Below are 136577 nucleotides of genomic sequence, written 5' to 3' on the forward strand. Positions count from 1 at the left end.
CTCTTGTAATGTCATTAAAGAAAAAAAACTTTATCTGAGGGCTAGAGGACAGGTGGATATAATGCTGTAAAGTGGGGCTGTTTTTCCTGCTCTGTGCTTGTCACTCCTTTAATCTCCCCAAAACACTTCAAAACAGGAGAAAATATCTCATGAACCAAGAGATTTATGTGGTGTTCTGAGTAGAGAAATTGCCTCAGTAGTCTTGTTCAAACAAAATAGAGAACTGTTTCCTGGAAAATGCTTTCTACATTAGTGCTTCAAGGGGTCTTACATTCCCAAGATGTGAACAGCCTGGTCAAGGGAATGGTGTGGGAACCGTGAGAATGTTGTACAAAGGGACGCATTTCAGGGAGTGTAACAGAGATAAACAAAGAGAGACATCTTTCCAATCTGGTGATGGGTTCTTTCCCCAGGATGCCTCATTATTCATGCTCGATGAAATTAGAATAGACTGGAGCACAGCAGAATGGAATATTAAGAAAAAATTCCAGCTCAGTCTGGAACACATTAATATGAATATAATTTATTAGGGCATTTGGCAATAATGGCTGCATTTATCAGGGCTGTCAGAAAAACCCCCAGATCACTCTTGTCCTCACAGGCACAGACTTTCAGAGTGGTCATAGCAGAGCTTAGGCAAAGTGAACAGAGAGCAAACTTGGGCATAGGCATTTTGGAGCTTGCAAGCTACAGTGTGAAGGAAGGACACAACACAGTGGTTCGGTGACAGAAAGAATTTGGCAAATGACAGAGACTTCCTTTTTAGACTCTGGAATAACTGAATTCATATCTCTCCATATCTGGAACTTGAGAGCAAGGTCAGGAATACAGTCCTGTTCTTTTCAAGCCTGCTACAAGCCATGTAATTCTCATTCCCACAAACTCCAGCTACTATACAGGTGATTGTGCAAAGAGAGCACTTTAAAAAAGAGAGACAGATACATATCCAGGCTTGTATAATATCTCCTTTTCTTTCCCTTTTGGAATGAAGTATGTTTAAAGGAAATGTTTTTGTCCATCAAGCTCTTTTTCAAGAGTGTTTTGGACAGAGGATGTTTGTGATGGGGCTGATGCTGAGGTCCAAGGAGAGAAGCACAATTCGGGTCTGCAGAATTCTTTTTATTTCTCATTCTGGCCATAGAGGAGACCACATTGGACAAAGTGATGTCTTCAGGGTGATATTTATCTAAGTCCACTTCTCTAAATTTACACTGTGTCTTTTATAATTTTCAAGAGAACCAGCTAGTGAGAATGAAGAGGAGGGTTTTAGGCAAAAAGAGGGGAAAAATTCCAGGGATATACTGCATAAGACAATCAATGAAGTATGATTCAATTGTGTTGACCTTTTAAAGGAAAGAGTAAAATGGAAGATTAGGGAGAGTAAGAAAATAAGAAAATAAAGACTAAGAGAAGCAAACCAAGAATGAAAATAAAGACACATGTTGAGATAGGGTAGAAAGAATACAAGTGAGAGATAGGGAAGAGAATCTCATCCGTAGTGGAGGAGAAGCAAAAGGAATCAGGTTGTGTTTCTGTAAAACTGTGTTTGTCGGGACCTTTTCTGTGCACCATGAACTATAAACCCAAGGGATTAGTAAATGTGGAGAGCCTTTCTGGAGTTCTTTCATCCACTTTGCATCTCATTATTACCTCATACCACAAGTTAAGCTATGGTTAATTCAGTGGAAGCTCACCCAGGTGTAAATGAAGATCAGAGTCATACGTTTCATACATAAATGTTTCTTTTGTAGATGTAGGAAAAATGCAGATCAAGATAGAGGACCACTTGTAGAGCTTTGGAAGCAGAATACCTGAGAATGTACTAGGCAGGCAGAAGGAGCAGGAGGCTTAGAGTGGAGGCCCTAAAGGGAGTTTCTGTCTGACATAGAGTCAATAGTAGAGGAAAATGTCTCTGAAGGCCTCAGCAGAAAATGATACTTCAGTATGAGAGCAGGTGATGTGCCAAAATGTGCTGGAAAATATCTCTTTTAGAGAACAGCAGTTAAATTTTAGCAAAACAGGATGCGGTTTGACATTTTCTCAAAAAAACATTTTGATAGCGCATCAGCCTCTCTTACCACAACAACACCCCTGCTTCTCAGGACGAGGCACAGGATGTGGCTTTCTGTTCACCATTTAACAACTGGGCAGAAAAAGTGATACATAAACGGTCTCCTGAAAGCTGTTGGGTTTTTTGCCTCAAGTTATCTCACAATCTTCTTGTTGCTCAAGTCTGCAGATGGGTCCTGCATGTGCAGCTGCTCTTTCTGTTGTACAACACACAAAAAAAAAATAAAAAAGAAGAAAGGAAAAAGAAAAGATTTGTGGGTTTGGGGGAGTTGCTGACCCATTTTTATGAATTAAAAAAAAACCTCTAATGCTTTTTCTTGGCATCTCAAAAATAAAAATCATAGACTAGTAGAAAAATTGATGGGAGGGGACTTCTGAAGGTGTCTCAATACAAATTCCTGTTCAAAACAGGGCTAACTCCAGTTGTTCAACTCATGTTGCTTAGAGCTTTGTCCAGGTGATTTCTGAATATCTTCAAGGACAGAGATTTGACAAGATCTCCAAGAAACGTGTTCCAGTGTAGAAGCATCAATTTTTTGTCATTTATTTTATTTTTTATCATTTATGTCTAATCAGAGTTTATCTTGATGCAACTTGTTCCCACTTGATTCCCACTTGATTGTGCCCTTCTAAGACTATGACTTGTCAGGCATTTGGAGTCATGCAATTGCTAATCTTTTAGCTTTCTTCTCTCCATGATGAACAAAATCAATTCACTCAACCTCTCTTATGTTTCTGCTCCAGTCCCTTGATCATCTTAGCAACTGACCCTCTGCTGCACTCCACAGTTTTATATCTCTATTGTACTGGGCTGGGGTTGGGCAGGAATGTGTGTGGACCAGAGAGGTGGTATTCCAGATGTAGTCTCAAGAGTGCTTCAACATGCTAACTGCACCCTTGCTAATGCAACCAAATTGCAATTAGCCTTCATTGCTGGAAGGGCTTGCCACCTACTCATGTTTAATTACTTTTATGCAAAGTTATCCTCCTAGCAGATCAGCTGATACTTACAGAATTCACATAAAAGATATTTCACATTCTCTCCAGACATGTGCCTGTAGTCCAATAATTCCCGTCCCAATGAAGAAACACTGCACAATAATCACAAATTGAAAATTTCCTTTGAAGTTCAGTATCTGCATGTGTGGTAATACTCCTTTGCCCTACAACATTTACAATATAATCTGACACAGTTCAGACTGGGATAAGAATATTATCACAGTGTGGATGCTATGTCTATTTATGGAATGTTCCCATTCTACATCCTTTATTTAAACCTTTCCAAAACTGGAAACACAACAATATTAATTTTTTTATATTTTTTTTTTAAATTTCAGAACTAGACCTAGAAAGCAGGTGACTTTTATGCATCACAAGAACCTTGCTTAGTGTTTTTTTTGGTTTAGAACAATTTAAGACAATTTGTTATATTATCATGAAAGGGTTACATACCAAAGAGTATTTCAGGATATGACTAACCCACTGCATCAATTACACTATCTGGGAGAATGGTGGTGATGGAAAGACACTGGTTAGTCTTTTTGTCTGACATGAAAGAGTCTTTGTGCCAAACCAGAAATATCCTGTCAGGGAGAGGTCTTGCAGTATATAAATTTACATTCACGTCCTGTTTGTTCATCCCTCTATATTTTTGTCTCCAAAATATGGATGCTTTCTAAAGCAGTGTTCATATCAGGTCTTAGCTCACCCTCAGAAAGATCAACAAGGCCTTGAGAAACATCGCAAATTTGCCTTGGATAAAAAAAACCTCAGAACTCAGCCACAGAGAGAAGGAATCAACCAGATTAATACTGAATATTGCTGCTTATTGAGTTGTGAGAGAGAGATAAAGGTAGATGTGACACACATAGTGGTATGGGATTCACTATGCAGCCAGAAGTAAACTCCATAGTCAGAACAATTTCTGAACAAATGAAAATCTACTTGTTATTTTTTTCTTGAATGTGAATATATTCCACATTTTGTACTATTTGACTACCTGCCTTTCCACTTCATATTCTCCAAATACATACAACTTTTCAGAATTTTATCTATGCACTTGCAGGCCATGGTAATGACTCCTCTTTTGTCATTTTAATCCAGTCTGTTGCATATTAGTTCTGTTTAGATTCTATTCTATATCATCTTTTGTTCAGACTCCTTCTCATCACCATTGAAAATGGTAATTCTACCATTTTCTTGTGATTAGGGTAACGTTTCCAAGCACAGTGAAAAATATTGTGGTCCAGGAAGGAATGAGAGTGCCCACAGAGGTCACTATCTAAAGTATTTCAGACTTGTGTATGTCAAGCAGCTGTTCCATGTCAGGTAAGAAAATGTCTTAGGGGACAATAACTTGTGGCTGTGTCGACTACAATTTACTTTTCCTTTATTTTATATCTGCATTTGGTTAACTATCTTTATTGATTGTTCTGATGAGATGGAGTATAATTTGCTGATCAGGAAAGAGGAGCTCAGCAATTAGACCACACTTCAAATACCTATTTTGCCTTAGTCTTATTTCTTCCTATTCTTGTTCCACCTCAGTAACATCTGGTTTGTTAGTAGGTGACTGCCCTACACACCCTCTTCCTGTGCTGAGAGCAGCTTCAGAGAGAAGGTGATGAAAGGGGAGAGGTTTATGTAAAGAAAGCAAGTGACTTTGAAGTGTTGTGTCCAAACTACTGGCACAGAAGTAGGTGGCTGAGTGGTTCAGCTTCACGGACAAAATATCCAAATAGAATTCTGCAAGGTCTGGCCGGTTAGCTTGGAATCCAGCTGGAATGTCACCCACTTGCTTTAGACTTACACCATAGGAATAATAAACCAATTGCATTCCCTTCCCTGGCTGCTGCAGAAACCAGTACATAGAATTGTGATTATTATTTTGACTGCATTTCAGAGTAGCTTTCTCATCTTCTCTCACCACAAGACTTGGGGTTTGGGTGATTTCAGCTCCTGTAAAATGGAATAAAACAAGAACACAGTAAAACAAGTAAGCCACATTCTCCCAGCAGCAGAGAAGATATTACGGCTCTACTGATTCCTTACTTGCTCTGAAGAAGTATATTGCCACACACAGAGCCGTCCACATCCTCATTTCTGCCTCGGGTGTCAGTGAACCTACCCTATACAGGACTATACATCCGCTTCACCTGCTTCCCCTAAACCAATGGCAGAAATCTCTGTAACAGCTACATCTACACTGGAAAACAAGCTCCCTCCTGCAAGATTTTAAGCAAACACTTCATTTGAAGTGCATGTGTTGAAAACACAGAAAAATTCAACCTGACTCATCTGGGAGCTTTTCATAACCTACCAACGAAAATTGTGGTTTTATTTACCCTTGCATGTCTTTTTTTACCTTTTGATATTTTGTATCCCGAATAAACCAGAAAATGCTTAGTGCAACCAAATAATGTGCTTTCATTTTTTATTGGTAACTGATGGATCTTTTCTTTTGGGAAAAACACAATACCTATGCTCAGACCTTAATTTGTTTTCTTCCTTCTCCACCTGTTAGAACAAGCATGCATGATATTATTTTGGGAAAAGCCTTATATGGGAGCCTGCCGCAGCCTTAGCACACAGCAAAAATGAAGGAAAAGTGGGTTATTCCTGAAGTAAATATCTAACAACTTCTTGGCCAGCAGTACCTGTACTAATTATAAGTGCATCTTACAGGATCCAGAGTGATACCACTGATTCTGGCATAAACTTTTAACCTGATTTAAGAAGACTGATTGCTGTCCCACCATGGTATTTTGGAAGCACATTGGGAACCATCACAGTACTCATAATTTGCCATTTATAGGTTTGAAGTGTGGCCCCCAGAGGCCAGCGCTCATATAAAGCAACGCAAGATCTGTGCTACTGAAAATAGTCTTTCTTACTTAAGTGAAAGGGTACCATCTGCTGGAGTGAGGGGGTGTTTGCAGTTATCCTTAGAGGATTATTTTTCACAGATCTTTATTTTTGCACTGGCAGATATTAATGGAATAATGTACCAGAGATATATATGTCTGTCATTAAACTAGAGACTGAAATGCTGCATTGAGAGTGCTGATTCACAAGTACACAGGTTCTTTATCTGGACAAGAAAACTATCAGAGTTGATATTGAGACTGGGATTTCAAAAACATAATGCAGATGAGGAGGGGAGCTAGTGTGTGTAGCAGCTGATGAAGTTCCTAATTAGATATGCTGTAAAAATTGTCCTAATATCCAGGTAAACAGGATGGAAACTTTTCACTCATAACAGTTTTCCTCTGGGTTTTACATGGTACAGGGGGCAGAGGAGGGGTCTACAGCAAAAACATTATAGGTAAGATATAAACATTATAGGTAAAACATTTCAGAACAATATCTAGATTCAAATCCCATGTTGTTTTTTCAAGACAGAATCTCAAAATCCAGACAAACCAGCTCTCTAGTGCACTATCCTGTAGGGTATCACAAAGGCATTAATGACTAATGTTTTTCTGCTGTATAAAAAGTACAAATTAACCACTCCAGTGGTTAAGTCTAGGTGTTCAAGTGTGGGCAGTTGGTGGGAGAGACCTCATCACCTAATCCTGGCACTGAGTTTGTTGGGAGGTTGGTCTTCCTGATGAAGTTCTAAAAATAAAGGCATCAAAATGTCTTGCTGGCACTCTGAGCATAACATGGCTGAAAATCTATTCACTGAATCATCAGCTCAGTGCTGTGATAGGCTTGCTTTCTTCTTACTGGGAGTAAACACGTGTAACATGGGCTTCACTCTCAACAAATGTCATGATTAATCTTTGAGCCATGTTTTTTTTTTTAATTTTTGTGCGACACTGGAATGACAAGATATGGAAAAAATATAAAGTTATTACTAGCAAAACTGATAGAACTGATCCTGTAAATATAAATACATATTATAGGAAAAAAACGAAATTACACTATTAATTTAAAAATAATTTAAAATTTAGAAAAAATACCGCACTTTCTTTTCTTTTATTTTTTTTCTTCTTTTTTTGTTGGAAGAAAATTATTTGTTCAAATGCCCTGACTATTACCCTGTCAAGAAAAAAGACAAGATGAAATGTAGAAAACATGGCCTTTTTTTTTTTTCTCAATTTGTCAAATTTATTTTAAAATTTGTCACCTTCCAGTCATGAGTATCAGGAACATTTTACATGAGAGAATACTCACTCCTGTCTGTAAATCAGCTGTTTCAGACTTGTGTTTTCACATTATTTTTATTTGAAAAAGATATGATAATGGTAGTTAGTATAATTTGCATATTCCATAATCTCTTCTCTGATCAGTTCAATTTCACACAGCACTTTTGGTGTGGACGAGTCACACAGAGAGGGGATTTCCAAGTGGGTTTCAGCGTGGATTTTGTAACATCCAGAGATGTTGCAAAAATATTTATCTCATAAATCAGGGGTGTCTTAGCTCTCTTCATTGTCAGAAATTTGAATGCTACTATTATTCAGGCCTGAATGACAGGTTTTCTTTCCGGAGATCCCAAACTCCTTGATGGTGTCTCTTTCAGAATCCTGTGTGTTGCTCTACGGGGGTCATGGAAGTTTCAGCACTGCACAAGATTGCTGTCATTGCAGTTAAGCCCCTGGCAATGTAAGTTTGGTTCTATAGCCCTCCTACTCAGGCTTAGAATTTCAATCCACTTATTTTTTTTTCTTTTATTTTTTTTTTTTCTTTTTTCTTTTTTTTTTCGTTTGAACCAGTTCTAAATTCTTATTGAAAATATAATAGAATTAAGGAATGGACTCCTTATCACAGGAGCATCCATTGGTGAGGGTGGCAGGGAAAGAAACTGGCCTACTGACAGAAACTTAGTCTGTCCAGCTACTCACAATGGTAAGTAAAGTAAAGGAGATTATTTTTTTGCTGTTGCAGGACCTGTATGTGCTCGGTCATACTGAAGGCTCCTGGCACTATAAAGCACCTCAATGTTTTGGGGTTTCCTTTTTTTCTGATAAAGTGTTTTTATGCTCAGTCTAAACTTCCACTTCTTTTGCTGCCTGCACTGAAACGTGCTGTCTCAACTCCCTGAACTGGCTGTTGGAAGCAGTAAATGCAAGGTTGTCTCTGTGCCCCTCCTGGTGGAGAATCAGAGAATTCACCTGAAAAAGAAAGCGGGAAAGAGGGAAGGAGTAAAACACACAAACGAACAAACAAACAAAATCAGAGGAAGTCTTCTCATGCACAGCAGATCATTTCTGTTCATGTATTTAGTGAATATTGTAATAAAGAGAAGAAGCAATGGCTACTCAGGTTTCTTTCTTTCCTTAAACATCACTGATCTCAGATAAAAAAGCTACAGACCAGTTGAATTACATACCATTTCAGACTTTCTGTCTTCCACTGCCATTTGTCTTAACCTTAATCTTATCCCTAATTTGCTCCAGAATTCGCATACAACACTCTTACAGATTACTTCCATTGTCCCCTCCTTCCTTCTTCTTTTTTTTTCCTCTTCCTCAATTAAAACTTATCATTTCAAAAAAAGTTTTTTGTGCCTGTGCCACCTACATGGCCCTTTTGCATCAAGGCCTGTCAAACCTCACAGCTTTGATCAGACTGTACTTTTGTACAGATAACAAAGCAACCTTTTAAAATTTCCACTACCAGACCTTCAGATTATTACTTTTTGTCATCTTGTGTTTAAGAACACAAGAAACTCTCAGGTTTCCCCCACCCACTCATCTGATCTACACAACCTCGTAGTGCAAATTCTACCCTCTGTTCTTTCAAACACACAGAGTAAGAGGAATTATACTGAAAGCCTTCTTCTATTTGGCAATCAACACCAGAATAAAGCACATTCTCACGTTCATCCAGGTTTAGTCTTTCATATCTCGCTACTCAGAAGCCCTGAATATCCTGTCCTGCAGGACTGATGATTCCTTGGGCAGCTGATCACAACTCCTATTAGTCTGCCTCCTATTTTAGCTGCCAGCATCAAGCATGTTGCAGCCTTATTGATCTTTTGCTTCTCACTAATAAAGCAGCCTGTGAGTGCTTTAGAAAGGAGAGCCTTTAGAAAGGAAAGGGAGAACAGGCAGCATAAGAAGTAGAATAGTAAAAGAGAAAGGTAGGCATAAAGCTATGCCCTCTTGACTATTAACAGTGCAACTACTTTGGTGAGAGGGAAGATAGAACTGGAAATAGCAGACAGGAGACCAGCAGGTATACTATCTCAGCCAGAAGAGAGATAGGTGGAGGCTGAAATAAAGAGAACAGAAAGTCAAGGAAAGGATGTTTAGTCTACTTGCAATGCTGTGTACCAAGGTGCAGCAATTACAGCTGCTTGTCCTTCACCTAAGCAATGCTTAACATTCAAGGTATTGATTTTGAGTATATTTGCTGTCAATGCAGTCAATAAAATACTTTGCAGAGGAAGCAAAAGCTATAGACCTCTAAATTCTCATGTAAGTAAAGAAGCATGCTTTACAGCACAGCTGCAAATAAAACCTAAAGGATGCTGGCTGCCACACGTTTTTGAGTAGAAGATACTGCTCATTAACTATTCAACAGTTTACTGAAAAACCAAGGAAAGAAGACAAGTCAGCAAAATCTTAAAACCAGCCTGAAACTGGTTTTTATCATATGACGATAAAAGTATTTAATTGCAGAGTTTTCTTTCTAGCACATCTGTACAAAATCTCACATATAACCACCAAGCAAAATTAATTTCTTTGCTGCCAATCTTATCCATATGATTAAAAAAAAAAAGACAAAACAAAAACACCACACCAAAAAAAAACCCCAAAGCATTTGACTTTGCAAACAACATAAAAATAACATATAGTCAGGCAGTGAATAAAGTGAGAGTAACATTCTGGCAGGACCAAGAAACACAGCTTGCATTCTGGGATGCTAGCAGGACTATATGGGAGAAGGAAGAAATCTTTCTGGCTGATGATACTACAATGCAGAGGTATAACCCTACAGTATTTACGGTAGTTTTAATTAATGATGTAACTATATATTTGGTAACAGAATGTGATTAAAAAGAGTACTACTGTATCTATATCTGTCACAAGTATCAATTTTTTCACTGTTCAGATGATTCCAAAAATATTATTACATACTGGCTAAAATTGACTAGAAGTTGATTCTGTGAACAGTTAAACATGGAGGGGAAGGAGGGGCTGAATCTGAGTGACATTAACATTTTTTGTAGTTTGAGGAGCATGATCTGTCAGGACACTGTCATTGTGCAACAATGTACACAATCTCTGTTATATTTCATAATTCTTATCACATCCTGAAGAAAGAACTCATGCAGTTAGTTATACTCGCTTGAACTTCTTCTCTGGGAAAGAAGACAGGAACAATAAATAGCAGTTAGCTCCATAAACACCCTTATTTGTGGTGATATTTGATGTGTTGGTAATCAAAGTACTTCTTCAAGAAAAAAAATCTCACAACACCCTCTGGTTGGATCTGTCCTTATCTCAACTATTCATGCCCCACTTTGGCAAAAACGACTGTCACGGGTTTAAGCTCAGTTGGAGATGAAACAGCGCAGAGCCACTCACCCCCCTCCTTTCCCCTCCACATCTTCCCCAGTGAAATGGGGAGGAGAATCAAAGTCAAATTTGTATGTTGATATAAGAACAGTTTAATAATTGAAAATGAAGTCAAATATATGAATAAGAATAAGAATAAGAATAAGAATAAGAATAAGAATAAGAATAAGAATAAGAATAAGAATAAGAATAAGAATAACAACAACCAATGAGTGATGCACAATGCTATTGCTTACCACCCTCTGACCAATGCCAGACCTCACTACCCAACCCCAGACTGGCTGTGCTTCCATGAACTCCCCCCAGTTTAAATACTGGGCACGATGTTCTGTGGTGATGTTCTGTGGTGTGGAATATCCCTCTGGTCAGTTTGGGTCCGCTGTCCTAGCTATGCTCCCTCCCAGCTTCTTTTGTGCACCTCCTCACTGGCAGAGCACGAGACACAGAAAAAGAAAGAAGTCCTTGACTCAGGATAAACACGACTTAGCAAAAACCCAAAATGTCAGTGTGTTACCAGCACCATTCTCTTTCCAAATCCAAAATGCAGCACTGCAACAGCTAGGAAGGAAATGAACTCTACCCCAGCTGAAACTGGGACAATAAAGTACAAGTAAACTTCACTATTCCATTTGAAAACTTGAGTACCTAAACTTTTTCACAGAGAAAGACAAAGGATTTTCAATAAGCATTGATAAACTTCCGTAACTAAGATAGATATGAGCTTCTCCATTGCTTTAACACTGTTGACTTTAACAAATATACTTTAATCCACAAGTATATTTGAAAAACCCTTATTACATTTTCTTTAGAAGCTTTTGAAGCTGTTTAGTGAAGTTGGAAGAGTTTGGAAAGTGTCAGGAAAATTAATCCACAAACACCAGAGGTTTATGTCCAAAAAGGAGACAGAGGAGTCCTTTTACTTTATTCAGATAAAGGGAGAGGTCATTGGGCTGTCATGGGGTGGCTTTACCTTTAAGATAGCTTTGAGAGCTAAGGAAGTTGAAACTGCTGGTGGCTGATGGGAGTTTTTCCTCCTGACCAATTATCAGTCATTTCTGAGAATTAGCAGCAGTTTTGACCATTAGAAAGTAGGATCAACTTGTGAACACCTCCTTAAGATGTAAAGTCAGAGCACTCTGGTCCTCTTTTGTTTCCGGCTTCTGACAAGGTAACAAGGCTCTGTCGTGGCCTTTCCTAGGCCGGACAAGGCCGCAAAGGACCAAGGGGGGGGGGGGAGGAAAATAAAACAGAGCTGGCCAGCCTAGTTTAGTTTTCAGTTTCTGCTTCTGGATTGAAACCTGACACCATGAACTCTTGCAGCTTTTCTAAAGCTTTTAATTATTTTACTACCTGGATAAAACGCACAGATTACTCCTTTTCCCAGAAAGATAGAGAAAGAAAGAGACAATCAACATGAAGAAGACATCATAAAACCACCAAAAACAGTGAGGAAAAGAGTTAAGTTTTAAATAGGAAAGAGAGAATAAGGAGATGCTTTACAGCTGAAATATCTTTCTGTTAAAGCTATGGAGATGGACAATAGTAGTTTAAAAAGACTCCTTTAATTCATGACAGAGCATTGGGAGGAATAGAGTGTTCAAAGTGTGGACTTTTGCTCAAAGAGAGAGTAATTGTGATACAGTGAGTTGCTGGAACTGAGTAGAGCGAAGATTTTAAAGCCTTGTGGGCAATGAGAAAACTGTTTTCCAGGAAAGCTCACAGAGACAGATGAAGAAGACTTTTGCCTTTGAATGACTCATCCTTAAAATGACATCCCTAAACTCATGGCCCATACACACCTCAAAGTGATGTGAAATGGGAGGAGAAGATATGATGACAGATTTCCAGGCAGCTGACATCAGAGCAATAGAAAACTATAATAGAAATAGTTTTCTTGTGAGAAACTCCATAGGTTAACAGAAGGAGACTTCTGTTTCTCTACCAAGACTGATGAAAAGACTGTAGCAAAAATTTGAGACTGTTTTTGACCACCAAAGTTCTAAAGTTTTTTTTACTCTATGTTGTCATGTGTATAAAGAAATAGTCAAGTAGTGGAAGATAAAAGGGTTTTCTGGAAGTTTATTCTGGTGTTCTTATTCTTGTAATTTGTTAATAAACTGTCTTTATTCGTTTTAAGTTTTAAGCCTGTTTTGCTTTTGTTCTAATCCATATCTCACAGCAAGAAATAAGTAATTTTTTTAGTTGCTGGTTTAAAACCATGACAGGGGCATTCCCCTGGGGTCTCTCAAATTTTTGGAGGATGCAGCCTTCTTTTTCTCCTAATTTCCCAGCTCCATATCCCTCTCTCTTTCCCCACTGGCTGAGGTACTTGAGAGGTACAGACTTCCCAGAATACCTAATACCTGAGATTCCCTTCTAATGTATAACCCTCCCTCTTAATTTTTAATTCTTATGGAATTTATGGGTTTTCCTCATTGTTTCTTTCATCTTTCAATATCCAGTTTCATTTATCATCAAACATACAGTTTGTTTGTAAAGGCAAATATCTTTTTTTTCCATTCATCCATCAGTGGAACCCTTCCCAATATTTCTTTTATCTCTCAGTGCTAGTTTTATTTACCAGCAGACCCACAGCTTGTTTATAAAGACAAAGCCATCATTCCTCTCAGAAGCAATGTGATTATAGGAATAAACCTATGTTGATGTACATGCAAAATGTGATGACACAATTTTCTCTCAAACTATGATAAAAAGTTGGCATCAAATGCATGGCAACAAATTAGTATATGCAGAGAAGTAGGAATATAAAAAACTAGAAATCAATTAATCTTTTCTTTCTGCAGTTACATACAATGATTTAAGAAGAACTAGGCTGAGTTTCTACCAGCAGTACGGCTAAAGGCTGTTTTCCTATTCATATTATTCACTATAGTTAAATCTGTATTAAGATACTCCAAAAGAAAGCAGAAGTCAAAGTTTATTAATGTTAAAAAACTGTTACTATTTTTGGTAAAACCCACAAAGGCCAAAGGTTTATGTCCAAAAAGAAGCAGGGGAGTCCTTCAGCTTTATTTGGATAAAGGGAGAGCCCACTGGGGCACACACACCTGTGGGGTTTTCTCTCTCGAGGTTTCGGAGGGTGCAGCCCCTGATCCCAAGCTGCTGTCCACATGTTGCCCTCTTCCTTTCCCCACTGCTGAGGCACTGCGAAGCTGCAGTCTTCCTGAATGGCCTAGCACATATTCCCCCCTTGAACCTACTGTTCTCCCCCAGAAGTTCAGGCTTGTGCAGACTCTTTTTTGTTTCAGGAGCTGTGCTCTCTGGGCTCTGCTGCCCAAAGTCAGTAGAGACATTAAAACCCATTTCAAAAACTTAACCACCCGTACCTTCACCCATCAAACTGTTTGTGAAGACATCAGTTTTTCCCTCATAATGCAGACCATGGCAGATGTTATTCATAGCCTTGTTTTTTCTTCTTGAAAATTTTCAACATTCTTCTGTCCCTAAAACAAGTTCTTATGCATCATTTACTCTTTAGTTTTCCGCAACCTGAGGGAAAATGTCAAGTATTTCTAGAAAAGACTGCAGATGGAACAGCATTAGGATATACTCAGTGTTTTCAGGTGCTGTCAAATTAAATGCCTGGTCATGGTCCCTTGGGATATCTCAAATTTACAGGATAAAATAGCTGTGATCCAAACTTTATTTCATGAGCTCATAAAGAAATGCAGCCAGTCTGACAAACAGGGGCTCAACCCCCTTTTTCCTAGACTAGGCTATCACAGGAATTCACTTATGCAGCATCCAAATCATACAGTTTCAAATCTTAGAACCCATAATTGTTAATTCATGCCCTTACAAGGAAAAAGAAACCAATTCATCATCTAGCCAATTGTGAGAATATTCATCCTTCCTCTTCCATCACACTTTGGGCATCCTTGCCCCAAATCCAGTCCCAGCAATCCAGCTGCTATTGTGTCTGCTCCAAATGCATTCTGAGCAAGCTGATAGTTTTATATCTTCCAGTCTGAAGGTTTGGTGTAAATCATTTTCATAAATTAGCAGATTGTGCAGAAAGTGGCAGACGGAGAGGATGGCTGCAGGTGCCAGCGATCTGCAGGTGACAATGGCTGCATAATGGCCCTTTCCCCTTTCTGGGCACCTGTCCTGCCTACTGGTGCTCTCTCCTTGACCCAGTGTCTGCCCCCAGCATTCATCAGGCCATAGCACGAGCTGTGCCAGCCAGCTCCTGAGCAGGATTTTTAGTGAATGGGCACAATGCCTAAACAAAATTTAAGAACAACCTGTTCCCTATTCATTAATAAAATCTCAGTGCAGGGTGAGTCAAAAGAAATTGTCCCTCCCACACATAATTAAACTGACTGTGAGCTGATCCTATTTCCCCTTCCCCTAGGGCATGAACACACTTGAGGGCTCACCTTTCCCTGGATTTCCCACTGATGAGCATTCCTTAGACTAAGGTGGATGAACCACATTCCATACATCCTGAAAATGCAGATTTTAAGAACACTCTTAATGAGAAGGCAGTTTTATATTCTCTAAACATATTTATATTATTTATAATCTTATTTTTATATGTAAAATAGCAATGAAAAAGCATACAAAACTTATCAGAGATCTTGGGAGAACAAAAATCAATTAAAAGCCTTTTTATCAACTCAGAATTTTCTTTGGAACTTGGGAGTAATTGTACTTGTAATCTGAAATAAAACCTCAGAAAAAACTTTACTAATGAGGAGTTCCTTTTTCATTCGGCTTCCAGGATTAACAAAAGGTAAACACCCTGTATTTACCAGGAAGCAGTCCGGGGCACCTCCCTTCAGAGAGGGTGGGAAGTGCCAGCTGAAACCAGCACAGCCCTGCTCAGCTGGCAAAGAACTCTGTGCAAGAGCTGTGTTTGTGGGGCTCAGCATGAGGCTCCAGGCAGCAGCCACACACCTCTTGTGTAATTGCTGATAAAGTCCTTGTGCTCTCTGGGAGCTGCTTGTGCAAGATGTTGTGCAGGATGATGTGCACATGTTTGCGCAGGATGCTTGCACTATCCGGAGCAGCACGCACCGCCAGCGATGGGAAAGCTTCCTCACGGGCTGGCTGCTGGTTCATAGCAACATTGCCGCTGCAGATTTCCAAGAAGCTGGACTGATGGTCCCTGGAGTTGAAAAACTAAACAGGAAGGCTACCAAAAGGTCTGAGAGCACTCATCTGAAAGATGGAGGAAAAAAAGACAAGACACACCTCTTGGTCCTGACAGCTCCAGTGTGTTCCTACATTCAGCAGCTGTAAAGAGAAACAACAACAACAACAACCATGTCAGCATTTTCCTGTCCTGCAACTGCACTGATGTCAGCAAGAGATATCAGGCACTTCAAAGCCAGATGTTCTATCTGTTGCCTGGATTTTATTTTTCTCTACAAAACCTTCCTTCTTCCAGTCTCCATTTATTTATTTGTCTGGATTTGTTATTTGGTTATGATGTGGCTCTCACTTTCCTTCCTTTTACTAGACTCACCCTTTATTCCCAATTCCCCCTCTTTAATTATTTGTTCAATTTCCTGAAAAATTTGAAGTTAATACTTTTCCTATGGTGAGTTATTCAACATTCCACTTCCACAGAACCATTTTACCAGAGAATTACTGAAAAACTGGTTATGAAGTCAGTTCCATTTTCCTGGAGTATTCCTTTTATGAATTATGTTCCATCTTTGAACGAAGAGATAAATGTACCTTAAACATGATTTTTTCACATTAATTTCTGTTCTATACATTTTTTCACATTTAATATTTCTGTTATTTACAATCTTTCACATTAATTTCTTTGAGTATAGGATGCTGAACCCTGAACCAACTGCATGAACATCTTTGCATGTGGCAACTTCCTCTCCTCTTGAAAGACTGGCTTATAACATTTATTGATTTAGTCTTGCTCAGGCAGTAGCTCAGTCCAGGAAAATTAAGAATTTCAGCAGTTCATTAAAAAGCACTTCATATCAAGGGAATGACAGGAAGTCAGTAGGTAGAAATAGCAGACTCCTTGACTATCACAGACTCATTGTAAGGCAGATTGACACAGGCTGTGCTTCAGGATAAATGTGTATGAGAAAGAAAAATTATCTTGTAGAAAGCGAAAGTCAGGGGTTAAGGTCTGTCCCTAGGACACTGAGGTAGAAGCAAGACATTAGGCTAATTTATTTATGGAGAAAAAAAAGCAAACCCACCTTACTGCGGACAAAACAGCTTTACTTTCTTTACAGGCCACAGTTTAAGAATGACCCTCAAATAGAGTCTTGCATTTATCAGAAGCCACAGCATTTTCTTGAAGCCATTTTTTTTCTCTCTGAGACAGAGAATCCTTAGTCAAGGATGCAAACTTGCAGTTACAGACAGAAATCTTTCAACCACATCCTTGTTGTTCTTGTTGAATATGAAACCATAAAGCACCTCACTACAAGCAGCCTACATTACCTGCTTTAGGAGAGGTGTCCTCTTCCTCATCTGCATTTTTGTGCCCAGACAAGCCATTTGCTGTGTCCTCTCTCAGCAGACACTTAATCAACTGGAACGAAGCAACAACTGCACCGCACATTTTGCATGCACATATCTTATGTATTTATTTATTTTATTTGTTTGTTTGTTTGTATGACCTGTCCAATCTTGCTGCGAAGCACAGCTGCATGTTTCCCATTTTTTCTTTCCCCAACCCCACACCCTGAAGCTCTTTATTGTTCACCTGATTATATTTTGTCAAAACAGTTACTCTTTTTATGCAGCAAGAGAGCTGCAGTGCAGGTGAGATAAAACTACGTATGGGTCCTCAGAAGCCTGACTCTAATTGATAGACCTTGCAGAAGTAGTTCCATGACATTTTCCATAAAACTGGCAGGTTTTTTAACATGACATTTCCCTGCTCCTGCCTGTACAAGGACTGATTTATTGTCCCAGTAATGCTAATGGGATCTGAGAAAAATGTCTGTATTTTAGCAAATTAACATAGCCGCTTGTGTCAGTGGCAAAAACCTTAAGCTGGCCTTTCCTGAATGACACTGCCTTTAAAATGGTCCCAAGCATTTATGCAGCAACCCAGTGGTCACAAAGTAGGAGAGAGCCTTTAGAGGAGCCAGCAGAAAACTGCCAACGTGAGAACAGGCAAGTAGTAAATATGGTCCACCCATCTTACCAACAACACAGGTAACAACACCTGCTCACAACATAGTTTAGACAACGGAATGTGTGCCGACATTTGAGTTAAAATACAGCTTTTGGGGCAAAGGGACAGAAACTGCATTGGAGAGTGCAGGTGAGCTTGTCTAGCACAACTAAAGCTTATTGGTGCACTCAGGACCCTGGCTGTCTTGGCTGACAAGAGTACAGCTTCAACAAGCATCACAGAGGAAATCATAGGCTCAGAAATAAAAACACTTATTAAACCACCTGTAGCATCACACTGTGTCAGTAGGATAACGATGACTTTAAACAGTGAGTACTCATTGCTTCAAGATACTTTCTGCAGCAGAGAAAAGCCCTTCAGGGTAGCAGTTAATGATTAGTGAGCAGTCACACTCACTCAGAATTCATGAGTATCCCTGAAGTGCTAGAGATTATGTAGGTAGTATCAAATTACTTTCCCTACCGAGTTCAGTACCCTGAACTGCAGCGCTAGTAAGGACCCAGAAAAGGAAAAAGACAGTACTTTCCCAAGTTGGGGCTTTTTTGGTTTTTTTTGGGTTTTTTTTGTTTGTTTGGTTTTTTGTTTTTTAATTTTATGGAACTTCTAACATTTGCTTACTCAATGCTTTCGTGTCCCGGCTCTGCTGAGCGCCAGGGGCGAACCGGAGGCTGGGCCGGGGTTCGGGGTGCAGTACCGGCTCTGGCCACCGGGCGGCACTGTTCAGCCGCAGAACCGCAGCCGCAAAGCCGCCCGCCTCGGCTGGCTTCGCACCCAGGGAGAGAGCTCCGTGCTCCCCCGAAAGAGCCGGAGGAATGCCAGGCTCTCCACGTCGTATCTGCACCCTGTGTTCAGACTGCAGCGCGAAGAAAAATTTATTGCTTGTTCCCAAACACGTTTGCCGGCTGTTTTCCTGAGCTCTAGTTCAAAATTGCACTCCCCGTTCCATGGTTTCCTTCAATTCTTTTTCGTACCTTTTTCATAAATCTTTGCCCTCTCTGTTCGTGGCCTGGACTCTAATACATACAAACTGGGGGATGAGAGGCTGGAGAGCCCTGTGGAAAGGGATATGGGGGTTTGGGTTGATGGTGAGTGGAACGTAAGTCAGCAGTGCCCTGGCAGCCAAAAGGGCCAGCTGTGTCCAGGGGTGCAACAGGCACAGCATCGCCTTCCAGGCAAGGGAGGGGATTGTTCTGCTCTGTATTGATGTGACCTCACCTCAAGTTCTGTGTCAAGTTTTGGACACCACAGTGTAACAGGAACATCAGATTATTAGAGGTTGTCTAGAGAAAGGCGATTGAGATGATGAAATGTCTCCAGAGCAAGAGGACACTTGGTTTGTTCAGCCTAAAGAAGGCTGAGGAGTGGCCTACAGCTTCCTCATGGGGTAAATAGAGTGGGAGGTGCTGATCTTCTCTCTCTGGTGATCAAAGATAGTACACGGGAAAATCTGGAATCATTAAGGTTGAAAAAGACCTTTAAGATCATAAAATCCAACCATAAACCAAACAACACTGCCAAGTCTGTCTCTAAGACATGTCCCTAATTGCCACATTTGCACATCTTTTAAATGCCTCCAGGCAGAGATGGTGACTCATCCACTTTCCTGGACAGCCTGTTCCAGTGCTTGATAAACCTTTTGGTGAACAAATCTTTAATTTCCAATCTAAACCTGCCCCAGCACAACTCGAGGTTGTTTCCTCTTCTCCTGTTGCTTGTTACATGGAAAAATAGACCCACTCCCACCTGGCTACACCCTCCTTTCAGGCAATTGTGGAGTGTGATAAGGTACCCCCGAGCCTCCTTTTTTCCAGGCCAAACAAGCCCAGCTGCCTCAGCAGCTCCTCACAGGGCTTGTGCTCCAGACCATTCCCCAGCTTTGTTGCCCTTCTCTGGCCTCACTCCAGCACCTCAATGTCTTTTTTGTAGTGAGGGGCCCAGCACTGAACAAAGGATTCCAGGTGTGGCCTTACCAGTGCTAAGGAGATAGGGGATGACCACTGCCCTTGCCCTGTTGGCCACAGTATTGATCATACAGGCCAGGTGCCATTGGCCTTCTTGGCTACCTGGGCACACTGCCAGTTCCTGTTCAGCCACACCCCCAGGTCCTTTCATGATGGCCTTTCACATTCCTTTCACTCTGTTCCAAGCTTGTAACTCTGCATGTTGTGACCCAAGTGCAGGTCTCCACATCCAGCCTTACTGAACCTCACACAACTGGCCTCAGCCCATGGATCCAGCCTGTCCAGATCCCTCTGCAGAGCCCTCCTGCCCTCAGCAGATCCCACCCAGCCTAGTGTCTCCTGCAACCTGACTGAGGATGCCTTTGATCCCTCTGTCCAGATCATCAGTAAAGATATTAAACAGGACTGGCCCCAATACTGAGCTCTGGGGAACCCCACTGGTGACCAGCTGCCAATTGGACACAACTCTGTTCTCCACCACTTCCTGGGCCCAGCCATCCAGCCAGTTTTTGACCCAGTGAAAAGTGTACCTGTCCAAGTGATAAGCAGCCAGTTTCCCCCCCAAAAATATGGGAAAAGGTGTCAAAGGCTTTACTGAAGTCCAGTAAACACCCACAGCCTTTCCCTCCTCCACTAAACAGGTCACTCTGTCATGGAAGGAGATCAGGGTGGTCAAGCAGGACTTGCCTTTCCTAAATCCATGCCAGCTGGGCGTGAATCCCTGCTTGCCCTGCACATGCTGTATGATGGCACTGAGGATGAGCTGCTCCATGACCTTCCCAGGCACTGAGCTCAGCCTGACAGGTCTGTAGTTCCCTGGATCTTCCTTCTGGCCCTTCTTTTGGATGGGCATCACATTTGCCAACATCCAGTCAAGATGGTGTCTCAGGTGGATCCCATCTGGATTCAAAGTCCTGTGTGTGTCTGAGTGGTGGAGCAGGTCACTGAGCATTTCCATTGGATTAGGGGAGCTGCATTCTGCTCCCTGTCCCTGTCTTCCATCTCAGAGAGCTGGGTACCTGAAGAAGAACTGGTCTTGCTATTGAGGACCGAGACAAGGAAAGTCTATCATGTACCTTTTCCTCATCCTTTGTCACTACACGATCCTTTACTGGATACTTAGCACCGCAGCATCCAGTAAAGGATGGAGATTCTCCTTAGCCCTCCATTTGTTGCTGATGTATTTAAAAAGACATTTTTATTGTCTTTTCAGTCCAGTGAAATTATGTGAAGCTGTGTTAGGGGAAGTTTACATTGGACATTAGGAAGAATTCCTTCACTGAGAGCACTGTTGGTCACTGGAACATGTTCCCCAGGGAAGTGGTCTCAGCCTCAAGCTTGTTGTGAGTTCAAGGAGCGTTTAATTCATATGGTTTAGATTTAGGCAGTCCTGTGAGGAGCAGGGGGTTGGGCTCAATGATCCTTATGGGTCCCTTCCAGCTCAAGATATCCTGTGATTCTATAATTCCATGATTCAGGCTGATAAGCAGGGGAGCTGATGTGATTGTAATAGATTACTCCAAATATGATGAAGAGAAGCAGTTGTTCATTGCTTTTGTTACCTCCAGGGTGCTTACTCACCTTCTGCAGCTGTGCTGCCTAATGCATAGGGGGTTTACTCTTTGCATGTTAGCCTGTGGCTAAACCTGTTGACTTCACATCTCCACACCCCCAGTGTTTTCCAGATTTACTCAACAAGGGCATTTCAACAATTTCTGGAGGAATTTTCAGGTTTAGCTTTATTTTCTTGCATAGTTTCTTAGTGATTTTCTTTCTTTTTGCAGCTTTATTTTTGGTGCCAAGAGAACAGTTTCATACACAGACCGCAACAGCAAGGGGTACTGAAAACACATCCCTGTTATGGGATACTCAGTTTCAAAGGCCTCATACTCTGGGGACTGGCATATGTCCACTTAAAACAAACATCAGCTTTCTTGACTGTCCCTCCACAACCTGCACACCCTTTGCCTTCTCATCTATCTTTTAGCTGCAGCATTTTATTCAATTCCATAAAGTCTCCTACATGTACACAGAAACTGTGCATTTAATTTTTGATGAATTAGTTTTCAGACAGATCAGGTCCTTGATCCAGATCACTGCACAAATCTTTGCTGATAGCACTGGGAAGGTGATGAGGAAAGGGCAGAGAAAAAAAGAGTGTAAGGTTATCTGTCTCAGTAGAGGTTCATATTCTTGTGTTGTTGAAATATCTGTTGGACTACAGCCTTAGAAGTAAATTCTCATTTTGCACTACAGTGCTTTTAAACCGTTTTCTATAAATATGTTGCCACCTCTGGGTTCCTGAATATGCCAGTCTGTGCATGGGAGATTGAATGAGAAATTAATTTTTCTGTTGAGATGTTTCCACATCTTACAAGTAATTAAGCATTCCTTGGGGAAGAAACTGGCACCCAGGCAACAGACTGAGACCCAGGAACTGCCAGGATACAGACCAGTTCTGTTCATGAAACACTTTTTCTGCCAGGAGATGTATCCAGCCATTCATTCCCTTCTCTGAAAAACTCCTGAAATAATTACATTAAGTGGAGTTTCATGCTAAACAAAATTGTTTTAACACTTCCCACGTTCTTTTTCTCTCTGAAAGAAAATAAACCATTTTATTCCCAACTAAATTTGCAGTTCTCCTTTCCTACTCATTTTTCAGCCAAGAGCTAAATGAAAAAGACAGTCATTTATGTAACTCCTTGCTGCAAGTTTGAGCAGGCTCACAGACCTTCACGGATGGATCTGGACATAGGGTGGCACCAGTCACCCTCTCTGGCAGCCAAAAAGAAAAATCCTGTGGGTAGCTTATGTTTTCTCACAGAAGCTCAGCTCCATTGCTTTCAACTTCCTGAGGGTGTGAAGCCTTCACCTCTCTGCCTTTTAATGCCAGTAACTTAATGTCCTTATCTTTCTATTGGCCTTGCAAGAATTAGTTGTATGTTATGTGATCTTTTCAGCAGGGAGATTTTGCTTAAATCCCAGGGCACTTAGGAAGTGCAACTTCCCTTTCCATCTACGTAACTGCTGGTCCATTTTTTCCACTAGAGCATAAGCATGCAACTGAAAATGGAGCTTTTTGGAATCTTCTGCAGCTTTCTGGAGTCATTTGTCAGATGAGCAACAGTAACCCAAATCTAGCACAGATCTCCTTAAAGTATGGAATACTTCCAAACACTCTTATGGAAGCAACAGAACAGTAGGATAATTGCAGTTTACTTGAGCCCCTCTTCCTTCCAAGTCAAACAGACAATACTGAAAAAAATACAGTGTTCCTTTGTCTGTGCTATTCCAAAAGGAGTTTGGAGTTTCTGGCTTTCACGAGGAAAAATTTGAAATTTCATGCTTGGTCAAGAATTTTGGTTGCAGCACGCATCCAAAGGAAGTGAGTGAAGCTCAGATGAACACGGATCAGCAGATAGACAGGGCTAGTCTCAGGTGCTTTATAGAATATAGAGATTGTAAAACATAAAAGTTCAAAACTTCAATACCATTATAAAAGATATACCTATACATTCATACTTTCTAGGGAATTCATAGGCCTTTAATAACAATACATACAAGATAAATATACATATCTTTAACTGCACATTTCTGTTCCTGGGCCATGGCTGCAGAGCTCATGAATTTTACTTTTTCTCCCTTTGGCAGCGTCAGAATCCCTGTAGTGTCTCATGTTCCAGTAAGCAAAAAATTAATTTACAAGGTCTGGGCATTCAGGTAAAACCTAGTAGCAGTATTGAACTTACACAGCTGGATTGCAGGTCTGGACAGAATTGACTAAATAGTGTCCAGTCCCAGCAAGGAACAGGCTCAGTGTAAAACCAGTCATGGATTCCCAGGCAGCCACTTCTCTTTTTAAAGTTCCCCAGATCCTGGTCCACAGCACAAATAACTGTTTTTCCCTCTGGGTGTTAGCATGACGAACACTGGCACTGAGTCTTTGTGATGAGTGTTTTAGAAGGCTCAGGTTGCAAAGGTAGGATGCTGGAAAATGGTTAGATAAACAGGCATTTAGACTGTAGCTCTGGTGAACTGGCATGAGTCTACCTGTTTCTTCACCTTTGAGATTGTCATGAAAATTTGCAACTGGTCCATGCCAACTGAGGCAAGAGGTTAAGATGCAAAGCATGGAATTACAATGGGCAAATGTTAATTCACGTGCATGAGGTGTCCCAGCCAAATTGGGGCAACCTGAATGTGGTTTTACACACAATTCTTATCCCCTTCAAACATCCAAGTAATACATGATTTGACTAATCACTTACACCCACACTACTGATTATTAATAACAGTAAATCTCTGCAAAGCACCTGCATTTTTGCAGCATTCTTACTGCTTATCTGTTGATCCAGACATCCCTGGAGTCAGTCTTGCTATAATTACTTGCTGTGATGCCAGAAGATGCTGGGAAGATGTGTTCTAGGATGCTGCTGTTATCTTGGTTGTCAAAGTCCATATTTCCAGGACTAGGTCACCCTTTAGTTTCTTTTATCTAAGAAGGAACAATACTAACTTCAGTAAATTTTCACAACTTTGTGACAATACAGTGTATTATGTGAACTAATATATGTAAACAAAATTAATACACTGTTACACTATAAAGATTGGTTGATATAATAGTCAAGGAAGATAATTTTTAGAACAACTGATACACATACTTAATGAAAATAATAATTAAAAATACAGGTGGGTGAATAGTCAACTAATGTAGATTGGGGTTTTTCTCCTCTCTGGCATTTATTTCCATTAAAACTCATAAGCAAAGCCCTAAGAAGAAATGAATGATGGCAAAGAAGGAACAAAGCAGAGAATAAGCCTGGTCTGTAAGCACCACACTGCTTGTTTCAAGAGAGAATGGAGACCCAGAAGCCTTCTTGCCTGCAAAAAATCTCATTATTTGTGATAAAGATTAAAACCCAAAAAATTTAAATGCATGACTGTATAATGGTGGCTGCCAAGAGCCAGTGTGGAGACTGTAAAGGTGCAGGCTCTGTTTTTTCACATTCCATCTTGAGCTGCCCCTCAGTCCTTTGCACTTCTGCGCTTCCCCAAATTATCTTCAGTTATCTCTTATGAATTTTCTGTAAGCTTCTCCTCTTTCTGTGCCAGGCTTTCTTAGGGAAAAAATACCTTTGTACTTCACCAAACACAGCAACAAACAAAACAAGGCTTTGGGTATGGAGTATCCAGAAGGATATTATAAGGTTTTAGTTTACTGATCTGTATGATTATTTTTCAGAAATCTGTGAAAATGTGCTATTTCAGACAGTTGCAGTGATAAATCTGCCCTTGAAAAAAATCTCCTTGAAGATTTTATCCACTAAATATTTCTGCTTCAAAACTGCTTGTCAAACATGTCCTCTCATGTATAAATAGTACCCTTCTTATTCTTTCCTCTGCCTGCTATTCTATTTGCTGCTCCCAGCTCCTCCCTTTCTTCTTCACATCCCTTTCTTTCCTTGCCTGTCTTTTATAGTTGCTCTGTGTGTATCTTGCTTTCTCTACCTTTGTCTTCCACCTCTCTCACTCTTATCCTCCTTCTTCTCTCCTTTTTCTTTGAAACTCTATTCCCCTTGTCTTAGCCTCACCCCTCCCTTTTATCCTCCTCAGATATTTTCTCATGGGTGGTTTTCTTCTCTTTGGTTTGTGTGGTCTGCCCTGCACATTCCAATTCTTTTCTCTTCAAGACCTAACACGTTTCACACAGTGAGGAGAGTATTTGAGAAATGAATTATGCTTTGCTGCTCTGACCATTGTTTTGATAACTGAAACTTTAAATATTACGAGATCTATTTGTGTGTCTGGACATTTGAAACTTACTTTTGTGTGGAATTGTGTCTATAAAATGAATGTCTGTGTAATCTGGAGTACGATTGTCTTTATCAGTGTCTCCAAACTTTCTTGATCATGTATCTCTCTTGGTAAAAGGCTTTAACATACACCCCTGTTATACATATATTTACTTATTTATAAATTATGCACTACTGAAGTTCTGTTATTTTGCCCCTGAACACCAATGGGTTGCTTTGCATACTCCTTTGGGGTGGATGCACCCCACTTTGGAGATCACAGCTCTATATCACGCAAGCCACACTGTCGCATGAGACATGCTGGTTTTGTCACATTTAAGATTCTCCTGAGAATCCCATCCATCTGTGGTAGTTTGGGATTGAGAGCTTTTCCTTCTCTGTTTCTGTCATGTCAGCTGTGGTTGTTTATATATTGAGAGGGCTGAGTTTTTCTGGTAGGGTGTGATAATTTGCCTAGCAGAGGGAGATTTCAGAAACTGGAATTTTTTTTTTTTTTTTAAAGATACAAATTCTGCACCATTGCAAAATGCTGCAGCATTGGAGAAAAAACATTTAAACGCTGACATAAAAATTAATCCCTCGTAAAAGACTGAGTGTCATCTCGCCTTTCGCCAGGTGAGGTTTTAAAGAGGGTTGGGATGTTGCATGTGCACGCGTGCACAGGAACTTTTCTCAGACTTCCCCATTCAGTGTAGCAGTTCGCTCATGCTTGGCTTTCATTCCACAAGAAGGAGGAGGAGGAGGAGGTTTTGGGGGGAATATTCCGTTACCATAAAGGGGAGGAAGTGTTTCTGCAGCTATTGAACAAAGCAGCTAGTTAACCTCTTTCCCGACCCCGGTGCAATGGTACAGTCCCACTGCTCCTTTCTAGGGGCCAGATGCTCCTCATAGTAGTAAAATGAGGAAGAAAGGAAAACATATGTGCAAAAATTTACTACCCAGCTCAGTAAAGACCAGATTCAAGGAGGAGCTGAATACCTGCGATTTCTCCTACAGTAAATTTCTTTTAGAACCAGATTGGGGGGGGAGGGAGAGGGAGGGAAGTTGGAAGGAAAGAGGTCTGTTGTAATTGGTGTCTAGAAACCCCCACAGAGAGGATTAAGAAAGAAACTATGCTGTCTGGGAAGAAGTAGGTATTTGTGTTACTCTGCATATATACAGAACTGCTAGAAAAGGCTGTGTTCTGTGGAAACTAGCCCTAGCTTTTTGAACACTGAGATGTGTCACTGTCTGCTGATGGTACTTGTTTTAAGCAGAACTTTATTCAATGCGCTTTTTCCTTTTGTATGTGTACCAGTGTCTTAAGTATAAGGGAATCATGGTCACTTTCTATTGTGCGTATTGTGAAGCTCGTACTTCAAACCAAAGAGAGTTACTTTGGGAACAGAAGCCCAAAATTCTGCTCTGTGTTATCACAGAAGTTTTTATGAATTGTAAGGCACTGAGTTTTGATATCTTTTCCATTCAGTGCCAATGCATGCTGTGTTTAGCTCACTGCATCCTCCCTCATTTTCTGCCACTCGGCTGTGTAACTCACTGAATGGTAGGAACGAGCAGAGGGTAATGCTGTATGCCTCATCCACTAGCATTGCTCTGTATTCAGCCCAGTGACATTTCCAAAATGAGTAGGTAGACTCTTGTTCTTGCACTAGCAGGAAACAGGAGACACCCAGAAAGATTTGTCAAAAAAGATGCTTTTAGTCCTTTGTTTCCACATCGGAAGGTGAGGTTCTCTCCTTTGAAGAACTGAGAAATCCCATTTGAGTCACCCTCACAACTGAGGTTTGTCAATACCTAGAATCAAGGAAGCACCTCGCCTCTGTGATGTTTCTCAGAATCACAGCATGGGTCAGGTCAGAAGGGATCACGGGAGCGGTCATCTGCTCCAACTTCCCTGCTCAAGCAGGGTCATCCCAGAGCACACAGCACAGGATTGAGTCCAGACAGTTCTGGAATATCTCCAGTGAGGAAGACTCCACAACCTCTCTGGGCAATCCATCCCAGCGCTCAGTCACCCGCACAGTAAGGAAGTTCTTCCTCATACTCAGCTGGAACTTCCCGTGCATCAGTTTCTGCCCATTGCCCTGTGTCCTAGTGCTCGGCACCGCTGAGGAGGGCCTGGATCCACCCCAACACCCTCCCTGCAGATACAGACACTGGTGAGCCCCCCTCAGACATCTCTTCTCGAGGCTGAACAGGCCCAGCTCCCTCAGCCTTTCCTCATAAGAAAGGTACTGTTAATAATCTTTGTAGCCCTCCACTGGACCCGCTCCTGGAGCTCCGTGTCGCTCTTGGACTGAGGAGCCAAGCACTGGACACAGCACTCCAGGAGCGCTTCACCAGGGCTGAGTGGAGAGGAAGCACTGGAGATGGAGTACAAGGAAGCACAGATGCACGAACTTGGGGCTGGGTTATGCAGACCAACAGGAGATGGCACACAGTAACACGGATTTCAACAGCGTCAAGAGAGACTGACCAAGGATCAGTCTTGTGCGGCCACGCTGTCCTTGCTGACCTGACCCTGGCAGGGGCTGGGGCAGGGGCTTGAGCAGAGGTTGGGGCGGGCACAGCTGCGGCCACGCTCGGGATCCCCGGAGAGCCGGCGGTGAGGGAAGACCCTTTTGGAAAATCCCCTTCTCGAAGAGGCTGGGTGGGGGAAGCGGGAAGGGTTCGGCAGCACAGCCTGGGATCGCGGAGGGAAGCCGGTGCCGCCCAGCGACCCGCCCAGCGGAGCGGCTCCGAGGGGAGGGGAGGCTGCCGGCGGCCGGGGGAGCCGGCGGGGCGTGCGGCACAGAGGATGGCGATGGCCGCGGAAGTGACAGGAGTGGCTGCAGCCGCCTCGGAGTGCGGGATCCCGCAGCGCCCCCACCCCCATTTGCCGTCGCTGGGCTTCTGCGAAGGAAAGCAGGTCGGGGGGGCGGAGAGAGAATGGAGGAGGGGCGCGGCGAGGAAGGGAGGGAGGTAGGGGGGAGAGAAAGCGAGAGAGAGAGAGAGAGGGAGAGGAGCCCGGAGAAAGGGACAAGGCAGATCTGGGAAGCGAGAGGAAGAGAGACTCCTGCAGGAGGGGGAACCTGGGCGGGGAGAGGACATTCCCAGCGAAGGGCCTGGAGGGGAGCGCAAGGATCGGGACTGCTCACAAGCATCCGACTTGTTGAAAGACGTCGAGCGAGGCCAGAGGCTGTGCCCGGGGCCGGGGGACAAAGCGGCGCTGGCCCGCCGGGATGGTGCAACTCGCGCGGTGAAAATGGTCTTTGTCCAACTTTTCTGATGCCGGGAGGCCGGGCGGCACGGCTCTAGCGGGAAGGGCTCCTGCGAACACCGCTCGAGTAATGCTGGGAAGTGGAGGGGGTGTTACTGGAGTCCTGCACAAGGTACCGCGGCGGGCGGACGGGAGGACGGGCATTGTGAGTCCGGCCGCGGCGCTCGGAGCCGGCGGGACGTGGTCGCGGGTACCCGCGGGTCACTGCCATCCGGGGGAGGGGGCACAGAACAAACGAGGACTACTTCGGAAGGGGTTAAAAGTCCGCAGGTGATGTTTTTTTCCTCCTTTCCCGGCGTGAGCTGTCGAAAGGCTGCGTTACCGGGACGCTCCCCCGAGCGCACCTCTGCTGCCAGGTGCCGGCTGTGGGCACGGGGAGGACAGAGGTGGGGAGTCGGGTCACGGCCTCTCCGCTCACAGGGATTACCCCCAGAGCCCTTCCACACGGCCACGGTGCGCTTGGTCTGCTCCCGTGAGCGGTGTTTCCCCTCTCTCTAGCCCCCTGAAGAGCCGTAGGGAAATGCTGCCTTTGAAGTAGGGCTTGATGGATGCTGGTGTGGGTTCCCGATCCTCGTGGAACGACACAGGGGAGGCTGTGTGGCCTTGTCTGTGGGTAGGGTTGCTCAGCGCTCTTGTGGGGGACAGATGGTTGTATGAGTGCTTGTGGCAGAGAAAAGCCATGTTAGGCTATTTTTCAAGGAGATGATGCAAGTTACTACTACTCAAACTAAATAAATCTGTGAATGTGGGAGGGGCTGTTGTGATGGGTAATTTTAATTTTGCCTTTTGTGGGATACACTGAGATGATTTCACTTACTCTGAAGTTTCTCTTGCTGTTACCACACTCATTTGGCTGGGGAGGAGAGTGAGTATCACCTCCCTTTCCTACAGGTTCCAGAAATCAGAGAGTAAAGATGGGGAAGGAAATCTCCCAAGGGGCATCCTTCACTAGCATTGATACCAATTCATGCAGATTCATGGTGGAGTGAGAGGGCAAATGGAAACAACAAAGTCAAGGAGAGTTGGCTGCCACAGCGTACATGTGTTACAGAGGCAAATCTGTAGCCTCAGATGCAATGAAGGAGGAGGCTTCCTTTTTCATTGTTATATGGGTTCTAATCCGAAACATGGAACTGGATGTGGGTACACCTCTTGTTTAGTCAGAGCTGATCCGCCTGCCCTAAGCCATTAATACAAGATTTATTGGCTATTCTTCATTCACAGTTTGAAATAATTCCAACCTAATAATCCTCTTTTGATGTCTCTCCATTTAATTGCAGAAAAAAAATACAGTTTTTCTCTAGAAGTTCACTCGCTAAATTCAACACCTTGCCCTACTTGTGTTTGCTTTACTAATGTATTGGCAGGCTTCAGATAACTGCACATAATTGTATCCTTTCCTTTACTGCTTTTTGCATGTATGCTCTCTTAGCTAAATTACGCATGTGCAGTTTTTAATTCCTTGACTTGTGTGCCCCTCTAGCCACTAAACATTTTTTCTTGACTTCTGAGTTCTCTCCTATTTGACATTCTTGCACTTGCACTGAGCTCCTCAGAATTGTTTGCATGGCTGTGTGTTTTGATACATGGGAATAGCATCACTTTGGGGCACTGGATATTCTATGAAGTAGGATTGTATGTCTTTCTGTTTTCATCACCGAAACCCCACAGAAAGGCATGTTTTCTTGCATTGTTCTGAAGTTCTCAGCTCTTCCAAGCTGTTATCTGTGGCAAGAACAGCTTAGGTTGTGGAGACTTTTTGGAGAGGGCTGGGGAGGAGATGTCTATTCTCTTTTCTTTTGCCCAAGGCTGCTACTATCTTTGCCTTCTGTATTTTACTTGGAGGCTGACCAATGGCACAGTGTAAATCCTTTTTGGAGGGAAGGCAGCTGGTGGCTCCAAGGAGACAGCTGCTTATTCTCCAGCATGCTCCCATAGGCTGCCAGCAGATGTGTCTGACAAGGGAGCTCATGCCTCAGTCCATTGAGAATTGTCTTCTTTATGCCTGTACAGATGCACTGTGTACATCCCTCTTTGTGCCCAGGTGCAGATGGCTTCCCCTTCTCCCCTCTGATACTGCATGTGCCATATGCAGAGAGTCATGTAAGAGATGAGTGTATTTTCTCCCCCCTTATCTTGTGTGCCTCCAATTAAGACAGATTTGTTTTTTGGCCAATGTTCCTTCCCCTGGATTGTCAGAAGATTTATGCTTGCTTTTTCTCTGGTTCAGGAATGCTTCTCTCTCCAGATCTGCTCTCCCTAAAACCTTGGTTTCCTTGTATTTCATTGTCCATTTGCAGTCCCTGTGCAGAGGGTTAACCTGAAGTCCCTACAGATTAGTGCAGAGTACGTTTGAAGCACACTTAAGGTTACACAATATATTTTTATTTTTCATTTTTGTGGCCATGTTGCATATGTTTACTGCACACATAAACAATAGAAGGTGTAAGAAGTACAAATCTGTGTGTGTGGTCAAGCTAGAGCTTTATAATGTCATTTAGCTACCAAACAAGAGGGCAGTGTCTTCTAAAAAGGATGTTGTCATGAAAAAGTATTTATTAAGAATATTACAGATTGGCTGGTTTTGGTTATAAATGTGACTTTTTTCTAAAAGCTCAAAGACTTATTTCTGTGAGAAGTTGATTAAAGGTTTAGAGGGAAACTGATGATCCTCTATAATATTATCATTATTTAGTCTTGTTTGCTGTTATTTTTGTTCCTTAAATCTGATTTAATACCAGATTAATGTTACATCTTGCTGTTGATTTTGATTTGTTAGCAAGTTTTGTATCACCTTACAGAAATACAGGTAAGGTTTTCTTCCAGCTACTGACTCCACACATTCAGCGGTTTTCCTACTCATTATGACCTTATACTTTAGCTTCTACCTGATAAATCCTGGGCTGGATATCACTCCTCTCTCCATAATTGTTCTTTGGCAGGTAACCATAAAGTGTCATGTGTTTCAGGGGTGTACACAAGTGTAACACAGGCGTATTTTGTAAATAATTCTGTAGATGTTGTACAACAGCATACTAGCTCTCTTTCTCCAGTGCTACCAACTGTGCTATGCAAATAGACCCCCAAAAGGATAAAAGCTCCTTAATTACTTGTGTCAGCCATAGCAGTCAAACATGTGAGCAGCAAATCCAAGTAAGAAAAAGCCATTTCATGTTGTCACTCTTCTCACACTTGATTTATACAAGGAGTTTTAAACTTAACAAACAACTACACTAGTATTTCCTTCTCAGAGGTGTGTGTTGTGCTTTCAAGAAATACTCCTCTGCCACCAGTAATAAAAATTTATAGGGAGTGTACTGTTAATATATGTTGTGTTTTAAAAAATGCAATTAAAATGTGTGCACTTTTTGGAGATCCTGGCACATTATTTTATACAGAAGGCACTGTCTTGCCTTTTAAAAAGTCACTTAAAAAGAAGCTGATGCTTCTGTCACAGAGGTCCTACTTGAAGATTGTTCTTGAGACCACTTCTGACAAAAGCTCTTCTAGTCACTGGTTTCAATTTTCCATGCCTGCAGAGGCCCCTGTGCATTCTGCTACTCAGACCTGCTTGTCAAGAAGATTTTTGTTGAAACATTTCACATGCACACCCCCACTCCCGTGTGCACGCGCGTGTGCGCATGCTCGTGTGTGCACACAGCTCCGGGCAAGGAGCGGAAAATATGCTGTCCTGGCAGCAGAGAAGATGTTGGGTACCGTAAGAACACAGCCTATCCAGCCTCAAAAGTACAGTCTTACATATGAAAGCTGAATCCTTGAGGTCTTGATTCACCTTAGGATGGAAATTCTCGCCAGCCCAGACCTGCACATTGAAACATACATGACTTCATTTTCAGACAGGCTTTTCTTTTTTTTTTCCCGTCTCCTTAAGCTTGCCAAGTAAATGATTCCTCTGCTGATTCTGCAGTTTCCAAGTACAGTTCTTTGCTCTGTGCCATGTCTCCCGAAAATATCCAACGTGTCTAAATCATGTAATTAAACCCTAGAAGCTAGATACTGAGAACTACTGACTCTTTGTAAGATATTTCTGTTTTAGCATACTGATGTTTCTCCAAGTTACTGTAAAGCTTTCAAAGCTCCCTAAATGACCTGATCTCTCTCCCACTTACTGCAAAACACTCACATGATATGAATCTGCTTGGCCCAGCTGACCACTTCAGAGGCAGTGTGTAGGATACAGACGCCTGTGTGGAAGCCTTTAGCATCAGGCTTACCACAGGCTCTCTCATATCCTGGGTATGTCTGCAAGTGGAAGCATGGTTCCTTGGCAGAACTCTCTTATCTTCTTAACTATTCTCTAAGAAGAGTGGGATGTCCCAAGAGGGACAGTATTACAGAGATTTCTGAGCAGGTTTTGAATAATTTCAGTTTGAAAATTCAAACTGGACTGTTTATGAGACTGTTTGAATTTTCATATGTTAGGTTTCACTCACAGCTAGGATCAATTTCATTCCGGTATGCAGAATCTGGAAGGCTTTCTGCACCAGGAAGATGTTTGAAATTACTCCTTTTTGGGTTTGAGCCAGGAAGAAGCTGCTGGAAGCACAGCTGGATTGGGATGTGTGCCTGCAGTTGTCTCCCAGATGGTCCCTTCCGTTCCTAATGTCAGTAGGCTTTCAGCTGGTGCCAGCAGCAATGGGGATGCAAATATGTAGTGACATTTTCACTTTTCAGCGAGTTTGCCAATCCCGTTTGGTGCATGTGTTGTCCCACACTATGGTATCAGGAATGGAATAGTTCTCTTGAGGAATGTTTGTTTCATTGCTTGTGCAGAGAGGATCTTAGTGGTCTTTTCTTCCGGTATCTAACAGTGTTAGAAATGCATAAAGATGCAGTACCACGTGATGTGAGAACAGATCCTGGTGACCTGAGTATAAATCAGCAGTCTGTTAAAGTCTAGGGGATAGATAGAAGCTTGACAGAGGGAATTTTCTTGGTTTGCACGTGCCTTGTTCTGCTGGGACATGTATGTGGAGTCAGATGCTGAAGAGTAATTACTCTTCATTTTGAGCCTTATTGTAGCTACCTTTTTGCTTGGGGCCCCAGGCTGAGCACCAGAAAGACATTTGGTGAAATAACGTAATGGGAATGATGCATGACTTGTGCTCCTTGTTTCAGTCAGAAGTCCTCTTAACTCAGACTGCAAGAATGGTGTTGACAGTTGTGTGTTTTTCATGAATAATTTTACCAGTCTTGAATTAGAAGTGGCTCTGGATGGTCTCAGAGAGCTGCAGGTTCTTGGAAGAACTAAGGACATCCTCAGATAGAAGATGGAGGGCCTTGAAGGGAGGGTGGGCCAGAGAAGGCCAGGAAGAGGGGTGAAGCACCTCTCCTGAAGACAAGCTGAGAGAGCTAGGATTGTTCAGACTGGAGAAAACTCTGGAGTGACATTACTGTGTCCTTCCAGTACATGAAGGGGATATAAGAGAGCTGGAGAGGGACTTTTGGCAAGGGCATGTAAGCAATACAACATCTAGGAAAGACTTCAGACTTGAAGGGTTGGTGTAGAGGAAGGAATTCTTTACTCAGAGTGTCGTGAGGCGCTGGAACAGGTTGCCTGGAGAAGCTGTGGATGCCCCATCCCTGGAAGTGTTCAAGGCCAGGCTGGATGGGGCTTGAAGCAGCCTGGTCTAGTGGAAGGGATCCCTGCCCATGGCAGGGGGATCAAAATTGAATGGTCTTTAAGGTCCCCTCCAACCCAAACCATTCTGTGATTCTGTGAAAACAAATTAGTGACTAGATCCCTATTACCTGGAAAGAATAGTTTAAGAAATGCTTTCCTAAATATATTTTTTTGATTATGTCTAATGGGTTTCCCCCAAAAAAGTGTGCATGATGACGGAGTTGAAAGAAAACAAATCAGTCTTTGGACACCGCGTAAAAATAAAGACGTTAAATTCTTTAAAAGAATTAAGCTACAACAGCTCTTATTCTGTTCAGTAAATTAACACCTACTGGACAGTCCTGATTGAAAGGATCAGAATAGGTTCCATTGAATAGTTGTACATTTCCTGCTTCTCTTGGCTAAAGGTCTGTACCAGGTCACTGTATCTAATAGTGTTGAAAAGAATTGTGTGTATGGAAATCAGAGTGGGAAGGGAGAATTTGCCCTAAACCCTCAGAAAGTTATTTTAAAATTAGTTTTTAGAAGATTTTTTTTTTCAAAATGTTTAGCTTTCCCATCTTCCACCCAGATCATAGCAGATCAGCCTGGCATTTTCTGCTTTTTTTCTTTTGTGCCTCTGAACCTGTGGTGTTGAAATTGGATGGTCCCTGACTTTATGGCACTAATGCAAATGCACAGAGACTATTTGTGTTCTACTGTGTGAACTTCTGTGCCACAGCACTGATGAGCTGGGAGCTCAGTGAAGAGCAACAGAAGTGATTAGGTGACTACAGGGAATTTTTAAAATGCTATTAAAAAGCACTAGCTTACTGATGAGTGAAAAGGGTTTGCTCTGGAGTAGCTAGAGTACCTAAAAGACTATTGACGGGATCCCAGGCAATGTGCTGGCCAAAGTGAAAGAGCTGGCTCAAATTGCCCAAAGTAGATGGGTTTGGGTTCAGTATTAAGGTGTGATTTCTTCCAGCAAAGGTCCACGTAGATTGTAGAAAGTCATGGAAGCCCTACTGGTAATGACATTTAAAAATACGACTAGGGAAGCTTAAAGAAATACACCGACAAAAATCCTGCAGTTGACCAGGGGCTGTAGGCCAGATGTTGTCTAAATAAAGGTGCCCATCCCCCTCATTTAATTTCTGTTATTCTAGTCTTACCAACAACTGGGGGAGGGACTGCCTTCCTGACAGAAAATCTATCTTGGATCTGCTATGTTACAACCAAGACTGGTTGATATCCAAGGAAAGGAAGTGGTGTATTGTACTCACTCCATTCTAAATGTAATCCTTTGGTTTTGAGGTTGGACGTGGTTGTAACAAGAGCAGCGAGCCCCAGCATCCACACTGAAATATAAATAAGCCTTTGAGACACTGAGGAGGCAGGATGAACTCTGAGATTTATGTGTTGTTGCTTTCATCTCTGGCACGAAAAATAATACAAACATGCATTAGAAAGAGATGCTATGAGCCTGAAATATCTTTCTACCATAACCTGCTTGGCCTTCCCTTTTCCTCTTAAGACTATTTCTGTTCTGCTGAAGCATTAGTGGCACATAATGTTCCCATTTCCTGAGGGTGGAAACACTGAACTGGAAATGCAGGAGGAGGAGGAGGAGGGAAGGACCTGAGAACAAAATTGGCTGCTCTTCAGGCTCTGCCAGTGGCAAGTTCAAATTTTTGGTGGAGCTCTCTGACCCTTTTTGCTACACATGGGCTCCTTGTGATCCTTCACTGAACTCAGGTGATTGTTCTAAGCAGTCATTGCCATTCAGATAATCTCTTCTTTCCAGCCTTCGTCTGACTTCTTTTCTTCAAGCTACCATTTCTGCTTCATTTTCCTCTCGATTGTCTCGGAAATGAGAGCCAGTTTTGGGCAACTTGATTCCCAAAATCAAAGTGAAAACCTGGACAAAGCCTTGAATCAGCATGATTCATTACTGTTGTTCTCTAAGTAAATATCAAGATGTTGACAAAAGTTAAAATAAACTTAATGTTAAAGACCAAGTGAGATGATTCTGAAGTCCTTCTGAAGGACTTCTGTAGTGTCTGTTCTTGTTGCTCAGTTCAGTCATTTTAGCAGTGAGACCAAGGCACTAAGAGGAAAGACAACTGAGTCTGAATGAATATTATGGATTTCAAGACTGAAAGTGAAGACAGCAAAACTGAAGAAACCATCTATTTTCTCAAAGTCTTTCCAGAGTAAGTTCTAGGTCTCATAGTTCTTTTCTCTGTGTTCTTGAGAGATTGCTGCCAAGGGTAGCTCCCTCAATTGCCTGGTATGGCACAGTGAAGTAACACCTCCTGCAAAAATGGTTGTTGACAGATTGTAGTAAGTGGTGGTGTGCACTTCTCAGAGTATGACCAGCACAGTGCAGGGTTGTTTCATGATGTTTTAGTACCTAACATGAACATGAGACTCAAACTAATGGTAGAACAGACAGAATTCCCGTCTAGGCAAACAGTGGTCATAAAAGAATGAAGGCGGTGTGGTAGCGCTCTTCTCTGAGCCATTTTCTCCCTCCCTCATAGCTTCCTAGTTTTGTGCATGTATTTCCACATCAAACGCTCTAATTTACATGCTGGAGCTAAAGCTTGTATATTGTACAGCCTGTTGGTGCAGTCAGCAAAATGTAAGGGAATCAGCTTGACTGAATATAATTTTTTATTCTCACTACCATTTGGGGAATACGTTATGTTACAGCCCTCTGTTGGGGCAACCTTATGAACTCAAAAACTGGTATTTGCAATTCTTTGGGGTTATAACTATGGAGATGGAAGGTAGCTGGTAATCACCTGCATAGAGTGAAGGTAGGAGAGTAGGTTTGGACAGCAACGTCAAGGAAGTGAAAAAGTCAGTAAAGTGATCGTGCTTCAGTGCTTTTATGCCTTGTTGTTTTACAAAGAAGCATTCTTGCTTCTCTTAACAGGAATAAAAAAAGTGATGATAAATAGTGCTAGTAACTAAATAGTTTTAAAAGTAGCCTCTATCTGTGAGTGCATGAAGCCTACAATTTGTGAACCAAGCTCTACGACAGCCTAAGGCTGTGAAACTGATTAAAATGGAAAAAAGTAGTTTTAATTAACCCTTAAATTATGAAGCACATTCTCTGAAAACCCAAGCTGCCTCATTGAAGCCAGAAAGGAGGTTAATAAAAAGAGCTGCACTTAAATTAAGATGCTTTAATATTATTAGTCCTTTCTGTAATCTGTTTTGAAATGACAGTTTCTCTCATGGAATGAAAGGCAATTTCAAAATGATGGGAATTCCCATAGAAGAGGAACATTATCTTTTAACCGGCTGTCATTGCTGCCACTATATCCCAATAGACAACATAACCTTGGATACTGTGAATACGAATAACATGCATTTTCTGCTTATGCTAAATATTTCTTACTGTAGAACCCTCATGAAGTCAAAAGGAAAATTAGAGATGAAGACAGTAAGCATATTTTTGCAAAAAATGAAGTTCTTTACTGCAGCTGAAGAAAATATTAATCCTTACTAAAGGATTTTTCAAACTGGTCTGCAATGAACAGTTTAAGAAAAGTATCTTCAGCTTGTTCTTTTTTTTCCCCTCCATTGTGTCTTTTGAGTGTTTATGCATGGATCTTCGTTCATATGTTTGTAGACATGACATGTAAGGCTACATTCTTAAGTTACAGAGGGAAAGAGCATTAGTATAAAACATCTCTTTTCTTAGACTTATTCATATCTTAGTTTTGCAAGCCGCTATCACTTTTGCTCCTGTTCTACCCTTCAGGCCCTTGATTCGTTTTCTAGTGTCCTGAGACACTAGATCTAGTGTCCTTTAAGACTGTTTTGCCTCTCTGTGTTTGGGTTGTCTGTGCAGATTTGCAGTTGCATTTGCAGACTTGGTCAGCAAATGTCAAGGTAATTTTTCTGATTTGTGACATTGCAAGCACTGTGCTTGGCTTCTTTACCACTTTCCATCCATTAGCAATCAGAAATTCATCTATAATAACTTTAATTTCACTTGAAGAAAAAAAATGCATGATAAGCATTGCTGAGTAGATGAGAACATGATTTTCGGACATTCTCTTTACGTCACTGTCATGGTTTAACCCCAGCTGGCAGCTAAGCAGCACACAGCTGCTCGTTTAGCCCCTACCCTTCCACCCCTCAGTGTGATGGGAAGGAGAACGGGAAAAAGGTAAAAGACATGGGTTGACATAACAGCAATAAGAACAGTTTAATGACTAGAATAATATAATAACAATACTGTGATGGTGATGATGATGGAAAGGAAAGGGGGAGAGAGGTATAAACCCCAGAAAACACAGCTGATGCATGGTACAGTTGCTCACCACCTGCTGGTGAATGCCCAGCACATCCCTGAGCAGTAATCAACAGATCCTGACCACCTCCCCTCTGTTTATGCACTGAGCATGACTTCCGTAGTGTGGAATACCTCTTCAGCCTGTTCAGGACAGCTGTTCCTGGCCTTGCTCCCTCACAGCTTCTTGTCCATCTCCTCAATGGCAGAGCATGGGAAATTGAAAAGGTCTTGATTTAGAGTAATCTTTACTTAGCAACAACTAAAACATCTGTGTTATTAAGAGTATTCTCAATCCAAAACGCAGCACTCTGCCAGCTCCTAAGAAGAAATTTAACTCTATCCCAGCCAAAACCAGGACAGTAACACATCCTCTGTTTAATAACCATTTGTGAAAATGTGTTATTTCCCTTTCCCTTTCAAATACCAAAATAGGATGCATATTTTTTCTTGTTTTCAGATGTCTTCTGTTATAAAATTTCAGTGAATTTTGCGGTGTTTGTTTAAACTTGCGTCAGAGGAGGAAGTGTCAATTTTCAAAGAATTTTTAGTACCACAGATTATTTTCACCTAGAAGTAAATAATGTGGTGATCTTCAAGGATACTTGAGTCTCGTATTCTAAACTTAAAATTTTGTGTTTAGAGTTTTGGGAATACAACATTTTACGCAGTGCTTGACAAAGGTTTGCTGCTGTGCCCTGGAGTTTGTGAATTGTGTATTTTTTTCCTCACTGAAGCCTTATGTCTTCCTTTTGTACAGATGAAAGTATAATTGTCAAAGATAAATTATACTTGAAGCTGATAGCATCATATTTATTTCCACACAGATAAAAGTGCAGAGATCTGTGCACAGTTGTACTGAGAGAAGTATCCTGAGAAATTAGGGTAAAATCAATAGCAGGACAGTGAAACCATACCCAGTGGGTACAGTTGTCATCTTCTCTTACCATCAGAGAAGATAAATGTGATGGACAGCTGTTAATTCATTTCTCCCTGTTTGAGAACTCTCCTTTTATTTACTGTATAAAAATTCAAAGGGAATATTGTATCACTTCAATTCCTGTTATATTTTAGAAGTTTCTATCAGGAAGTAATGGATAACATAAAGAAAAATTAATTTCTTCACGTTTCTCATTCTATAATGCTGTTAATATTCTAGATTTTGCTTCCAGGTGTTAATGTTAGAAACTTGACTAAAATTGCCAGTGTCTCTTTGAAAACTACACAAATCTCTATAAAAATTGTCAGTGAAGCCAAATCTTGTGAGGTAGAAAGATTTTTTTTCAGGAACTTAAAATTGTGTTTAATATGTATGTAATTCAAGTACATACTAGATGGAAGAAAGAATCTGTATCTTTAATTAGAATATTTTTTTAGATTTTTGTAGTTTCAAGTGATCAGTGTTCATCTTTGTTAGGCATAGCAAAACATGATGTGGAGGCATTGAGAAGGTCTCCAGAAACACAGGGCAGCTGTGAATGAATTTTGCTTGGGAGGAAAGACTAGATTTACAAGCTAAGCTGTAAAGCTACTCTAGCCAAGTGCGTGTCATGGCAGAGAAGAGAGATTTAAGGGAAAGCACTGTAGTTATCTAAAGAGATGCTAACCTGGCCTCCTGTGTGGCTTGGGAGATGGCACAGAGGCTCGGAATCTCCCCAGACACCTTCGGGCTGCTCCTAGGGAGTCATCGGGAGGGAGCTGTTCAGCTGTCCGTAGCTCCCTTTTTTAATTAGCGCAGATCTTAGCTGGTGAACGTGATTCAGCTCAGTCCACTGACTGCCGAGGTCACTGGAGTGATTGTGCTTCTAAGTTGGGCACCCTATTCGAGCTCAAGGGTTTAATAAAAATTCATGAAAATAAGCATCTCTTTCTTCCCTATAAGAGCTATGGAAGTTCTTAATTTGGATTCCAGTAGGAAATGTATAATCAGAGCATGGAAGATCAGCTTCAAGACTCCTGATGTTTCCATGGTAAACAAGGAAATGAATGCCTTTCTTTGGAGAGCATTCAGAATCAGCTTTTGGAGTGTCATTGTAAACTTAAGGGATCCCAAGAGAAACAGACACAACTCTGTCTTAATAATCTGTAGGAAGTAAATGATCAAGCCAGCTAGATGAAATATTTTATGAAGTATGCTCTTGAGGAATAGTTATTAGTTATACATTTCATCTAGAGCATTTCTCTCAAAATTAAATAAATCAACAGACTGTAAAAAAATCCATAAGGCTTTTTTTGATAAATTCTACTCTCAGATATTTTCAAAGTAGTTTGGAGTCATTAAAAATAATCTAAATTAGTAACAGAGGATGAAAGGATATACAGCAACTATTAAAATGAGCTATTTATTTAATCAATCATTTTTTGTGGTGCTTTATGTGCCCCAGTAACAGAATTTTTGAAGAAAACATATTAACTTCATTATATTAAAACCCTGAGGGATAAATTATGTGTTGCTCCCCCCCCATTCACTTCCTGTTTGGGGCGTAGAAAGATTTCTATGAATAGCAGTTATTGTAATTATTGTCTAAGAAAGAAGGTAGGCAGTATTATGTCATGCTCAGAGTGCTGGACAGGCACTGAGTGACAGCTTTTCACAACAGCATCATGAGATTTATCCCAGTGAGATGCGTGACCATTGCTGCAAGGGCATCCCAGTGGCAAAAGAGAAATTATAGTAGGACAGAAATGGGGGCAGCAAAGGAGGGGAGGAGGCCTTTTGCTTGATGTGTAATACTATCATGATTCCCTATTTATCATGAATGAGAGGTATTAATTCCACTTTTTGTACTCTGCCTAAATGTGATGAATCAGTGTGCGGCACAAATTAATTGGAATAGTAGTTTATTGACTCTCCCAGATGTTGTGCTCATTTATCTTTTTAATGGTTCTTGCTGAGGGATAGTATTAAGCTGATATGAGTCACAGTGCAAAATGTGCAGGAGGAGGAAAGACTGTGTTTGCAAAGGTACAGCATTTTCTCTACTCTGGAGAATTTTTGAGGTACATTTATTTTTCGTCTAGATCCTTTGTGTGAGGAAGAAGTATGACAAATACGGGGAAAGTTTGTGGAATCAAGTGTAGCAGAGGGAAGTTAGACCCGTATTATGATTTCTACTGTGAAATAGGCCTAGAGGAGTCAGTTAACAATGAACGAGGAAGAAGCATTGTTCCTGTGGGAGGAAACAAGATGATTTGGAAAAGTTCTTGGAACAGATAAGAAGAATTGAAAGCATAAAAAATTTGGCACTGTTACGATTTCAGCTGCTATTAGTAGAACAATTTAAAATACGTAAAAATACTTAGTTGCACGAGGATAGATATCTTTCCAAATCTGTTTCAAGTTCAAGACAGGGATTGGATGAATTCCTAAAGAGATACTAAAGGCAAGGAATTGGGGGATATTCTCTAGTAATCTTTGCCTTATATTTGTGGATACCAGAGGAAGAGTAGGGAAGAGGGTCACATAGAGGCCAGGCTTGCAAGCCGTCTGCACACAGCACCTCTTCCTGGCACTGGAGACACAAAGAAAACTTGGCTTTAGGTGGACATTAATCTGCTTCTGTGTTTTCTTGAATTTTAAAATGTACAACTCAAAGAAATATCTATATTCAGGCCCTCATCTTTTCTCCAGAAAGCTTGTGCAGTACCTGAACAATTCTAGCTTTTTTTTTAATTCTAAATGCATGCTTGAATTCCTCCTGTGGAAGCCAGACAGATGCATGGTTCAGAAGAGTGTTTAATGCTATACCATGTCAGGTTCTGCAGGTGGTGTCTGTCAGAGGGAAACAGGGCCACTGCACATTATTTTCTGATCTGTGACTACATATTGTCTGTGTAGTAAGATAGAACATTCTTCAGTGAAGGTCTGTCTAAAGTTTTGTGGTTGGAGTCAAAAGGTTAAGAAAAGGAGGGGTTTTGTTCAAAGCTTAGGTCCAGAAGAGCCTGTGGCCAGCACAGAATTAACACAGTTTATCTAGCTGTCACTGTTTTTGATCAGTCTCAGAGTGCCATGCAAACTGCAGAAGAATAAAAAAGCAGTCCATTCTAAGGAGACCCCTCAGGTTTGTCATGTGCATGACCACCTCCATCAAGGCTCCAGACATATTGGGGTATTCTAAAATAAATGACTGCACAAACCTTGGAGCAAACCTCCTTCCTTGCTAACAGAAACACATGCATTGATGGAAGGGAATTCTCAATTAATGCCGACCTGTTTAGCAGCACTGGTGCCCTATGGCTCTTCAGGTGTCATCGCTGACAGTGCTTGAACTTTGAGGGAATCCTTTATTTGCATAAAGAAGCTGCTGCAAAGGTACTGACTGCTTGAAATGCTTTGCCACAGCTTAGGTACAGCATGGGCAGACAGCAGCCCTCTTTGTGACAGAAATCTCACAAGCACAGAACTGTACAACTGTCAGTTGTTTTAGCACATGTGGGAGCACTATCACTGTCTCTTCTGTAGCACTGAGCATCATTTCCCTGGAAATGGTACTGAAGCATTCCCACTTCAAGACTGAGTTCAGAAAAAGTGAGAAATTACAGCACTGGCCCTGTCTGGTGAGAATAAACAGGACTTAAACAGTGCCAGTCAAGCCAGGCATGCTGTTTCACATTCAAGGCTTTCCAGCTGAAATGGCTTGTGTTTTCAGTCTTGGGTAGAAGAAGCTTTGAGGTGCTTGGCAAGAGCTGACTCTCTTCTGTTTAGATAGAAACAGAAGACAGCAAAGGAGATTCTGATGACATATAAGGAAGAAAAAAAAAATACCCAGTAAAAAAAAAAATCTAAAATGACCCAGTTCAACACTGCTACAGAAGCCCAAAAAGTTGAGGAATCTCCATCCTTGGTGGTGTTCAAAACTCATGTTGACAAGCTTCCCAAAGAACTCTTCTCCCTTGCTGGTTGTTCATCTAAGAAACCAGGATTCTTGAAAATAGTGGTGGTGATTGTATTTATCTCTTTAACTGAGATCTCAAACATAAATTTTGGTAATCTAGGTAACACAGTGAAGGTGCCAAAGTAAACAGTCATGATAACTTCGGTGAATGATGTAAGGAGACAACCCAGAAACTTCCAACTTCCATCTCTTGGAGCTTAGTGTTACAGTAAAAGTCATATGTGACTGATGTTTTCTGACTGCTTGGGATCTTCACAGTTTTATAAGTTTGAATCATTAAAAGGCATTTTGATCCTCTGGAACTGTCACTTCTCAGATGCTTTAAAATCTTCAGGACTTCCCAGGAGATGGAGATCATTCCACTAGCTAAGGAAGTGTATGCCTAAAAATGGGTTAAATCCTTTAAGGAAAGGTTAGCATAAGAGGATTGACAGCTGGTACATGAGTGGCAAGTTCATGTACTTGGAGGAGAGAAAGGATGAGAAGCAGTATTTAAGGAAGTCTATCAAGGGATCCTGTGCACAGAAGATGTATTGCTTTACAGTTGGATTTGGAGGAGAGTGGGGAATAGTGGACTCCATACTCCATAGCAAAGGGAAGTAATCTTGCTGAAAGCAGTTTTGGAAGAAGTAACTAGCTGAGAAGGCCATGAAAAGATGCTTGTGTGGACAAGAGAAGAGGGTGGTTTGAAAGTTGGGATGGTTTGAGGTTTCTGTTTACGTAGTTTGAGGTAGGGTAGAAGTGGTAGGAGAACTGAAGAATGAAAGATGAGCGTCTCTGGGTGTAGTCAGATTCTGTACACATCAAGTGCTAGGGGGAAGGGCAGGGCAGTGGTTAGCAATTTAGGGGCTCAGTACTCTTTAATTCACAGAGGCTACTGCTTCCCTCCTACTCTCCCTTAAATGCTTCCATAATGTTCTCTCTATCCTTCACTGTGGAGTAAGCATTTTTCATTGAGGTGTGGAAGAGGTAGAAAAAAAATAAAAATATAAAAACTAAAACAACTAAAAAAATTACCTTTTTTTATCTACTAAATCACTACCAGCTTTTTGATTTAACCACAGTTTATTTCAGGGAAAATAATTGCCAATCTAGGGCTGTATGATTCCTCTTAAAGAGCAGTGTAACTTTGGTGGGATACAGGGCCAACCAGGATAAGGCAAAGAGATGTTGTAAGAGAGATGTGCAGGTGAGGAGAGCAGCAGAAGAACAGCTGGTCTCCTTGGAGCCAGAAATTGTTTTGTGTCTGGTTTTGTGTACAAGGGGTTTTTTAGTTATATCTTTTCTGTGGCAATTTCAATGCTATGGCCTGAGATCCAGCAGCCAAAGTATATTTGGGTTCGGTTTTCTGCTCTGTGACTCAGAAATTATGTGACATGAGAAAATCTGAATTGTGAGCTGTTTCCAAGCCTTCTGCAGATAAATGAAGTCCCATTGACAGATATTAAAGTATGCTTCAGTTTGTTTGACATCTGTTTCTGCATTTGTTTGCCTTCATTATGAACACTTCAAAGTCCTCATCTCTTAGGATTTTACTGGCCTAATAAAAAACTTTAAGATATTATAATATTACAGATTCACTGTCAGTACAAATCGTATTTATATCTCCATGTAGACGTGTCTTGCAGGCTTGATTTTGGTGTACCCAGTCTTAGTTTTGGTGGCTCAGGCAGCAGTCTTCACTCCTGTTCCAGGAGAACACTGCTGTGAGCTTGGATAGTTCTTTCTGTAAAGAAGAACGTTCTGATCTTTCACCCTGGAATGTTCTCCTTTCTGCAGTTGCATTCTGTGGTGTTTTTATGTCATGTTGTATACATGCTAAATAAACTAATAAGCAGTACCTGTATTATATCCATCCTCACATTTAATCTTCATTTTTCCTCAGTTATACTTAATGGACTTTATTTTTCTCTCTCCTCTGAAGTCATGATTCAAAGTTTTTGCCTCTTGCTGGGATCCCTTTAGTTTCCTTACATTTTAGTGATGCTCGGAGTGCCTTTGGTTCGTCTGTCTTGGGTGCTTCAGGTTCTTACTTGGGGCAGCAGAAGACAGAACTGTTCCATCCTGTCCAGAATTTCTCTCCCTCTCCGGTAAAGCAAATCTAATTGCACTCCACTGCCTTTTCGCATACTCCCCAGGCTGCTTTTTTCCTCTGCTATGCCCAACTTGCTCAAATCCCCTATTGCAAGGATTTCAGATAATTGCACTGAGTCTGCCCCTTTTAATTACAACTCTCCCCTCCCTCTTTCAGCCAAGTTATTGAGCCATTTCTGTACATTGCCTGAGACATTTTTCTTTCTCCTTAGCTACGCTTCACTGTGTCACTGAAGATACTGGAGCATTTTCAATGCTCTGCTCAAAGAGCACCTGAAGAAACAAAACGTACTGGCTTTTTGCATGCAACCTACATATTACTGTGATATTTCTCTGGTGGGCTGAGAATTGGACAGATGGAGTTAGAATTACCTTGCTTAGCAAAATTGTTATGCTGTATTGATCTAATGCAATGCTGGATTAAGCGACATGCTGCTCCCTTACTGTAAGATAAGCTTTTATGTCAGGTTCTTAATGGTGGTGGTAGAGTTTTGTTTGGATTTTTTCCCACTTAAGATAATAAACTTGGACTTGTGTGCTTTTTCTGGCTGTAATGCAGGCTCCCTGTTTGACCTTAAATATCACAACGTTTGCTTCCTCACGTACAACATATCAATGGGAAAAATACTGTCCAAGTTGGTAGTGTTGTGCAGTCATATGCTTAAAGGGACAAATGCCTGCATCTGAAATGCAGTTACAAGTGTGTCAGCTGTGCAGATTTGTTCTGGCAAAAACTCTCCTGTCATGGCTACTGCCCTGCAGAGGCCTTAAAAGGCAAAGTGTAAATTACAAGAGACAGAATTTGAAAAGCATACAGGGGAAATGGAATGGACACCTTCCAAGAAACATTGCCAAAGATGCAGAAAGGACCATGACTTCAGTAGTAGTACAGCCTATACTGCGGTAGAGATTTAGCATTGATTTGGGAACCACACTGTCACTGATGCCATGAAAGTCTCAAAATCTGTGTCTACTGGCAGTGCACAAAGCACCTGTGACTGACTGAAGTCTTGAGGGGTCAGTAGATGGTAAATACTGGGTCTGTGCTACTCCTTTTCGCCTCTAACTTGGAAGTAGTAAATGATGAAGCAGTTGTATAAAAACTGTCAGTTTTGTGTTAGAGTGACCTGGTTTCTGTTTCTACCTTCTGTTTTTTCTTAAACAGTATTTCTCTGTGAAGACTTCTGTGCTTTAATTTGGGAAGATACTCAAACACTCCAAGAAATCTCAGACCATTTCAAGGGAGTGGTGTGTGCTTGTTGAAGATGTTGGTATTTACAGAGAATCTTCATGGATTCTAATGCTGGCATCAGTGCAAGAGTGTCGGGAATGGGTTGGCTCTGGATGGTCTTCTTCTTTCATCTAGTCACCTCATTAGAAGGTAAGAATGGATGTTTTGCAACAACTTTGAACAGTTTTCTGTAGAGGTTAAAAAAAAAAATAAAAGTGTGCTCTCCAGTATGCTTATATCCTAGTCCAGATGAGCATTGAGCACATGTCTGTTTGATGATTGATCACTATCTCTTGGGATTTAAAAACTTGTCAGTATTGTTTCTGATGGGAGAGGCAAACCCTCTTATGAAGGATCATTAGTGAACATTACTACTAACTATCTCAGACGTGCCTGCCTCAAAGAATAGATTTCTTTTTTTCTCCAGGAATAAGCCCCTTGTTTATATTTTACGTGTATTTGATTCTTGTGTTCCTGTTCTTGCACCACGTTTGCTTTGTGAAATGATCTCTGGATATTTGTACTGCTTGAGAAGACAGCACCCAATGGGCTGAAATCAAGAGTTTTTGTCTCACCTCTGAAAAACTTGCCTCAAATAATAGATATGGAGAGAATATTTTGCATTAACAAGAAGAGACAGTTCACAATCAGCCGGCAGACAGAGGAGGGAGAAAGCACTGAAGGCAGGGTAGGGGAAAGGTAGGCAGGGGAAAAGAGGTGCCAAGAAAAAGGTAGAAGAAAGAATAGATGATAGAATGGAGGGCGATGAGAGCAGGAGATAAGATTAGAGCTATGGAAGAGAGTTAGAGAAGGGCAGAGGTACTGTAAACAGTCCCCTTGTTTGTTCCAAGAATATCCTTGCAGCTACATGTGCTCAGTGAACTGTACTGCTTTGTGATGAATGTTCATCTCTTGCATTTCTGAAAGCCGCTGAAAGAGGAGAGGAGGGAGAGATGGAATCAAAGGGAAGCAAGGAAAGACCTAGAGAAAAGGAAAGGAGAATAGTGTGAGATCTAGTAAAAAGAGGAAAGCTTGTTAAAGCATCCGTTCTCTTAATAGGAAGGGAATGCAGTGTGTGTGGGAAGTTCAGAGACTAAATAATTGATGTAAGATTATAATACAAATTCTTAAATCTCTGAAATTCTCATTTCATGAAATGAGTGAATTACTCATTTTAAAATTGTATTACAAATATCTGTGTAATGTGTGTTAATGAGTTCCTCATGTAACTGGTAGAGAAACCAAGATAGCAAAGGGGGGAAAATGTAAATTCTCTCTGCAAATAATAAGTAACTGGGCGACGCCTGTGCAAGTGAACATTTTTTTTAATTCAGTGCTCACTCCTGAAAGTTTGTAGGGATTAAAGAGTTTAGAAAGTACTGTGTGATACAGCTTCACAGAACACATAGTTGACCTGCCTGGATTGAAATAGGACAGTAAAATTCTGCCAATGGAGAGGAAGCAGTAAAAGTGTCCATGAACCAAACTTCAACTCTCAATTCAGAGTCAGGGTAGTCAGCATCTTCCTTGTGACTGTACTGCATGGTCCTAAGTTTGCACTCCAAAGCTGATTTACATCTCAGAGGTAAGTATTTTTGTTGTGGTCAAAAGTCAAAGAAAAATTATATGGTAAGGGAGGAAAGTCTGATGATAAGTATGTAGAAAGCTTTGCTTTAGTGCAGAGTTGTCCATAAGGAAGGAAAAAGGCCTATGGCTTGTTTGTTGACTCATTATTATATACAGCAGAAACTTGAAATTCAGGTTTCAGACCTAAGTTGAAAAATATAGGGAATATCCAATGTGGTCTTTAGTTTTTGGAGAGCTTCTCAGAAGTTTCAGATGGTGTTTAAAATACATTTCACCTCCAACTAAAGAGAATTGACCGAGTGGGAAAATCAGTTCTTCCTAGTGTTTCTCAGGCATTTGAGTTAAAGTCTGAATGTAAATCACTTTTTGTCTCAAACTAAATGTTGTTCAAACTTTGTTTGAAATTTTCTAAACCTTAATGTTAATCATTAAGAAAAGAGGAAGAAACTCTCTAAAAGAAATAGAGAGGGGAAGTAGTCAAAATATTCAGACCATCTTTATATACATTATGAAAAGAGCAAATACTTCTTAGGCATAATGCCTCTCAAATAGAAAGAAGACAGCATGCTTTTACAGGACCTAATGCGACTTTAAACTCCATCATGACTCAGAAGTAAAGAAGTTCTTGTAAGCAATTGAAATTATTTTGTTGCTATTGGTTTTAATGCATAAAAAGGAGACATGAGGCTGAATTTATTCAATACAGCTCTAGTATTTGGACACACTGATTTCATTAGGAATGAGCATGTCTGTGCGAAGTTTTCCAGACATGATTTTTACTCCAAAAGAAAAGTCTGAATGGAAACCTAAGGGAAGGCTGCTTTGCAAACAGAAAACATTTGTACACTTACTATTTTAGCCTTATTAATAGAAACACATTTTCACAAAAGTTTTCATTAAGATCACATTTCTCAGTGTTTATAGTTCTGCAAGAGTTTTTGAGGATTTAGTTTTGAGAGCATTACTTCTGAGCCGCATGCTGGGTGAGGTAATAGATTTTTCCTTTTTCTCAAAGCTACATAAAGAACTGCAGTAATTTTATTTCTTTGAAAATCTATGGATGTATGTAATTACAGTTTATCACTGAATATTTAAATTAACATTTTAGGTTAACCTCTCTGATTGTAAAAATTTGTGAAGCATAGAATTTAAGAATGCTTGATGGTCTGCAGTCAAGACAGGTGAGAGCAAGTGATAACTTGTTAATGAAATAGCTCTTGCTAGGGCACTGGGATCAATTTTATGCAGAATATTGGTTTTGCTTTGATGGCATTATAAATGTCTACAGCTGTAAACACCGAGTTCATTTTGAAGAACTCATTAAATATGTTCCAGAGGAATGGTGTGTTCTGTATGTAAGGGACTGCATTTATTTTACAACAAGCTCTCAAGCTTGCAGAACAGCTGGACAATCTTTCTAAGTATCTTGCAGAAATTCAAGATACAGAGAGAGTAATTCTGCTTTGGTAAAACCTCTTTACATTATTCTCTTTGGCAAAAGAGAATATGGAAGAATATGGAAGAAAAAAGGCAGTGAGCTCAGACATTTCATTTTCCCCCTATTTTTTCTACCAACTGGTTATTATCTTGGGTTGTTGAAAATAATGTATTGATTGTTCAAATTGGCTTGCCTTTGAAGTGGAGGAAAAGATAGCTTCCTCAGAGGGATCTTCAGAGTGAAAAATACCACTGTCTTTTGGTTTATTATATTCAGTTTTGTATATACAAAGAAAGGTTTAAATTAGTGTCATTTTACCTTGGGGCGTGGGGGGAAAGTGAAATTAACTTTTTAGTTTGATTGCTTGTGATTCACATGAGTTATTAAAATCCTAGCAAACATTTTCTTCACAGCTCTTTCCTGACGCTCTCCTGTGTGCCAAAAACTTTGCCACATGCTTGGAAGGCCCAGGGCTGAGGAATATCCTGTTGTAGACACGCAGAAGGTGAATGAGACTGGGCTGGATGTGCAGCCTGTTTGTAAAGGGGAACAGACAGGGGTTTATCCTCTTGGTCAGTCTCAGCAGCTCCATTTGATTAATTTTCTTCCATAATCGATTCCTGTGTAGTTCCTGTGCTAGGGACATCCCTGTTCCCGGGTTTGTACCATGCCCTGTGTTGAATCTGTTCCCAAACTGCTGCTTGGAGGCCAGGAGGACAGGAGAGACTATTCATGCTGCAAATAACACTGTTTATATTCAAAGCTAATTAAAGCTTCATAGAAAAGGAATGGCATTCCTGTAGTGTAGAGTCTCCAGGATTTTCAGTGTATGCTTTGGTAAAACTTGGGAAGACATAAGCTCACTTTTTAGAGTCTATGAAAAAAAGCAGGCAGGAAAACATAGATAAGCATTAGAAGTCATGCTGTGCTGTCATTGGAAGTAGCTGGTTTGGTGGCAGTGGTAGCTGGACCCAAGTTCTAGACTTACTAGTGGCTGTTTGGAGAATGAACTTCTTTAGCTGTGGAAGAGTAGATATTATATTGTATCACTAGGAAGGTTGTAGATAGCAATTTAACTTGATTTCATATGCAAAGTTGGAACTTTTTTTTATTTTAATTTCTTGATGTCTGCATTTTCTGACATCAGTAGTAGTGCAACATGCTAATCCTGGCAGTTTCCTTAGAGCTTTAACAAAAGAAAGGGGCTGGGAAAGAGGAAAATACACAATCATTCATAAAGCTTAAAAACTGTGTTACCTTGCAAAAAGCTGTGTATTTCCATATCCTATACCATTTGGCTGTCATTTCTCTCTTTCACAGATGGTACATAACTCCTGGTTGGAGTGTGAGAATTCCTTCTTGCAGATGACAACTTTGATGTTCTGAGAGTGTCAGCATTTTGCTCTGACATAGCAAGCAGTTAAATTACATTAAACTTCATGGAACTTACTAAACACATATCCCATTGATTCCAAATAGCTTTTCTAAAATTAATTGCATTTTAAAAGGAGCATTGCAGAAGTAATACAGGATCATTCATTGCAGGATTGACAATATAGTTTTATACAAGAAAAAAATTCAAACTCATTTGTCTCATATAGATTGGTTTTGTATATATTCTTTTACATTAGGAGGCATATTCTATAACTCTGTAGCTTGATTTTTCATGTTAAGTCATAGCTAAAATTTAAGACATTTTCTTTTAAAAATAACCGTAACTTTTGTGTTGGATAGTTATGAAAAAGTAGGATTTTTTGGCTGGTTTTGTTTGGTTTTTTACTTGTTTGATCAACTAATTTTTGAAAAACAGAATACTTACTACAGTTGCATATGTCATTAGCTATTGATATATTATTTAATTCACCACAATTGCTGTTTAGTTTTGGAAGAAGTTCTAGTGTATTTAAGGCTTCCCAAAGATTTCAGTGTATTTTGTCTCCTGATGATAGACCCCATGCATAAATATATTTGTTTATAAGAGTGATTAAAGGTTCCTGATAAAAGGGTTCTCTCCCCATGCTCAAAGGAGCACAGAGGAACAGTGAAAGGCACGGGAATCTGAATAACCTAACAGAGAAGTAAATTCCCTGACCCAGCTTCTCCCGAGTACTATCACAGGAGTGTGATCAGTCCATGGGGTGGGAATGGAACCCATTAAGTTAAATCAGTGGAAGTGCTGTCTGGAACACCTTTTAGATTGAAGAAGATTATTGCCAACAAGGGCATGAGGTTTATTATGGGATGTAGGGAAGATAACCTGCAGAATTTACTGCAGGTTGTTTAGGGGAGTAACCGTAGGTGTGGAAAGGGAGGATTAAGTGTGAGAAAGTAGAGAGATAAGGGGCCGGTCACATACACCAGCTTGCAGGTTAGTATGGCTGTCAGGCATCTGACCACCACAGTCTATCCTATCTTCTTATTAAATTCCATTTTTCATCAATTACCTGGGTGAGGGGGCTTTGTGTGTGTGTGTATGCACACTTATATACCAGCAACTGGAGTTGAACCACAGGTCATAATGGCCCATGAGTCAGTGTTACCAGCAACTGGAGATCATGGAATGGATGAAAATCAAATGCTAGGAACTCAGGGTGGACCACAGGTCATAGGATCTGTGTATCTGTGATGCAAGCAGCTGGGGAGTGAGTGAGCTTGTATTAGTGAGCCTGTGATCTCTATATCAAGGCAAACTAGCTTGATGGTGGAGTTAGTGGGTTGGGAAGCCAGGGGAAGAGCAGAGTCTGGAGGAGGAGTGAGACACCAGTTTGAATGTGTGTGTCTCTATGAATGAGAAAAATGGAGGGGTTTATCTAGTGAGGGATGGTCAACTATCAGGAGGTCCAGGTCAGCTATTCTGGTGGCCATAAATTCTGGGGGTTCTTTGAGAGTACTGTCTATGTGTTGTGTATCTTAGTGTACCTGGAGACAGGATGATCCCAGGGCCAGCTCCTGGATCAGCTGAGTGTCAAAGACCACTTCATGGAGACATCCACAGAATAGCAACCCAGGAGAGCAAGCTCCCAGGGCTAGCACCCAGGGGTAGGCTGCACCCTTAAAGCCAGTGAGTAGAGGATCCAAGCGTGCCTCTGTGTGTGTGAAGGGATGTATCAGTGAGTGGGGGCTGTCTGACTCCTCGCACCACGAGTGGGGCTGGGAGCTTCAGATGCCAGCAGACGGAGAGACCACAGATCCAGAGGTCAGGAGGTTTAATCTTTAAGGACAGTTATTGCAGAGATCTTCACTGTATATAAATGCATATGTATTTCCCACTAAGAGACCTTAATCCTGACCAACTAGAAAGGGGAGCAGGATGAGGCCATTGGTGGTGCTGTTTCTCTTTGCATGACTGGTGAGTGCTTCTGTCTGTGTTGATCTTTGTGGCTGGCCATTCACAGATACGCAGTGCTTGCATGTGTTTGTTTGTGTGCCTGTTGGGAATACTCACTTAACCCTGCTTTTGGTTGTACCTGGGGCCATGGAGCTGCAGCAGCCTGGCTTGTGTGAGGTTACTGGATTTGACAGCTCCTGACACTATTTTTGCACCAGCCCAGGGAATGATTTCTCTCCCCAGCCTTCTTAGAGAGCATTCACACTCTTCCTGCTTGTTCAAGGCATGATCATAGAAGGCAGAATAAGCTCAGAAATGTTTCAGTTCTTTTCAAGTCTGTTAAGTGAGCAAGTTTTGCTGCTTGGGGCATTCAGCTCCATAGCAAAGCAAACTCTTTGAATGTTACCTTTTACCATAGTGCCCTTTGCCTTCTACCAGTGTTCATTTGGATATGCTAAGAATTCAACTGGATGAGGTTTGGAGCAATCTACTGTAATGTAGCCTGGCCTTGAGTGGGGTGTTGATCAAGATGACCTCTGTACCTCCCTTCCAGCTTATTTCATTCTGTGTTTCTACAGTTTTAGTACCAGATTCTCACCACACAGGTAAAGGGATCATTTTCCTCTCTTCTCAGGATCAACTCTCTTGTCTGTGGCTGTAGTTTGCAAGGCTTTGGTTGTATAACTCCCTCTTGCACCACTGCGCTGTTAAGACACTGAGGGCAAATGCTCTTCAATCCAGAAAGCTGTTAGGCCATCATTGCCTCCATGAAGGTTGTCTAAGGGTCAGTCATCCTTGGGTGAATTGTCATGCTCTTGCATCAGGGGATCATTTTGTCTATAACACAAGCACTTAATAGTCTTGCTTGAAAGTACTGGCAAAATCTGAAAATTGTTAATGTGCCTATTCTGAACAGCCTGATCTGTCATAGCAGCTTCTAGCCTCTGCCCAGTTTTTCTGGATGTTGACATTATAACATAATGTAGCCCAAGAGATTGGTTTGTGATGTAAATATAGAATAGTACTAGCTGAAGTATTTTTATTTCACCCTTTCTGGCCTGCAAGAACTGAGGATACTCAAATGATAGTTCAGATTTTGCAGAGTGTAATGAACCCATTTGACTCTTCTATAAAAAGTGATGTTTTTTTCTTTTTAGTTTAGGGAAGAGAAATACAGAGGAATCTCTCATCAGTTATTTTTATGTTCCTTGAACTAAAATAACACTTGTAATATGAAATTGGAATATCATTCTTCAAAACTGAGATTAAACCAGGAGTGAAAGAAGTATTGTAGAATTGTCATAATTTCACGTGTTTGAAAGCTTCTAGATTTCTCAGGTATCTTGCCCGTTTTTAATGCAGAGTGGAATATTACTCTAATGATACCCTGAGATTCCTCAATCAGTGTTGCCTCTAGCAGCATCATGGGCTCCACTGAGCCTGGGTCTAACCTGATCTTGCAAAACCCTTGATTTTGAGCAATGTTAAAAGGATGCAAGCCATTTTTCTTCCAGGGTGGTAAATTCAACAGAACATATTGTTTCTATCTGCACTGAAGAACAGTAGAGTACTGGTCTAGCCCAGCACAGTGAGGATGTGGAATGCTACATCAGTCACCAGTGCTAATAAAGTGTCAGAGTGAAGGCTTATACCTGTACACATGTAGTCATTCATACTGTTAAATTATGAACACAGCCATGGGTTTGTTTGGCCCATGCCAAATAATCTTATCACAGACAGTGCCTACACATAGGTCAGAGGTTAGGATGGACTGAGGACCATTCCTGGGGGGTGGTTTTGATGCAGCCATGGGATTCTGTGGGGTTGGAGTTCTTAGTCATGGGAACATGAGCCATAGTGTGCCGGTTGTCCTCAGAGCTAGAGAGCAGTTTAACAGCTTGTTAGATTTATGAGTGTGCATGCAGCTAGTGTGACTGGGGATGTGATTCAAGGCATACAGCCAGTAGGAGAGGGAGGAAGAAGAAAAATAGTGAGGGACTTTTGGCTGTAAGTTGCAAAATGAGATTTATGCACACAGAATTCTTGTGTACTTTTCTTGTTTTTCTAGTGGTTTCTGACTTAAAGTATTCACTGTGAAAGGGACAGTTCTGTCTGCTTCAGGCTGTCTACTTCTGTTTGCTTGTAAAATACTCTTGGTAAATTTACTGGGTAAATATTACCTTGCTCACTGGTGAGAAGTTGCCTGGAGAATATGCTTAACATGGCAGAGCATGGGCTGCTGAGCAAGTCTTTGTTTCCTTTCTTTTACATTCCTTTTGCGCTTTCTATATGGCTTTCCATGTCCTTATTAACTTCTCTCAATTTTACTTTCTTCTAGAGTTTCCATGGGGTAAAAGCATTATACTTTGGTAAATGGGAGACTCAGATCTGATTAGGAAAAAAGTTTTCTGTGTTGAAAAATGGCCTTGTATATTATTTCAGCATATCAAGGCCGTGTCTGGCATCCCAGTGGCAAAGTAATGACATGACACAGTGCAATCCCTGTGCCAGGCTGTGCAATTGAGAAGGTAATGGGCATGGGGGAATGCCAAGTTCCTCTGCTGCCAGGACAGCCTAGCTAACACTGTGCCTCAGGGAGGCATAGGCCTTCTGCAGATGTTCTGCTGCTCAGAGGGGCTGTCTGAGCTGAGTTATCCTTGAGAACTGAGCAGCTCAGCATTTCCTGAGCTCTGTAACATAATTTTAGTGGGGCTGTACTTTAGCTGTAACCAGTAGTTCTTCCCAGTTTTGGCAAGCCGGCCCAGTATTTTGCACTGCTTTTGAATCAAGGAGCTGCATCCTCAGGGAGGTCTAAAAAGTATAAAATGTCCTGTGGGAATATAGGGAATATAGGGAATATAGTTCAGGGACATTGGTGAACGCTGAGGTCTGTATAAACTTGTTCACATGATCACGTCTGCTTTAGGATGAACCTAGTCTTTCCTTTCCAGTAATTAATGTGGATGAATTCCCAGGTGTTTTGGTAGGGATAGTGACATAAGCAATCCATAAACTGGAAATAAAAACCATTGAGGATTTCTCTCCTGCATAAAACATGGAACAATCATATTATTAAACCTTTGCAAGGTTTAATAATGGATCATGAATCTTATTTGTAAGTAAGCTGGCTGTTGCTCTTAAATTTTGTGTTGGTTTTTTTAATCTGTTTTTTGAGATTTTTTTTTAAAGCAATAAGATAGAAATATGAAAATCAGAATAACCAATTAAAGCCCAGAATTTAAGAAAAGACAGTTTATTTATACAGTGAATATCAACACATGTAAATACCTATTCAGCTGAGCCATTTTCTTATTCTGTGTCCTAAATATACAGAGTAAAGAGCACATGCTTGCATACCACGATGGTCTCAGACCCTGACACTCTCTTTTGGAGTTTTTGTTTAAACTAAGTTTATAGTTTGTACTGTCAAAAGCTCTCGTGTGTTTCTTTGTACCCCAGCAGAGAATAAAGTGTCCAACAGCAGTCAAGGCTAGTATCTGTCTCTAGTGGTAGCTTCAAAAACAATGGAAATGCAGACTATTTGTGGGAATAAACTAGGCCTGTGAAGTTCTGCATGTACCCTACTCTTGAGCAGTGTGATGCAACAGATTATTTAATAGTGGGATTCCTACACAGGCTTGGAATGTAATGCCCAGCTCCAGAACAAAGTGAATCCATTACAGGATCATCTGGGTTTGCGTCTTAAACTCCCAAAGAAATTTGGTTCCAGAACTGTGAACAAATGTATCTTGGCTTCATGTCCACACTTACATGTGCAAATAAAATGGGCAACCATAGTTCTGAGGAGACTGGCATGCATTCATGTTGCTCATCTTGTGTCCCTCTTTCCTTTCCAAAAAGAGAGTGGCCTCATCTGAGTTGCTCATTATCATAACTGCTCCAAGCTGTCAGTGTGCTTATACTTTGCCTGGGAAAGTCTGGTGAGAATATTGCCAAGCAACTTGAGAGTCATGAGTTAGCATGATTATGTGCCCAGTGCCTCTGCCCTTGTCTTGGCCCTTCTTAATTTATTAGTATAGACATAACCTGTCATATTTAATCTCAAAACATTAATGTTTATTTTTGGTGTATGGAAGCCCTCTACAAGACAATCTTGTGAGGAACAGATAAATTTTAGTTTGACTTGGAATAGCACAAAATACTTCTTTTATTTATTTGTTTTTTTAATACAAACAGAAATACTTCTGGACACAACTCAAGAGACCTCAGAGATAGGCTGGACTGCACACCCTTCTGATGGGGTAAGCATTTCCCTTGTCCTCTTCTTGACTGTACCTCTGCTGGGAAGATGTGCATGCATCTGATGAAGAAAGGGAAACTGGAAGCAGTGAGACTTGGTTTATAGATTCTGTACATATGAACAATTTGAGCACAGTGTATTATGCAAAACTGAATTGTTAAGAGAGAAGGATGCTGAGTGGGATGCTATTGCCACCTCCTTACCCTCTTCCTTCCACTCTGCTCCAGAGACACTAAACAGTTCTCCAGCTACCCCTCCAGATTAGAATAGAATAGAATGGAATGGAATGGAATAGAATAGAATATTGCCATTGAAAGGTACCTGCAACAATCAGCTGGCCCAGCTGCTAACCACTTAATGGCTGACCAGAAGCTGAAGCATGTTATAAAGGGCACTGTCAAATGTCTCTTACACACTGACAGGCTTGGGGTATTGACCACCTTTCTAGGAAGCCTGTTCCAGTGTCTTACCACCTTCTAGGTAAAGGAATGTTTCCTGATGTCAATTCTGAGCTTCCCCTGAGGCAGATTTGAACCATTCCCATGCATCCTATCTTGGATATGAGGGAGAAGGGATCAGCATTTCCTTCTCCCCTTCCCCTCCTCAGGGAGCCACAGAGACCAAGGAGGTCATCCCTCAGCCTCTCTTGTCTCCAGACTGGATAAGCCCAGAGCCCTCAGCCACTCCTCCCAGGACACACCTTCCAGCCCTTCCACCAGCATTGTGCCTTCCTCTGCACACAAAGACTTTCCCACCACTCTGAAGTGGCGGCGGTGCCCAGAAGTGCCACCAGCACTCCGGGTGAGGCCGCACCAGGGCTGAGCACAGCGGGGTGATCCCCCCTTCTGCCCGGCTGTGCTGCCTGTTTGATGCCCCCCAGGACATGGTTTCTGCCCTCTGGGCTGCCCGGGCACACCCTGCTGACTCTCACTGAGCTGCTGCCACCTGCACCCCCAGGGCCCTCCCTGCAGGGCGCTCCCCGGACTCCTCTCCCAGTTTGCACTTGTGCCTGCAGTTACTCCATCCCAGGTGCAAGATCTGGCACTTGCTCTTGTTAGGTTTTGTGCCATGAATGATCGCCCAATGCTCCCATGGTGTACAAACATTTCAGCTGTGCTCCTGAGCCCTCCATGCTGCCAGGAGCAGCATACATGATCCCAACTAGCACTGCCATCCTAAGTTTATGCCATGCCAACCTTCAGTTTACCTTCAGGTCTCCTGCTGGTATGCACTTCCTCCATCAGTTACAGATTAAATCCCTCAAACCAAGTCCCTTCAATTTATGAGCAAAGATACATTACTTCCATCAGAACAGTGGATCCTGTCACATCCCAGCACACCCTGTGTCTCAGAGATTCTTAAATGGTTACAAACCCTTTTTGGCAGAGGCACCAGTCCTGAAGCCAGTATTGATATCTTGGCACCTGTTTCTTTCAAAGTGCCTTACTGCTACTGAAAAGATCGAGGAAAAACAGTACCCATTCTCCTGAATTTTTTTGTCATTCTTCCCAGGGCCCTGAAAACTCTCTTAATCAACTTTGCACTTTTTGTTGGGACATTATTTGTACCCATGTGAAAAAGCAGGTGTGGATAGTAGTCCGAAGGCTGTACTAAGCTCTTCCATCATCTGCTGACATCACTGAACTGGGGCCCAGGGAGGCTGCAAACTTGCCTAAAAAGATGTTCTGGGCTGCAGATGGGTGCTTCTGTTTGACACCAGAGAAAGTCACGGATGACCATAACTTGCTGTTGTTTCTTCTTGGCAAATGGTCTTACTGCAGATCTTATTGTGAGGAGCTGGTTGGCCAGACCTTTGTGAGAATGCTTGAGCAGGTTCATTCTCTTCTCTCTCACTGTGCACGTCCTCTGTCATACCCAGGGCCTTGTACCTATTCTGAAAAGCTTGTTGAGAGGGTAAGGAAGGTTTTGTTTTATAGCTTTGTGCAGGAACCTGCTTCTACCCCTCCTTATTCTTCCTCCAGGCACAAATCAGATCTGGACCTGCCCCTGTAGTGGTCATGCTGAGTGGTTTATGTGCATAGGAGATGTCAGAACACAGCTCCCACTGTGGTAAAAAGTGGAAGGGACTTCTGCTTTAATGTGTTTTCCAGAGAACAGTGTCTAGTTGCTCTGTCTCATTTGTTTGTGTCCTTTGTTTTGTCTCTGGAGATAAGAGATGGGAAGATAGGAAGGAAGAAAGTGTGACTCTTGCATTTTAAGATTCTCGATGTCGTGTGACCAAGTTTGCATGATTTATGTTCTCTGTCACAACAGTTCTTACTTTGGAGCTTTGAGTGCTATTCTTTACAGGGTCATACTCTGTCTAGAATGCTCTGCTACACATGGCATCAACAAGTTCAAATCTTGTCATAGGCATGGCAAGGAGAAAGGGAAGACAAAGGCCAGTCCTGCATTTTTGGGGCAGCTGAATACTGAATCCTTTTTTTTTTTTACTGTTTCTTTTTTCTCCTCTGTATCCATTGTAGTGGGATGAGGTAAGTGTCCTGGATGACAAGAAGCGCCTGATCCGAACCTTTCAAGTGTGCAACGTGGCTGAACCGGGTCAGAACAACTGGCTGCGCACTCACTTCATAGAGCGGCGCGGAGCCCACCGCGTCCACGTCCGCCTCCGCTTCTCAGTGAGGGACTGTGCCAGCATGCGCACCGTGGCCTCTTCCTGCAAGGAGACTTTCACGCTCTACTACCACCAGTCGGAGGCTGACATAGCCTCTCAGGACATGCCAGAGTGGCGTGAGGGCCCCTGGACCAAAGTGGACACTATTGCAGCTGATGAAAGCTTTTCCCAGGTGGACAGCACTGGGAAGGTGGTCAAGATGAATGTTAAAGTACGTAGCTTTGGGCCACTCACCAAGCAGGGCTTCTACCTGGCCTTCCAGGATTCGGGAGCCTGCATGTCCTTGGTGGCAGTCCAAGTCTTTTTCTACAAGTGCCCAGCTGTGGTGAAAGGATTTGCCTCCTTTCCTGAAACGTTTGCTGGCGGGGAGAGGACGTCACTGGTGGAGTCCCCGGGGACGTGTGTGCCCAACGCTGAAGAGATGAGCACGACGGGCTCCTCGAGTGTTCGGCTGCACTGCAATGGGGAAGGGGAGTGGATGGTGGCCATTGGACGGTGTACCTGCAAGGCTGGCTACCAGCCTGTGGACGATGAACGAGCCTGCCAAGGTGAGAGAACTTTTTTCCCCTCACCCTTTGGCAGCCATTCTCTCATTGGTTCTCTGTGTTAGCAATATTTGGCCCTAGCCAAAATTTCACAGAGCTGGGAGAGTAAATCATTTCTCACAGAGATCGCCTTGTAGCAGCCTCTTCTCACACATTTAGCTCCTCAGACTGGAGTTGGAGTGACCACTTTGTCGTGGTTTAGGAATGGTGTTCTCTAGTTTGATATTGCCACTAAAACCACGCTGCCCCTCGCTCCCTCTCCAATTGGAAGTACAAAAGACAAAGATCATGGATTAAGATAGGAACACTTTACTGGAAACAGCAGTGAGATCATAGAATGAATGGTAACAGCAACAATATTAACAACAAAAGGTGTAAGACAGATGGTTTACATGGGAAGTGACAATGAACTAATACCAATCTGATTGGCTGTTTCTGACATGTTTTCTCTGAGCAGAAAGGAATGCCCCTTTCCTTGGAGTCTATCTTCCCCCCACCCCTGTCAATGATAAGGGGTGGTGTAGCGTAACATCTGGTCCTGGTTACACCCGCATAACCATGCCCACTCCCAGCTAATGCAAAAAATTGTCCTTGTCTTGGCTGAAACCAGGACACCACTGCTTGCTGCTAGGAACATGTTTGGAAACTCCACCGAGGCCTTAGTTACAGCTGCCACCAGAAACAGCCTCTCAGGGTACTTATAAAGAACTAGCAGGAGCAGGAGCTGTCACTAAGCCAGATCTACCATAATTCCACTTCTTTACCAAGGCGCAACAGAACTAGAAGAAAGATGCTACATGGAGGACAGCTGAGCCCAGAGCTAATACCCTCTCTATCCTAGTTATTTCTGGCCCTTTTGTTAGTGTATAGTAATAAAATTTTAAAAAGGGGAAACAGCAGCAGCCTGGTCATGGGACAGAGAAAATGTGGCTCTGTGAACCTGTCCTGACTAGAAAAAGCAGTAATAATGGTATCATCATTACCAATAATGTACTCTCTGCCCCAGGGCCAGTGGTATTTCTGTGACATGTCTGTAGGAGGAAGTAGATTTCATTACATATCACCCAGAAGTGGTATTGGGCTAAAATTTGGCCAAGCCTGATCACCCAGTCTAATGTCATGACTGTGTTCCTATCTCAAGCTTCGGACAGTCCATTAGAGCAAACTGCTTATGTTGGTTATATAATTTGTGTATGAAGTTCTTCTGGTGCTTCCTTTGTTTTAATACACATCTACTCATAATCTCTCAGCAGTGTAAAATGTTGCTGCACTACACTTAGTAGTCTAAAAAATAAATGCTATATGGAACCCAGTTTTGGCTGCTGACAAAATTTAGAAGTTGGATTTATTCAAACAAGAGTTCAACTCAGACATGGAATGTACGAATACTCTGGTTAACACTGAGTGCAAATGCAACGAATAATTAATGGCTGTCAATAATATGTTACCTTAAATTCCTGCTTCATGAAGTGATTTGGGTCATGCAAAATAGCATCATTATTAAAATACTTTTATTTTTAAAATACAGGTCATTGTGCTGGAGACTTAAAAAGCAATTAAAATTGATACGTGCTTTTCATTTGTTTAAACTTTGAGAATAATTAAAATATCTGTGCCTTTTTATCCTTTTATCCTTTTTATCCTTTTATCCTGTTCATTCTGAGAGAAATGTAACTACATTCATTTGGTGCTGCTCCAGAGCCAATAAGCTCTGATGTAGACCAGCTCTGTATGGCACTAAATTTGTTGTCTGCATGAGTAGCATGACTAGTTCACAGTCTAAATAAACTGCCAATCAATAATTTAGTTTCAGATAGTAGTTTTAAGCAGTCAAAAAAAAAAAAAAAAAAAGGAAAAAAAAGAGAAAGATTTGGCTTGCCAAATAAAAAATAAAAATAAGTATTTTTTAAAAAAACTTGTCTTCCATTTTTCGTAGTATTCAGTGAAAGCTGATATTTCCTTGCAGCCTCATTGTCATAGAAGCTGGAGATAGATGAAAATGATTAATATTATAAGGAATAGCTGAAATAATGACAGTCTATCAAGCTACAAAAGTCAGTTCCTGTAATTTACTTCCCAAGATTCCATGAGCAGCCTAGAGCAGGCAGTGACAACCAAATATGAATAACGTTAAAGGGTATTCTTTTCTTCTCATGTTCCTTTTATACTCCTCTGGCTTGATCATCCTTCCTGGTCTCTTCTCCTGCTAACAACATGTTGCTGTCCTGCCTGAATGAAGCCACATTCAGCTCGTGTCCCCTTGCTTGGTGTTTCTTTCGTGGAGTCCTCTGCAGCCCTTCTTGTCTGTCCGTCTGTCCGTGTGTCCTCCCTTCCTAAGAGCAGGCGTACACCGTGATACAGAGCTGCTGCCACGGTGTTTTAGATGAAACACGAAACAAAAGCAATAGCTCAAGGGCAGATTTCCACTGATGATAATGCAGAGAGGTGTTCTTAATAAGACTGAAGAATCAACCAAGGATAAGGAGAAGCAAGTTTCCTTCTTACACTTTGGTAGAAGAGTGTGTGGGCATTGCCTTCCCCCTCACCATATGCAAGCCCGTGGAGTCCTTCCTGGACCAGCTGTTACCTCTTTATTTAGAACAACAAATCTGCCAAGAGCCATTCTGGGCAGATAGATAGAAAGCCCTTTTTTTCCCCCTGCCCCCATCATGATTTAAGGTACTTCCTTTCTTTCTTCACTTTTATAAGACTGCCTGCTCTATGTTACTATACGGCAGATTTCTCCAGCTAAATAGAAGAGTGAAATAGCAACCTTTAAGCAAGCCCTTTGGGTGATGTGGGGTGCAATCTGCGTGGGATTTACTTTTGACTTTATCTGAGTAGACTTGTCATGCTGAACAGTCAGAAAAGAGAATGGCAGTTTACAAAGAAAAAAAGAAGGCTGGGACCTTAGTTTCTTTTCCTTCTGTAGATGTGCACACACAGGGTGCCTTGCCGTGCAAAATCATATAATATTTAAATTACCAGGTGCTTTTGAAAATAATACTTAGAATTTGTGACTGGGACTTCTTAAAAAATATTTCAAAAATGACAAATGTAGACAAAAAAGAGTGGAGGAATGATTGCCTGATAAAGTGCTAAGCTGACTTCCAAATAAAGAAGGACAGAGCACTGGACAGAGCTGAGCTGATTAGCCATGTGTGCCACCTCTGTACAAACATACTCAACCAGAGGCAGAATACACCAGCCAGAAAGAGGAGGAGGGAACAAGTTTGAAGTCAAAAACATTAAGCTGAACTTGGGAGAGGGAGGAGGGAAGGTGTTGGTTTAATGTTTGTTTTTGTTTTCTCATTACCCAAATCTATGTTAATCAGCAATAAATTAAATTTCTCCAAGCCAAGTCTGTTTTGCCTGTGATAGTAACTGGTAAACAAGCTCCCTGTCTTTATAACTTCTTTACCTCTGCCCACGAGCTTTCTCATCCAATTTTCTCCCTATGTCTTGCTGAGGAGGGAGAGTAAGAGGGTGGCTGGGTGGGCATTTGGGTGTCTACCAAGGTTAGCCATCTACATGGCTGCTTCTCCACTCTTATTTCTCTGGATATTTGTTTCTAAGAGTATTTAGCAAGCAAAAGGTATGCCTGTCATCTGGAGTAGCTGTAGGGATTCTATAAAATTGCCCATGTCCTTTGGCAATATGCAGTCCCTTCTGATTGCAGAAGGAATCACATCTGTATTACTGATAACTCTAGGAGCAAGCAACTGTGCACGGAGCTGTTGGAGGTCTCATTTGGGAAGAATATTGCATGATTATTTTTATGTTATTAAAAAATGCCCTTTCTCACTAGCTTGGATAAGCCTTTTTCAGTGGGTGAGGCTAAGAGATTGTTAAGATTTATATTAAAGTAAAAGATTCAATAGTCTGCTAAAAATATGCACATACTAGTAGCAAAGGAAAAAAAAGAACACAATAAGATCTTCTTAAATTTTAATCACTTAAAGGATGCTCCCTTTAAAACCACAGGATCATTTACATTCCAGGGACTTGTGAAAGTCATCTGCTCCAACCCCATGCTCAAAGCAGGGCCAAATTGGGTTAGGTCACTCAAGGCCTGTTCTAGTCTAGTTTTAGTTATTACTGAAAATGAAGATTACACAATGTCCCTGGGCAACTGTTCCAATATTTGACAACACCCATGATGAAACTTTTTCCTATGTAGAAGAAGATTTTAGTAAGACGTAGTATGAGGTTATTACAACTTGTGTCTGTTATCTCATGTTCTGCCACCTCGTGCCTACACCTTCTTCATATCCTCCCATTAGGTGGCTGATGACAGCCATAAGCTCCTGCCCCACAGCCTGCTCTGCTTCAAAATGAGCAAACACAGTGTCTTAGCCTCTCCTGGATGAGAGCTTTAATTTCAAGGTAAACTCACAGTTGATAATAATGTTTGGTGCCTTGATCTAGATTACCTTTTTCAAGTTTTTTTTTCTTCCATATTGCTCCTTTCATCGGCTTCTCCAGCCTTCTTCTGCTACTTGCACACACATTTTGGTGCTTTTCAAGTAGTTTGCTTCTTTTGCTGTATCAAGTGCTTGCTGTCTACTCATATGCTGTCCTACCCTGCCCAAATCTTTCCTCTTGTGTTTTTTGTCTTTTTTTTCCTCACACAACCCATTCACTGGCAGTTCTCCCACATATAATTAGCCAGTAATTGCCTCAGCTCCACCTCTTTTACCTAAAAAATCCCTTACTCAACTGATCTCCTATCAACAGTTAAACAGGAGAGTTCTTAGTCACTCCATTTATTTTATCTCAGTTGATTTGATGCTCTTCTTTAAGGCTCGAAAGACACACTTTTCTCTCCTTATGTTTCTTTCATTTTCCACTCTCTCTTCCCCACCCAAACAGTTGTAGTAACTGTGAAACTGTAGATCAACTCAGGGCCCTATTGCATCACTGTGCCTTGCTTTTATCGCTGGCTGATTCCACCTTATTCAGAACAAGATGCAAGATGCACGGTAGCAGTCACTGTGGAATAGCCTGGCCCAGTAGAAGTTTATTACCACCATAAGCTAGCCATAGATTTATTTATGGGGGACAGGGGGGAAGAAGAGCTTTATATAAAAGACACTACAGTTTTTATTTTCTGTTGTGTTTTCTGCATGCTAATTATGCTATCTTTCTAGCATTTTGAGAAATACAATGTCTAAATGTCTACATCATAATATTACAGTACTTCTGGTTGCTAACTCCTTTCCATCATCCTGCCCTCTAAGTGCCAAACTCCATCCCTTTGCCTGGAGTCATTCTCATTGGAGGCCCTCTGTAGCTCTGCAGATTCGTTTTTCGCCAGGCCTCACAATCATCTTTGTCTATTCATCCTTCCCAGTGTGACTCCAGTGCCAGCTTTGACACTGTTCATTTTCAATACTCTCACATCTAGTATTTATTCTTGCTGCCCCACAGTACTGGGAGCAGAACTCCTATGTAAGAAACAGATCGCTTGTCTCAGTCAGGAAGAGAGCAATTTTATGCTCTTCTAAATGTCTTCCTGTGTCCCAGCTAATTTCCAAGTCATATCCGTGTACAAAAAATCAGTGTCACCTGTTTCACTCCATAAAGTCCCTTCTAGGTGTACCTAAAGCTGTGTTGGAAGTTCCCAGCTGCCTTTCTTGGTCATTCTCCCCTTGCTGCATTTTGTTTAGTGATCCAAATATTTCCTCTCTGTCCTTACTGTCCACGTGAGCTTTTTAAAGCCTCTTTCTCTACCTCTTTGGTTCTTGGTCTGTAGTCTCTTCATTTTAATTTTCTTTATCCCTGTCCCCACTGCCACTCCATTATTCCAGCACTTTCCTCTGCTGGTTTGGCTATGTGCTATTGCTAGAAGTCTGTCAGAAGCTGCTCCTCCAGCCTCACGGGTGGAACTTGTCTCCAGTGAGCAGTCAGGCAAACACAGGGGCGAGCGTTGTAGGGGGAGCTGAGGAAAACTGGGTCAGTGTCTGAGATGAGCTGTGCCCAGCTGAACTGTTGTGGCATTCTGACATTGTGCCAAGATATGGAAAATGACTGAGACAAGCTGAGGGAAAAGCGCTTGCGCACTCCGAGCTCTGCTTTCTCCTTTCATAGTAGGCTTGACTTGATGGGATGTGGCAGCTTGCTCTGCCCCCTGAGGTGCTAGCTCTGCAACCCTCTGCCCTTGCATTGGATATTGTGAATCAATCAGAGCTAGATCTGTTTTCTTGGAAAGTCCTGGTGCTGGGGGATGCTAAGTCCTACTACCACCACCACCAAGGCCTGTCAAGAGCTTAGCTGGTGCTCGTGTTCTGTGTGAAGCTGTTCTGCAGGAACGCAGTGGAGGTGTTTCAGGAGAAGCCCCTCTTGCTCAGGCTTTCTCTGGGATGGTCCTGAAGTGGTAGTGTTCACTAAAGGAAAGGGTACTAGTCCTAGTGACAGTGGGCCTGCTTCAGTCCAAGTATTTGTTACGACTGTCTCCAGTGAGCAGCCGTCTGCAGAGGCTGTAGGACCACAGCAAGTGGACCATGATCTGCAGTAAGAAGGGAATGCAAGGTAAGATCATTCAGAAACAAAGGAGAGATGGATTCTGTCTGTTCGTGTAAAGACAGCCCTAGGCTCACTGTAACTGCTTGAATAAAAGGAAGTGGCTTTTGCCTATTTAGATTGCCAGGGGATTTTTTTCTCTTTCCTCCTGACTTGACCTTCGATATACTATTTATAGTGACTGGACTGAGGCAATGCCAGGAAAAGCTCCATATTCTGGGAACAATTATTATTGCTATCTGTGGGCCAAAGTCCTGAGTGCTGTGGGCAGCCTATATTAGGCAATTTTGGAAAGGGATAAAGGTGGTCAATGTAAGCATCTCTGTGACTGGGTGCAGAGGCAGGGTTCAGGTAGAAGCAGAAAGTTTGTGATAGCTGCAGTGCCTGCTTTTGGAGGCCATTCTTTAGTTTCTTGTAACTGGAGGCCAGTTAGTGTCTATTCAGTCCAGCCGTTTTGGCCAAAATTGCAGATGTAAAATATAAGCAACAACAAATTTAGGCCACAGCACTCTTTTTCCAACTATATTTTATTAGGAAGGTGAGAGAGATGTGAATCATGTTTAATCACAGTAAATCAGCTTTGCTTGCAGTATGCTATATGATTTCATTTTACTGTTTTTCTTCTGGAAATAGAAATACCCAGGGGCAGAATGAGAGTTTCAAAGCATGATTGTTTCTCTGTATCTGCCATCCCTCCTGGAAATAACAACGTGAGATTATAGGTTTATGTAGTAATTATTTTTTTCACTAGACAATAAAAAATAATCACTGTGGGGAGATCTTCCCTCCTAAGTTGCTCAGTATTCCACTCCATAGTTCTTCAGGTGCAATTTCTGTAATGTGAGTGGAATGGGCAGATGAATCTCTTCCTTATTGCTTTTCTTTGCACTTCTCTCTCTTGTTAAAAGTCTTTTCTCATGCCTCTCTCTCAAAGGGAACCTGACAATCCTACTCTCATTTTACTTCTGAACATCTGAAATGAGATGTAGTCTAGTGTCAAGAACTTTCCATTCATCTTCCCCTGTCCACCCACCCAAAGTCATGTATGTAATGAATGATCTGGCAGTGAGGCAACCAAGACCATAGGGTTCTATCCACACATTTTAATTGGCTGATGTTTAAAGGAAAACAAAGAATAACTGAACTTGGAAGAGGTCTCTGGAGTACACCTTAACCCACTCCCTGCACAAGCAGGGTCATCTCTAGCAAGTAGCCCAGCACTAGGTCCAGACTGGTTTTGAACTTCTGTAAGGAAGGAGAATCTACAGCTCCTTGGGTTAACCTGCTTCTGTACTTTGTCACCCTCATGGTAAAAAATTGTTTCCTTGTGTTCAGAGGGAGCCTCCTGTGTTTCAGTTTGTGCTGTTCACTTCTGGGCCTGTCACTGAAAAGAGCCTGGCTCTGTCCTCTTTGCTTCCTGCCTTCAGCTGTTTGTATTCATTCATGACATTGCTGGAAGCCTTCTCCGCTCCAGACTGAGCAGTCCCATCTCTATCAGCCTCTCCTCCATGGGAAATACTCCATCCCCTTCACCATCTTTATGGCCCTCTGCTGGATTCTCTCCAGTACGTTAATGTCTCTAGTGTACTGAGGAGCCCGGAACTCAACACTTAAGCTAAGTAGAAGATAAAGATCATCTGCTTTGCTGCAGAATTCCTCAAGGTCTCCAGGACCTAAAGTTCCTAAAGGCTGGTCTTGCTAGTAAAGACTGATGTGGAGAACTTGTCCTGTGTCACCCAGCAGCTGACCCACATTTTCTCTAGTCTTTGAGCCACTTCTGTTGTTAGAGAAACACTTCTCACTTTTGAAATCCTGTGCCAGATGTGATTCCAGGTAGGCTCTGGCTTTCCTAGCCATATGTCTACGTGTTTGGACAATGCCTCTATGTTCCTCTCAGGCTACCTGTCCATGCTTTTGTCTCCTTGTACTTCCTTTCTGTGCTAGGAGTTCTGTTCAAACATGCAGGCCTGTTGGCATTTTTTTGCCAGAATTTGTGCTTGTTGGGATGGACTGCTTTTGCACCTGGAAGAGGTAACCCTTGCACATGAACTAGCTTTTTTGAGTCACTCTTCCCTCCAGGGCATTATCCTACAGGACTCCTCCAGATCACCCAAGTGGTCACATCTGTTTCCCCAGAGTTCAGTGTTATGAATTTGCTTTTTGCTCTGGTCACTGCACTCTGGATCTTGAACTCCATCATGTCGTGGTCACAGGTAGACATTGAAAGCCATCTGAGACACACTGGTGTAGCCAAGACATCAGTCAACCCTGGTCTGGCACATGTGATCATATTACTGAAAGTTCTTTCATTGATGGAACAGCTGCAGTGAAGTTTTATTTCTTCAGTTTAGTTAGCTCTAGTGGAGTGCTTATTAGTGAACCTATGTGGCTGCTTCACTCTGCTTAAGTTAAATAAAGGACAAGGGAATATTTGACCTGGAGATGTTGAAAGGAAGAGATATGTTTACATTAATTCTGCTACTTTACTGTAAATGGCAACTGTATCAAAATTGCTTCAAAAACAGGCCAGATTCCATCTTAAATGTGGTTAGGCTTTTAATTTTTATTCTTTTCTTTTTTGTCTGCTGCTCATAGTTGAAGTTTTTCTCAGAAGCCTGCTACTTTAGTTGGTGGAAATATTCTTGTTTAAACCTGTAATTTAATGTAAAGTCACCTGCTCTCATGCTGTCATTACTCTTGAGCCTAAATAAACAATTCTTCATGGAGTGACTCTTACAGTTCTGGGATTGCATTCAAAAGTAGATGCTGCCCCAATGAGTAAGAGATCTCTTAGGCAGCAAGGAATCAGCTCAGTGTGACAAGACAAAAGGCATTGGGCACTGTGCAGTGCTTGGGGAAACAGCAATACACTGCCTTTGCATGTGGCTCAGACATACAATGCCAAGCACAGTGCATGGACAGTGAAATTAGATTTTGTGAGGCAGTGAAGAACAGGTGTAAGTATTTGGTCACTAGTGCTTGTTACACATACCTGTTCCAAAGTGTTGTCCCTATAGCAGTGTACTGCATCAGTGATGTGAGCAGGTAATATTGTTATCCATTAGCTGGCACCAGATCCCTGTCCAGAGGCTTGTGTTCTTGCTCTCTGTGTTGGTTGGTTTTTACAAGCAGCTTTTGAATGTTTATGGTCACATGGAGTGACTGCCTGTAACATGGATGAAATCTTGCATGGCCTTTTAAGCAACAGAGGTGCTCTTACTTGCATAGACTGCCTTTCTTTAGTGAGGTGCCGCATCTAACACCAGTTTTGTTCCATTGGATAAAACCTACAGCACTGCACTTGTGCTTTTACTACCTTTGGCTAATTCATCAACAGTGTGCCATCTCTGCAGACCTCATCCCTGCATCCCCTGGCTCAACAGCAAGTTGCCTGTGGACTTGAAAGAACTGTGTAAAAATAAATGTTTATTTATTTTAACACAACATGTTTGTTTTAAAATTAATTTTGTTTACTAGATACCAGACAAATTCTTAATTTACATCTTTGCTAGCTTTTCATATGATTTGTAATTGGGCTAAAGGTTAATTTACCTGAAATCTTTTTGCACTGTCCCTGTAGGTTAAATACAGTTTTGTACTTCAGGGGTCTGTAGTGTCTACAGATTTTCCTTTAGTATCACATACATGGTAGACATTACCATTACCTGTTCATTTTTGGTATTGTAACTAGCAGCAAGGTCATTGTCCTACTTGATATCAGGTTGTAATGCTGAATGAAAGAAAGGAGGGGCCTGGCTTGACAAGTGGAATGAATGTGTCATTAGTTCTAAGCCTCAACAAAAACTCAAAGAGTTTGATGCAAGAAAAAACAGATGAGATAAAAGCACTTTTAAGAAAATAAAGACCTTCACATTAAGTTTAGCATTCTCAAACTTGAAATAAAGAAAGAAAGATCCCTGAAATTTTGGTTGAATGGCTGTGCAGTGTGTTGGATGAGAACTTCACACTCACACTACTCGTAGTTTCAGTATGGGTGCATTTGCCAAGAAGTGTAAATATTATAGTCTACATTTGTGTCTGTTAAGAGAGCCTAAAGTTAGTGAAAGGTATAATTTATAAAGTGGGTAAAATCTTACATACTCTTTTTTGTCCATACAAACATATGGACATATCTCTCCATATGGGAATAATTATTATTTTTGCTGGATAAAGGCCTGAAGGCAAAGGCAGTTGGACTTTTCTTACCATTATCCGTCACATGGAAAAATTACAGTCTCTTCTTCCCCTTTCCTTTCCACATGCTAATGTATCACACACTGATTGTTGTCATTTTTTGAGTGGTGGAAAGAAACAGTGTTCCCCTATCTAATAGCTATCACTCAGTTATTGAAGTCCCCTTTACGGTCTGACCTGTTCCAGGACTTATCATTCTTATCTGTATACATGTGGAGGTTGCTCTGCATCCAAGAAGAATTCTGACAGAGAAGGTGAAGTATTACAAGAGGCATAAATCTGATGGGACACCACAGATGTTATTGGCTGTTATTTCTGGACTCCGCCTGTAGCTGCAAAGGGGATTGAACACATATGATCCTAATTTCATATAATGCCTCTATGCAATATTCTTCTCTTACTTGCTTTGCTTTTTTTTTGGTAACTTTCTGCTATCCTCAGTCCTTTATATTCTGTTTATGGTAACCACTAGAACAGTTCTGCTCTTGAGGGTGTCTCTTGACATCAAATGCTTATCTGTGGTCTATCTGAAAGTTTCCTTATAAATGCTCTTTATTGTGAAATTAATGAACCAAATGTCAGCTGCAAATGAACTTTTACATAAGCTGGTTAGTAGTCCATAAAATCTAAAAGAGCTGTATCTATTTATAGAGAAAATCAGCTTTAGAAAACTTGTGTAAAAATAGTAAAAGCTGTATCCTAGCACTTCAGTGTAAGGTCCAAGCACCTCCTATTAGGCAATTCAGCAAAGTCTCTTTGCCAAACCTAGAATATGCCATACTCCCATATAGTTAATAAATTATTTTTTTGTTTTCTTTCCCTGTAGGATGGATTTCCATCCTTGTTTCAGCTTGTTGCATATACATATTCCTATGCATTTTCAGATTAAATTTGACTAATTAACATGCTTTTATCCATTACTGGGAAGTTTTCAGACCTACAGGAAAAATAATAGGACTGCCAGCCTTAGTGTCTGCTCAGTTTTAATGCAAAATCAGCAATGGTTGTGTATATTACTTTAAGCAATGAAACTGTTGTAGGCAGCATAAAAAATCCAATTTTGTGTCTGTGTTGGGGGGGAAGGAGGTGTGGGTAACTGTTTGATATTTCAAGACAAATCACTTGGCTGGGCTCTTTGGCTTCTCCAATTTAAAAGCTCTTTGAGTGAATAATGAGAAGACAATGATTCAAGGTGGCCAAAGCTGTCTCAGGACTGGTTCTCTTTCATCTGCCAGTGAATCAATTTAAGCACTTACATACAGAATAAAACAAACTGTTTTGAAATGGCAACTTTAGCAAAATATACTCCATTAAGCACCAAAACCAGTAGTAGCTCTGTGCAATAACTTCTCCCAGCAGTAGCAGCACAAGTTAAATATAAATAAGATTATAGTGTTTCTGAAATCTGAATTAATGATTTTCCTGCTTTTGCCTCTCTTATTTTCCTCCTCTTAGCCTGTGCCCCTGGTTTCTTCAAAGTATCTGTGGGAGATGACCCCTGCCACCTGTGCCCTGCCCACAGCCACGCTCCACTGCCAGGTTCCCGGGAATGTGTGTGTCAGAACCGGTACTACCGATCTGCTTCAGACAATTCTGATGCTCCCTGCACTGGTAAGTGTTTGGATGAAGTGTTTGGAAGCAAGAAGGGCAGTTAATGAGAGAGAATGTGTCCAAATGATTGGGGGGTTTGCAGTTCACCTATTCTCAAGACCTTTGAAGTAACCAGTCCTGCACCTGACTACAGAGTGATGGTGAGAATGAGGATTCTTGGGTTTCATTACAGCCTTCAGAGGGAAATGATCTGTAAATAATGTTTCCCTTGCCCCTCCCTGTTACTGAGCTCAGCCTCTCTGTCCCAGCCTTTCCCATCTTCTTTTGTGTCTGTGCCCAGGCTTAGCAGTGCAATTCTGCTGCCTACTTCTACCTTTCTGAACTTTTCACTTCTTAGGTGCAGTGTCTTGTCCCATTCTCATCCCCATGCCTTCTTCTCACCCATTGCATTTTCCTCCTCTTCACTGTCTCTGTGTCATCAAGGGAAGTGTTGGATGCACAGAATGGGCAGTTTTTCAGCTGTCAGAGTTTAGCTCTGATGCCGTTGAGGAATCTGGCTGGCACCAGGAATAACTGCAGGCAAAACTGGTGTCCAGTTCCTGGAACAGATGCAACAGGTTAACTGAATTCTGAGAAAGTTCAGAGATATTAGGTGCCAAAGGAGAGAATTACAGGTCTCAGTGAGAGAAATCTTTACTGAGCTTGTGTAAAGTTTAAAATTTTAAGGGATTGGCACTTCCCTAAGCCATGGCTGTTCTTTTAAGGACATGAAAAAGTCACACCCTTGAAACATACACTCTTCTTTGTAATTTTGTTTGTCTAAAATGTGCTAATACAGTTGTTCCTTTGTTAATGTGTGAGCTTGATGTAGCAAAGAGTGTGTTTTTCTGAGCCTCACTCCAAGAAACAACTAAAGAGTAAGAATGAGAAGAAGGAGCAACTTGTTCTTCTATTCTTTTCCCTTTGCTTTGCCTCCTGCCTTCCCTCACCTCTCTCCCATTCTTTCATGGGATTCTGATCCTTTGTTCTGTTTTCTAGGCATCCCCTCTGCTCCTCGTGACCTCAGCTATGAAATCGTTGGTTCCAACGTGCTCCTGACCTGGCGCCTCCCGAAGGACCTGGGTGGCCGCAAGGACGTTTTCTTCAACGTGATCTGCAAGGTGTGCCCGGCGGGGTCAGCAGGGCCGTGCGTGCGCTGCGGGGACAGCGTCCAGTTCGAGCCACGCCAGGTGGGGCTGACCGAGAGCCGCGTGCAGGTCTCCAACCTCCTGGCCCGTGTGCACTACACCTTCGAGATCCAGGCCGTCAACTTGGTGACTGAGCTGAGCTCAGAAGCACCCCACTTTGCCACCATCAATGTTAGCACCAGCCAGTCAGGTGAGGAGACCCCTGCATCTGAGTCCCAAAGTTTCTACTCCTGTCTTTCATTTGATTTTCTTTTATCTTTTGAATCCTGGAATTTTGTCTTTTTACTTGCCTCTTGTGCCTTTTTTTAATCCTGCCCTGCTAGTTCCACGGTTTCACTTTTGCCCTTCTCATTCCTGCCTTATCTAAATGGGCTTTCCATTCTTCCCTCTTGGTCGAAAAGCTCAAGTTTAGCAGCTGATGTGATTGTTGGGGAAGAAGCTGCCCTGGAGAAGATTCCAATGGGAGATAATAGCGCTGTGGCTCAGACAAAGCACATTGTTTCATTGTGCAAGAGAGGGGACACTATCAGGGTTTGATGAGGATTTTGTGAGCGTCGGTTTGCCAGGGGAGCTATTCATTTTCTCTATCCCCTACTCTTCTCCATTTCATCGTCTTATTTTCCTCTTAGTAAGAAACAAATTTTTTTTTTTTTTTGCTCTTTACATGGTAGAAATATTAAAATGTGTTGTGCAGTTACATTCAAAGATGTCGTGATCCTTGTAACTAGAAACTAAACCGTGGGGATGACTAAACTAAGATACTAATGGGTTGTGTGGGCAGTCAGAGGAGTTCTATTTCCTGTAAACATCATTTACAGGGACTTGAGCTGGAGAGAGACACATACATCCAGGCAGAGAAATCCGTTAAATGTCAGCATTAAGAGACTGGGCATATGTTGTTCTTCACACGGATGTATAAGCTAATACAGAGAGGAATTATACACAGCTTGTTTAAGAAGACATAATGAGGAGTAATGTGATGAAGAGGAGAAAGAGGGGGAACATTTTGAACTGAGTGACAGAAAATGTCTGCAAACATTTAGAGTTGTGTAAATGTTAAACTGAAACAAATCCCGCATGAGATTCCAGAGTGTAGTGTGGAAACCCCTGCAAAACAAGGTTTTGGTAAAGCTCCAGAGTAGTGCTGTGAAACCAGATGTGGCATCATGGGCTTGGTTAAATCACGTCTTATCATTTGTACTTCTATTATATGGAAAGAAAGGGAATATATATACCCCCCCAACTGATTTCCTACTGCTAACAGATGCCAAGGGGTTGATCTGTTTGTTCCCTTTGAAATGTTATCTGACAGACATCAAGTACCAAAGCACCTCTGGGATTCCTGGTCCCCTTAAGACGCTGGCTGCAAGTGGGTGATCAATTTTTGTTTACAGTAAAATGTGTCTGGGTAATTTGTATGGTAATTCCAGGCAGTTCCTTTGGCTTCTCTTGGTGAAAGGTGGGTGTTCTACTAAGATCTCATCCTCTCATCTCAACCTTCTTTATCTATATCAGAGATAACTGAATTGAGGAGCTGCTTCCTCCTCCTTCTCAGAATCACAAAATCTACCCTCTTCTGTTTCTGTTTGAATTTTCTGACCACTCCTCTTCCAGGTTTCTTGTAGTGTCTCTGGGTGTCTTGGGTGTGTTGGGTGCTTCTCCCTAAGGTGCCTCTCTTGTGCAGTATAGCTGTTTCAGGGGAGGACAACTTACTTAAACTTCAGTGTGTACTGAGTGGCTTCTTGTGTTTGGTCGCAGTTTTTCTTTCCTTGCTTTCCTTGGGATCGTTGGGAGTGAGCTTGAGATGAGCTGCCCTCGATTTGTACTGACAGCTCATACTAACAAGGCCCTGCTTCCTCCATCACGTGGCCTGTCTTGTCCATACCCCCTCCTTTTGATCCCTTCAGCAGCTTTTCACTTTAGCATTGCTTGTTGATGTTGTGTTGTTGTTGTTGCTATTATTATTATTATTATTATTATTATTATTATTATTCAAGCAGATATGTAAGTTTCAAGATTTTACATGCTGAGAGAAAAAGGGTACAGGAAAACATGGAGGGTATTTTAAAAAAAAAAGCAAACCAGAAAAAGGTAGAGTGTCAGGATAAAGGGCCAAAGCAAAAATTTTCTCTCCATTGAATTAAAGATGACCCAAAAAAAGACCCTCCAGTCCTGGCAGTTTCTGAAGATTCTGCTTACTCATACATGCGTCTGAGTTCTCTCTCTCCTCCTAATTGCTGGTCCAAAAAATATTCCTGCCCCTTTGTTAGAGGTATCTTTGGCAATGTTCTGTGTGGAAACACAGACTTTTCTTTTTCTTCTTCCCATGATACCTATTCACTCATCTTTGTCTCCAAAACGCTGTTCCTCCAAGAGTTTGCTTACCCCTCACAGCCTTCTGGCCCTTCTTCAGAGCATGATAGGATCCTTTGGTTACACAATCACATTTTTCTGTGGCAGACTGATCATGATGTTCCTACTCTTCAGTGACCACGTGCTTGAAATCAGAATTAGAAGGGCTGGCACTGAAAAACCTCCTTTACTGTAAGACTTAACCTGAAATGTGAGACCTGTTTGGATTGCAGTAATAAAACCTGTTTGGATAGTAATATTGTGAAATGCAAATATGATATGCTAATCACCGGAAGAACTGTACAGAGATGAGACAAGAGAAGGGAATTGCTTTCAGCTCAGGTTTGAAGTGCTGAGGGTGAATACCTAAATAAATGTCAGGATGTATAGAGAGATGTTGGAAGGCTGTTCCAGATAGCATGAACCACATGATGAAAGGCAATTATGTAATTCTAATGAAGTTATATTTCTTCGCAGGTGTGAACCTGACACACAAAAATGCAAAGAACTTAAACTCCTAGCATATTATTACAAAAAATAAAACTGACTACATTTTTATGCATTATTTTAACATCTGCAAGTGTACTTATCAGGGTAAACAAATATATCTTCTCATGTCTCAGGACAGAAATCAGGTTTTTATTTAAAGGACTGTGAAAAAACTTTTTCTATGCACAGCTGTAACTACCCGTAACTACCATTTTTTCCCTGCAGCTTTCACTGAAGCATGTAGTAATGCCTGTTGCCAGAGAAATGCTACTGAACTTATTTGTTCAGGCAGTTGTTACATTCCTAGAAAGAAGAGGAAAAAAGAAAGGCAGCAGAGATTTAAATGTTGGAACAAATCAATGCAGACTTTTAAAAGCCAAAGTATATTGGTTGTTTTTTTAGCTGAGTCCAGACATTCTGAGAGCTAGTTGAGGTATGTGAAGATAAAGGTTATCTGACCAGGTTGCCTTGTACCTGTGAAAATATATGTAGCAGCCTTCTGCATCAGTGGGAATCAGAGAAGTGGGACCTAGCAATACCAGAAATCTGTAGCGCTGCAGAAATGAGTGCTAGACAGTCAGAAGGATTGTGTAAGAGGCTGAATGGGGACAAGGACACTTTTGGGTAGTGCCAGAAAGTTTAAGAGGACCTGACAGAAGATTTTCACATGAAATGGTGTGATAAGAGGAAAGGAATTAAATGCCAAGTATGATTATGAGATTGTGAAGGGAAATGATGAATTGCTTGAAGATGTTTGCTTTTCCAAAGAGAGCCAAAAGAGTACAATAGACTTAGCTGGCAAAAGCAGGGACAAAGGCAAGGCATTTTCTAGTTCAAAACAAGAAAGAAATAAGAATAGAGCTGTCAAAAGCTACATGCTGTTGTGTTTTGCCAGGTTAAAGCCGGCAGCAAGTAGTGTGAGTGTTCATTGTCCTCTGAATGAAATACATCGTTTTTCAGTAGTTAGCTGTTTGCTTATTTATGATCTAATTGCCAACCCTGAGCACTCACCAAAGTTCCCTAAGAATTCAACTTTCTTGTTTTCTATTCATGTGGGAACAACTAAAACACATTTTTTCCTTAGTGGCATAAATGACATTTGTCAACTTAGCCATCTTTAATGGATTTGCTGAGCTATGACTGGTAATTAATAACAATTTCTATAATCACTCCACAAAAAGGAGCTACTCCAGTTTCTCTCTTTACTATGCCTAATCTCTGCAACATAAGCAGAGAATGAATGTGCTTGTTTTCAAAAGTTAGGTTTCACTTACTGTTTAAATGAAGTCAGAAACCTTTTGAGCAAGTATAAAATACAATACAATAAAATACAATTAAGTATAAGTATAAAATACGAAGCAAAACACTTGTGTCATAAAAGGCTACTTTCCTTTTTATTAAGCATCAATGGAATGCATACAAAAAACTAATAACAAGAGTGGGAAGGGAATTTAAAATAACTGACTGATTTGCCCTTTTAAAGCACTTTTCATCCATAGGGAGCAAAAGTACAAGGTTGTGACAGAAGACTATCCAAGATACTTTTAAAGGATTTTTGGGTATTTAGAGAAAGGGCCAGAACTAAATTGAAATGTGTGGAAAAATGTAGGACATTTTCAAAATAAAGATAAAATAATAAACACACCAAGAAGGGAATTTCCATGCTGCATTCAGACTGATCTTCCTAGAAGATGATATTTGGGAAGCTGGAAAAAAGCTACGAACAAGTCTAGGGTCTTCATGTCATCTGCCTGGAATATGAGAACAGGATACATGAAGAGGTAACGAAAGTGAAATAACTGTGAGAGAATGTGGAGCCAACGTTAGTGAACATTAGAGGCTGTTCTAGCTAACTGAGGTTAATCAAACTGCATAACTTCAGAAGATTGTGGGGCAAGATGGAAGGGGAAGAAAACACATAAATAACTAGATATAACACACAGGTCTTGGTAGGGTTTAGTTTGAATCCCAGCTGAGTGATGATCCACGAGCCATATAGCTCGAACTGCTATTGTACTCTGTGGGTATCTAGTCAGGACTGCTGAATGGATGTCTCCTCAGAACCAGAAAATGGCTAAGCTCAGAAGATACTTCTGGAGAACATATTCTCCAACCCATCTGCTCATCAGGGTCACCTCAGGCAAGTTTCCCCTGACCACACCCAGAACAGTTTTGAATATTGCCAAGGTTGGGGACTCAACAACCCCTTTGGATGAAGGTGAGGCTTAGCTGCCTGCATATCCCTGTATCCCCTTTCTTTCCCTTATGAGGAGAGGAGTGACATTTGTTTTCCACTAGTCCTCAGGCACCTCTCACAATCACAAAGGTGATGCTAAGATTATCAAGAGTGCCCTCAAAATGACATCAGGGCCCATGGAATGATGTACTTTGCCTAAATATTCAGCCACCTGATCTGGCATGAGGAAGATCTTCCCAGCTGGAGACTTCCCCAAGGTTTGCAGGACCTGGTGTTCCTAAAGGCAAGACTTGCTGGTAAAGACTGATGTGAAGAAGATGCCCTGTGTCACCAGGACCCCTGCACCACCCAGCAGTTGGCTCACATTTTCCCTGTTTCTTGAGCCACCTCTGTACTTAAAGAAACCCTTGTTGCTTTTGGCATGAGGTGCCAGATGAGATTCCAGGTAGGCTTTGGCTTTCCTAGCCATGTGTCTACGTGTTTGAACAGTGCCTCCATGTTCCTCTCAGGCTACCTGTCCATGCTTCCACTCTCTGTGTACTTCCTTTTTGTGTCTGAGTTTAGGTATGAGCTCCTTATTCAAACATGAAGGCCTGTTGGCATTTTTTGCCTGAATCCATGCTTGTTGGGATGGACTGCTTTTGCACCTGGAAGAAGTAGTCCTTTGCACATGAACTAGCTCTTCTGAGCCAGTCTTGTTTCCAGGGCATTATCCCATGGGACTCATCCAGACAGAACCACAAAGGGGTCACATTGGCTCTCCTGGAGTATCTTCCTAGAATGGAGTATGATCTGAATGTCACGTAACAAAAATGCTCATGGTCTGTCAAGAACAGCACTTGGCTGTGCTCTGCATAAGTGAGGGGTGCCATGTATTTTTACATGAGTCTTCTCTGCCTTCACATTCCTTCCTTGCCTAGTCTGTGCATTGAGATAGATTTTTAGTCTTGCAGGCACGTGTCTGCTGCCAGGAAAAAAATAGTCCTGCAATGTAGAAGGGTTGCAACTGACAACCCACAAAATACAGAATCTGGGAGTTGTATTTAACTGGTATTTGCACTTCTTTACAGTTCTAACTAGGTTTATGTGGGCAAGAATTTTCCATACATTTGCTATTATTTAAATTGCATACAAAAAGAACTACTTTTTCAGTCTTAATAAAAGATCTGATCTCAAAGCATGTTGTTTTTTTTTTCTCTCAGAGAATAGAATGGAATAGAATAGAGTAGAGTAGAATAGAATAGAATAGAATAGAATAGAATAGAATAGAATAGAACAGAACAGAACAGTTGGAAATGAACCTACAATGATCATCTAGTCCAGCTGCCCAGATTGGATTGAATCAGGCACTGTGATTTCAGCAGCCATTAGATAGGGATCTAACATGTCTATGTCTAGAAATGTCATGTAAAAATAAAATAATAAAACAGACAAATCAATATAGACCTAGACACATTTGTGTATACAAAAGAAAGCTTTGAAAGCAAAGTTCTGTTATAAACATTTTTAGTAGTTGGCATGCAAACAAATGAAAATACTCATCTAACACTCCTGTGGTGGCAGAGGTATGGTACTTTGAATGTCTATAGACATAAAATCTTGAACTTTTTATTTCCTAATGTATTAACTCTGAGAGAATAACCTTATAATACACCTCTGAAAATAAGGAAATATGTACTTACTCCCCCAACAATTATGTTTGCATTGCTCATCACCTTAGTATTAGTATTCATACCATGTTAGTATGAAATTTTTCAACAGAGAAATCTTGATATCTCTTTTACTTCAAGTGATGGAAGAGCTCCTTGGCCAGTGTTTCATGATTTTTTAGGTCATTAAAAGAGAGGCAAACGTATCAATATCTAAACTCTGCCTCAGAGAGGCAGATTAAAGACAACGTGCCTTGCAGTGATTCATGGCTGGTTTTATTTCTGATGGCTCTTTAATGTTTTTCATGGCTTTTTCTCTAAGCAGTGTCTGCTTATTAGGTGTAAATGACTGAAATTACTATTTTTAATAGAACAGACTGCAGTAACCTGGTTGCCTCCCCCCGTCACCATCTGATTACCCTGAGTGTTTGACATATATGGATAATAGAAACATTCTAGAATGCTGTGGCACATGGTCAAGAGATACACTTGAGTGATGTTTTTGTTATTTCTTTGTTTGATTAATTCTTCCAGGTAGGGGAAAAGTTTGGGATTGGAAAGAAATGAGAAGCAAGAGAAGAATAACAGTTAGAGGTGGAAAGGAGAGGAATTGAGGGAAGATTTAACTCTCATCATTCTGTAAAATCTTAGAAGGAAGTGGTCTGTTCCCTGGCAATGTAGTTGCGCATTTAGGTTTGTGCCTCTCCTGTGTGTTTGCTTTGTGTCTCAGTGGAAGAGAGTTAAACTTTTTGGAACATTAAATGTAACAGAATCTGTCTTGGTCAAATGTTAACTGACCAGTTACCTCCTGACATTTTAATACAGGGTTATTCATTTGCATCTTAAATGCTACATATGGTCTTGGTTAATTGTTGCTCTCTTCCATTCTTGTCACAACATTCTCATAGGCAGGTGAAGTAGTTGTGTAATCTTGTTTGAAGGACAAGCAATGGTAAAATATAAAAGGAGTAGTGAGGAGAGAAAGCATTTTATTGTTTGGACTCTTATTCTGTTTCATTTACATTTTTAAATTAGTTCCCACTTGCCTGAGCTGTTTGAAGCCCATCTGAAATATGTTTTTCAGAATAATTTTATCTTGTTATTAAAAACAATCCTTTTATCTTTTTCACCATTAATGAGGGAAGAAAATGCTATTCTGCAGGTTTTGATCATTTGCCAAATGTCTCTGCTTCATTCTTCACATCAAGGAAGTTTATGTTTATTTTCTAAAATGGGTGGGGTTTGGTGGCAGCTTTTCATTGGCGTGCTTTTTCTGGAAAATTTAAATGTTGCTGAAAATGTTGCATCCATTAGGAAAATGAGGATACCTTAGCTGCTTACCTGTAAGTTTCTTGGCAACGTGACATTTTCATTGCAGAGAGAAAGCAAAACTTGAGAAGAGCTTTGTGGAAAGACAGCTGGCAGGATGAAAGATCCTCTTAAAATTGTCCTGAAATTTTTGCTTGGAAATCTCTTCCCAAGACATAATTCATACACTCTTAGCTTTTGCATGAACCCAGAGAGTGTGCATGTGTGTGTACATTGGTTCATGTATGGTTTTGGTAGAAGTGGATTTCCATTCTCCACAATGCTTCATATGCAAGGCCTCCACTACTCTGGTAGCCCATGCATGATTTTTTCCCCCCAGGAAAAGAATTACAGTCTGAGGGAGAAGCAGAAGAGAAGTAATGTGCTCTGCTTTTGTTCTGACCACTCTCATATTCTTTGTCCAAGCATGATCTTAAAACAAGGCAGTGGCATGGAGCACCTCATCTTACATGTAAAAATTGCACATTTGAGGATCAGAATTATATTCCAATGATAATATAGATAATTTCTTAACTTCTGTGCATAATCAGTTTGTTGCACAATATTAGGAATGGTGATAAGCATGACACTGACTCCCTTAGCTGCATTGTCCAAGAGAGCAAAGTTTATTATTCTTCATCTTCTTTTACACACGTGTTCGAGAAGGTCTGAGAGGTAAAACTCTCATTGGTCATTAAAGTAGCACATCACCATCATGGGTTAAGTGGAACATCACCCCTTGACTAAACAATGCCTACCGATTGCTGTCCTTTACCAAGGACTGTTTGGATTCCTTCTTATGCTTTCCCAGGCCAGAGCAAGAAGCCTGTGTGACTTAGTTTCACACAGGCTCTGTTCCCTGCTTGCTTTTTGCATCAGATATATAGATACAGATCAGTCGGATCTGGATTTCTTCATTTTATTTCAGTCTGAGTTGTCAATGACTGTATCTCCCAGTGGTGTAGTATCGTGCCTGGATTTCTTCTGGTTCCTTTACAAAGTACTTCATGATGGAAATTAAGGAAAATTAAAGGATGTGCTGGCCTAATTTATTAACTCATCATAAGGAATATTCAATTATAGCTCATTTTTAAGCTTATCCCTTTGCAATCTCTCCTTTTTGTCTTTTATTCCAGTCCCCTCTGCTGTGCCTATGATGCATCAGGTGAGTCGTACTACCAATAGCATCACTCTGTCGTGGCCTCAGCCAGACCAGCCCAATGGGATCATCCTGGATTACCAGCTACGCTACTTTGACAAGGTGAGCGAAAAGTGATACCGAGCACTTTCTGTCTGGGTGATGCACCCCTGCATCAGGATGAACAAGGTGGAAAAGAGTGCTTCAGTTATGAGAATGCAAAAAACTTTAGCAAGACCAGAAGTTTGTGATATACATGTCATCTGACATCAGTCCATCTGCATTTCCCAGATTGGAAGCATCTAGGGACAAGGAAAAATTTAAGAAAAGAGAAGACACTTGTTTAAGTTTAAAAGCTGCAGCTAACCATAAGTTTAGTATCAGCTGATACAGGTAACAGTGGAAGGAGCTAAAGTTTTTAAACATGTTTACTGGAACAGGATTCACTGCAAGTCTGTCATTTGTTTATGAGGAGAAGTCTTGTGTCCCCATTTAGGCCTGACCAGACATCTCTAAGAAATTTTATGAGGAGATTCGCTAAGTGGAAAATACCTCTTTGTGTGCTGGACTTATGGGCTGGCAAATACAATTTTGTCCTCCATTCACATGTCTTGTGACTCCTCCTAATCCATCTGACTTGAGGGGAAGAGATGTGTGGGGCTGTTCAGACAAACTCCCATTCCATATTACACATTTATATCTTATTTATTTATGTCTTTCACATGTATACTTTTGCAGGATTTTGCAGAGCTCCTATTTTTTGGTGGTAAAAAGGACTGCTAGTTGTGATAAGAAAGTATTATTATTAATTATTAATAACTATTATTATTGCTATTTGTGTGTAACAGCTTCCTGGATACAGCTTTATATGTGTTCTTGCTCTGAATTCTCCTAGGAGAGTAAATGAGTTTGAAGTTTATAGAAAGTGAACCTCAGGACAAAGCTTTTTCTTTCATTTTTGTTTGGATTGAGAGTCTTTAGCAGAGCTTTGTGGGAAGTCCAGGCCTGGGGGAATGAAAAGCAGCAGTGAGAAATGAGTAGTGTGCGAGGCAGTAAGGTCTGGAATAGCAGCTGTTGTTGGGAGGCTCTGTGAAGGTTCAAAGAATATTGGGTTGACATGGAAACTGTCATGCCTCGATGCAGGGAGTGAGCAGTGTCGGCAGAAGTTTCACATTCCTTTTTGGTCATTGACATTCACAGGCAGAGGATGAGGATAATTCATTGACCTTAACTAGTGAGACCAACATGGCCACAATATCAAGTCTGAGCCCAGGCAAGATCTACGCCTTCCAAGTGCGCGCTAGGACAGCAATCGGCTACGGTCCTTACAGTGGGAAGATGTATTTCCAGACTTCAACAGGAGGTAAGTGCTGCCATTTTGTGCTGAGCTCTGCATGTGATCACCTTCCACTTGCCTGTGTCCCTGACTGTATTGGCTTATCCTCTGGAGGGCTGCTACCAGACACTCCTACTCAACTTGTATTTCTGTTTATAGTAATTTGCATATACAGATTTGTTCCCTCAGAGAAGCTCCATGCTGCCAGAGGGCATTGTTTGTGCTACTGCCATATTCTCCAGCCCTGCTCCTTGTTGTGCCTGTCCTTGTCTGTGCCTCTGACCAGCAGGTGCAGAGTGTGCCAGTAAAAATCTCTTTAGGGGAATGTGGCAGTACATAGCATTACACACTGCTGTATTTTGGCCCCCAGCTGTCACGGGATATCTTACAGCTGAAAGCTCTGCCAGTGTCTAAAAGACAGGTGGGACATAGGACACAAAGGTAGGTGGGACACAGGTATATGCGAAGAAGCTTGCCTTCCAGCAGGATCACCATCCTTTTGGTATGGATCAAAGGTACTCAAGTATGTCCCTGGCAAGCTACATTAATAGGGGACAGTGGGATTGCAGCCCAGGTGTAGAGCTAGCCTGTGCTAAAGTGGCTTGTCAGCTGTCAGTGGACCAGGGGAAGAGAAAGGGGATTCAAAGGGAGCACTGGCATTTCAGAATGTAGGAAGGAAGGCACTGGAGAAGCACAGTGACTGGGGAGCAAAGGGCTGGTAGGGATGGAATTATGGGTGAGATCTAGGTGAGAAGAAGGGAAACTCCACGTTTCCTGTCCTCTGCATCCAAGTGCGTGTATGTGTGTCTTCCTTGCCAGGGGAGCGCTCGGAGATGGTGCAGGACCGACTGCCACTGATCGTGGGCTCAGCGCTCGGGGGCCTGGCCTTCTTGGTAATTGCTGCCATTGCCATCCTTGCCATCATCTTCAAGAGGTGAATTCCTTGACCTGCTCATGTGCACTTCAGACAGTGGAACTTCCTTACCCCTGCAACATAACCCCGTCCCAAGGGATACAGCCTGATCTGCATTTATCCAGATGTCCTTGAGATGCCATTCTCTAATTAAGGAAAGATCCTGCCCCAGTACTCCTATCTGAGGAGCCTCTCCTTTGGTAAACCACTCATGTACTTAGCTGATATTTGGCTAGTTAGTAATATGAACACAAGGAAATAATTTTGAAGCTGGTACTCAAAAGGTATTTAAATCCATCGCTGTGAAGCAGGGACTGTAAATTGCATTTTAGGCAAGCAAGTGGAGAATGAAACAATGTAGTGGAGAAAGACTGGTGGAATAAGTATGCATATCCAGTTATTTAGAAGGTGATAAATACCCTTTTACCAAGGACCAAGACAAGGGCTCATTTGCTGAAGAATAAAATCTATACAACCCAATGGTTCCATGGAACACTAGCTCATAAAATACAGGTTAAAGAAAGCAAATATCACTTCCCATTTTGGGAAGAATAAAGGGCATATAAAAGATTGTAGAGATAATATCTTACAGGGAAAAAAAAAAAAAAGAAATTTTAAAGAGAAAAAAGTAAGGGTTGCTATTTTTGTAGAGGTACAAAAGTAAACAATGGGGGTTTTGTTATTTGAAGAAAAGAAACAGTCATTACCCGCTCCTTGAATTTACTGAGGTTTGAACTTAATCCCCTAGATTGTCAGTAATGGATCTCTGTATCTTTGCTTTACTGTGCCTTTGCACAAGAGGGACTTTTTAGCTTTTTCTGCTGACCTAAAAAAATGTATAAACAACTTTAGAAAGTGACGTCTAGTTTTAATGATTTCTTCTTTGTTCTCTTCTCTTTTTTACATTTGTGTTCTCCTCTTGTGTATATTCTCTTAATATTTTTCTTTTTGGAAAGAAAATAATTATCAAATACTGTTATATTTGAAATGTTGCCTCCTTTTGTTGCTTTGAACTGTTAAAAATACAATTTCTTGTTACAGCTGGAAATGTGATATTATGTGCACAACTCAATAAAGCATATATTTTTCTAAAAAAAATAAACCAAACCCAGAATAAGTTAATATTATCAAAACTGTGTTGGGGAAAGGCATTAATGGCATCTGTAAATATACATATGAGGAAATATAAAAAATACATTCATTTATACTTAAAGAATTATGTACAGTTAACAGACAGTTTTTCATAAAAAGTGGAGATACCAAATTTCTTTTTTAAATTTGTCCTTGATAAGAAAAGTAAGTTTGAATATGCAGAAAATGAGGAACACCAGATGAAATGAGTAGTTCTTTAAAAGGTTGAACATATGTAGAGTCAAATGCTATGGTTTTAACTTGTTTTTATAAAATGTTGGTACACATTTTTCAGGCAATATGCATTGTGAAACACCTATTTTAGCTAATTGTTTTGGTGGCTTTTTATATGGAAAACAATTAATTTGTTAGATAACCTACAAAAAACATTTTTGTAGACCTGGCTTTCAGGTTCAACAATGGAGTTAGAGCTCTTAGGTACAGGCCCCCAGCAAAGCCAATTTCTTTGCACAAGAGGAAAGATTTTGAAGGCAAAACTGTGGTTTTGAAAGCAGAATTTAAAGAGATAAGTCTGACAAGTAAGAATAATACAGTTAGCTGTTAGAATGTCAGAATTACTTATGTTCATAAAGAAAACTAACATAATGTTTCATGATACTTTGCCTTCAAATGCTAATTGAATCAGCAGCTAAAAGGTCTCATGCTGAAACAGCAAAACATGAGTTGACACAAATCCATGCAGACAGCAGGGATACTGCAGGATACTGTAGAGTTTGGTTTACAATCTGGTCCCTAATTAATAGGATGGTTGGAAACTAGCATGAAATGTACATTTTAAAAAAAATTGGAACAAAGGAAGTAGCTTGAAAATGGCAAATAGATTTAGTGCAAACAAAGAATAGAATGAAACTTCTAAAATAATTAGATTGTGTGGGAAATAAATTATTGAACCATACACATTCAGAAGGAGAATGAAATCTGAGAAATGCCTATGCTGAGAAGGACCTATGCTTACTGGAAATTAGATGCATATATGCAATAAACCTTACAATAATAAAGACCATACCTGCTTTGATCTGCACATGCAAAATCAAGGAACAGATCAAGGAACAGATTTCCATCTGTTTGGGTCTGTGTGGTTTGGTTTGGGTACCATACTTACAAGTAGAAGGGCCAAAGTAAATGCTGTTAAACAAAGCCAGGAGGAAAAATAATTGGGGGAGCTCTATACATATTAAGCATTAGAGTAAATGTCTGTCAGAATGTTTTTGAAGAACTTAAAAGGCATCACAGAAGAAGGCATACATTATAATTGAAAAGAATAATTTGTTGTAATTAAATTAAATTAAAATGTAAATTTAGCCTGGATAGCAAGAAAACTTCCAAGGCAGTAACATTAAACTGTAATATTCTTTTTCAGGATAGTGTTGGAAGCCCTATCATTTGTCATTTCTAAAGTGGGGATGCCAACAATGGTACAAAAACCACCACATAGAAAACAAGCATGCACTGGTTACCAGGAGATGGGCAGGATCTTAACATCCTCTACCCCTAATTTCAAGGATTCTCTGAGCCTTGCACTGAGAAGCCTACCCCAGCATCTGATGAGAGACTCTTGTGTGTGTTTTGACTTTCCTTTCCTTTGTGTCCTGCAGTAAAAGGCGAGAGACTCCATACACAGACCGCCTGCAGCAGTATATCGGTGCACGAGGTAAGTGTGTTTGAGCAACAGATGGCAAGGGTCTGTCTCTTCAGGACTCATTAACACCTGTCTGTCTCAGGGTTTGATTCTGGTGATGTTTTGGGCTGTTTCCCCCACTGCAGGACTTGGAGTGAAGTATTACATTGATCCTTCAACCTATGAAGATCCCAATGAAGCCATTCGAGAATTTGCCAAGGAGATTGATGTGTCCCTCATCAAGATTGAGGAGGTCATTGGATCAGGTAGTGTGAGAATCTGCAGATTATTTAAAGTGCCTTCTTGTTCACCTTGAGACCTGGCACACTACTTGCCTGAAATGGACCCTTGGATCCATGGTACATCAAGTGTCCTAGGATATCTAAACATTTATTTTTAACCTGCCAACCCTTAGATGCTGGCTCTAAACCAAGTTTAAAACACCCTTGGAAGACTCAGAACTCCTCATTTGAACCCTGAAGATGTAGTAGTCTCCAACCTTCACCAAAAACTTTGCCTTACTCTATACGATCTCATAACCCTATTTCCAAGCATCACCCAAAGTTGTCCACAGTAGAATGCTTTACTACATCTGACTAAAATCCATTGCTGTGTTTCCTTATTTGAGGTGTGTTTCTCCCCTCCCTGACAGGAGAGTTTGGAGAGGTGTGCTTTGGGCGCCTAAAACACCCAGGGAAGCGTGAATACATGGTGGCTATTAAGACCTTGAAGTCCGGTTACACAGAGGAGCAGCGGCGGGAGTTCCTGAGTGAGGCCAGCATCATGGGGCAATTTGAGCATCCCAATGTCATCCACCTGGAGGGGGTGGTCACCAAGAGCCGACCAGTCATGATTGTCACAGAGTTCATGGAGAATGGATCGCTGGATTCCTTCCTCAGGGTACCACAGAGTCTTCCACAACCATTAACCTCTCCATCTTGCTGTGTGCCAGTTTCAGGCCTGATAATTTTTCCTGTCCTTCCTCTACACTCCTGTCTCCCTAAGTCCTCAGTTGCCCTCTTCAGGTGCAATAGAAATGATAGCAAATAGCCACAGAAAGTGATTTCAGGCCAAATGGTGAAAATACTCCAAGGGCTCAACAACCATATAAAATTTCAGTATTTTAGACTTCTTCAACTCCAGTAATTAATGTAAACAGTACCAAATCTTTGTACACACCCTTTCAGTTGCTTATGTCCATGTTCCAAATTTTTGCTTTCTAATAATGTTTTTCAGACTTTATTTCACAGAATATTTTCAAGTTTCAACATTCTAATGAATTAATGAAACCTGTGGTTATTTTTGGATTTCAAATTTTCTAGTAATGGAACACAAATATGGACAATCTGTGTAGTATAGCTACTTCACTTCTCCTTTTTACTGATTCATGTGCTCATTCAGCCACAAATGCTTTGGCAGGAACAATTTGAAAAGCACATGAACCCCTTGAGTAGAACTGCATAGAAGCCATTGAAAAGATCTCAGTAAAAGCAGATTTGTCTGCTGGCATTCATTTAGCCATCTTAGTAGTTAGTGAGGTTAGGTGTAGGATGCTAAAGGTGGATGTGGCCACAAGAGGAGGTTTGCCTTCAAGAAAAGATCACCAATGTCTGATTTTATTTGAGGTTCATTGCTTTAAGCCCACCCTCCTTTGTTATTTGTTGTCCTTGAACCTTCAGATTTGGGCTGAAAGGCAGATATGTGTTCTCTAACTTCATAAATCCACCTTGTTACCTTGCTCTTTGTTAGTCTCCCCTGTTGGCTTCATGTTCTGTGGCCATGAGAGCCTGTGTTTGCCTCATCCCTTGCAGCAGAAGGAAGGGCAGTTCAGCGTGCTGCAGCTGGTGGGAATGCTGCGGGGGATTGCAGCCGGCATGCGCTACCTGTCAGACATGAACTATGTGCATCGTGACCTGGCAGCACGAAACATCTTGGTCAACAGTAACCTGGTGTGCAAGGTGTCAGACTTCGGGTTGTCCCGCTTCCTGGAGGATGATGCTTCCAATCCCACCTACACTGGGGGTCTGGTGAGTCACTGCTGTGGTGGGAGTTGCTGTAGTGTTGACAGAATTTTTTTATGTGTTCCTCCTTGGTTTGGGTGTACCCTCTTTAGTCCATCTTGAGACCACAGAGAAGCGTGGAGTAGAGCCTTCTGTCTTGTGGGCTATTTGCTCCAAAGCAGTAAGAATCAAAAATAACTGAGTATCTGAGCCACTCTGCCATGGGAAGTCTCAGTGCTGTTCTTTGTGGCATGATGGTGAATAGGTCAAACCTCACAGCCTGATGTAGCTATTATCTTCCCCCTTTCATTACCTTTTTATAGGACGGATAAGGGGCTGATGGAGAGATTACAATCCTGTACTACCACTCTTTGAAGAAAGAGCTGGGTTTTTTCCTACAGAAAAGATAAATGGCCTAACTGTATTTATGGGCTTACAACCAACCATCAAATGAGCTTACTGCCTATGAAGTTGTGACACCTGTCACACATACTACAAAAGGGGTGGGAGTGTAGCAGGTGGATTGAAAAAGAAGGGGATGAAGAGTTCAGTCAGTGAAAAGTGGAGCAATTTTTAGATCTGTGCATTTTGAAGAACCAGCACCTGAATGATATTTCATCTTACAGGTCATACCTGTTAGAGTATATACAGTTAGAGAGGTCAACATGGACAGAGAAAGGAGTTAATGCTAGCTACTCAGTGTATCTGTCCCTAGTGCTGCAGTTTGGCATTATTTAAATGGCTTTAGATTTCTAAATGATTCTGACTCAGGAGGATTTTGCTATATGCCACTTTCAAATGCTGCAAAGTAAAGCTGTGAAAGTATAAAATCATGTGATTTGTAGCAGCAAGGAGGCATTATTCTCTCTTTTCATTTACACTTGTCAGTAAAACAAGGTGGAAGCCTTGAACATAGTATGAATTTAAACCAGCATTGTTTCCAAGAAAGAATCAACGGGACTGTCACTCCATGCTCCAGGTTGTGTTGTGCTGCTAACATCTGATTGTTTCAGTGATGTTGTTTTCACAAGCAGTCCTCATCTCACTACATTCTGGTTGCTTTCTGTCTGCTTCCCAGGGCTGCAAAATTCCCATCCGCTGGACTGCCCCTGAAGCCATCCAGTACCGCAAGTTCACCTCCTCCAGTGATGTCTGGAGCTATGGCATTGTCATGTGGGAGGTGATGTCCTACGGTGAGAGGCCTTACTGGGACATGTCCAATCAGGATGTAAGTTTTAGAAGTGGTGAACATGTACATCTCCCTCTCTGTCCTGTGTCTGTCAGTTCAAGCAGAAGAAAGTCGCACACACCGAGTGATTGAAGCTCTTTTGTCTTTTATTTTCCCAGTTGTGATGAAGCTTTGTTCTTGTTTTCCTGCAGGTAATTAATGCCATTGACCAGGACTATCGCCTGCCACCACCCCCAGACTGCCCTACTGTTTTGCACCTGCTGATGCTTGACTGCTGGCAGAAGGAGCGGGTCCAGAGACCCAAATTTGAGCAAATAGTCAGTGCCCTGGATAAAATGATTCGCAAGCCATCAGCCCTCAAAGCCATTGGCACTGGGACCAGCAGGTAAGATGGGGATTTAATGCAAAATAATAGGACTTGTCTCTTAGTAGGCATCATGAGGAAAAGAAAGCCATAAATCAGGCTATTTATTTTTTTTTCTAACCCTCTCATTTGAGACTGAGAACAAACAGGAAGTGGAAAAAAAGAGAGGAAGCAGGTTGGAAGAACTATATATCCTGATTCAGTTAATGGAGAGCTCTGAGTGCTGAATGTGACAGGAGATAAATCTTGATGAGTTGCACTGGGGTGAATGACTGAGGGATCATAGGGAACAAAGGGAGGGACATACCTGGGTGCACCAGCACAGGATATTATGTGATCACACCCTATTGTGTGACCATAAGAGATAATGAAGTAAAAGAAGACCTTAGCTTATGGAGGGAAGGAAGTCTCTACATAAGAATAATTAGAACTGCAGCTTACATCCCATATTTTCCCAACTGCATTTTGCAGTCTGATGGAACAAGAGGCAGGAGGTCAGCAAAGAAGAAGTCTCTGGAGGGATAAATGGTGCCAAGGTTAGTTGGCTGCTGGGCTGATGACGAAGTTACATCCTGCTGCCCTGGAGGGTTTTTCCCTGTGGTTATAAATCTTGTCTCAGTGGAATGTACTCCACAGCTGGAGGAGGGGAAAAGTATCTATTGATGGCCAGTTTACTAAAAGCAGCTCATAAAGAGTGCTATAGCTTTGAGACAAATTCAGATGATGAGGAAAAGAGCAAATGCCGTATGTAAACAGTTATCTCTTTGGCCTTTTACTGCAATTCTTTTATCTGATGGGTGTTGGAGCTGAAACAACACACTTGTCTCATAGGTCGCTATCTGACCTTAAGAGAACATTTAGGAGAGAGAGACCTAGTCACAAAGGTAAAAAGGTGTATGAGGTCTCATGTCTCTTTCAGAAACCTCCTCACTGCAGTTCTTTGCCCAGCTAATAGGTCTAGACCAAGAAAGCATGGAAGGATCTTGGGCAACAAGAAGAGAATGCACCTGAGAGAGTATGGGCAATGGGAAAGGAGAATCAAATTCTTGAGTTGGTTGATTGTTTTCAGACAGGAAAAGGGACACTGGAAGCTTAGAAACAGCGCATCAAGGTGGGACTTAAGGAGTCAAGGCACAAAGAACAAATGTCATAGTTCTTCATTCTGTCCTCTTCAGAGGCTGCATTCTCTCCCTCTCATAATTCTTCCTTTACTAGTGTGCTGAGCTGATGCTGGTAACTTGGGTTTTAGAACCTGTCTCTTTTGCAGACCATCTCAGCCTCTCCTGAGCAACTGTCCTCCAGATTTCCCGTCCCTCAGCAATGCCCATGAGTGGTTGGATGCTATCAAGATGGGCCGCTACAAGGAGAATTTTGACCAGGCCGGTCTGGCTACATTTGATGTCATATCACGCATGACTCTGGAGTAAGTAACAGAGCAGAGAGCAACAGACACCAGACATCATCCATACTGTGATACACTTGTAATCTGTATCTATGTCTATATCTATATCTATATCTGTCACTAATTCTAATCCAGTGTGCATCAGAAAATGTTTTGCCAGTGCTGCAGAGACCCTGTTCATGACAGCTAGCACAGATAATAACAACCACTTTTAAGCAGATGTGTAGAACCAGCCACACCATATACTGGGTTGAAGTAAAAGACAGGAAAGTGAACATTCTCATAATCATAGAATGCTTTGGGTTGGAAGGGACATTTAAAGACCATCTAGTCCAACACCCCTGCCATAAGCAGAGACAGCTTTCACTAGATGATGTTGCTCACACCACTGTGCAAACTGACCTTGAGTGCTTACAGGGATGGGACATCCACAGCTTCTCCTGGAACCTTGTTTCCATGTCCCACCACGCTTCCTTACCTCCAGTCTAAACCTACCCTCTTTCTCCTTAAAACCACTGCCCCTTGTCCAGTCACTACAGACCTGGTAAAAAGACATTCTCCATGTTTGCTGTAAGCCCCCTTTACAAATTTAGAAAGATCTTTCCGGAGCCTTCTCTTCTGGCTGAACAACTCCAACTATCTTTTTTCTCTGTAGATCAGCCCTCTGATCCTTTTCGTGTCCCAATTCCACTGCTTTTTTGTACCTACCAAGTTCTGCCAACACCCCCTCCACCCACACACATTTGTCAAGCAAAAGCAGAAGCCTTGTCAGCTGTTTCTCAGACACAAGTAGGCACACACACACATATCCATACATGTTGATTTGCATCTACAGCAAAATGGACTGAGACTGTTCAGAACAAGCAGTTCGTTTTAATAACTTCTGTGTCCTCTGTTCTTTTGCAGAGATATCCAGCGTATTGGAATCACCCTCGTTGGTCACCAGAAGAAGATTCTAAACAGCATCCAGCTCATGCGAGTCCATTTGAATCAACTTGAACCAGTTGAAGTGTGATGTTTACATCATCCTCATTCCACTAGTCTCAAACTCTGGAAAGGTTCTGGGGGAATTCAGAGGGATTTTCAATGTAAGAAAGAGATGTCAGTATGCTACTTGAAGACTTAATGCACCCAGAGAGTGCACACTACATGTCCTGTTCCATGAACAAAAACAAAGCCTTGCCGTGATTTGAAAGCAGAGCTAAATGACTGGTGACAATTACATGTGGCTGATGTCACACATTGGGAATGGGCTTGGGGTGGGAAGGTTATAATAACATGGGGTGGAGATGGAATAACGGCTTGGACAGATCACAAGCACCTGTTGCCTATTGTCTGCCAACAAAAGGTATCTGACAACTTTACAAAGTCATCAGCAGGCTTTATTTATGGCTGAGAGCCCAGCAAAGCTGAAAAGACATAATAAAGGCAACAAAAAATTAGCATTTTTTTCAGAAGAATGCCATCGTGGTGTGAGAGATTATTCCTCAGATGGAGATGAGCATCAGGCTATCACTTGGTGTGCCAGCCGAGTTTGGAACTGAAGTTCCAGCTAGTGCACAGTACGTGGTAAGCAAAAACAGATGTCACCTGGTAAGCAGGTTCAGAGTAAAGGGTTCAAAATTCAATGCTATTTCGTGTGCAGTTCTTGGGTCTGCTCCATGATGGGAATTGCTAATCTTTTGTGCTGTTGTGAGGAACAGTCCATCTCTATTTATGGGACTGCAACAGAATTAATAAATAACAATTCTTAGAATCCATCCTGCAAGACCTGCAAGTGAAGGGGGAAACAAATAAGTTCTGGTTCTCACAAACCCATTCTTGTGAGGAAAGGCTTAACCTGTGATACTCCAGATTCTGAGTGATACTGATTCTGTGATACTGAGATTCTGAATACCCAGATCATGGGTTTCATTTTCTTCTGAACCCCTTACAATGCAAAGCAGAACGAAAAAAATCTGAAACCTTTGCTGCTGAAAAATACTTTCTTTTTCTCACCCTGGCCATTAGGCACAGTTGTTTGAATATTGTTTTTGAAGAAAATGTAGACATGCAGTAGTCAGCTTCAAGCAGACAGCTAGAATGAGTGAGTTGAAACTCTTTCACAAGTTTTTGTCAAGAGTGATCAGGGAATGGTCCCAGTCCTGTAAGTCACTTCAGACCATAAGAAAGGGCTAACAATGTTCTTGGGATCATCAGTGTTGTTTGGTACAGGCACATGAGAGTGACCAGAATGGCAGAGCTTTGGGACTGTATCTCTCTATAAATCTATGAAGTTGAGCTTGAGAGGAAAACTCATGAACTATACACTTGTCTACCTCATCAACATATAGGAAAGGAAATGGAAATGGCCCAGTAAACAAGACCCCAGTTGTGATACCCTCTGTGTATGTCTAGAGGGGAAGTAACCCCAACTGTTCTGATCTGTGCTCATCTGTTGGCTTTCTGTGAACTAGACATGAACCTCGTGTATTTCTCCAGCTGTCAAGGTTGGAACATCACAACTTCTTCACATTCTACTCCTGTATGTATTTAAAGATTCCCTCAGTAAACCTAACAGTTGAAGACAAGCTATGTTTAAGAGTGACTCAAGAGCCCAATATTATGATGGGAGATGCTCCAGAATAGTTGCACTGGAATAGCCAATGCAGTTAAGACTCTTTGTTGCAGCATTAGAGTAACATTATTTTTTTTTTTTTTTTTAGCTGAAGAGGGAGAATAGCAGTGCATTTTTCAATATATTAAAAAGTCAATACAAAAACAATAAAAGGAAACATGAATAAAACATTCATGACAGTACAAAGTGAGTGTGAAGATTAAAAAAAAACCCCAAATCACATCCAACTAGAGTCCAACCTAGAAAATCTCAGTCTGTGCTTTTTAAGGGGTTTCTGGAAACTTGTAATACTCACACATCCAGTCACATGTATGCTGACTGACTGTCAGCTCCACCCACGGCATCTGAGACAGAACAAGTGTTGTCCTCTTCAGAAAGCATATTGAGCACAAGATGTTGAGGGGAATCTGTGGTCTCTAGCACCTTCCATATATATTCACCCGAGGACAACAGTGCATATATGCATCTTCATGTATGAGTGTATTCTAGAAGTTCTGTGTGCGATTTGAGGAAACAAGGCAGCATTTCTTTTCCATGCCTTGAGTGGTCAGGATTACTGGAGAGATTAGCAGTCTAGGTCAAATTCTATGGCCTCTTTTCAGCCTAGTAGAAACTTAAATGCAGAAAAAACATTTTCGCTCTCCCTTCATGCAATAGGAGATTAAATGGGAGCCTTGCCTGAATTCTGTTGTGTTGACAATGACACTTAGAACTGCACAAGGAACAGGCTTGGCATCACATTTCAGTGCAAATGGATAACTATTCTGTAAGAAGTGTCTCCATTCTCTTTATTCCCAGTGTGTTCCCAGTTTTCAGGTGTTTATTCTCTTACGCAATTTGGGATGCAAAGGTTCTCAAGTTGGAATGCAGCTTGTGTTATTTGCCATCATGTCACTCCTTAACTCTGCAAGCATGGAGGAAAGGAAGCTATGGCAAAAAGGAATACCCTGATTTTACTTTTCTCAATCATCTGAAACCAGAAAGTGTACATTCTGTTTCTACAGTTATCTGGGATGTTCTGCAGTATTATGAGCACCCTCAACAGGTAGGCATGAGAATGAGGAGGGAAAGGAGTGGGTTCACCTAGGCACCTGATGCCTGCCCATCACCAGAAGAGTGAGAAACAATGCCAAAAAAGTCTTACAGAGCTGTGTTCTCTGCCAGAGAAGCAATGGGAGACTAATAGGTTATTGCCCACCTTTATGTGATTTCTGTAACAGGCAGTTCACAAGAGTAATGAATAAACTAAATGCACAGGGGTCAGTGGACAGACCTTCTTAAGGGTGTTAGGCATTGGTATGAAAGCTCAGAAGAGTCATGCCTATAGCTAGAAAGAATATATTTCAGAGATTAATGTCTTTTGTGCTTGAACACCAACTTTTCACTGTCGGGAAACAGGAAGAAACTTCACCTTAAGGCAAGCTGTTTTGTAATTATTCCTGATGAGGTTCCTTGAACCTGTCTTTTTGGTGTCTGTTGCTGGACAGCCTCCCAGACAGATAATTGGATCTGCACCAGGATGTCAGTTAATATTCTGTGCTGCCAGAGAGCACGTCGGGCAAGCAAGTTCCCACCTATGCTGCTTTGGCAGCCAAGTGAAATTCTCAGGTGGGAGTTACATGCCTGTGCACTCCTGCCTCACTAAGCCATGGCATGTTTCTGCCAGAAGCAGGCCCTGCTCACCAGAGTGTTCAAAGACAAGCACGTAAGCTAAGACTTTTTCTTCCATGCCTGAAATTATTTGAAGGAAAGGCTCAATGACTTACATGACTTACACAGTGATTTCTGTGCTTTGCACACAAGTAGCTTCAATGCGTGTGTGGGTGAAATGGCTGAAGTCCCTGGTTTCTTGTTTGCTAGTTTGTTTGTTTAAAATTGAAGGGTGTAATCTTAGTGCATGCTTCAACAACACAGTGTTAGGGCTAATTGAGTGAGCACGAGCTACTCAGTGGAGAGAAATGCTGATTGAGTCTGTTTGGCACAAATATATTCAGCACCTAGGGCTATCTAGAAAGAAAGAAGCTGCTGTAGCTAGTCCCAGACAATTCATATGTTATGAGGCTGAATGAAAACCTGTGGGTGTGGTGGGAAATGGTGAACACCACCAAGGAACTTGGCTTTACTAAACAAACAAGGTGTCCCTACCACTGAATCTTCCTTGGTCCTGATTGCAGCCAACAAGTCTACCTGAGAGCTATTCCAAGTGAAGGTAACCAGCTTGAATCTGTCCTGCTTTTGGCACATTTTCTCACCAGCTGGCTACACAGAATACTTCTTAATGAAGAATTCGTGACTTCTACATGGAGTTCATGTCTTCTACACCTAGAGATGCAGCTAGGCAGTAGATTTGGGTTCAGAACAAAAGTGATGAATTCTCTTCCTGAAACCAGGTGATGCTAGAGGGGCAATGCAATCAGCTGATCACATGTGTTGAGTGTTAGCAGCTGTTCACGAGTACCAGGCATCTAGAGGATTGAAGATCACACATAAATTCAAATCTTTGGATATCATTAAAAGACAGCATGGAAGAGCAAACCACATTGCCCTACCTAAAAGCTAGTCTAATCTTTCGCTCTTCAAATCTGTATGGAAAAAATGGCACCTCTCAGAATTTACGTTTTGTTGTGGCATTCAAGGTCATCATTCAAGGTCATGTGGCCTTTGTGTAAAGCTGTTCCACTTCAGTGTTGCTGAAAGGGCTGCGCTGAGCTAATGAAAAGCCACTGTGTCTTTTAGACCTTGCAGAGATGTAACTGGGACCTGTTCAAAGAGGAATCGCTCCCCCTGGTGTGCTGAAATACAGAACTGAAGTGTCCTGGTGTGCTCAAGTACAGAACTGCCCTCAAAAAGCCCTGGAGCTTAGCTATTTCATTTCCCTTTCCTGGGTGATGAGAAAACTCTCTTCCTGAAATATTCTCAGCTGAAACATGCAGATTCATGAAAATATACTGAGGTTTCCTTCTGGTTTTTTCCATAACCTCTCTTCCTTGAACAGAGTAACATGGTCTTTCACTCAAGTGCTGCAAGAGCAAGTCACTGGTATGAGTGCAATGGGTTGACATCTATGCCCTAAATAGTTAATAGTTTGGCCTGTTATTTATCTCTCTCATACAAAACCAAGTGTGCTTAGCTGACAGTGATAAAGCTGTTTGCTTCTGAAAACTAATTCCTTAAATTCAGGCCATGCTAAGTAAGGTTGGATTTTTTCCAGTTTACAGTGACACCAGAAACTGCACAGGCTGCTGGCTACAACTGGAGTTTGAATTACATCTTTGCAACTCTCATCGAATTTTGGACACTTTTAGCCAAATCTACTACTGCCTATGCATTTGGACAGCTGGAACAGATTGATCATTTATAAACAATTCTGTTGCTGAGATCAGACTCTTGCCCTCTTTGAACCATACTAATTCTGCAAAGTGAACAGGCGATTAAAAATAAGAAAGTCAGATTTATTTGGAGAAGTCAGCTAGTTGGACAGATATGAATGACAAGGCACTCTCTGAAATAAGCTATTTAAAAATAGATCTATTCATGTTGCTCTGTTAGAAAAGAGTAATTAAAATGTGCCTTACTGTCTCTAATATTAAGGTAGAAGAGGGAACATTGATCTTTACCGTCCAGGACAGTACACTTCACCTCTTGACCCACTGTTGAATTTAACTTATATTTGACTGAAGAATTTTTGCTAGAAAGGCATCTAATCGTGGTTAATTCAGGAATAATGAATCTACAAATCACCTTGGACTGTTTTTTCCCATGGCTGTGATAATTTTTAATTGCAGTTTGCCTGGCGCTTTTTGTATACTACCCATTTTGGATAAAGAGCTCTTTGTAATCTGATACTTCTGCATTTTCCACAATCATTGGGTCACATACTTGCTTCTTTATATTCTAAAAAAATGAAATAGTTACATGTCTCCCTGTCACATATCTTGTTTGGTCCTCCCATCCTTGTTGTGGTTCTCTTCTTCATCACATTTTCTGCCCTCCTTTCTAAGAAGAGCATATGAAGGACAGAACCAGTCTCACTAATACTCTCCATGGACAGGAAACCAGCCTCTCACACTGACTGTTCATTGCTTATTCACCCACAGATCACAGTAAGCCTTTCACAATTGAGCTCTTTGACTCAATCAGGACACTCTGATCCTTCTGACGTAAATGTTTTTTTAGGAAACCCATTATATGTAGATAGAAAGTGCACTCCTTTTTTGTTTCCCCAGCTGTCAAGCACTACCCTTAGAGGAGAGTTTTCAAAAAATGGATCTTTGTATTGGCATTTTACAATGCTAAGCAGTTTTTAATTAGCATTTTCAATCTAACAGACCATAAAATGATCCAAAAGACGAGTCTGGACTGCATAAGATCAATTTTATGAGAACTTTGCTATCCAAACCTCAAAGTAAATATTCGCAAGAACCGCCTGAATTAAGGAAAATATACCAGTGTCTGCCACTTTCTCCTTAGACACAGTTCTCCCTTGCTTGTTCAGCACCTTGTCAGAAGAATCCGGCATCTAACTGTTCCTGGGTTGTAAGCCCTTCTTAAATACAGTAAGGAATGAACCTGTGATTTCAATTTGGTGAAACTCCAAGGGCAGAGGAGTTGCAAATCCTGGGCCGTATTGCTATAGCATTTTTTTAATTACAACTAGGCATTTACAAATATAAAATGTCTAAAAATTAAGATGATCCAGAACTTCTGAATCCCTAATGGCCCTAAAGGTAGGCTTTGCCACCTGCCAAATGCTGCTTCATGACTGCTGGTTTGTATCCTATCATTTTTTTCCAATACCTGCTTTGACTGAGTACCTGTCAGATAGGTCCCCTGCCAGAGCAAAGCTAGATGAGATAAACTCTAAGTCACATATGTGTGATCTGATGGGTAAGCACGACAGCAGTATCCTAGGGTCTAAAATAACTCAGTCAAGAAATTCTTAAACTACATCCTCTCTGAAACTGAAATAGATTAGCTGGAGTAACTGTGGGTCACAGGCTCAGGAATTTAGGTGCTCAAGTCTTTTAGTGGATCTGGATGGCCATGCTGTAACATTACCCTGTCATTTGTTGTAAAACTGACTGTGCTGTTGGGTTGCACTGTGATCACATAGGGCTGTGATGTGTGGTTTTTGTCATAGCAACTTGATGCTTGTCCATAGCTCACTTGGGATCTGTGATCCTATTCACGTGGGAACGTACCATGTGAATTACTGAGTCTTTTAAGCTGATGATAGATATAAAAAATAGTATGCACCCCCTTCCAGTCCTCTCTTCAAACTGATCAGATCCCACACTACTGAACTACTCTTTAGTTCTTAAGCAATTGTATCCTTTTTTGGATGATGTCCTAGTTGTCAATCTCCTCTGCTTTTTCATTTTTTTGGCATACCGAGTCAGGTCAAGGATCCATTCTTGGATCTTCTTTAATCATCTGCTTAGATGGTGGCATAGGTAAAAAAGAAGTTTAGATTTATCCCTAATCCATTAATGTAAACTGGAGAACTAATTTCATTTTCTTCAAGTTTGTAGTGTACCAGTGCCTAAGACTGAATATTTTTCACTATGAGTTTGAAAAGTAACATTCAAATGATCCAGAGGGAGGACTCTGTGTCAACAAATGTCTTCACTTACACACCACCATTTCATTTGAAATTTCCACAACAACATTCCAGAATTACTTGCTGAAGGCAAAACCAGCAAAGGAATCTAGGGGGGTTGCCTGAAAGAGAGAGAAAATTATTTTGACAAGAATCAAGTCATAGCAGAGAGTAAAGACAGAGCAAATGAAAGATTTATGTTCTTCAGAGGAGAAGGAGACAGGAGTAAGAACTTACAGACTGATCAAATACACAAGACACTAAAAGGCAAACCCATGAAGAACTTCAAAGTAAGAAACTGCTTTGGACTTAGAGCCTCAGAATGACTGAAAATGCAGCAAATCTAGATTTTACAATATCTCTAGGCAACCTGCTTCTGCGCTTTATCACCCTCCCAGTAAAATATGTTTCCTGATTATTAGATGGAACATGCTGTGCTTTAGTTTGTGCTGATTGCTTTTTTTCCTGTCACTGGACACCACTGAAAGAGCCTGTCCATATCTGCCTTCTTTAAACACTCCCTTCACACTTCTGCACATGTTGGACAGTCCCAGGTTTTCCTGCCTCACCTCATAGGAAAGAAACTCCACTCCTTAAATTGTCTTAGGGGCCTTTTGTTAGACTCTGTGTGGCAGCTACATGTCTCTCTTAACTTGGAAGCCCAGATCTGGGTGCAGGACTCCAGGTGGTGGCTCACCAGAGCTGAGCAGAGAAGGATCACTTCTCTTGATCTGCTGTCAGCAGTCTGACTAATGGAGCCCAGGATTGGCTTTCTTGGTGTCAAGGACACATTGCTGGCCCATGTTCAACTTGTGATCCTTCCAGTATCCCCAGACTTTTTTCTGCAAAGCCATACAGCCAGAGGCATAATTTATAACAATGGGTTTTTTTCAGCATTTCATTTTAGTGCAGGAGTTAGAAGAGAAATGTCTCCTTGATTTTGGGGGATGGAGAGAAAGAACTATTCATATAATGAAATACAAGTGGAAGCATAACAAAGTAATTATTTACAAACATTAGAAAGGGCAAACAAAAGGGGAAAGGAATTGTTTATATTAATCATAACTCCTGTTTATAATCTTATCTCTTACTCATGGGCTCTATTAGCAGGGCAATACGGATCCTGAGTGGATGCACCTACTTAGCATTCATCATGTAAGAGAAGTTCATCATGCACAGTGCAAGGCTTACATCCCACTTCAATCTTATTTTATAGTGTGAGTAGGATGTAAAGGAGTTCATCAGCCTCATAATGGCTCTATTTACACAGATTTTTTTTTTCCTCATAGAAGTAGTTCACTTAAAATGCCTTTACTTCAATGAAATGTCACTGTATTTACAGTGAAGTAATCAAGAGTAAGATTAGACCACCATCTGTAGCAGATTTGATTTGAAAAATGTCTAACTCTCTGAAAAGTTGCTTTTATTAACTATCTACATGGAGAAATAAGTGACCCTCTTTTGGAAATTTTCATGCTTTCTCAATTGGAATTTAGACAATGGACCAGGAGCAGTTTTAAAGGAGACTATTGAAAACTCAGTGGGATGGAAAGATCTACGATGTTAGTTTCAGTAAAAGATTTTCATGCTCCCAGAAAAGAAATGTAAGCAAAAATGTAATATGCACATAGTACAGTCATATATAAACACGAAGTGCACACTGCTGTACACACCAAAGGTATATACATAAATACACCACACGGATGTTTGGCTATAAAATGAAGTGTCAGTATAAAAGTAATAGTAAATTTCTCTTCTTATTTCCTTACACTCACAGTTTGTGGCATTGACAACTACTAAATACAGTGGCCAGATGATTAACTAACATAAATAAAATACTGGCATTTATTGCATTATTCCATTTTTTACCAAATGATAATTCAGCCCAGTAGTATATTAAGGGAAGCTTCCAGCATTACAGCATTACAGGAAGAAGCAATACAACAAGCAAGCTACAGAATTTAGAGAAATGAAAACAGAAATGAAATATGGAAATCAAAAAATTGTTTTGGATTTGCATTCTTTTCCACCTGTCCTGCAGAGATTTTCTGCACTTCAGGGGTAATTCAGATTAACAGAATAATGAAAATATTATTCTCTCCTACAACAAGGCGCTACGCTGATCTTCCATCTCTTCCTTGCCAAATCCTGGCAGCAGAGGGATTCCAGCATTTCAAAGAGAGTTTTTTTATCACAGAGAGATGTTTTGTGGCAAGAGAGAGATTTACTGAGTGTTAGCATATTGATAATAATTCTTTACTTTATCTACTCTAATTTAAAGTGAGCAGGGATTTGTCTGCTAAGTGCCTAACGCTTTATATCCCCAGTTCCATACTATCAAAAATATTTCCTGATACTCGGCCCACACTTTTGCTTATCAAATTTCAACCCTTTTTTTGTTGTTGTATTTTTGAGGCCTTTTTGAATATCTGCTGTCTGTGACTGTTATATGCTTTTTTGAAGCATGTGATTAGGTGAGATGAGATGATGTGGTGTCCTGCAATGTGACTTGACACGAAGACTATAGGAGAGAATGAAAGAAGGAAATGCATCCACATGAGAAAGAAATTGGAAAGACAGCTTTGGAAAGAAAATCACAAGTCTGTGCTCTCTGAAGCAATGCTTTTCAATTTCAGAAGGGTAGATAAGAGATTATATGAATATTTCATATATACATATGTTCAGACATCTAAATTTTAAATTAATAATATCACTGTCACAAAGCCATCTGTATTAATTGAAGGGGCAAACCTTCAATTTTCATGTCTGATGTCAAATGTTACCTTATAATACAATTGGACCCACAGAATAACAATTCCATTCAAAAAGAAAACATTAATAACAGTGTGGATGCATTTGCACAATCTGCCCTTTTGGTTTCTTTAGATAATTTTTTATTCTGACTTGAGTTTAGAATCACTTTCCACAGACATCAGAACTTCATTTTGTGTATTTCTATTCACAGTTGAAGTTGCAGAATATTTTCATAGTTGCATATGAAGAGCTGATGTTTTTGGGCACGGTATGAGGGAGAAAGCATGGTATGAAATTTCAGATTAGTTGTATTAGTGTTGTAATGGGTGACAGTGAAGTCATTAACAGCTCTTGTCAGTACCATTAACTTACAGGTTTAAAGTTTGCTGCTTCTTTTCACTGTATCAGGCTGCCTGCAGGATCAGACAGGCATTTCCCCACAGGTCATAGTTCTATAAGCGTACAGGGACAAAAAACTGCTTCTTTTTATAAGACCAAGCCTCTGAAGAAAAGTTCTCTGACAAGATTTGTCTTCCTTGGCAATTCTGAAGTTAGGATCTATGGAAGAGACACGGATGTGGTACAGATTAGACAGGTTGATAGAAAGAGGGGGAAAAGGTGGACAGTTGCAGAGACACCCATGTGAGAAATAAAGAAAACACAGCAGGTTTAACCCACAGGTGAATACCAAAGTAGATGAGATTGTAACAGTTGTGACTGAAAATTTATTTATTGGCCTAAGGATTCTTGACATCATCTCCCTTTTCCATTATCACCTCCACCAAACCGATGGTTTCTTTCACCACAGCACTGTGAAGAGCAGTCTCTTCTGCAGCACATGATTTCCTTATTGTCTCTCACACCACATCAAATGTGCCAGAAACACTTCAACAGCTAGAAATCCACAGCACAGCCACAGATATTATATTAGTGAAGAACTGAGAGATAATAGGAAACTACAGGATTTTCAAAGATTTCCATGACAATGAGTGATGAATATCCATGGAACAAGGGAGATGAAGAATAAGATTTCTTTCAAGTCTCAGGAAATTGCCAGTTCAAGACTCATCTCATTTTCATGTTAGGAATGACTTTGTAGAAGACAGTCTGGGTTTTGTCCTGTGAGAAAGACTGTAAGATCTGATCTAGTTTCTCATCCATGCAGGATTCAATTTGTTTGGACCCAAAGGCAGATATTAGATCTGTGAAATGAATTGCCACTCAGAGTGAAATTCACTGTCAGCGTTTCTCATTAAAGTGTTTTAGCACTTTGTTTATTCCACTTCTCTTCCCAGTCATATTTTTATACTCTAATCATTTCTGTGTGTCTCAAGCACTTGGAAATGTTATTTCACCAGATTTTGCTGAAGTAGCCTTTGTTTATGGCTCTGGAATAATTAACAATCTTTTACAGATGGAGAAGCTGAAGCACAGAGAAATGAAGATCCTTGTTCATAGACAGAAAATCGACCATAACTAGGTTTCACACATAAATCACTATTCCCTACCTTTTTTTACACTTTTTCTGAAATAAGTGGATTCAATTCTCACACAATGCGGAGTTGCTATGAAAGCATTTTTAAAAGTGACATACCCTTCCAAAAAATTTACATGGTAAAATGTAATGTTCACCCTGAAATTTAGGCAAAACCACAAATAAATACTTCTGCTCCTGAGGGCTACAAGAACTTCAGATGCATTCTCCTCTCATGAATTGTGTTTGTTCAGGGAGGAGGCTCCTCCCCACAACTGTTTACATTGCTTTCTCTGGCAGGTCTGTGTAGCAACATCTGTGAGAATGAGGTTCAGATAGGAAAAGCATCATCTGAATCTGCACTGCTTCTGTCAGCACTGAAACATGTCTGCAGAGGTGATCACAGTGTGATCTTTCTCAATTATTAATTCAGACAAATCAAACAGGAAAAATAAATGGAGAAAAAAAAAAAAAAAAGCTGAGAATAGGATATATTCCAAGGACAAAATTGTCTTATGGGCTTTTATGAGTCATCATAAATACACAGTTTTGTGACAGGGGTGTTTTAGACCTTGTAGGTACACAGTTCATCTCTTGGAGTGAAAGCAAAATATCCAGAGGTATCAAGAAACTGAGTCATGTGTAAGTAAAATAGAACATCCTTAAGTAGGTAATTTTCACTAGCTCTTTGAGATCCTTAGTGAATCTCTGACATGGTTCTCAACCATTACTGGACCATTTTTGATCATTTGGATGCCTTGATACTGTCCTTTCATATATTTATACCTGCTTACAGCTCAGATATCATCGTTTCATTGACAATCTCTGGGGCTGTGTCCATCACAGCTGAGCAACACCCACGCTGTCCCACAAGTCAGGCATGTGAAGGGCTGCCTCCCCCACTGCTCCTAGAGACATTTTAATAAATTAACCATCCCAGTGCTGCGTCCCCACCATTCAGCCATTTCCCTTTCATGCTGGCAACTTTATTTTCTTCTACAGCTACAGTCTGGTACCCATTGTCCAAACACAGTAGTTTTCTTCTGAAAAAGTATTGCAGCTTGGACTAGTACAAGAAGGGGCATTATCCATCTCATGAGTACAACAGATTTTACAAGCAAGAAGTTTCTGAATAGCTCGTTATCCTCCAAGGCCTGGAGCATGGGAGATTCCCAAAGCCTGGAACAATAAAATTTGCCCATTCATAGTCTTAAAAGCATTTGTTATGGGAAATGAATTTTGCTGCTTCAGCGAACCAGACTTGGTTAGAGGCTTTTGTTCTCAAGGTAACAGACACTTTGAGAGCTCTCAAGACATGCATATAAATGATCCATCTTTTATAGATCAGACATTTTGCATAACCAGAAGATCTATAATTCAGCTTTTACCTGACTAGGGAGCTGATGAAGATGTCACAAAAGAAATATAATTCTTGCTCAGGTGGTAATTCAGCATTCCAGGGTTATTGCACATTTACTGTACTTGACTAGACTTTGTTCAAGGTGTCAAATTACCTTCCAATCTTACAGGGCCAGGCCTCAGCATTTTCCAGCATGCAACATCTGAGATCCATGCAGAAATTGCACATCTTCCTGACGTTATTTCTGGATTTCTGTTCCCATTTCAAGTTCATCAACCAGTCTCAGGTAGACTGGATCATTGATTTTTGCCAGTACAAAATTCAGTAACCAAATCCTTTCTTTCTGACAGATGAAAATACACAGCCTGAACACAAAGCTGTCTCTTTGATTCTCATCCTTCTGCTCTAACCAGGAAATTCAGATAAAAAGGAATCCTAATTAAAGATTCAAACCTTTCATCTTGCTCCATCCCAGCATGGGAGCTTTAGCTCAATACAATACATAATGACCCCTCTGGAAAGTTTGAAAATAAAGATGTCATTGTTAAGAGAAATAAATAATTTTAAGTAACATAAAGGTTGGCTGCATGCCCATTGTAATTATCTCTGATACTGAGAGCCACAGGGGTTCTGCCTGTAAGGACCCAGCCAGCTTAATCTGCCAAAATGAAAAAAAAAAAAAAAAATCAAAATAAAAAAAGAAGCTTCTTCTTCATCTCTTTATTAACTCAAATAAAATAAGGTGATATCCTAAGAAAATGTGCTAACAACATGCAGCATCATGCTTTTCATAAGGAGGGGATGAAAACCCTTCTCCCTGCTTTTAATGAGGTGGGCTGTGCTTAAGAAATTGAGAAGTCGAGCCTGCAGTTACTGACAAACATGCTGAAAGGGCAAGATTGGGGTAACAGCAGATCTTGCCAACAGGTATCACACCACAGATATACAAGGCTGGAGAACAAAACCAGGAAAAGAGCTGTGTCTCTCTGACCTGCATCTCCAAAATGTGATACAGAAACCAAAGAAGAAAGAGCTGAAAAGGATAGACAGGAATATACTTGAATATCAAGTCAGCACTTGTTCAACATTCACCAGTTCTGCTCAACACTAGGTAGTGCTGTCATCTGCTCATATTTACCAGCACTGCAATACCTGATTTATTAAAGAGATAGGTAAGAAAAATGGTTGTCATAGTTTCTTATGGTTCAGTGGGTAATATAAACACCTGCAGTCACAACCCAGGACCTCTGTTTTGCTGCCTTTCTGCTCAAGGAAACAGAGGTATCATGTACTTGTATTTGGATGCTAGTCTCAAACATTGAAAGAAGATACGGGCCCTAACCCCACTGTGGAAAGTAGCTCCTGATCCTCCATTAGTTTCCCACAAAAAGATGGGAGAAACCCTTCTACTGAGTTTTGCAAGTTCCCTTCATGTGCTTCTGCGTGGTTCCTGAGCACTTCATAGAAACAGGGGGGCTGTTCTGAGGTCTTTACAGCTTCTCTCTATCCATGCAGACTATGGTGTCCTCAGGGTTAGGAACAGGCCAAAATGTAGATGGCAGCAATGTAGATGTCCCTCAGTTTAGCAGATTCCTCGGGAAAATTGATCAGGTCTTCCTGTCAGTTGTTACTCCTAGAGAGAGTCAAGAATTAAATCAGATTAAGTCTGAATTATTTATAAGATAAGTTTAAAAAAAAAAAAACCCTGGCAGCTGATTACAGAAAAATTGAAATTTTGAACATGAAGTTGCAGGAAATTTAAAATATGGACAAAAGTCAAGCCTAGAGGTAATATTTTTTCTCAGAAGAAAATATACATGAAAGTCTGGAATGTTATTTCATTGTGATCTACCCTGGGTAGTAAAAAAATCCCATTTTTTTGCCACTGCTGAAGCCTAAATCTTTTAGATTAGAAATGTTTGGGCTTCTCTGCTTAAGGGGACTATTTTGCACGTTTACAGAACTGTATTTGTGCTGAAGGATCTCTTATAATTCTACCTGAATCTTCCAGGTTTGCCTAATTATTTTCTTTAGTTCCCTGTATTCTTTTGAGCCACTCTAACCAACTTTATTCCTTTATCTTTAAGGATAAGATCACTGTCTGTATAATTCTACCTTTGCCTTAAAATTGTTTGCATCTGTGCCTAACATGTTCTCTGTCTTTTTGCTCAGCAGGATGTTCATGCTGACATGCCTAAAGTGAATTTTTAAATTCTACTATTAAATTTTTGTGAACACGCAGTAAATGCAATACCCCTTAATTAAAAATGTAAACAAACTTCTGTAAAATATATATTATTTGGAATGATGTTTAATGTAGGTGCTCATCACCTGAGAGGATATGTGTATCCACATAAGACTGGATAGCTGTACAGATCTCATGAACCTTTGTAACAGGGCTGTGGAAGAGTGTGTGTGTTGATGTACTACTTGTAAAGTGTTCAGAAATCAAGAAACTACATGCTTTTGTTACAGAGGTTTTTTTTTTCCCCAGGTCACTAAAGTCGAATTTTGAGAATGGTTAAAGCCTGATGATTTTAGTAAGGAAACATTAAATATATTTTGATTAAAATTATATTGAAGAGTATCAAAATACCCCTTGACTGGTAGTTCCATGCTCTGAAATGTTATTGCTAGTCTGTAACAAGGTCCCACTCAACAAAGGAAGAGAAAAAGGAGAACCCTGCCTTTTTGTTCCTCTTACCTTTCAACAGAGGAATTAATCTTCGCTCATGCCTCACTAGACTTATGCTTCCCAGACATGTTTGATTGTGTTACTCACTGATTATTCATATTAAGATGACTCAAGCAGTGAGATTCTGTCACTTTTCTTGGAAGTTCATACAACTATGAGACATCTTTTTATTGTTTAATTATTAATCCTTGAAGCAGTCCTTAAAGCCTGATGGTGGGTCACTAATTATGATCTTACATTGTGTGTCAGATAGCCTTTCCAGATTTTGAGGTTGTCATTCCATTTATGTTTGTTTAAATACTGTAACAGTGCCACAGTATTTAACCAAGGACAGAACTTCATTTGCTTTTATCTGAACAAACAGAGCGTCTGCTCCCTTTGGTAGCTGCCTTGTGATATCCAGCTAGGATTGGCTTGGCTGATAATTTAGGTAACAACTGTTCTGACAGGTGTATTAGTGGTTTGCAAAAGAGATATAATTTTGTCCAGGACACAGAGCTGAGCATCATGGATTTTTCAAGGAGGACAGCAGGATACATATATTGACCAGTTTATTTTTGCAGTGCTCTTGGAGAGCCTCTCCTCTCCCTCCTCTCCCTCTCCTCTCCTTAGTGATACTGTCCTTGAGAAAACAAGCCCAGCATTGAAATGGCAGCAGATCTTATGGCATATGGTGGTGATTTCTGATTTTGAAAGTAAATGTAATGAATTTGGTCTGAGGCAGGAACAACAGTTTATGTTATTTTTCTAACACGAAAAAGAAAAATTTCTGAACTGAGAGATGCCTTGCCCAACTCAGCACAAAAAGGTCTACCTCAAATGACTACCTCAAATTTTTATTTAAACTTGAAACTCTCATTCTTGCTGGTCACTCTAGGAGCACAGGCAGGCCGTGGTGAGGATGTAGCCGTTCTGTTGCAGTGAGAGTAAATGAACACAAGGCAGCAGCAGAGATTTGAGTGGAAAACAGGGAGGGCTTGAGGAAATTAATCTCTGCCTGAACTTGACATATAAAGACTTGCTCAGCTTATCTCTGTTTGGAGAAGGCATGTATTTGCCAACTCCAATTAAATACAAGACATTTGAATTAGGTTTTAGTTCAAGTGGCTACAAACATCAACTTAACCCCCCCTAAACTCTATTCTTTGGCTAAACCATTGACACCTGAGGGTATATCAGACCCCACATATAAAAAGTGAACAGGCTTTATGAGGCCAGATTTACAACCTTGGAATGCAGCTGCTACCTCTAAATGTCAGGGAGTTTGTCCATAAACCTATACACCTGGTTCTCATTCCCAGGCTTGACTGCACCCTGGCTCAGACAATGAGTCTCACTTGGTTCACTTGAAAATGCTACTTCAGCTAACAGAGCTCTTGTAATATAAATAATTGATTTTTTAAAAAAGGTAGCATTCTTTGTCTGCCTGATTTAATTACATTTTCTTGAGCTGTGCCACATTTCTGGTTCCCGAGCCCCTCAGTACAAATTCCTGTGTGAGTGAAGTCATTTGCATGGAAGGAGGGCTGGTAGTTATAGAATAAGATTTGCCCTATGGATCTTTTAGAAGAAAAGAACGTCTTGCTGTACATCATGATTTGCACTCTGAGACACTGAAGACCCCTTAAAAAGAGTTTTCAGTGAGGTTCCTCTCCCGCCACAAAAATCCTGCTATCTTTGAATAAAACATACTACCTTCTTTTGTAACTAAAAGAATTCACCTACATAAATGAGCAGATGATTTGGGCTTGTTCTCAGGATTCGGAAGCCACAATAGAACTTTCCAGGCAGCAGCAGAAGGGATTGATAGAGGTGATTCAGTCTGATCATGATAAGAATCAGCTGCTGCATAATTTCTCTCCACTGACTCGAAATAAGGTGAGTGAGGTTAGCAGACGTGCAGCCCTTGTAAATAGCAAAAAGTTTTCTATATGGGTGATATCTCTTGCTCTATGGCTAAGCACTCCATCAGAATTCATAGGAGCTGAGCTCTTCTGAAAACCAGATCAGCCAAATGTGAAGATAATAATTGCTGAAATTATGTTCAGTCAAACAGAAGTTTATTTCATCTCTGCTTGGACATAGAAAAATTCTGGTATCTGTGTCCTACATACCTGCTGAAATTACATTTTCCCTTGAAGCAGTTCTGGTTCAGAAGCCATAACAGCAAAACATAAACTGTTTTTTATTTTCTTAACCCAAGGTGGCTCCATGTTAGCAAATATAAAGCTTTGCTGTTTTAGTAGACACTTTAATAATTGTGGGGCAATTTATTCTGAATAACAACAATTAGAAAAATTCCAGCAATTCTGAAATTAAAACTACTCTGCTCAAATCAGATGTCTGAGACCCCCTTAAGAGAGCTTACATTTACTTAATCAGAGTTGTGTTTCTCATACAGTTAAGTTGGATTCTACACAAAAGGAAACTCGTCTAGGCCAGTCCCTCAGAGATTAGTTACACTAATTCATGCCAGAATTCTGCTTCCCTTATTATAGATGCTGAATATATACTTATTTGCAATCAGCTGTGATCCAGGTGATTGCAGGCTTTTATATTTCCTTAGTGAAGGAGAGTGTGGACCTGTCCAACATGCCAAAGGCTAGGAATGAATGGGTTTAGCAATTTTTTTAAGGGAGTTAAGTGTTTAAACCAATGCCAGAAACTTGACACCCACTGCATTCTGCCTCTCAATGGGAATACAAATGAAAATATTTTCAAAATGCATCATGGTTCTGAATCCACGCTGCATAGTCCTAAAACTTCCACATCTCTGCTCTGTGTGTGCTGCACTTCCAAACAGCTGAACTATTAAGTTGAGAGCAAATACAGCTGTTCTTCTCTCTGAGTAGCTGAAAATGTCCTACTTGGGCATTTCAAAGTGATGTCAGGACAGTGTCTTCCAGATTATTTACCTGAGCAAACTTTAAATGCAACCATGGTAGCACAGGCAACACTACAGGTGAGAAAACCTGCTCAAAAAGCTGAGTAAATCCCAGACACCTAACCTATCACAAACATTCCTACATAAAATCTTTCCCACTGGGAGTTTTTTCACACTTTCTTATTCTATTGTCTTCCTAATTTTTGATCTTCTACACTCAAGGCTGTAGCATTTAGTCCTTTGCTTTAAAAAGCCCCTGAATCAGATAACCACACAGAAAGCCAGCACATATACCTTGAAACACAGGAAGGAAAAGATGAGACTTTACCTTTGCAAATGTGAAAACACATTTCACATGTCTGAAGGATTTTAAAATACTGAGAAAAAATAAGCTGATTGAGAAATTCCACAGCAACACAAAAGAGTATTTATCTGTCTTTAGTCCATTTTTCACTTACACCAGTGCTGTTACTCATATATTTGCACAGAATTTCTACCAGAAGAAAGTGACTAGTGACCAGCTCAATGCAGGATCTATGGGCTCCTGCACAAAAGACACCAAAGGGCTCTGGCATTGGAGCCTTCTTTTGGTTTGTGCTTTACAGTTATGGAACCCCATCCCCAGTCACAGCACAGATTAAAATAGCAGTGCTAGTAAAGGGAAAATCATCAAATATTATATATCAGAAATTAGAAATCTTATCTAAAATTAGCTTTCACTTTATCCTAATAGTTATTGCATACATGGGTCTTTCTGTAGTCAGTCCACACTCCCATAAAATATAGGATGAGCTCTGTCACACAGAGTTGTGCCTAGAATCCTAAATTGTAACTTTCAAGGCAAGTACCTTTAAAGTGTGAGGTAAAGGAGCATGTAAGAGTTATGAGACAGCAGCCACTAATTGCCTTGTCCCCAGTCACTAGAACTCAAGACTGGATTACCGTACTAGCCGATATCCAGAAACGGGACAGAAACCTGCGGTGATGTGTATTTCAGCTGGTTGTGCACTGTGCAAGCGCTTCTCTCACAACATACTATCTAAACAGAGACTGGAAATTCTTCACTAGATTTATTATCTTTTAAATATGTAGGTTATCACTATTTGACGCGATCTTATAAGAAGTAACTTCATATGCAATGATTAACCCAGCAAGGTGCGCACAAGTATTTCAAAGAGTCAAAGTATAAGCAAAACCCTTCATGTGACTGACAATCTCTGGTCATAGCAGAGGTTAGGTATTAGGAAGAAACTTTTTACTGTGAGGGTGATGAGGCACTGGAGCAGGTTTGCCCAGAGAAGTGTCGACCCTGGCTGTGTTCAAAGCCAGGCTGGATGGGGCTTTGAGTAACCTGGTCTGGTGGGAGATGGCCCTGCCAGCGGCAGAGGAGGTTGGGACCAGATGAACTTTTAGGTCCCTTCCAACCCCTTAACTCTGGATGATTCTATTCATTCTGCTCCATTTTATAAAACAGGGGAGGACACAGAATGCAATGGTAGCACAAAGAGCAAAACAATTTCATCTGCAACATACAAGGGACACTTTAATGAGGTACAGGCATTTTTCCTACTGACTAAATAGTTCTCCAGCTGACTAGCACAGCATTGACAACCTCCTCAGCATACAGGGTGCTCTCCACCTCTGGCTTTAGCCAGCGTAGAAGGACAAGTAAAAGGTCAAAGACAAAATGTGCTTTATCACCATTTTGGCAGAAGGTGATGCTTATACATAATAAATTCTGAACTTGGTTATGTGTAGCTGTTGCTAGCTTTTTTCTCATTACCCTTCCTGTCCACCCCTGTTCTCATGTTGACAGAGTTTATGCTCACTACCTCTTTGAAATAAAGAGGATTATTCGAATTTAAGGCCAGAAGCAACTCTAAAATCACATAAGCTGACCTTCCATACATCTTAGATGCTTTTAACTCTCCACATACCAGAGCTCTGGGTAAAGGTGTCTAGATGGAGCTTGTTTTCAAGAAAGCATTGAGGATTAAAAATTTACCATTTGTTGGGGAATTTTGTTCCCCAGTTAATTAATGCTGCTGTTACAGATAATATCACTCCTTTTGTTTAAAATTAACATTGGCTTAAGCTCCAAACCACTCTTTCTTGTTACATCATTCTCAGGTACTTTACAGAGCTGTTGCCAGGCTGGCATTTTCTCCTTGTGGAGATACTTAACACTTGTAACATGCCACTTCTCATTTATATTTATTTTAATACTTGTATGGACTGTACTTTTTAAGCTTTTCAGTGTCAGGCATGTTTCCCCAATCACTGATTCATTATTAGGGTTCTCATCAACAAGTATTTAACTTTTCAGATACTTTAACAATTGACATATTAATTAACATTTTACATTCTTTTTCTTGCATAATACTTTCAATATGCACGCCAAGAGTTTCACACTGACTGTCCTGTTGATTTCTTTGTCCTCTGCTACCCCCAGCTGGTTTTCAGTTCTGTGCTCCCCCTAACACCCTGTCCATTGTTGTAGGTAACTTTCTTCTTTGATAACCTTGGTTTATTTAGCAGTATTATTAAAAACAGAAAAACAACCCACACAAGATCTCTAAGTATGGATGCAGACTGCCAAAAAAAACCCAGTGTCTTGTAAAACTCCTCTGTTTTACTCTTTATTCTGTTTATTGTTGCAGTGCTAATGACAGAATGAACAGCAGTGATACGCTCCTTGTCTCTTTTCATTAATTGTTAGGTTATCCAGTCTTACACTAAGCTCACAGTGAAACCTGAAAGAGAACACAGGAGCAAAAGAACCTGGTCTCATTTTCCGTTCTCCCATCTTCCTAACAGAATGACTGAACAGTAACAGGAGCAATGCCCTGGTCCTAAAAGGTTTATCCACAGATACTATCTGCTTCATTCTTACCTTACATCCTGCTACAAGCAAGCGTGGATCTAGACTTTTCTGTTTTTCCATGTCACCCGTTCACCACTCTGCACTGTCTGAAACCAGTGTAGAAAGGGTTCTGTGTCCCTCTGGAATAAAATAATTAACTCTAAAAACCAGCTGTTTGTGTTTGCTCTCGATTTGTAGTCCTGTAAACTGTGTGCATATGTGGCCAAACATTGTATTAATCTGAAGGATTAATTCCTTCCACTTTAGGTAGGTCTCTATAAACGAAACTGTATTTTAAGGTTTTTTCCTTCCCACTTTATAGAGGTTTTGAAACAGAGTCTGGAAAAGTTTAAGCACACACAAACCCAGTGGCATTTATTGAGCATGAGTAATTTTGGTTATTTAATTACACCCAAGGCAAATGCCAACCAATGGAACTGATGTGTCTGAAGTTCTGTTTACTGATGCCCTTTCAGGTAGCCAATAAAAGAATATTTCCATAGGCCTGTGGTAAAACTTATTTAAACAAAGAAAGGGAGAAAGAAGGACAGAAGACAGGAAAGTGATCATTAGAATAAGCACTGCTTTGGTGGTATGTTTGTTATATAATTGCGACAAGGAGAACATATATCCCTCCTATACAACACCACAGTATCCTCAGATGGGGAAACTCATACAGAAAAGAATATATACAGAGAAGAATATACATGAAAAATAGTGTGAAAATAATGTGTTCTCTTTTCAAATGTCTTTCTGGTAGTAATCTAGTGTCACGAACAGAATGATGACACAATCAGCCACGGCCTCCAGTTTGTGTCGAGCCTTACACACAGAAAAGAGCTGAATTTCTGGTGTGCTGCAGGCTCCTCATGGTCACCGGGCCAGTCACAGGGTTCAAGAGCAATTTCACTGCATCATGTGGCTCTTACCTCAGGAACTTACTGGATACTTAAACATACCAGCAGTGCCACACTATCAGATATTTCTGCTGGGGGGAATGTTCTGTGCTCCACTGAGATCACTGGTGACGCCACGACTTCTTGATAACCTGATTCCCAAAACAACAGAGGTTTTAGCAGAGAATCCTTGGATGCATCCCAGCTGCTACTCAAATGGGATTTCTGTGAATACTTTTAAGAATTCACAGAATAGGTTGCTCATAGATGTCAAGCTAGTTACAACTCTCCTGGAAGTTAAAAGATTCCATATGGGCAATCACAACAAAAAAAAAAACCCCAAAAGTAGAAAGACTGAAGTCTGTATTACAGAAAATTTTATATTTATACTTTCTTTCAGAGAACAGAACTTTATAAAACTTGCAAAGTTCACAATATGAACAATAATACACAGGTAAAAACATATCTGTTAAATAGTTTAAATACATACCTGAAGTTTCCTATAAGTGAAATAAAGACCTCCGTCAAAAATTGTTCTGTTGGTCTAGATGAATAAATAAACTTCTTTACATTTTTGTAAATGTTTTTTGCATTTACAATGACATTTACCATTATCATAACAAAAAGGACTAGAAGTGGCTTTCTAACTGCTGTTGTTTGCAGTAGTATGTGTTCTCTAGAAAGTGATCCTGCAAAGTCCATACAGTTTCTAATCAGGGCCAATTCCAACATGTACTGACTGATGTTGGTGTATCTTACACAAGATGTTGATGCTAGCAACCCTTTCAAGTCTCATTTCAGCACATTTGTTTCTGATCAAAACACATAATCTCTTTATGTATTAATGTCTCTCTGTTCATCACTCCAAATATGCTTTGGGGACACAGCTGGCATGAAATTAAGCAAACCTGTCTACACTCTTTCTCCTTTTGCTGCTTTCCTTGCCTTGCTTCTTCATACATGTAGTTTAAGAAGTACATTGATTAGAATTGCTGTCTTAGTAAGCTCTTACATAGCAGCTATTCTATCCCAGGAAAGCATGAGTCTTTTTCACAGATATAAATAAATATTGTGTTTTGGAGGTGTTCACAGTTTTGTAGGAAAAGGTAGCATTACATCACCAGGAGTCTTTCAGGAATAAGTGCCAAGCAGAGCATCCTATAGTGGCTGTTTTAGCCAAATTTACTCCATCTTACTTCATCCTTTCCTCTTCTGAGGAACAAGTAACAAGGTAGATCATATCTGCTTGCTTTTTAACAGAATCAGAATTGCCAACATGTTGTATTCAGTGTATTATGGAAAATAATAAATCTGGGGCAATATTTTAGGGACAATCAAGTAAATCTTCAAAACACAGTGCTCTTTTACCTTCTTCAAAACCATGTAGCACAGGGTATCAGCAAATATGGTATATTGGGTTAGAAAAACCTACAGTCAGTCTAAGTTTAAAATCACTAAAATTATTAAGCATAATTTTAGATTCTTGGATTAAACCAATTTTAAGGAACAATTCCAAATATCCCTCTACTATGGTCATGAAAATTTAAATCTTGCAAAATTCCAAATAACATTCATGATCTTTTCTTACTAGACCAGAGTTCTCTTCCAAAAAACAGATATTACTAAACAGTTCCTTTTGTAGGTCTGTTCACCTGCTGAAATCATCTCTCACAGGCCTTGGGACATTGGGGAATTACTTCCTGATTGGAAGCTGAAAGCTGAAAGCTAGCCTACATTATTCCAATTTACAAGAATGAAGATCCAGGAAATTACAGAACTATTACTCTAACTTCAGTACCTGGAAAATTATGGAGAAGATCATATTGGACGCTATTGAAAGGCATTTAGAGATCAATGAAACAATGAAATCATCAGGCACAGTTAAAGGAAAAGTCCTGTCTAACTAATCTGATGTCTTTCTGCTGTAACATCAGCTGCCTAGTGGGTGAAGGAAAGAGAGTCAGTGAAGGTTTTCTGGATTTAAGTAAGGCTTTCAATGCTATTTCTAACGGCAGCCTTTTGGACAGGCTTCCTAGAGAGTGGGTGAATGCCACAAGTCTGTCAGTTTGAGAAGCATTCAGACAATGCCCTTAACTACCTGTGTTAACTTTTGGTTAAGTTTGGACTTGATGATTACCAAAGAGACCTTCCAACAAGAATTATTCTATTCTAATTTTAAAAGAAAATTAAACAGTATTTCAAACATGAGAGAAACCTTAAACTGTGTAGCCTCATGAGACAACAGAAGAGGAGTTGAACACTGGCCAAAAGGTCATCTGTTCTTGGACCCACTTGAACGGGCTAACTGAGGTCAATGAGTTTGGACAGTGCCATTGAGAGTAGGATTTACCTCATAAAAATGCAACAGCTGTGGGCTGTTTGTGTTACATAATAACTCTTTAGATAAACCTGTTAGAAAAAGTCACTCTTAAAAATACAGTCATTTATGGTAATGACTACTTTCTTAATACTCTATTAGCAGTGCTGCATTCCTTGGCATGTTATCTATGTAATCATCTAGAAGAATGTCCCAGACAGTTCTACATGAAATTCCAGTTCCTGCTGGGCAGTGGGGTGCTTTTTAGATATCTGAATAAACAACTTTGGTGCAACACAAAACATGAACTGATAGCACTTGGCCTTTCCTACATCAGGAATGCAGGTATTGTTGAAAAAAAAGTATTATACATGTTCTAATGATATATGCATAATCTAATGGTACTTAATAATTTGTAAATTAATAATCAAAATATGTATGATATTTTAAATTAATAAAAACCTGTGGAAAATCAACCTAGTCATATTTTTAATGCATACAAGAATTACAATATATTAGCCCTTAAGATATAGTCAAAGTTTTCAATCAACATAGACCTGCTGGGGGACATGAGACAACCAAAAGGGAAGAGCTACCCTACAGCTTATAAGGTTGAAAATAAGGAGAGGTAGTACCAAGCCCATTCACTACAATTAAATTTCAAGGTTACAAGATGCTTTGATGATTTCCTTTTTTATTTTTTGTGAAACTAGGGTAGCATAACCTGGCCATACTGTGACACAGGGCTCACTCAGTGCCCTGTCAGAGGATGACCAGTGGTATGTACAATGCTGAAAGATGACAGAGACTTCCTAAATGCCAACCTCAGCATCAGATCCAGTCGTGGATACAACTCACATATACACTCAAGTATATAAGGTAGTGAAATGTGCTTGTTCAGAGTGGTGTCCTGTGAACCAGCGCACAACAACACTGATGATGGGAGAATCTGCAAGACATTTAACTGTCCCTTTCCTGGCAGAGCTTCACCTAGAGAATGCTGTTCAACAGGTCTCTTGCATCTCCCACTGCACAGAGGAGATTCATGCATTGGACATTGGTATGAACGTGATCTACCTCACAAAAGAAACAAAACACCCTGAACAAAACAAAGAAAAAAAACAAGGTCTAGATTTTCTGCACTTTAATATTTTCATTGTGGAAAACTTGCTGTTCTAGAAGCAAATTGCATTTCTTACATAAAGCAAATTTTGTTTTTGTTTACAACTTCTCTGATTTCTTTCACTATGTGAAGTACAGGATCAACCTCTTCTTTCTCATTCATTGTTTTAGAAAATCTCCCCTGTATGTACACACCCTCCCAGTTTCAAATCTTCCTAAACCAAACAATTTAAACACGGTCTCATGTCATATTTTCTTGATACTTTAAATAAGATTTTGTATGCATTCTTACATTCACCTCATTTATTGAGATATGATAACCAAGGCTGAATAAACTCCTTTATAGACTGGGGCAGGAGAAAATTTTCTAGAGGATGTTGGCTCTGTAACTGTTTACTTCTCTCATTCAGCTTGTGTCTGCTTCCAGCCCTGAGCACTACAATATTCCCATTGTTATTTTCTTCCTACTCCTAAAAAGACTAAAATTTAAAAAATTATGTTGCTAACAATGGAAGTATTCTAACATCCTGCCCCTTTCCTCTTTTCAGACACATTCCATTAATTTCATTATTTGCTTTGAACAGCTCATTAATTCAGTGGCATTAATTGATAATAGAGTAGGAGGGCTTACAGGAAAAGTTTCCAGTTGCTAACCTTCTAGTTACTGTACAATTACTGGTCCTCTGGACTTCAGTTCCTGAGCCAAGACATTACTGCCTCCCAGTTCATGAGCTCCCCAGGCACAAGCCTTAATCATGATTAAGCCAGATACAATTACAGTATGCACACCCTAAGACTTAATAGAATAAATAGCTGATCGAGCCAGTCCTGTGATTCACCTGTTTGGCCACCCACAGAAATAATCACCCACATTGCAGTACTCAGTTTTCCCAAATACCTTGCAAGAACAGGGTCCACAGCAGGTTTTATGTTAGTACTGTGAAATTTTTTTATCCTGACAATACTTGGAGATTTTTTACTCTGATTGTATTCTGAGCACTCAGCTATAGACCAGCGGCTCACCTTGACCATCCCCTCTCTCTCCTGATCTTGTTTCAGTAACACAGATGCTGAGGCCCCTATGCTATAGATCCTGAAAATTAGTCACAATGATGATTGTTACATATAGCTCCCTGCAATTAAGGATGAGATACTTCTCAGATAGCTAAAGCTCAAAGCAACACATATGGTGCCCATTCAGCGAGCGGACTGCAGTGGTAGTCCCTTTGCCAGCCTACTTTCAAGCTGTTTGGCTATCCCCCACCTCACAGGTTGCCACTGCCAGAAAAGAAGGATGCCAAAAGCCTGGCAGTAGCAGTTGGTATGCTGTGTCTTGGAATGCAGCAGCACACCACTGGGGTGTGGTGGGCAGACCAGGAGGGCTCAGCCTCACCCTTGTCTGCACCCCAGGCATGCAGTCATCTATACCTCCTTGTGCTGTGGTTAATTCATGTTCAGCTCACAACAACACATCAAGAGCCCATTCAGCTGAAAACAGATGTTTTTCTCGGGTTTCTGCAACAAGCTCACATCTCTTCCTCAGCTTGCAGCAACACGAGTATTAGTGCTGGCACACAAGGAAGGTGATAGAGTAAATGTAGGTGGGTTTTGACACAGTGAGAAGACTTCTGCTCTCAGTGGCATTCAAAGCACATAGCCTCATCTAACTGTGGCCACATAAATACAGCTTTCCATTGTCTGACTTTCTTCCCCTAGGACCTTACATGGGCATGATGGAACATTCCTGTAATCTCTATTTTACTCTTTTCCACAGTCACACAAATTTAAAAGGTTTTAAAAATTTGCCCCTCTCCATAAACATTTCAGCAGAGAAGAGACAGAGATGATATGTGATAATCATGGGTGTGGCACACAAAATTTCTGGTTGTAATTGGGCCAAAGTTCAGAGCGTGGCTCCCTCAAGACCACAAACTATTAATGATGGCAAGAGATTCCTATGATCTCTGTTGTGCTTTCCCTCACAATTTGGAGCTGCTGAATTCTCAGTTGTCAAATTACCTATCCCACTGAGCTGTTGTGTCCTTTAGTTTGCTTTTAGCATCTTTGGAATACCTATTTCTTAACACCCAACAATATATGAAAGGAAAAACAGTTTCCAAGTTGCCTGAACACAGCAAGTTTGGGGCAGAAACCAGGTAAACATCAGGTGGTGACAGCATACTTAAAAAAACCCACAAAAAATTCAAGCAAAATGCAGAAATGCACAGCAAGCCTTGTACATACATTTTTTGCTGCAATAGGTTGATTTCATCCAGACACCTGACCTGAGTCCTGTAAAGTGTCTAAAAAGAGCTCCAGAGCAATCCATGATGCTTAGGCAGAGCCATCTCCATGGTTCTGTGCCATCCTCAGCTGAACCCAAACCATCACCTCCATCTGCTTTTCCTTCTCGTGTGTAAATGGCACTTCCCCTGTTCCACGTGGCTTAAGACTACCCCACCTGAGGTAAGACTACCCAAGTGGGAATCATGCTTCTGCAACAAATGTTGGTGCAAAAAAGTGGCAGGGAATTGCAACACTAGGCTAAGGATGCAACTTGGCTGAGTTTCAGGGACAGAAATCCTGATAGAGAGTTGCTGAGTGAAAGACAGAAAGCACACACCTCTCTCCCAAACTACTTCCTCTTTTAAAGAGAGGCAGCTTTCTTCAGAGGTTGTAAGAAGTCTACTGTGATTCCCACAGTCTTACTTATGCTCCACACAAGACTTCCAGAACATATTTGCAAGAGTATTTCAAAGATATACAGCAAATCTATAAGAAAAGTACTGAATATTGTCAGGGGCTCCAATTTACGTCCGCTTCTTTTCACTTTATTTCTCTTTCAGGTATATTTTGTCCCTGTCTGCAGAAGCAGGAGCAATATTAGTGACAGGAGAATGTGAAGGTTTCTTGAAGCTCTTCTGCTTTAAGTTTTAGGCAAACCGTCTTGTGTCTCTTTCTAACAATCCCATCTGCACATGCTTAAAACCCAGCCCTGGGTAACAGCTGCCCATGGGCTTCAGCTGTCTTAAGATGTTCTTTTCCCCTGTTTGAGCCATCAAAACAAAAGTATATCAGCAGAGAGACTGAAAAGGAGCCATCTTCATAAGATCTCTTTAATGCTGATTTCTGTTATGCCTTCTTAATAATCCCTGCAGGTACTTGCTATCCCTGAATGAAAATTTGATCATCCTTTATCAGCAATAAAAATACATGTGGGGGCCCAGGAATCAGGCTGTAATTTCATGGCTTTCATGCTACTCAACTGAATGAGCATGCAAAGCACACCAACCCAAAACTGATGTGTGAAGTTCAGTCAGGTTACAAGTCTCTTGCTAAAAGGACATAACAAAGCCACAGCATCATCTAGCTGTCACCATAAACCAAGGATGGCAGCTTCATTCTCTAATCATGACCAGAAATCAAGGAAAACTTGTTTAGATTTGTAAAGCATGAGTTGGAATGATTGTAATCTGCTGCAGGTTTGGCAGGCTGGCTTGAGCGAGGTCTCTGGGTACAGTCTGTCTGCTGAAGTTCATGAGGATAAACCCTATGAACTCAGAGAGTTTCACTACCCCTGTGAACTCAAGACTGATTCTTCTCTCTCAAGTTCGCGTTCAGATTAGGTAGGAACGTGTGTTCACACAAGCAAACCTAATTTTTGTGTCACTGTTCTGTTAATGGTTGTGACCAACCTTTCCTTTAGGGAAGCAAAGATGCTTATGGTCTCAGGATCACTTAAGAGAAATATCAGACAAACGCAATTTGGTTTAGTCCTCTTAGTTGAAGAATAGTCCCTTAAAGTGATTAAATATCAAGGGTCTGACTTTTGACCAGGAAAAGGTCTAGAAGTGGTAAAATCACCATTGAAAAGACCCTGGTTCTGTCCTCTTTGCATCCTTTCCTTGGATATTTATGCAGATTGATGGATCCCCTCCAGAGCCTTCCTTCTCCAGCCTGAAAAGTCCCAGCCATCTCAGTCTCTCTTCATACAAGGGATGCTCCTGTCACTTAATCATTTTCATGTCCCTTTGCAGGACTCTCTCCAATATGTCCATCTGTACTGGTGAGTCCAAAACTGGACACAGAATTCCAAGTGTGGCCTTGCCAGAGCTGAGTAGAGGGGAAAGATCATCTCCCTAGACCTGCTGGTAATACTTTGTCTAATGCAACCTTTTTTGTGGCAAGGGAACATTGCTGGCTCAAGGTCAACCTGGTGTCCAACAGAACCTCAAGGTCCTTTTCTGCAAAGCTGCTGGTGGCTCCCAGGACATATTGGTACATGGGATTGCTCCTCCCCAGGAGCAGGACTTGGTAGTTGCCCTTGTTGGACTTTATGAAGATCCTGTCAGCCTATTTCTCCAGCCTGCTGAGGTCCCTCTGGATGGCTGCATGCCCTGAAGCTGATCTGAGCCCATCCAGAGCATACTGTATACATCCAGTAGGATGGATTGAGGAAAAGATATTTCTTTTTCTTACCACACCATTGTACTTCTCTCAGGTGTATACTAAAGTGACATTAATGTGGCAGCAGCTGTGCTGCCAAGTACAGCTATTTCCTTGGGCAGCTCAGCTCTATATCTCAATTCCATCTTACACAAAATGAGAGCAATAACACTAAATTTTATTTTTCTTAGTGTGAGCAATTAGCTCCCAATCTTCAATGATAATCACAAATACTACTATGGTAAATCACCTTTATGCTCCTAGTATTTTAAACTCTTTTTTGGCAAGAGATGTAGGAAATGCTAAAGTGTTATTGTGCATGGCAAAGAAGGAGAATTATTTACATATGGAATATGCTGTGATGAAGTATTGCAGGGGGTAGGAAGATTACACTTTACCCTGGCTTTAGCAATGCATGTTTAAGCCTAAGTGGGCTATGGTCCTATCTCTTAACACTTACACTAAGAAGAACTTTCTCTCAAATAGGATTTGATCATGAGTTAGCTAACTTTATATGAAGATTCATTCCTGCATTTTCATTTGCTCCCTTCCCTTCATAATGCAACCCAGAGCAAAAAAAAATTTGGTATTTCATAGAATCATAAAGTGATAGAGTGGTTTGGGTTGGAAAAAACCTTAAAGATCATCCAGCTCCAAACCCCCTGCCATTAGCAGGGACACCTTCCACTAGACCAGGTACTCAAAACTCCATTCAACTTGTCCTTGAATGCTTCCAGGGATGGGGAATCCACAATCTGTCTAGGAAACCTGTTCCCATGCCTCAACTCCTCACAGTAAAGAATTTATTCTTAATGTTTAAACTAAGTCTCTCTTTTTTAATTTAAAACCATTCCCCTGTCCTGTCATTATCTGCCTATGTAGGAGGTGACTCATGCTTTTTTTTGTAGGCTTTAAGTACTAAAAGGCTGCAATGAGGTCTCCTTGGAGCTTTCTTTTCTCCAGGCTGAACAGCTCCAGCTCTCTCAACCTGTCATCTTAGAAGAGGTGCTCCATCCCTCTGGTCATCTTTGTGGCCCTCCTCCCAGACCCTTTTAACAAGATTTGAGAACACCGATTTTATTATTTTCTTGTTCAGACATTTTCAAGTGCAATTCAGCTATGGGAAGTGAACCCTAAATATGGAGCATACACAGAACTTCTTGCTTGTAATCTACTCTTTGGTAGAACAGACTGACTCAACCTTTTTATTTGAAAATTAAAAATGTCTAGCTCCACATTAAGTGTTATTTTGCAAATCTTACCTGAGGTCTAAGAGGCAAGAAATCTTGCTTCATGTTCTTCATCCTATAAAATAAAGACTTTTAAAGTATGACAGATATGAAAACAATTAAATATACTCAATTGTGGTGGTTTTCAAAATTATATAATAATGGATGTCCCCCCTGACTGACAGGCTTGCTGACTTATTTAAAGCATGGAAATAACAAATACCTCAAGTAAACTCTTGATGAAAAAAGTATTCCTGGAATAACAATGGGGTGAGGAAGGTGATATTCACAAATCCTTCTCTGGAAATTTCAAGCACTATCTCTCAAGACCATATCCAACAGTTCAATAAAATCATTGAAGGTCCATGAGGCCAGGTTCCCAAAAGGTGTGAAGTCCTGGCCATATTGATAACTCTGGTTGCCTTTGCAACTCCTGCTGTTTTCTGAAGTAGAAGATGGGGAGAACAACCTAAATTAGCATTCGCAAAGTCAGTTGAGGATAAGGAAAGAAAGTTGAGGTAATGAAAAATACAGGGGTAAGGAAGGGATTTTGATAGAAGAAAGAAAGCCGAATTTCCCCTTTCAGAAAGGGGAAAATACTTAGTGAGTAAACAGAACTGAAGACACAGACCAGAAAAAAAAATCAGAAGTAAAAGTACTCTAAAATTCTGAAGAAAGGGAAAAAAAGGGGGAAAAAAGAAAAGAAAAAAAGGAGGAGAAGGGAAGAGAAGGGAAGAGAAGGGAAGAGAAGGGAAGAGAAGGGAAGAGAAGGGAAGAGAAGGGAAGAGAAGAGAAGAGAAGAGAAGAGAAGAGAAGAGAAGAGAAGAGAAGAGAAGAGAAGAGAAGAGAAGAGAAGAGAAGAGAAGAGAAGAGAAGAGAAGAGAAGAGAAGAGAAGAGAAGAAGAGAAGAAGAGAAGAGAAGAGAAGAGAAGAAGAGAAGAGAAGAGAAGAGAAGAGAAGAGAAGAGAAGAGAAGAGAAGAGAAGAGAGAAGAGAAGAGAAGAGAAGAGAAGAGAAGAGAAGAGAAGAGAAGAGAAGAGAAGAGAAGAGAAGAGAAGAGAAGAGAAGAGAAGAGAAGAGAAGAGAAGAGAAGAGAAGAAGAGAAGAGAAGAGAAGAAGAGAAGAGAAGAGAAGAGAAGAGAAGAGAAGAGAAAGAGAAAGAGAAGAGAAAAGAAAGAAAAGAAAAGAAAAGAAAAGAAAAGAAAAGAAAAGAAAAGAAAAGAAAAGAAAAGAAAAGAAAAGAAAAGAAAAGAAAAGAAAAGAAAAGAAAAGAAAAGAAAAGAAAAGAAAAGGAAAGAAAAGAAAAGAAAAGAAAAGAAAAGAAAAGAAAAGAAAAGAAAAGAAAAGAAAAAAGAAAAGAAAAGAAGACCCAACAAACAAACCAAGAGCATTAAGAGGAAATAATCCTGAAAACAAATCCTGAAAATAAATTTTACTACTCCCATTTAGTCTTTAGGGAGCTGGCTTTAAAGTACTAGAAATTTTGATCTCATTTGGAAGGGGGTTACTTACAGTAAATAATATTCTCCTACTTGTGGAAAAATGTTCTGAGTTAGAACTGAGCTACCACAATTCCAGCAGTTTCCAGAAAGTGTTCTTGACAAGTTAAAAATCCCTTCTGGATTTCTGATTGAAAAGCAGCCCTAACACTGAGATCTGGAAGCATTCAGTTCATACTGCAAATGAGGCTACTGAGGTCAAAGCAAGTGGCAGATCTCCAAAGTGATACTGAGGCAAGCAATAGAGTTTAATTCCCTTTTTTCTTTTTCCATGACTACAGTTTATCTGAAGCGCAAATATGAAATAAATGGACACTTTCACTGGAATCTCAAAGATGTCACCTGTTCAGATGTGTTGTTCTTCCATATAAAAAGGGGAAATACAATAAACCTCCCTTAAAGGGAAATTGAAAGGAAACCATGAAATGCTAAGTTTTATGTAGTATCTCAATGCTGTTGTAGTTCTGATTCAAATGCAGCTGTCTAAAAATTTGCCTTAATATAGAAAAGGCTCCCAAGTGGGTGAAATTGCTGTTAAAAAATAGACTACTTACAGAGAAATCAAAGTCAAAATGTGCACCTCTAACTATTTCTGCTTTCAGAGGTCATAAAAATCACTAACCTGCAGTCATGATTAATTTAGACTAGTCACATATGCATGTTTAAAAAGTAAGAAGTATCTTATCACAGGGACATCCTGCTAAGCAAGCACTAAGAAAAGGAATTTCCTTGAAGCATAAGACTACAGGAGCAGGCATCCAATATAAGTGTCAGACATCTGTATGTCACTAGTCAGAGAGCCAACAAGTTCAATCTCTAGCTGAGAGAGGTACCCAAAGCAGGCTGAATTCCCATCTGGAGAGGTCTATGGGATCTATGGAGGGGTCTATGGACCACTGAGAAAACCTGACAGTGAGCAGTTGCCTAATACTTACATGATAAAAGTTGATTTGATGTTACTATCAGATGAATTTACATGATGTCACAAATTAACTGAAAAGTTTTAGTTGGAATCAAGCAGATGGCCTCATGTATAGAAATATGCCTGGTTTCTGTTGCTATTGTTTGTATGATTTTCATGATCCTGCATTTGTTTGTGAGAGAGATTATTTTTTACTGTTTGTGTGATTAATTCAAAGTTTGATAAGTTTGTGAGCAGGACCACATGGTAATATTGTCTAGTTACAGCGAGGAATCAACCTCCATGACCCTTCCTGGCACACAGTACATATAATTTAGCATCACTGACTCTTTCACCTCTCTGCACTAACAAAAGAAAAGGCTAACATACCTCCCAGCTTGAAAACAAGCTCTAAATACAATGATATAACAAACACTGATATAATGATAACAAACACTGACATACCCTGTATATAAGGAATGAAGGAAAAGCATTTTAATGTGTTCCTCGGTTGCATCACTTTCCTGAACAAAGAGCCTTTAGACAAGGCAAATACAAAGGGTCTGTTGGAGGAAACAGGCCTCCTTGAGCACATTGTTAGGACATCACTTATTTAAATAGAGAAATTTATTCACTTTAGCTGTGCATCATTAGCATAATTTGCCTCATACATCTGGAAGCTGATAGCCATCAGTGGTGTGTCTGTAATTTTGCTATTATTAAAACTTAAGATCTGGCTATAGAAAACAATAGGAGACATATTGCTTGAAGACATCCATGCAGATAGAGTTGTCTGAATGAGAAACAACACCACTACTGATTGCCTGTATATCCATTGGGAAAAACAATCTTGAGAAAGAGGTAGTTGTAAACTATTTGGATATTTATGGGCTGAAGAGAGCATTGTCAACATGGAAAATTGCCACTAAACAACTTAACCCTACCTGCTGCTCCTGGAAAGTGCCAAATTCCTACATTCAGTCAGATGCTGTGGTACAGGAAATGCTCACTTCTAATGAGAGTGCCAGTCAGTCTTATCCTAGATCAGCTAACTCTCCACAAAGAGCCAAATTAAAAATCTCAGTAAAACTGGACCACACAACATTGCTATAGAAGGTCATGATGGGAAGACAGTTCTGTGGCTGGAACGTGTAAGAACAAAGGGAAGTGCGATTTTCCATATGGAGATCCAGTAGTATTTTCTTGTGCAATTTTGGACAGTATTTACTTTAAACACTTAAGGGTTTTCAAATCTTGTGTGCCTGATTTGAAAGTAAGCTCCCTCTAAACTGTGGGAATTTTAAATGAGTCTTCATTTCAACTCCTTGAATTTGACTATTGCTAGGATGAATAATATTGTCCCACACCATAGGATATGTCAAATATTTTGACACCTTTGCATGGTTAAGGATATAGAAATGTAAAATGTTAATGGCAACTCAACAGTCAAGATAAATTGACAGGAAACTAGATGAAAGCCTGTTATATATTGCACACTTCTGAAACCAAACATAAGGAAGGTTTTCAGCTGAAATGACCACATGATTTGATCTTACAGACCAAGATGCAATCACAAATCGGGAGCATATGTCCAGCATTGTATATCTGCACATGCTTCCACTTATTAAGGAAAGCTTCTAGCAGAACAGACAGCAAATAGGAGCTCCATAAAGAGTACAGGACTTTTGATGAGCTTCATCTGTTGCCTAAAAGTACCAATTCTGACATTGTGCTTTAAGAGACAGATGCTGCAGAAGAGTTGTGTATTAACAGAAAAAGCTCAGTGTTTTCAAGATGTTTTACATTTACAAAGCAACTTCTATCAAAGGTGTGAAAGACAGAAACATGGAGAAATGTAAACCCATTGTCTTCTCTATTCCATTCTTCTATTATCCCTCTAAATAGCTGAGCAGAGTCAGCTGCCACCTCTATATATATATGTATATACAAACACAAATTCTATTCTCTTTCTTCCCACACTTAACTTCAAAGTTAACTTTGCAGTTCTGGGTCCTAATTTATTGAATTTACTAAATGCATTTAATTTCTCCTTATTTTTTTTTTTTCAGTTCAACTTATTCATTACTATTCTGCAGCATTCCTATTTTCCTCAGAGTAGAAACTTGATTCATATGTTGTTTGTCTTTGAAGCAGGGAGATCTGAATACTAACATGGCCCAACATGAACAGGTACTGGAAATGTCAACTATAATTTGACACTTTATGAAGTAAATTAAGCAGCTATTATGAGAAAAAGCTTTTAATCTGACATCACTCAGCTAAAAGCACCATCAGGATATATAGGTATCCCTAAAAGACTGCCACCAGACTGATATTCACCTTTCATAAGTACTGAAAGGAAAATATTATTACAGAAGCTGAAAGTGAATTCATACACACAAGTGTGCACACATGAATATTCACAAAGAGACAGTCACACAGATATGAATGCGGCCAAAGCTCAGAGTCCTTTATATGCTTATCTAGAGGACAACATTTATTTTTCTAATCTTCTGTAAGGAAATTGCTGTCCCTATTTAGCACTGTGGGAATAGCCAGCAGTCATTGTCCCCCCTCAATGATCAATAGTTTTTCTAGCTTGCTTTTTTCTGTTTCATTCCATGTCCTCATGGCCACTTCTCTGTCTGTAATGAGAAATCAGAGGTATTTTTTCCTTCTACCTTCCTCAGCTTGTGCAGCATTTTTTCATCTCTGCATTCTTTGGAGTCACTGAATTCACAGGGAGAAACATAAATAGTGTATCTGGCTTTAACCCCTCTGATCCTCTGCTATCTTCTTCTTTTATCTTTAAGACTTTTTAAGGTTAAGGCAAAGCAATACTTCACACTGTGTCTGGCAGACCAGTTACTGAGGACTGTTGTTTTCTTCTATTTATGCCTTAAGCAGAAAACAAAAAGAAAAAGGCCTGGCAAAATCTGATGTGTGCAATGTATTGGATCCATCCCCATGTCACAATGTTTTAGGGTTTCCTGTCACATTTGCTACATGTCTCTGGGAAACATCTCTTTCTCACATATGTACTGGCAGTCTCTGAGCTGGGAGACAATCAGGAGATTCAGCTTTAATTGCTCATTTTAGCCAATGGCTGGCCAAGGATGCTGATCAGGAAAAACTCAGGCACAAATGGAAAACTAAGAATGTCTCTTAATCCCATTCACTTGGATCTCTGCTGTCCCAGGATTTCAGTATATATTAATGAAAATAATTTGCATTCCTATTCTAGTAAATATAGGAAATGTTGGACCTAACAAATCATTGATTCTTTCCTTTCTTTCCCACCTATTTATATTGGGTTGTATCTTGAAAGAGTAATGAGTGCCTTTATTTTCTAAGTTCTGGGTGCTTTTGATAATGCCTGGAAGCCCTCCAACATTGCTCTATAAGACAATAGACAATGTGAAACAATGCCTATTGTCTTGTGTATTGTCTGACAAACAGAAGAAACAGTTTCTGGAAAGGAAAATTGGCAAAGACAAAGCCACATAGCAGTAGAAGAACAGGAATAATTGAAACCACATATTCAGATGGAATGATTCTCATGTTTTCTCAAATGAAAAGTAAATCATGCACACATCTCTGAAGCAAGCTTAAGGGACTCTAAACAGATTCCTCCAAGCTGTCCTTTCAGCTAATAAAGAAAATATTTCAGATGTTCTTCACTGCTTTTATGAGAAAGAATGAATGCTGTGAGCTAGCAGTGATCTGTTGTCTGTAGCAGGAGCTCATCCTCACTCTGCTGGAATGTCTACAGAAGCTGTTTCCCTATTTGCGATAGTCAAGCCAAGGCTGAATGAACTCAAGTCCTTCATCCCCATTCCAATGATAGTTCAGCCACTGATGTGGAACAGACCTTCCCTTGCTCATGTATAAATATCCTATGAAACTCATCACTCCTCCAAGGCTAATACAACTCCCTATCCATGACACACTCCACTTGTTCAAGGCAAGATTAAGGCAAAATGAACTGTGGACCGTGGAGGCCTTTCCTTTCTTCTGTGTCAGACTGTGATGTTTTGCCTGTTTTAGCTAGGTGTTATCAGGCTCGTACATCCCGTGTGTATGAAATGACAGATGGAAATCTGAGGCAATGCTTTCACATTCAGTGTAAAAATTTATCACTCCCTGCAGGTCTGTGATCACCTGTACTGTGCAAACAGTGTTCAAGCTGTTCTGGAGGGAGCATTCACCACCACCTGTGATGATGGTACAGGAACTTTTCTTTCTTTTCATGGTGGCATAAAATACAGACATGATCTAAACTTTTTGGGAGTCACTTTCTCTTTTTTTTTTATCTCTTTTATTTCTGTCTTCTATGTCTCTGTTTCTAGTCTGATCACTATTTCTTTCCCTTCCCTTCATCTTCTCCCACATGAAGCAGAACATTTATTAGAAATGTGGAACGCAAGAAAATAGAAAGACGGAATGGAGAAATTCTGGTTGTTCTGGTTAGACAGTTTTCTGAATCTACTGTTGTCTTACAGTTAAAAATTGCATTTCTGCTGTCTTGCATCTAACCATCCAATCTGGAGCCAAATTTCTTGGCTCAAGGCTTGGAGATGAATTGTCCAGTGTTGCAGACTTCCTGAATGATATCAAAATTTCTGGCCAAAGGGACTTATCTTGAAGTTTTCAGGAGTCTACTTTTTTGACATTTCTTTACAGATTTTAGAAAAAGATAACATAAAAAAGTTTGCTTAGGTTTAACTATAACTTCATAAAACAATCTTGATGAAACACACTGAAATGAACTAGATCAGAAAATAATTTCTTGATTGTCTCAAACTTGTCTTCAAGTATAGATTTGAGCTCAGCAGAAAATTTTCCTTTACAATTAAAATTATTACATTTCCAGTTTCACATTCACACAGCCTTCAGAAAATACCCAGGTAGTATCATAACTGCAGAGAACAAGGTAGTTTTAAAATACAGTGGTGCCTGAATGAAGAAACTACACCATGGGGCCCAATTTTAAACTGCATTTTTACTAAGTGAACAGAAGTGGAATGGAGGAGTGTCTGACAACTTTGTGGTGTTTTGATTATAAAAATGCTCCTTATTTATTTGCTTTAAGTTATTTCTAACTACTTTTTTTTCTCATAATTCTGGGTTGGGTTGGTTTTTTTTTTCAAACACTTTTCTAGTTGGCTGAAATGCAAAAATGTAATAAAATTATGAGACCTGGGAAACAAAATTTTGCATAAGTTTCCAATTTCTAGAGGCAAATGTTTTAACTTACTGAGCTGACATGATGAAGAGTTAGGATAATGTTAGAAGCCCAGCATCTGACTTCTTTATCATAGTGTTTTGAGAGAGAGCTACAAAGGCTTAAAAGGCTAGAAAAGCTTTTATTAATTGAGACCTGCTCAGTTATGTGCCAGTACAGAAAATACAACTTCAAATTCAAACAGGATATAGGAAATAAGAGCTGTAGCACTGCACACCCCCCCCACCCATCCCAAGTGAAGGCTATTGACACAACCCAAGAATATACCTAGATAATAATGTTTTGCACATGAGATTTCAGGGGAATCTAAGATTCCCTCCAGGTTTAAAATACTTTTAAAATAATCCTGCCAGATTTTGGATAATTGCATGCATGTCTCGTTGAGGAATGATGGAGATCAGGGTGTCTCATGGGCAGAAACATAGGGTCAAAAGTTTTTAGGAGTTTTTTAGGAGTTTCCAGTATTAGACAACACCTGTGCAAGTGCTTCAGCCAGAAGAATGGACAAATTCTTTAGTACTATTTTCAGATCCAAATAAAACTTTATCTTTGTATTTTTTTCCTCCTAATTTTTTAATTCCTTTGGGATTTTGGGGGGGGGTTGTTTTGTTTTGTTTTGGGTTTTTTAATTTTTTTTTTTCTTTTTGAATGATACTTCAGAATTGATCTGACAAGCTTTCATGTCAATTAAATGTAAGTGTAATGTAACTTTGAGGTTATATTGGAGATCTTCCTGGCATCTGCATGAATAAAGCGGAAAGGATTTGGTTCCCAACATGACAAATCGCCAAAATTTCCATTGCTCCCTTTGTAAACTGCCATAGAACACTTTGTTTTACATTCTCCAGCAGAGCTATATGTCATAATATCAGTTTCATGTTCTTTTTCAGCTTCAAGTGTAACAGGACCTGGGCATTTTCCTGTTCATTGTTAAGAAATATTTGTTACAGAAGTGTGTGGTGTTTCCCCCTGTGAAACCATCTCCATTAACAGGATCTGAAGTCATCATGGGCTCTGTTCCAGGTACTGTGTAAAATCAAGTTAGTAGGAAGCTACGACAACTCACTGCATTGCCTCTGCTTATGTTTTCTGCACTGAGTAATATGTGGAAAAGCCCTGAACTTTCTTCAAACCATTTGAAAAAATACTTATTTTTAGTGAGGTTCTCATTGTCTTAATTTGCCTGTGGATGTTCAGCACAGTGTTATATCTGCAGATAATCTATTCAGCAGTGCATGGTGGGAAGTCAAGCAACAAAGTCAGAGCAAGAGGGCTTCCAACTGGACATAAGGAAAAGTTTTTTATTATGAGGACTGTTCAGAATTAGAAGAGATTTTGGAGGGTGTGTGCAGTTTTTTTCAAGCTTTCAGAAGCTTCCAAGATCAGATTGGAGAAATCCCAGAGCAACCTTTTCAGACCTCACAGGAGACCTCACTTTGAACAGGAGCATGGGCCAAACAACCTCCTGAAGTCCCTTCCAGCCTGAAGTATTTCATGCCCTTAAGGACCAAGTTCTCTCTTCATGGAGACTGTGTCAAACAAAATGGATTGTAACGTGTTCCACCCATGCTCTGTATCTCCTCCTAAACACAGGAAAAAGGTGGCTAGAGAAAAGATTCTCAGTTCTGTCCATGGGCTTCTCTCACTGCTTTTGGGCTCATATGGCAACAAGGAAACAAAAGTTGAACTAAACTTGTCTTCCTTGAAAACTAAGTAATTTATTCTCTTATAGTTTTATGTTCTGTATAATGAAATACTAATCAAATTTAGTATTCCATACTATAAAGTTCATTTTTTCTTTTCTTCCAAATTTTCAGTGACAAAACCATGGATGAAACATCACTTGCAGAAAAGTTAAACAGTGGTTAGTCACTTCTGGATTTTTTTTTTTCATACATTTGCTTTCCTTTTAATTACTTTTTAAAAACTCTCCTCTCCTTGCTAGATTTTTATTTATTGGCATGTTGAACTAGTCAAACAGGACTCACATCATTATTGTCTGGTTTTTTATGTGTCACAGGGTTTTTCCCAGGTCTCAAAGGTAAAATATGCAAGTAGGTGGCAAATACAAACAGAGAAAGGTTACTTGTGTGCATACTGAAGTTGGCAAGTGAAGAAAATGCTCAGTGGTTACAAACAAGCAATTCTTACTTCTGTGTATGTTGGGTGTGTGTTTGATGTGACCAAAATGAATAGAAATGCACTAACCACATGTAGCAGGTTGTTTTTTGGAAAGACAAGTGTCCGCCCCTCGCCCTCCTTCTTCCTCTAGCTTTTATTGCTGAGCACAACATCATATTGTATGAAATATCCTTTCCATCAACTGGGATCAGCTGTCCTAGCTCTCTCTGCCCAGCTTCTGGTGCACCCCTAGCCTCCTTGCTGGTGGGGCATTGTGGGAAGAAGAAAAGACACCGTACAAGAACTGCTCAGCAACAGCCACAACATCCCTGTGTTGTCAACACTCCTTTAATCACAGTTTTAAAACACACCACCGTACAAGCTATTGTGAAGGAAACTAACTCTATCCCAACCAAAACCAGCATATTAAATTAATTTTCTGCGTAAATTATTGTGGAAGAAGCCTAGATGGCGAAATGACAACAGAAGATAGTGTGGAAGAAATCCCCAAATTAGTTGGCACAATAATAATATGAAACAAGAGTTCAGCTCCCAAATTTCCAAACTCAGCACAAATGTCTAATGAAATAATGTGAAACCCTGGAAAAATTATTTAAAGCAACTGCATTAAGTACCCAGTTATGTTACATGCTTCTGTATCTTGTTTGCATACCCTTCATCCATGTCTACAAAATACTCTGGAAATTGTCTGACCTTTTCTGTAAGTTTGAACTCTGTGGTTCTCAAAATGCTTTTGAATCTACTATGCAATTACCACTAAAAACAAATATTCTAGTAATAATGTAGCATTTTGTTCCACCATGAACCTAAGTTCAGGAATAAAACCCTGCAGTTCCAAAGTTTAAAAAAAGCAAATATGCTTTACATAAACAAAAGAGACCTTGGGTATAGATGTCTTGAAAAAGTGATATAAACACAGACCTTTAGATGGATTTCAGTGGTTAGAAGCCTGCAAAGATGATAATGAAAACTGTACTGTAAATTGGTGATCTACCTCATTTCTGACCTTCAGCATTGTCACTCTGAATAACAAGTCCATTGAAGTAGGGACATGCAGCTTTTTTCCCATCGCTGTGGGAAAAAAGCGATGCCTTTGTTCTCACGGGCATCGCCATTTTAGTATATTATTATATACAGTCCATACTGCAGCAGGTGCAGTTAGGTCTGTCTTAATTTCAGGGGTTTTCATTTGGATTCCTTTACTTTTTGTTATGGGCCCATTCTGACTGTACTAGTTTTCA

General features: G+C 40.6%; 1 protein-coding gene across 2 annotated transcripts; it reads left to right on the top strand.

Annotated features, from left to right (window-relative positions):
• Nucleotides 1-28292: 28292 nt before the first annotated feature.
• Nucleotides 28293-95035, top strand: EPHB6 (EPH receptor B6). 2 transcript variants are annotated; one of them, XM_014253389.2, is made up of 17 exons: nt 28293-28433; nt 46874-47089; nt 57490-57554; nt 60040-60736; nt 72905-73060; nt 74039-74377; nt 83319-83443; nt 84521-84683; nt 85476-85590; nt 88317-88372; nt 88486-88605; nt 88992-89239; nt 90151-90366; nt 91418-91567; nt 91720-91913; nt 93160-93315; nt 94201-95035. In XM_014253389.2, the coding sequence occupies exons 2-17, from the start codon at nt 46999-47001 to the stop codon at nt 94307-94309; spliced, it is 3000 nt and encodes a 999-aa protein (XP_014108864.2). In that variant the 5' UTR covers nt 28293-28433; nt 46874-46998; the 3' UTR covers nt 94310-95035. The 2 variants fall into 2 exon arrangements, with proteins under 2 accessions (XP_014108864.2, XP_005523861.2); XM_005523804.3 differs by lacking the exon at nt 28293-28433 and adding an exon at nt 28554-28896.
• Nucleotides 95036-136577: the final 41542 nt, after the last annotated feature.

This window comes from Pseudopodoces humilis, chromosome 2, assembly GCF_049639895.1.
Source record: "Pseudopodoces humilis isolate 2021_Gansu_Grassland_sample_001 chromosome 2, ASM4963989v1, whole genome shotgun sequence".
Classification (NCBI taxonomy): domain Eukaryota; kingdom Metazoa; phylum Chordata; class Aves; order Passeriformes; family Paridae; genus Pseudopodoces; species Pseudopodoces humilis.

Bases quoted from the DNA above. Each gene is read 5' to 3' on its own strand.
- EPHB6 (XM_014253389.2), top strand. From the start codon at position 46,999: ATGGATTCTAATGCTGGCATCAGTGCAAGAGTGTCGGGAATGGGTTGG. The intron at 74,378-83,318 runs GTGAGGAGACCC...CTTTTATTCCAG, and splicing joins TGTTAGCACCAGCCAGTCAG to TCCCCTCTGCTGTGCCTATG. The intron at 93,316-94,200 runs GTAAGTAACAGA...GTTCTTTTGCAG, and splicing joins ATATCACGCATGACTCTGGA to AGATATCCAGCGTATTGGAA.